The 137,760-nt window shown below is 38.8% G+C and overlaps 4 protein-coding genes and 1 long non-coding RNA gene across 7 annotated transcripts in view; all 5 read right to left on the bottom strand.

The window, feature by feature from the left end:
• Positions 1 to 21,614: 21,614 nt before the first annotated feature.
• LOC121862423 (lysosomal-trafficking regulator-like) lies at positions 21,615 to 101,531 on the bottom strand. Of its 3 annotated transcripts, XM_042360698.1 has the most exons (30): positions 100,820 to 101,531; positions 88,517 to 88,729; positions 88,262 to 88,363; positions 79,694 to 79,903; positions 76,607 to 76,802; positions 75,882 to 76,017; positions 75,150 to 75,313; positions 72,462 to 72,581; positions 70,761 to 70,957; positions 70,409 to 70,549; positions 70,149 to 70,273; positions 69,501 to 69,722; positions 68,607 to 68,719; positions 68,155 to 68,375; positions 65,382 to 65,435; positions 60,008 to 60,169; positions 59,081 to 59,165; positions 58,561 to 58,708; positions 58,216 to 58,282; positions 56,978 to 57,110; positions 47,860 to 48,000; positions 46,922 to 47,003; positions 36,369 to 36,504; positions 35,860 to 36,012; positions 32,040 to 32,232; positions 31,539 to 31,651; positions 31,105 to 31,337; positions 25,834 to 26,088; positions 25,596 to 25,667; positions 21,615 to 24,753 (listed from the first exon to the last, which is right to left on the bottom strand). In XM_042360698.1, exons 1-30 carry the CDS (start codon positions 100,949 to 100,951, stop codon positions 24,630 to 24,632), a joined length of 4,443 nt encoding a protein of 1,480 aa, XP_042216632.1. In that variant the 5' UTR covers positions 100,952 to 101,531; the 3' UTR covers positions 21,615 to 24,629. The 3 variants fall into 3 exon arrangements, with proteins under 3 accessions (XP_042216632.1, XP_042216633.1, XP_042216634.1); XM_042360699.1 differs by lacking the exon at positions 65,382 to 65,435; XM_042360700.1 differs by lacking the exons at positions 21,615 to 24,753; positions 25,596 to 25,667 and having other exon boundaries at positions 25,906 to 26,088; positions 31,251 to 31,337.
• Positions 101,532 to 110,130: 8,599 nt separating this feature from the next.
• Positions 110,131 to 115,339, bottom strand: LOC121862569. Its single transcript, XM_042360875.1, has 5 exons — positions 115,308 to 115,339; positions 114,078 to 114,250; positions 113,114 to 113,268; positions 111,955 to 112,149; positions 110,131 to 110,166 (listed from the first exon to the last, which is right to left on the bottom strand). The coding sequence occupies exons 2-5, from the start codon at positions 114,103 to 114,105 to the stop codon at positions 110,146 to 110,148; spliced, it is 399 nt and encodes a 132-aa protein (XP_042216809.1). The 5' UTR covers positions 114,106 to 114,250; positions 115,308 to 115,339; the 3' UTR covers positions 110,131 to 110,145.
• Positions 115,340 to 115,376: 37 nt separating this feature from the next.
• LOC121862568 lies at positions 115,377 to 116,945 on the bottom strand. The gene is made up of 3 exons (XM_042360874.1): positions 116,565 to 116,945; positions 116,088 to 116,226; positions 115,377 to 115,475 (listed from the first exon to the last, which is right to left on the bottom strand). Exons 1-3 carry the CDS (start codon positions 116,733 to 116,735, stop codon positions 115,468 to 115,470), a joined length of 318 nt encoding a protein of 105 aa, XP_042216808.1. The 5' UTR covers positions 116,736 to 116,945; the 3' UTR covers positions 115,377 to 115,467.
• A 15,347-nt stretch (positions 116,946 to 132,292) lies between these two features.
• LOC121862567 lies at positions 132,293 to 135,836 on the bottom strand. Its single transcript, XR_006088256.1, has 3 exons — positions 135,620 to 135,836; positions 134,468 to 134,581; positions 132,293 to 132,389 (listed from the first exon to the last, which is right to left on the bottom strand). It is a non-coding gene; the product is annotated as an uncharacterized LOC121862567 (long non-coding RNA).
• Positions 135,837 to 135,863: 27 nt separating this feature from the next.
• The window catches only part of LOC121862653, a 64,982-nt gene continuing 63,085 nt past the window's right edge, over positions 135,864 to 137,760 (bottom strand). Inside the window, exons 11-12 of the mRNA XM_042360974.1 lie at positions 136,283 to 136,386; positions 135,864 to 135,920 (exon numbers count right to left, since the gene is read on the bottom strand). Of these exons, the coding sequence (XP_042216908.1) occupies positions 135,864 to 135,920; positions 136,283 to 136,386 (161 nt within the window). The remainder of the gene's footprint in view (positions 135,921 to 136,282; positions 136,387 to 137,760) is intronic.

The raw sequence follows: 137,760 nt of genomic DNA, 5'->3' as shown, positions 1-137,760 counted from the left end.
TCGGTATGCTACGTTCAGTTACGTATTGCTGGCTGAATGTAGAGGCGATGCCCTGGTTCGCCGGGTTGCGCAAAGCTGTGGTGTTGGAGGCAAAAACACAACTTTAATGTTCCAACATCAGATCAACCTAATAGTGGATGACCTGGTGTGTTTAACGATCTCATCAGGAAAGCTTATCGTAAGTGGCACTGCTTATTATAGCGACTAATGCGACCCGGACACACCGTTCTTATGATGCGTGCATCACGAACCTTGTCACCACGCCTTGGTTTGAATGCCGAACCTTGGGAAGTTGTCCTTCACCAACCCCTCAGAACATGGGGTGTTACAGACGCCAGTACTGAGGAGGCTTTAACTTCAGGTCACCCACGGCATTTCCACCAATCAATAAATTGAGGGCGGTCCTTGGCAACTTTGAATCCCGGTACGGTCTTTTTCCTCGCCTTAGATATGTAGGTCATGAGCATTTCTTCCAGAAGAGTCGGTCTAGTCAGTTGAAGACTTGCTTAGGGACTGTACCCTCCTCATAATTATGGTTCATGCGAGAAACAGTGGGAACTTCTCTGTTTGCTTCATGGGTCGGTGCTAGCCCTGATTCTCCTTGTATTTTTTAAATTTAATGGATTGATATATATTTCCTAAATCTATCGACATCCCCAGCTTCAGCACTGAACTCAGGAATACGTTGGTTTATCTTTAGTTATATCTTTCCTATGGCTGCCTCTGTTGAATCATCTTTGTTAGATAAAGGTGTTTTTAAGTAGCTGGGTCACAGTGGTCAATCGCATTGCTCAACATCCGCTCCCTTACTCTGCATCCTCAACATCCTGAGGCCTCATCACAACCCATAGCCGTCCAGTCTGGTGTTGCAGGGCCAGCCATCTCATGATCTTATGGCACTTTTAACTATAGAATGCGTAGGGAGCCATTGTTCATCTGCGCCCAATCACTGTCGTTCCTTCTCCATGTTCATGTCTTTTTTATGATATCAATTTCACGTCCAAAAGCGTAACTGCCCACCGTGATCTCTTAGCAACGTGCTGGGAGCTTTAGTAGTTAGTCGGCAGGCATTGCGGATCACACAAAACTGGCTGCGAGATCACAAAACACGCCAACCAGTGTGAAGTTGAAATGGCGGGGCGTATGGCGGAGAGTGCGTACCGGCGGCTGTCCTCACGCTCACAGTTGAGGCGGCAGCGGTTCAGAATTTTTGCTTTCGTTAAATTTCTTGAATAAACAGAACAACCATTGCGATTAGTGGAAATGGGTAACTGTCATTGATTCTTGTGGATAAACAGAGATTTACAAAATGCGCTGCTGTCACCGATTGAGTAGCGATTATCAGCTATATTCACAATGTAATGTGAATTATTAAGGATGTCACCTTCATTGGTGAGTTTGAGGGTGACTAAAGAGGCCGATGCGGACTTTAGGGGCGTTTCCCCGCAAGAGTTCCACGTAATAGGGGCGCCGTATCCGTCAACCGGGAGGCGGTGGCAGCATCTCCCGGGTTGGCGGCTTGTCTATAATGGACACACAAGAAGCTACTGCACCTATAGAACCCCACTTCAACACTTTCATAGCCAACAGAACCTCAACAAACCAGACTAAATCTTCAGCAACAAAAGGCATTCCACATACATTATATAAAACAAAGACCACTAACAAGTAGTGACCATACTGTACACCAATACAGTTTCCCAGGTGCCAGACAGATTCTGTTCTGAGGCTGTCCTTAAGTCGATAGCCATAAGTCAGAACATACCCTATGTACTCTCTCCATAGCTCAGTCCCTGCTACCACATCTTGAATCATTTAAATTAGGAGAAAGAAAAGAAGAAATTGAATGATAAAATACGGTAAGTAAAATTAAAATTATAACTTTATTTGAAACCTAGGGCTGGCTTGCATGTAGGGCTGGGCATTTAGCAAGGGTGACAGGGGCTTTATTAGCGATGGTTGAACTGAAGATGGTGATGATGATGTAGATGTTAACAGGGCTGGTTCTGTGGAATATACAGTGGTTGATGGGACTGGTTCTGTAGATACTGCAGTGGTTGATGGGACTGGTTCTGTAGATGCTGCAGTGGTTCATGGGACTGGTTCTGTAGATGTACCAGGGGTTGATGGGACTGGTTCTGTAGATGCTGCGGTGGTTCATGGGACTGGTTCTGTAGATGCTGCGAAGGTTGATGGGACTGGCTCTATAGATGCTGCAGTGGTTCATGGGACTGGTTCTGTAGATGCTGCAGAGGTTGATGGGACTAGCTCTGTGGATGCTGCAGTGGTTGATGGGACTGGTTCTGTAGATGCTGCAGTGGTTCATGGGACTGGTTCTGTAGATGCTGCAGTAATGGTTGGTGGGACTGGCTCTGTAGATGCTGGGGTTGATGGAACTCGTTTCTACTAGGTGCTGCAGTGGTTCGCGGGACTGGTTCTGTAGATACCGCAGAGAGTTGATGGGACACAGGCTCTGTAGGTGCTGCAGTGGTTCATGGGACTGGTTCTGTAGATGCTGCAGTGGTTCTCATCAGGACTGGTTCTTGTAGATACTACAGGGGTTGATGGGACTGGCTCTGTAGATGCTGCGATGGTTCATGGGACTGGTTCTATAGATGCTGCAGGGGGTTGATGGGACTGGCTCTGTAGATGCTGCAGAGGTTGATGGGACTGGTTCTGTAGATGCTACTTGAGGGTTGATGGGACTGGCTCTGTAGATGCTGCAGTGGTTGGTGGGACTGGTTCTGTGGATGCTGCAGTGGTTCCTGGGACTGGTTCTGTAAGTGCTGCAGTGGTTGGTGGGACTGGCTCTGTAGATGCTGCGATTGGTGGGACTGGTTCTGTAGATGTGAGGGGTTGATGGCACTTTGGTTTTGGCGCTATCGACTTTTTAAAACCTTTTTCACGGAAGGTTGAACTGAAACTTTCTTTTTTTTCATCATAAATCTCTTGTAGCATCGTGAATCGGTAATACCCTTATGAACGGTGAGGATTTTGCTGTGTGTTAGTTCTTGTTGTTTCAAATTTAAACAATCCTTCATCAATAAGCCTGGAAACCTTCTGCCATTTCTATTGTAATGGATCACTTTGGTTCTGGAGTTCATCTTCCTTTGACAGAATTTGCTTCTCAGTTTAATCAGGTCATCATTGTTTTAATTCTTCAGCATTGAGCTCAAGCAACTTGTGTGACATCATCCTCAGATATAATGTTGAGTTGGTTCTCAAGGTCTACCACTGTCTTGTCACTTCCCTAGCATCATCTGCAAAGCCCTGAAATTGTGTGGACAAACTTGGGCAGGGTTCTTTCCAAACAGCATTCATGTTGGTTTCTTTACCTCAGCCCATGAATCTGTAATGTTTTCCTGCATCAAAATGTTGTAGGATTTCCAGAGTTCTTTGAAGTCTTAATTCTTTTGTTTTGTTGTCCTGATAGCTTGAGCAAATGACCTTCTCAAGTAATATGTTTTAAATAAACATAACTCCCTGGTCCATGGGTTGTAAACAGATTTTGTGTTTGAGTAGATACCAACCATAATGTTTGGATGAACATCATCTGAAAATGCTGGATAGCCAGGTGTTATTGTCAAGAAAAAGAATTGTAAAGGTATTGACAGATTAAAGCAGTACAATGATGAGCCACTTCAGGCACAAAATGATTAAGGTACAAATCTTCAAGATTTAGTATTACTCAGCCTTCTTATTAGCTTTCCAGATAACTGAAGTGCTGCCTTAAAACACCCTTCAAAGCTCTGGGATTTTCTAACTGGTAGACAAAAGGTTTTTTGTTTGTTGTCCTTGGCATTTACTTTAGTATGGTCAGCCTCCTTGGCAGCTATGCCCTGGTGCTGTTTTCATGTTTTGAAGGTATGTGATTTGGGCATCTTTTTCCAAAATAAACCAGTCTCATCAATATTAAAAACTTGCCCAGCACAATAACTCCCTTACAAATTATTTTAGCTAAAACAGCAGGAAATTCCCTGCCATCTCACTAGCTGCTTCACGCACACTTTAATGTTATGTAGTTTGCCCACCTTGAACCAGTTAAACCAGCCCCCACTAGCAACAAATCTTCTCCATCACTTTCACCACACATTTAGCCTTCAAGTCAGCGTGCAAGCTTCTCACTTTTTCCTGAATCAAGGCTAAACTTTGAGGCAAACATCGTTGATTTTATCTTCCACCCATATCACTGACAATCTTTCCATTTCAATTAACACTTCTTTGTTTTTGCTATCACAGTTGACTGCATTGGGGTATAGATCCTAACATGTTCAAGAATTTTCTCCGTCTTTCAAAATTTGTTCCAACTGTTGAGCAACTTGAAGTATGCCTTACTGATCACCGAGTGTTTTGGCCTTTATCAGAACATTTAATTACATCAACTTTCACTTCCATCATAATGATTTTTCCTGTTCTTGGTTGCACTACTATAACTTGCATCAGGTTTGTGTTTGGGAGCCATGGTTAAAGGCCAAAAATAGAGAGTTAATAAGCAAAAACAACATTTGCTCGATCCACTGGGTAAGGCGGTGAGATGGAAGCATACTGATGTTCCTCAAGGTGTGTGGCTGGGTGGTGCATCACCCCATTACGCTGCTCTGCCTCCTCTATGCCATGCAAACTAGTTCTCCGTCGTAACCTGCTAGTACTTATGTCAGATTTTTAAATAATTGACCTTATGGGACCTTTTAGGTATCCGGTGAGGTATTATGTAAGTCGGACGTTAGTAAGTCGGGGACCCCTGTAATCCTAACCATCTCAACAAGCCCATACAGATGCACTCTACTCCAAGACTCTAAGGAAAAAAGGCCAACTGGGAAAGAAACAGGAAAAATCTAAACCTACCCACTGATCTCCAGGAAAAACCTGAGATATCAAAACAGAAACCACTACCATCAAATGAAATCAGGCTGCAGACAACATACTCACCACAGTTTACAAATATTACACAACAAAATGTCACAGGAATTATATGTTCTGCAATACAAACTAAATTAAAGAAGAATGCTTATCAGCATCAGGAAAGCTGGAATGAGCTGATTCAGAACATTGACATTACAGTTCTAGAAATGCAAAGGAGTTCTGGAAAGGTATAAATAAACTCTTAGGCAATAATAAACCAAATCAAAATTACATAAAAGACCAGAATGGAACCAAACGTCACAAGATGAAGATATAGAAATGGGCGTGAAGAATGAATCTCTTTGACAATGAACAGACTCATGAAATGGCAGGGATGTTAGACAGAACAACTCCCTACACAGTGGACAATAACACTCACCACCATTGGACCAATAACTTTGGTGAGTTATTCACTACATCCTCTCACCCAGAAAGACACCCGGTTACCAAAATCACAAAACATGATAGATAAACCTGCAAATAACTCTCTCAAAACCATTATCAGTATTATTCAGGTCAGTGCTAGCAGCAGGATATTTCTTAGATGTACAGGTACTCAAAAATGCTAAAATGACCTTCATTCCAAAACAAGATAAAGACCCCACACAAGGTCATCAACTACTGTATAGACCCACTTCACTCTTAGGGTGCCAGCAAACTCTTCAAGGCTATCAACAATAGTTAAAAACACACAACAGCGAGAAGACAATTAAACCCCATAACATGGCTTCACGGGTGAAGACAGACACTGCACTGACTATTTCTGCTGCTTAGTAGCTCAAAAGAACCAAATAAACATAGTCAAGGAAAGCATTTGACAAAGTCTGGTACACAGGTCTAAAATATAAAATCTACGGCTAAATTTCCCATCCCATTATAAAAAATGAGTGACTTCCTGAATGATTGCACAACACAAATTCAAATAGGAAACTTCAGACAGCCAATAGAATGAGAAAGTGGTGTGCCACAAGGCAGTGTGCTCACCAACCATTAAAAGAAAGGGACAAAATTTGTCCTCAGATGACATTTCCGCCTTGAACCAAAAGTTCAAGCATCAGTCTGGAGACACAGGTGCCTGAGATTTATCAATTGTTGTTTGTGGAATATTATTTCATTCACTCTAGTAATTATACAATATTTCTTATTATGTTATCAAAGGTAAATGTAAGGTTTATAAAATTTATTTGTCACTGTGTCTGTCAACTCAACACCTGCGTCTCTGGGACAAGATGCAGAGACTGAACTCCCGCCACACAGACAGGCTTCCTGACACTATCTACACTACCTCAGAAGCTCCCTGCAAGTTCGTCTCGCCCTCTCGGCATTGAACTTCTCTGCAACTCGGCGACCTGCAGCCACAGCAGACAAAGTATTCCAGAATACACTGCTGTGCACCATGCTGCCGTGAACAACTCAGTGGCCACCATCACCTAGCTCGGTCTCATCAACCAGATCAACACTCCTCAGAAGTAGCATCCCAAACAAACAGGACATGAGGACCTGCTACAATCTCTACCGTAGGATGGACACCCTCGAGCAGCTCTACTCCTCCAAGCCTGCTGCTCTTTCCCCTGCCCCAAGGCACTGTGTTCTCTGACCCCCACATCCCAGTCCCTACTTGAGATGCTGCCGTAATCCCCTGCACAGTGTACCTACCTCTGCTGGTACCATCAACAGTTCAGGTGCTAACACTAGAAGTTATGAGGCTCCCTGCAACACTGCAGAAAGAAGGCATCGATGGGGATTAAGTAGACACCACAACCTCCGTCACTTCAGGCACCTCACTGCTGCATATCAGAGCCGCATCTCTGGCAGGAAATTCCTCGTTGACACAGGGGCATCGGTCAGCATCATGCCTCCCTCACTGCAAGACACATCAAAGCAACCCTCATATGACCTGTTCGCAGCCAACGGTACCCCCATCGCCTACTACGGCGCACACATCCTCGCCTTAGACCTTGGTCTTCCCAAGACTCTGCACTGGGCCTTCGTGGTGGCAGACATCTCTCAACCCATCCTTAGCTTCGACTTCCTCACCTTCCACAAGCTCATCGTCGACCCAAGCAACCTCTGCCTCATCCATGAGCCTACAGCACACACGATCCGGGGTACACGTGCCGCAGTCGCCGACACTATCGACTCCCTCTCGCCGTCCAACGAGTTCTCCTCCCTGCTCAAGGAGTTCAGGAACTTTTCTCACCCCGAGTCTCTCCACCACCACCTACGTCGGGAATCTTCCACCACATCGAGACTACAGGACCTCCAGTCTTCTTACCACCATCGTGATTCTCAGAATGCAGCCAAGTCGGAATTTACAGGCTCCGCAGAAGATGGCATCATTCACTTCCATCACAAATTCCATATAAGCATCTATCTCAAGATCGACTTCTGGAGCGCGGGTTTTCCATCAGATTCCAGTGGCACCTGCAGATATCCAGAAGACTGCCCTCACCACTCCGTTAGGTCTCTTCGAGTATGCCAACATGAGTTTTGGACTACGAAATGCAGCTCAGACCTTCCAAAGGTACATGGACCACATGCTTCACGACCTCGACTTTGTCACTGTCTACATAGACGACATTCTCGTCGCATCTCCAACGCCTGCCGAGCATCATCACCACCTACAGCTCCTTCTCCAACGCCTGCAGAACAACAACATGAAAGTTCACCCTGTCAAGTGCGTCTTCGGAGCCTCCTTCATCAACTTCCTCGGTCACAGAGTCTCATCGAGCGGCATCCAACCCCTACCACAGAAGGTAACTGCTATCAAGGAGTTCCCCAAACCTGAAACAGCAAAGAAGCTCCGAGAATTCCTGGGTTTAGTCAACTACTACCACCGCTTCATTGCCCAGGCTCCACGATCTTCTCAAGGGACTCCCCAAGACATCTCACAAGCCTCTCATATGGACTCAAGAGGCTTTTACAGCATTCACCACTATCAAGCAGCACATCACACACCTTACCCTGCTGGCTAACCCTGCCCCCAACGCCCGGACCACTTTCACAACAGACGCTTCTTCTACTGCCGTGGGCGCCGTCTTACAACAGGAGATCAACGGAACTCTCATGCCCATTGCCTTCTTCTCACAGCGGCTTCAACCACTTCAACTGAAGTACAGCGCCTTTGATAGAGAACTCCTGGTCATATATCTTGCTGTCAAACATTTCCAGCTTTTCCTCGAGGCCCGTCAGTTCACCATCTTCATTGATCACAAGCCCCTCGTCCACGCCTTCGCTCAGCTGTCAGGGCTGTAACTTGTTAAGTGGGAGGTTGTTCACGCCTGCTTGCCTGTTCGTCCCCCACTTGGGAGGGTAGATAGAGGTGAGAAACGGATCATGCCTCGACCCACAGATCAGACACTACCCAGCCAGCACCACAGCCCCGCTGTTCGTTCAAACTCTGGTTGTGGTCTCATCATAGGTCCTGGACTCGTGGGCTGTTTCCCCAGACCTTCACAAATCGACTGTCAATCCCGGACACCTACCCCAGCTACTATCTCGGCTGCCACGTCATCGCCAGTTCCTCCACACCCTCTGTGCACCTGGCCATTTCTCCTATGTAGCAAGACATCGCCCGCCGTCGCTCAAATGAGGAAGCTGACTTGACCTTTCCCTCAGAGCAGATCACTGCTTCAGAACTTTCCCCAGGGCTGCCGCCGAGAAATATCTGTTCATTGCTTGACTCCATTAAATGTTTGACTCCGTAATTGTTTGATACTCTTAATTGTTTGACTTACATTAATTGTTTGACTCCTTTAATTGTTTAATTCCTTAATTGATTGACTCCTTCAATTGTTGACTCGTAATTGTTTGACTCCCCAATTGTTATTTGATGTTTGTGTGAGTGGTGTCAGAGTTTTGTGTTATTTTCATAGTAAAGAGATGTCCATCTCAAACGGTTGTTTGTTATCCTCAGAAAACCATGGTTCTTGACTTTCCTTTTATAAGATCCTGATTAGGCTGGCAAGGGTCATATCCCTAAGTCCCAGGCCTTTACATCAGCCTCCAGACACATATACTTCGTGTTCTTCGCCACTTGGCTTACATCTCGAGTTCACCAACGACATCCAACGCGATCAAGGGCAGCCACAACGATATCGCTGACACCCTGTCTCGCTAAATCCAGAATTCTTCCCTTATCCCCACCCATGGATTACAGACAGCTCACCGTAGCTCAAGAGAATGACGGACCTTGCAGCATACAAGACATTTCCTCACTGCTTCTCTCCAAGAACTCCTGTTCCGCACAAACATGAAGTTGTGGTACAACATGACCTGTGGGTAGCCTAGACCGTCAGGCCTCACATCCACCGCCGCACCATCTTCGATCGCATCCATGGTCTCAGCCACCATGTGTACAGGCTCCCAGCGCCTTCTTACTGAACATGTCGTCTGGCCCGAAATCAAGGCTGATACTATGAAATGGGCTGCTTAGTGCCATCCACCAGTCCTCTAAGATATATTGACTAACACCGGTTCCTTAGAAACCTTCTGTGCCCAAAGGACGCTTCCAGGTAGTGCACCTCGACATTGTGGGACCTCTTCCAGCATCCTGCGCAACACCTACATCTTCGCCTGCATTGACCGCTTTTCACCAGGTGGACAGAAGCCATTCCCATGCCTAATGCCACAGCAGAGTCAGCTGCCTGCGCCTTCCTGTCCTGTTGGGTCTCCCTGCCGCCCCTCCCAAGACTGTCATCACTGACCGAGAGCCCAGTTTGAGTCATACTCTGGCATAGTCTCCTACAGTACCTCGGCACTTCCAGGCACAGCACTATTGCTTACCACCTCATTCTAACGGCATGTTAGGGCGGTTTCATCGGCAGCTGAAGGGCGCCATCCAGGCACACACGACCCCTACAGCTGGACGGATGCTCTACCCTAGTGCTCCTGGCATCCGGCATCACAGTTCTATGTGCCTCCTTTCATCTTCAGGTACCTACTGCTCCTGATGAGGATCATGCACCCAGCCCTGTGGACCCAGACATCCCACCCAGCACCCCTAAACTGTGCACCATATTCCCCAGCAAACCACGTCTGCGCCCTTCACCTGTCTGGTCACCGTGTTGCCCGGCACACCTCTTTTTTCTCCTCAGGTACTTATTACCTCTAATATGATCCTGCATCTGGCCCTATGGAACCAGACACCCCAACCGCCTCCTAGGACTTTGACCTGCAGCAGAGAAGCACCACATTTCACCTGTTCCTCCCGCCTTTTCAATCTTCTTATTTACAACCCTCCTTCTCCTTTGCTTCTCCCACAGATTTTGTGTCACTAGACGGAGTCGTCACCGCATGCCGAGTGGTTCACACCCGCCGTTATGTTCATTATGTGGAATACAACCCCTGCGACAACACGCGGCTGATTGGTCACTTGTCAGTCCGCTACCAGCCAACCAGCGTGAGTTCCACAGAGCCTTGCTTTAGGGATCTGTGCAGGATTGGCCAATTACTGCCTTCACCAGCCAATCAAGCAGCCACTCACTTCACATCTCTCAACCAATCCGGCAGAATAGTATAAATACCCTCAGCCTTGCGGAAGGCATTCTACTCAACACTCTCAAACAGAAAAGACCCCCTTCAACAAGCTCCTCTCAACAGCAACTCCTCAGCACTGCAGTATATGTGTATATATATATATATATATATATATATATATATATATATATATATATATATATATATATATATATATATATATATATACTATACATATATATATATATATATATATATATATATATATATATATATATATATATATATATATATATACTGTATATATATATGTATATATATATATATATATATATATATATATACCGTATATCACGCCTATAAGACGAAATTTGAACATTAAAAAATCTGCCCAAAGTTAGGGTGTCTTAAACCAATTGTTTAAAATTCTTACCTCTTAAATATTGTGGTTTAGTGTGTCAAGAGTGGTGATGAAAACATCGTAAGCCACTCACAAGGTCTTACCACTAATTATTTTATACTGAAACTTACGTTTGGCAAGCTGGATTCAAATTAAGATTACTGTACTGGTATATTAAAATAATAAAAATGTATTATAAAAATGTATTATAAACCTGTCTAACATACCGTAAAAGAGATTTATACCCCTGTAATAAACACAGCTATCATCACACACCCCTCCCCACGCCCCCCCCCATTTGCCAGTGAGGAGACAAGAAAGGAAAAGTGCATTAATTCTTGAAACTATCGACGGTTAATTACAGACGCTCAAGTGACGTCACTAGTGTTTACACTACACCAGCTGGTAATATTTGATGCCATTACTTGAAGTGAATTGGCCTTATTTTAAGTAACTAACTATAAATAAATACAAAAATTAAAAAAAAAGATCAAAACTGAGAAATAATATACTGTATGTATGTTGTGTTGTCAAAGTAAGAGGAACAATTGTGTAAGTACGTAATATTTTTTCACTCAAATCCTAATGAAACACTACTGGAGAACATTCCTTTGTCGCAAAACAGTTTATAAATTAAAGAAAATAATTACTGTGTGTTTAATATATTACAGTATATTATAAATAAATAAATAAAACAAATAATTCGGTAAATCTATTTAAAGTAAATGGAAAATAAGCAAACATGTTATTTACCAAGACCCTTCCGTCTGGCTCAGGGTGAGATGGAGGGGAGATAAAGAAGGCTATTTATAGCCCATCAGAAGTGGCTAGTACCCTAATGCACCATAAATAATTCATTGAACATTCATTTTTTGTACAATATATATATATATATATATATATATATATATATATATATATATATATATATATATATATATATATATATATATATATATATATATATATATATATATATATATATATATATATATATACTGGTAACCTTTTTCACTCAAATCCTAATGAAACACCACAATTATAATACGGTGGTTGCTGTTGAACCACATGTTGTATAAATAGTCACACCACCGAGACGAGGGAACACTCCCACCACGCTTCAGTGACGTCACTAGTGTTTACACTACACCAGCGAGTATAATTTGATGACATTACTTGAAGTGAATTGGCCTTATTTTAAAAAATCAAGGATGGTTGGTAAAGGACTACTGAGTCAGTGGGTAAGTGTCACATTTGGGGTACTGGTCTTATACAGCAAATAGAGCTCAAAAGCTACTTTTTAAATGGAAATTTGGGGGGCCGTCTTATGCACCCCGACGCCTTATAGGCCGCGATATATATATATATATATATATATATATATATATATATATATATATATATATATATATATATATATAAAATTACTTAACGCTCAATAGAACCCAGAGGTCCTGCTATGAAACTGCTATGAACAACAACAACAGAACATATGGGATTAATTCCAACAGAAACCAGCCCACCCCTCAAACTCCACTTTTGAAGACACATAACTATGTTGTAGTAAAATAACATCTTAATTTTATGATGGTACATGCACACAATTAATACTTAAGAGAAATAGAGAAATACAGTCGCCAAGTTAATGTCCATTCAAATAATGGACTCAACTCCTCTTCTCACACTACACTGCTGGCTCTTCCTCTGAGAAATTTTTGGGAAAACCACTAAATTTTAATAAATAATATCAAACTAAAGTTAGGATAATACAATTGACACTGCTGATTCTTTGTAAGACCAGGAATATTTGAATATAAATGTCATATATTTTACAAAGATAAAATATTTACTTAGAGAAACATTTTATCTAAAATTTGTATGTCTAATGCAAAATATATGATGTTTATATTCAAAATGATCACCAAATTATAAAATTCCAGCAATGTAAATTATATTCTGGCCGGTAATTTGTATGAATTTTTATGAGCTAAACAGGCAGTCAGGCAAATCTAAAAATAGCGTCGAAGGGACACTCACCGTAGATATGAAAACCTGTGTTAAGTGAAAGTTCAGCTTACAGGCGATTTATATGAAAAAAGCATATATGAAAAACTTAGGCGGGTAATATATATATATATATATATATATATATATATATATATATATATATATATATATATATATATATATATATATATATATATATATATATATATATATATATATAATATCAGACATCTCGCTTATAAGGACGAATTTGAACATTAAAAATCTGCCCAAAGGTAGGGCCTAAACCACCAAGTATAAAATTCTACCTCTTAAATATTGTGGTTTAGTGTGTCAAGAGTGGTGATAGAAACATCGTGAAGCTACTCACAAGGTCTTACCTAATTAATTATTTTATACTGAAACTTACGTTTTGGCAAGCTGGATTCAAATTAAGATTACCGGATATTAAAATAATAAAAATGTATTATAAACCTGTCTAACATACCGTAAAAGAGAATTATACCTGTAATAAACAGCTATCATCAATTTCTCCCCATCGCTTCATTTGCCAGTGAGGAGACAAGAAAGGGAAAGTGACCGCTTAGATTGGGCTATTTTTAGTCAGGAGTTGGTCAGTAATGCATATCGGTATATTTACTGATAATAATACTTACCTCCTATAAATAATTAATTTAAAATTTATTTTTTTACAAGGAATATTCAGTAAATGACTGCATTAATTCTTGAAACTACTGACAGTTAAATACAGGCGCTTAAGTGGCGTCACTAGTGTTTACACTACACCAGTTGGTAACATTTGATGCCATTACTTGAAGTGAATTGGCCTATTTAGTAACTAACTATAAATAAATACAAAAAGTAAAAAAAAAGATCAAAAGTGAGAAATAATATACTGTATGTATGTTGTGTTGTCAGTTAGAGGAACAATTCAAACTGCAATTATGTGTAAATTAGGCAGAGTCAGGTCAGTTACTGAACCTGACTTGGTCACAATTTTGATGCCATATGGCAGCAGGGTCTACCATTAGACAACACATTATCCTTCCAATATCTTCCCAGGCGTGTAGTATCTACCTGTTTGATAGCCCCTACTACCTACACAATTTTTAGTAATATTACTTTTGATACAAGATAAATTTAGACAATGAAAATAAACATCAAATTTGATTACTAAGACGCTTCCTATTGGCAGCTGTAAGAAGAGGAGATGGGCTATTTATAGCCTGCTCTTTTGTGTCAGCTAACAGTACTACCCAAAATTTATAATAACTAATTTATTTATTTTGTACATATATTTTTTGTATATATATATATATATATATATATATATATATATATATATATATATATATATATATATATATATATATATATATATATATATATATATATATATATATATATATATATATATATATATATATATATATATATATATATGCATGTATGTGTATGTGTAATCCAAAGGGATAATGGATTAGTTGGAAATTAATCCATAAAAGAAAAACAAATATTTACTTTATACGTTACGTAACTAGTTTCCAAATATAATTAGAACTTGGTCGGGGAGGTGACTCCTCACTACACTTGAATGTATTAGTCACTTTTGGTCAAATGGAACATTGCAAATCATACTAGCATAAAACACACTGAGTGAAGCTCTGTATTTATCACTTATTAAGTAACACTAACCACGATTTGAAGCATAACTCACGGGAAAAAATATAGGGGATTGGTGGTCACACTGGGCCGGTGGCGGGTGAGGCGGGTGGGCAAAGCGGTTGAGGCGGAGCCCGGGTGAGGCAGGGCGGGTGAGGCGGAGGCGGGTGAGGCGGGTGGCGTAGTTAAGTGTAGTGGGGAGGAGCCGGCGTGGTTGTCGGGCCAGGCAGGGGCTTTGCAGGGCGGGGCAGGGATGGGAGGAAAGATACGGAGGGTGAGGTGAGGATTAGGACAGGGAGGAGGATGTGGGTTAAAAGACATGTTAGAAAGTTATAACAGTTAGGACAGACACCGCTTTCATCCCTGAAACACAATTTCTCGTTCAACACTGACCAACAATCAAACTGCACTTAGGCTACTGAGAATGTCACAGATCGCTGAGGGACACTGAAAATCACGTTAAGCACTGAACATATTTCTAGAAAAATTCGCTATACCCTGGGACATTTACTTGAGCTGTACTTGAGGAACACTAGGACACTTTTTCACGTACTAGCAGGAACTCCTTATCACGCACTTTAGAACAATACTCAAACAACAGGCCAGGTGTTATGGCTAAATGAGGAGGCATGGGTTTACGTTAATACACTGTTACCAATAACAAGGAGGACGGGGAGGTGAGTTAACGTTATAGTAAACTGCCACCAATATAATGAGGCACTCTGATAAGAAGATTACATATAGGTAGAATATTGATAGTATAAGAGTATAAAGGGAAGATTTTGGTAGCGTGATCATGATAAGTTATTTACTCTCTGGACTTACACTTATCGTATCTTATCGTCAATACACATCTATTATGTCTTAAGGCGAGCTTCTCAAACACAGCTTGGTATGTATGTATATATATATATATATATATATATATATATATATATATATATATATATATATATATATATATATATATATATATATATATATATATATATATATATATATATATATATATATATATATATATATATATATATATATATATATATATATATATATATATATATATATATATATATATATATATATATATATATATATATATATATATCTTATAAAAATCCTGGGAAAATGGAAACAAAGTACCTTAGCTTTGTCTTGATACAAGTTTTTATATTTATCAAATTTATCTTATCCACGTTTTCATTGTGGATTTACATGAAATATATATATATATATATATATATATATATATATATATATATATATATATATATATATATATATTACAATTAACCTCACTACGCGGTCCCATTCGCGTTTCCATTCTGCGATTGCCCTGCGGAACAGGATGCTCACATTCCGCGGTGCGTGTGCCTTCTGGAGCGGCTGGCGAGCAGCGCCATTTTGGATCAAACCTCCGCCATCCGCCATGTTGTATTTGCTGGTAGCAACATGGTCGCCTAAAGGTCGCCCAGTCATCAAAACATTACCAGTTCTTCACCGCCACCCACCACAGCGGCAAGTCAGTGATAGTGATAATTATGGTGAGGATATGGACTTATATGGACTTTGGGGATTTTGACAAAGGGCCCTGCAAGCCTCTGTGGTGGATAGTGATACAATTGATACAAGTGATACAGGTGAGCCAATAATCTGCCCTCTGCCTCCGGAACCAACCCCCATCCCCGTGTGCCCAGCCATCTTTTCTACTAATGTAAGTGTTAAAAACCTAATATTGATATTTCTCTTGGTATTAATTGTGTGTGCATACCATTATAAAGTTAAGATAATTTTTACTACAACATGGTTATTGTGTCATCAAAAGTGGAGTTGGGGGTTGGGCCAGTCTCCATTGGAATTAATCCCATATGTTCTTTTGTTCTCTTAATGCGGTTTTTCACTTTACGGTACCCTGTGGGTTCAATTGACTCATTAGCGGGATACAACTGTATATATATATATATATATATATATATATATATATATATATATATATATATATATATATATATATATATATATATATATATATATATATATATATATATATATATATATATATATATATATATATATATATATATATATATATATATATATATATATATATATATACTGTTTATATATATATATATATATATATATATATATATATATATATATATATTTTTTTTTATATAACGTATATGTATGTGAGCCTAACAAAGAGAAAATAGACAAACACAAAGAGAAATTTGACAACTGGCCATATCCACTATGCTGTAATACTAAAAAAGTTAATATAAATGTAATACTGTATATTGATTAGATCAATATATTTATATTTGTATCGTATTTTACCTTCCTGCAGATACGACAGGGCCCAAATATACGAGGTGGTTAGAAGTGGGCATGTGACGCTGATCGTGTGGGGCTACATATCCCTGCTCAGTATGGGAGATGTTTTCTGAATTGAGGGGAGGTTTACAGCCAATAAATACCTCGATATCCTGCGGAATCAGTTACTCCCTTCAATTAAGGAACGCAATTTACCATACCCTGCAGGGCCAATTACTTTTATTCATGACAGATGCCCCATCCACACGGCCAGAGCAGTGCGTCTGGTGTTTGATGGGCAGCAACACTTCAGGCTCATGGAATTGCCAAGCAAGGGGTGCAACATGAATCCCATTGAAAATATCTGGGCAAGTATCTTCAATTCCTGGGAGCCCGAGTTCCAGAGGTATCTGAACCAGCTGTTCGACCACCTGACAAGAGAGTGGGAGATTTTTAGAAACAAGCCTGAGCTTGATACAAAATGTATCTTCTATGTAGAGGAGGCTAGAAGCTGTAATTGATAAGGAGGGTGGATGAACCCGTTATTAAACCTGTCTATATTTTAATCCTCGAAAGAAAGAAATGTATCATAAACCTCAAATTGCAATGACAACAATTCCAGCTGCAATATAATTCAAAAGGAAAAAAAAGTGAGAAACTAAAAACCCAAATAATGACGGAGAGCTATTCAACCCCTTTCTGAGTTCTTATCATATACTGTACGTATACTCTGTCTTTGTCTGTCTCTCTCTGTCTCACTCCCTCTCCTTTTCTCTCTGTCTCCCTCTCTCCTATCAGTGAGTTATTAATAATAATACCGTCAAATGCAGTGAGTGTCACACCAAAATGACCACTTCAGTGTTTTCCTTCTCCACATATCTGTAAGGCACTGGTGCAGGGATAACACATGCTATTAGTGTGTCAGTTGAGTCTATTACATAGTGTCTGTCCTCTAACTTACGGTAAATTATAATGTATCAAGTAATGCTCACAATGTAAAGATAATTAATTCCTTCATAAAACACTCAAGATTAAATGTGGAACATATATTCTTGAAATTTGATGTGAGAATCTTGTGGCAGCCCTGGTCGTAGTTGCGTTGCCAATTCATTAATAAATTTTTTCATTATTTAACCAAATTACGAAGATTTGGAAACTTGTCATGATCTTAAATAATAATGAATACTGTAATTTATTATGATAAAAATGCTTCCTTAGGTTTGCTTAATAATTATCCTGACAGTGATACAGCCGTAAATAGATCCACCAATCACAATTCTCATTACATACAGCCTTACTTTACCAAGTATTGCCAGGTAAAATTGCAAGTATGAAAGCCAGGGTAGGGTCGATAGATCTTTGGCCGACTGTACATGGATTATATACAAGGGTAAGGTAGTGGAGGCAAGTGTGCCAGTACAGAACCAAAGGAACTTAAGAGCCTTAATTGACAATGCAATGATGCTCAACCCTAGCTACCTCCATGTCATAGGGGACTTCAACTATGGCGATATCGACTGGAGAAATGAAACCACGCCAAATTACCTAAATAACCCCGCTACCCTTTTTGTAGAAACTCTGAGAGACAAGTTTCTGTTCCAACATGTTAAAGATCCATCTCATTACAGAGGGGAGCAAACACTCAAGCCTCTGAACCTCATCATAACTAACGAGGAGGGTATGGTGGCCAAGCTGGAACACCTAGCCCCTGTTGGCACCAGTCACCACGTAACGTTATCATTCAGATTTAACTGTTACTTGGTTCATGACACAACCAGGCCAAGGTTAAAATATTACAAAGGAAATTATGACGGGATGAGGGAGGAGATGAGGAGTATACACTGGCTTGACTTACTAAGGTATAAGAACGCAGACACTACACTTTATATCATAGCCAGTAATGTGAACCATTTGATCGAGAAATATGTACCCAATACCAAACCCAGTGCCTCCAGGAATACGAGGGGATCCCTATACATGAACCATGCGGCGGTGAACAAAGTTAAGAAGAAAACTCAGAAATTCGAGACGTGGGTTAGGACAAATGATGAGCAGGAGAGGAGGATGTATGCCAGATCCAGGAACCAAGCGAAGTCAGAGTGTAGAAGGACTGAAAAAGAGTTCCAGAGGTGGATTGTGAGCGAGGTTAAGTAAAACCCAAAGGTGCTTTACTGCTACACAAAGTCAAAATTCAAAACGTGAGTAGGAGTATCGGACCTGAGGCTTGAAGATGGTAGTTACGCAGATTTTGACCAGGACAAGGCGAAGATGTTGAACAGATTCTTTTCCTCGGTGTTCACGAGAGGATGCGTCAATCTTCTTGCGATTGAGGACAGACAGTTTGACACTGAGCTGACCCGCATTGTGTTCACAGAAGAGGGTATAAGAAATAAATTGTCAAAGCTAAAGGTTCATAAAAGTCCTGGCCCTGGCATGGTGCATCCCAGAGTGCTGAGAGAACTGTGTGCTCGTTACACAGTTCTCTTAGCACTCTGAGCCCCTGAAGATCCTGTTCTGTAAATGCCTGGATGAGCAAAAGGTCCCCAGTGATTGGAAAATGGCTTATGCGAGTCCTATCTTCAAGAAAGGCAACCATCACTCCACAAATAACTATTGACTTGTGAGCTGTACCAGCATAGTGTGCAAAAGTACTTGATAGCATCATAAGAGATGCCATGATGAAACATCTACTATGAAACAACCTTGTGAAGGACTGCCAACATGGTTTTATGCCGGGATGCTCCTGTTTAACACAATTACTCAAGGTACCGGATGTTTGGACCCAAATTCTGGAACAGGGTGGTAATATCGACACTATATACCTAGATTTTGCCAAGGCTTTCAACAGCATACCCCACGAAAGGCTGAAAATTAAACTGGAAGGGTATGGGATTCTGGGAAGTGTCCTAGCATGGATTGGAGACTTTCTCCATGACTGCAAGCAGTGTGTGGTGATTAATGGCACGAAATTGTCAAGTGTACCCGTGATGACAGGGATACCACAGGGCAGTGTATTTGGCTTCTTGTTGTTTGTTTGCTTCATAAATAACATGCCTGAAGCTGTACACTCCTCCATACAAATGTTTGAAGATGATACCAAGTTATTTAGAGAAATTAAGGACCAAGCAAACTGTGAAGAGTTGCAGAAGGATCTCACTGAGCTTCAAGAAGGGTCGAAGAAATGGCTGCTAAGTTTCAAGAGGATGCACCTGGGTCATACCAACGGTAAGGAGGCGCATCATATGTCCTAACTGAATGTGAAAAGGACCTTGGTGTGTATGTTGATAATGAACTGAAGTTCTAGGGCCATTGTGAAAAGAAGGTGAATCAAGCAAATAAACTAGCAGGTCTTATAAGAAGGTTGTTCAGATATCTAGACGGTCCGTCCCTCGTAATGATCTTCAAGAGTGAAGTGCTTCCCCATCTGGAGTACTGTCACCCCGTCTGGTGCCCTTGACATGCTAGGGACTGTCAGTTGATTGAAAATGTCCAAAGAAGGGCCACCACACTGGTGTCCGCACTTCAGCACCTAAGTTATCCAGAGAGATTAGAGCACCTGCAACTGCCTAGCTTATACTACAGACTGGCAAGGGGTGATCTAATTGAGGTGTATAAACATCTCATAGGGCACTACTCAGTTGAGTGTTCTTACTTGGAGCTGGCGGACGCTCGCCCAACGAGTGGTCACAGCTCAAGGTTGAAGAAGCCGCAGGCCCAGAAAACTGTGAGGCAAACTTTTTTGGAGTAGGAATTGTGAACTCCTGGAACAATCTGCCGGAGAGTATTGTGATGGCACTGAGTGTGACCTCTTTCAAGGCCAAACTTGACCAACACTGGAGCAGGTTCAGATACATTCATGAGGCATTGCATGCCCTGTAATTGCCAACAGTGTGTGTAACAGAGACGTGACCGACCGCCCAAGCGGCTAACGAGTCAATCAGTGGTGAATAGGATAAGAGTAAAAAGAACGTGGAAAAAAAATTATGATAAGGTGAAAAACATAAAGGGAATAAACATTTCTTTGTGGGCCAGCGAGTGTAGCATGTTGAGAGGGGGAACTGGAAAGGGAGCAGAGGAAATGTCCCAGCTGAGCTGAATTCCTATGGCAAGCTTTGAGGCCACGTGATTGCATCTTATACAAATGAAGGTTGTATTAATCTATCATTTAGCTTTTCCTTAATGGTTTTAGCTGCATATTTTCATCTAGATAGTATTTTATCAATGTTTTTAATGTGTTAGTATTAAATTACAGTAGTGTAGATGGGTACTATTTTTCATTAGTTCGGGTTTTTTTTCATGAACCGATTTCATGTTTTGGGGTACAATATTTTTATTTTCTTGTCGTTGTGGAACCAAAACCCATTTTTCCCTTTTGTTCTGTTATTCGAGATATGAAAATTCACTAAGTGAATGATTTTCCAGTCAGTCATTAAGCAACGATACCTGTTAACAATCACACTCCGAGGAATACATAAGCCCCCTCTCTTAAGTGTTATTGTGTAATCATACTTGATTGTATTGCTAAGTGACTGATTTACCCATCATCAAGAAATGGCAGTGTATACACAGGCAGGCATACTATCTGTTGGTAAACAAAGAGACTAATTTTGGTGGTTTAGAATCAAACCTTGAAGCTTCATCATGGAGGTTGCAGAACATAAGGCACGATGAGTAACTTTTTTTTTTTTTACTACAAACACACTTACAGAGATACACAGTACACAAGTGTTCTCTTTGAATTTATGATTTTGGTTAATTTGCTGAGACACACTAAAATGACAAGACACAGGTACTAGACCTTGGACCTAAAACGTCCCGCCCTTGTCTTCCCCAAAGATGTAAAACACAATTTTGCACCATTGTATTTTATTGCTTTAAAAAGTATAATATTTCTCCAATTTCCTTTGATTATAACATACAAAAGGAGTAATTTTTTTAAAAGATAAAATTTAAGTAACAACTGGAAGCCAAGAATACAAGGCATACATTTACTGACAGTCTTTGGCAACATTAATCCTATACAATGTATTTCAGGGGCTCAGCATAACTACATTTCTCTGACACAAGCATTCTAGACAATTAGTGGCACATGAACATATAGCATACTTAAAAGTCCGACCATTTATATGTTTTTCATATAACAATCTCTTGGAAAGCACAATGAGCAACACTTTACAATTAACTTTTACATTTCCAAGCTACTGGTCATTCACTAATAATCTTACTTAAATCATTTAGATTTCAACATCAGGTCAAACTTTATGCAGACTACATCACAATGTACATACTTGCCACAGCAGGGCAAAAAATTTGCATTTAAGAAAAGTAAGCCCAACTGATGCTTATTACATGTAGGGAATTTTACAGTTAATAAAGGGAAGCATTTGGTAATTCTGTATTTACTACATGCAGTAAGTCCTTAAAAGATCTCAAACTTTGGTGTTAGTACCTTGGATCTCATAACTTCCATCTTATTATCATAATAAAAAAACCTATGCATTTGGTTAAAAAATCTCCTAATATTATCACAGTAAAATATTATTACCTTAATGTAAGAGAGAGATGATTCAACTACAGATTGTATATCATGAAATTAAAAAAAATTATAAATAACAATGGAAAACTTTCATGTATCTTAGTCTTCTTATCACAAAAAGGAAGCCGAGTAAACTAGTGCATAACCTTGAACATACAGGCACATATGGTAAATACAATTACCTACAACAAGAAATATTAACCAAACTCGATGTCCTTCTATACAACTTTATGTAATCCTTATGATTAAAATAAAAATGAATAATTTGTATCTTCCTTTACATTTTCATTAAATGCGATAAGCTATTCACATTCTTAAAAGTCATAGTGTGTTGCTCTTTATAAGAATATCTTCAAATGTATATAAAAGCAGCAATAATGTCTTAATCATGAAAAACATCATATATAAAAATGAAAAATTTTAGAATGTGAAAACTAAAATCTGCAATTATCAAATACATTTTGTGAATTACACAAAAACCTTGAGGAAAATCTTCCTAAGTTTAATATAGTATCAGATCTTTGAAGTTCACTAATTTGGAGGGAATGTTATATGTAATCAGCTGCATGAAATATATCACAATAAGAGAACACAATACAGTACAGTATCATGAAATAAAGCAAAACCAAGTCAATGAATAGTTTCATGTCTTGAGCTTATTACTGTAAAACAACTATTAAATGATATTCCACCATTTTCAGACCACCACTTTAAAAGAAATTTCTGCAGTACTAAAATGGAAAAATCTTAAAACACTTGTTCTTTGGTGCTGTGATTAAATCATTACTGATACTATGGGAGAATTTGAAAAAGTAACTCAAGTCAACATATCAAACTCTTCCATAATATTTTCTAACTTGAATATCACTGTTTATTTACAATAAATATAATCATCCAAATAACCTGCCCTCCATCCAGAAGGCCTCTTAATGAGAAAAAAATATATTTAATTAAATGTTAGAAAGATATGATTAATGCATTTTTGTGCAATGTTATAAATAATTTTGAAGAATTTCAACAGATAAAATTATAAGAAAGAAGAATTTTCTTACTTGTCTAAGAGCAAACTAAAAGCAAAGTTTATGGTGCCCAAAATTTCAGAAAGTTAGTGTGATGCTCTTGAAGCAGTTTCACCAAGTTAAAGAATAGGATAGCAGGGTTATTCTTACTTGTCCAAGAGTGGAGGATGTGGTGCCATAGGCATCAAGAGGTTACTGTACTTGACAACATTCTACATTACCATATACAGAGATGACTACACTCCAAACAGAGCATAGAAAACAAAATATGGTAGGAATGGAAGGACCTACATGAAACATCACATTACCATACCATCATTACATTTACAACTTGATTTTATACTATTTCTTTACATAAATAGTGAATTATCATTAACCCTCTAATATTCTTTTATGCATAACAGGCATAACTTTATTAGGAGGTAGCTTGAGCTTAATTTGGCATATTTATGTATACGTATATTTATCATTTGATACAGCAGATATACACACACACAAATACATATATACACATACTCAAATAAATAGATACATATACAGTATATAAATACCAGGATGCAAATATACACATGAATACCCCCTAATGCAAACAGGTGTACACACAAACATACACAAGAATGTCAACACAAATACTAACAAAGAAACCCCTGGGGGCCACACCTTGTCTTTCATTACCCTTTTCCTCTCCTTAAGTACAGTACTTGAAGAATATATTTCAAAGCACATTTTTAGACCTAAACTATGCTCATACATGACATGTTCACATGCATGCAACATGGGAATGCACATATACCCCTCCTCACACACGCATGCACGCACAAACACACACACACAAAGGCGTCTACAATTAACCTATCACTGTATTACAGTACTAAATGCATTTCTCAGTCATATGGATAAAATACATATGCAGATAATCATTAATATTTCTGCTGATGCTTATAGGTAAAAATAAGTAAAATATCAGAAGCTATTACATGTTTTAGCTCAGATGCAACTTTGTGACTAGCTATACTAATAGAAATAAAAATATAAAAAGTGTGGGGGTATTACTAATTAAAAGATAACACATTATTGTACTTACAAAAAACAGTCATAAAATTGACAACTGCTAGTTCACAAAGTAAAATATAAAATTTGAGAGATTCTGCAAGAATATTTATAATTAGTGAGATATTTTACTACCTCAGTAACAGTATTCATTGTCATCTAGTGTACTGTACCTTGATATGGAGACAATCTTCACTACAATGATGTGTTCTTGTGCTATTCTTTACAGCTGTCATGCTAATAGCTTGGAGGAACAAGTCTACAGTGAAGGTACCGTAATGAATTTTGGAATTTTGGTCTTGACCAGCGATGACTCCCACACTAGAAGAATACCACTTTCAGTGATGCCGCATAAATGATGGTTGTCATGGGTGTAGTGAAGCCTGTGAAAAATTACACAGTTAAAACATGTGTAATAATATACCTTCCTCTTTACACACACAGTCAAACAAGGTAGAAAGAAAAAAAAAAAAAATACAAACACCCACTACCTCATTCAATGAAATATATCAGTGCATTAAAAAAAATAAATAATGGTATACTTGTAGATTTTTAAAAAGAAAATCACTTACATTTACGGATGGTAAGATGGTTAGCAGAGAATGACGCAATAAAAACCCTTAAACTGCCTGAGAATGTTAAATCTGGGAAAAGTATGATTTAAGAATATATAATGGGACAAGAAGTGCACCTTCCTATGGGTTGCACGTGCCACTGAAATATAGCAAGGGAAAATTATAAGTTACAGAAGGTGCATAAATGAATGAAAGGAGAGTCTGTGTTAATCTTGGTTCAAGTCTCCCTACATCATAGCAAGAAAAGATCGGCAGAAGTGAAAAAAAAAAGATGAAAAACTCCACAAAGTCTATTACAGGAAGTAATATATGAGTCGCAACACACATAAATATCTATCAATTATCATTGTGTGGGGTGGATTAAGGGACACAGAAACCTCAAATATAGGAGGGGGATCTAGTAGGGAGGAGTGGTGAGGTGCAAGACAAGTGTAGAAAATGACAGGACAAACTAAGACATGTTCAAATACTTATCGTACACTTACTCATATCCTTAACTTGCATTTACAATTCACATACAGATTAAATCAATGAAACATATAAGAATACTCGGCCTCAATATTTGTATAATTTGACCACCTAACAATTACCCAAAGTACAGTAATGGAAAAAAAGGAAGAAAATATAAAAAATTTTAAAGAACAACTTACGAAGTTATTGGCTGTCTTGCTCTGTCAGTTCTCAACTCTCTTACTGGTCTCAGATCCCATACACTCCATAACCTGATAAAAGAAAATTATACAACTTAACTGTAATTATTTAGATCCTCTGCTGACTCGCTACTTTGCTAAATTATTTTCCATATCCAAAACTGTTAAGGCTAGCAGTTAGTGGCACAGGGTAAGTGTGACATAAGTAAAAGTTACCGTTACGAGAAAAAGGGTGCACCTGATTAGGCCATCTGCCAAACTTGTGGCAATGACATTGATGGCAGTACCCTCAGGGGCTGAAGAGAAGGTGATGGCTGTAACAGGTGCAGGAGTGACTGCTGAATCAACTAGGGCTCCATTGATGGAGTACAAGCGCAACACTGAAGCAGCAGATCCAAGTGGACTTACAGAAGCCCAATCCCCTAATGTCTCACTCATAGCTAAGAGAGAGACTTCAACACCACTGGACCCAATGCTTCGGATGTAAGACAACCTAAAACAAAAATCACTCGATTGTAACTTTTAATTGGCCAGTGTGCGTGTGCTACATAAATATCTGAAAAACATTGTAAGTCAGCATAGAAGGTGGAAAAATATCAAGAGTGATAATTGGGAGAACATATTATGAACTGTAAAAAGTAGAGTTGCTATAAGCAATGATCACTAAAATATGGGTGAATGGAACAAAGTGCTGTCTTCACAGGAGTTCAAATGGGAATAGTGTTGAAGTTAAAATAAGTTCCAAATTCCCAATGGAAATATAGGTATCCCTCGTTTAATGATGTGGTTGCATTCCCGAAAACCTAACGTTAAACGAAATTAATGCTAAACGAGGGATAAAAGCAAAGCATGGAAGGCAAACAACAGGTTCAAGCAGCAGGGTGGTAATCACAGAGTACAGTACTGTACTGTACTCCCTAATAATAATATTAATAAACAAGTTTGTTATAAACAGTTTCACAGTTTAACGACTGATTTATTAACATCAAACTTCTATATAATTTATGTGGTTCAGAGGTAAACTATTTAGTGAGCACAGGGTGAACCTAATTCAAACAAATTTCATATTACTTATGTCAAAAACGAAAAAAAATTGGCACGATAAACAATAAGATTGAGACAGCATATCATAAAATACAATAGATCCTGCCATACTAGAACCTTCCTCTGGGTGGCAAGACACAGTTCAGTCAGGCAGTCACCAAGTTGACTCAAAGATGTGTGTGTGTGTGTGTGTGTGTGTGTAATAATAATAATAATTAATGGTTTATTGAAAGAGCATGGCAGCTGGAAGGCTGAAAATATACAGTTACATAATTGGGGAATGGGTCTCTTGATTGACAAATAATATACAGGTAACATAAGTGACACAAATATGATATATAAAAACTAGGTGGGGAGAAGGTTGTACTACAGGGCATTTCAACAGAGTGACAGTGCAAAAAGGTAAGATTGACTGGGAGTGAATACACTGGTTGATTACAAGTTATTGATAATTTTTACAATGGTTGGGACTGGTCTGTTCTTATAGCGATCAGTTCGTGCTCGTATGGGCTGGATGCAGTTGTGGTGTTGAACAGCAATTCCCGGACGAGGGATCTCGGGTGGTAGTAGGAGTCGGTGTCGAGGATGGTGCAGAAGCTTCTCACCAAATTTGCAGATGAGGTCGTGGTGCTGGTCAGAGAGAGCCAAGAGGGTCAGTGTGTTGAGAGTTTGCATTTCTTGATATGTGGACTAAGTTGGGGAGAGAATAATCTTGCATGCCCTCCTCTGCACTTTTTCTAGGTGTTTACATTGTGTGGCATTAAGGGAGGAAGATCAGGCACTGTGGAGCTCGGGCGCAGGAACTCCGAAGGACTTGAATCGGTGGAGGAGGTGGAGACGGAAATTGGAGGATTTGACGTGTAGTTTCCAACTTAGTTTGTTATCTATAGTAATGCTGAGGAGCTTAGTGGAGTCCACAACCTGGAGTGTGTTGGGGCCGAAAGTAATGGAGGGAGGTGGGACAAGGTCAGAGGAGAGGTTGATGTGCTTTACCATGGTCTTGGTATGGTTGATGGTGACATGGTTGTTGGTGGCCCAGTTTTGGAGACTGTTCAATAAATCCTGAAGGGTGGTATAGTCGGGAGCCGAGTTGTTGACACTGATCCCAATAGTGGAGTAGACGACATATTTCCAGCGAGTAGAGGTTTCTCTTCGGGCATCATTGATAAGCGTAAGGAAGCAGAGCGGTCCCACCTTGGTGCCTTGGGGGATGCCACAGGTGAGTGACTAAAAAATGGAGACAGCCCCTCCAAGCGTAAGGCTTGGCGTCGGTCACTCAGGAAGTCTGTAAGCCATGGTATAAGAATTCATTAAAACCCAAGGTCGATAGCTTTGTTGATGATTAAATTGTGGTCGACTAGGTCAAATGCTTTGGTGAAGTCAATGAAGGCGACAGCCACAGACGTTTTTCGTTTTTCTAGATGGCGGTATATGTAGTCAAGAAAGCTGACAAAACAGTGAGTGGTGGAGGAAGTTTTCATATTGCCAAATTACTGAGGATCTGTGGCACCTGCAATATCAGCATAAGCCCAGTTAAATACGAAACTTTCACAGATTAAGCTGGGTATTGGGGTGATTGAAATGGATCATAGCTCAAATAAGGATTGTGTTGTGGTTGACTTGGGCACTGGTGACACACATGAGGTCTTCCAGGCAGCTGGGCACCTTGCTTGGCTGAGGGAAGCATTGATGATGGAGCAGAGGGGGGTTTTAGCTAGTTCCGGGGAGAACTCCTTGTATAGTTTCATTGGTAAGTCAATGGGGGTGGTGGAGCGCTTTAACTTCAGTTTGTCCAGACGTTTTGCTACTTCAAATTCTTCTACTAAGTCAGTGGGAAGGGGGGCTGGTAGGTAAGCAGGGAGACTGGTTGTGTCAAGCCGGGGGAGCATCTGGCATATAGTTGCGAAATGGTTGTTTGATTGCTCAGCTGTGTTACCATTAGTGAGATGGCTAAGGAAGGGGAGGGGGTGTTTTATTGTTTAGTCCACAGAGTTCTTTATGCTTACCATACCACTGACTGTTGTTGGTCTGCTTCAGGTGTTGCCACTTGGTTGGGTATTGAGACTTCTTTGCAGTGTGTATTTTGCGGATGACTTGGTTGCGAAGGGACCTGTAACGGTTGTGGTCATTGAGATAAAAGGCTCTGTCTCTTTGTTGCATAAGTCTTTTGATCCGAGGTGTGATCCAGGCGCAAGTCAGTTGGGTGTGATCTGACGGACTTCTCGGGGAAGAAGTGGTGGTGAGCTTCCATGGTGGTGTTGGTATAATTTATCCATTTGGTGTCCACGTCATCCACACTAAGTACTTCAGTCCAGGGAAGGTGAACTATCCAATGCCTGAAGAGATGCACTGCAGAGTCAGTAATTGGCCTGTAGGTCTTGATGTAGGGTCTCTGTACTTGGCTGGTAGTGGCAGCTGGAGACCAAAGCACTGATAGGTGTGTGCTACACCCGATAGGAGGCAATGGTTGAGGAGGATGGTACTGGTCCGCTAAGTCAGTTAAGATAAGGTCAAGGGTATTTTGACCGTGTGTGGGAAAGTTCACAACTTGTGATAGTAGCAGCTGGTCCTGGATATCAGTGGTGTCAATTTCGTTATAATCCGCACATAGTACTAGCTTGGCACATGGAGTACCTAACTCTGAGGTGGTCTGAGGTGGTAATGAGGTGAATGATAAGAGTGTCTCTGGTGGGTGAGCGTGGTGGATGGTATGCCACACAGTATATGAGAGAAGCAGTGTGGTGTGGGTGGGCCCATGGCACTACCTGTACCCATAATGCCTCCACATCAGCTGGGACTTGAACATCCAGGCGTGACGGGCATAGTTCATCTTGACAGAAGAGGGCAACGCCCCCTCCGCATTCATGTGAACGAAGGTGATGAAAGAGTTGATATCCCTCAATATGATGCGTTTCAGGCACAATTTGCCAAGCTTCACATATGGCAACAATGTTGGCAGCTACTGATCGGACTGTGGTTGCCAGTTCGTCAAATTTAGTGGCTGAGAAAGTGACGTTGGGGAGCAGTAAAGACAGAAGACCGTACCATATTCATGGGACTTCAGTGTATTGGTATGGTCTGTCAGGAGTAGTTTTCTCTGGTTTTCTAGTGAAGGTGATGGTCCTAATGGGCTTCTGTTTATGACGTCCTTGTCTACGGCTACGAGAATGGAATATGTTCAGTGATTTAAGTAGGGCGATAACACCTGCCATTAGCATAACCGTTCCCAAGCTTTAGACGGTACAGGGAGCATCTGGAGTAAGTAATTGGTGAACATCTGTTGATATCAATTGTTGTGGACAGACGGAAGTGTTTGTCCGAAGTGGCCATAAACTCACTGGCGGCACTTTGAGAGCCAGACACTGGTAGACATCTGTTAATATTTGTCCAGTCGTAAACACTGCGAGTCCTTGTCTCCGGCACTTAAGGGGTCGCCGACACAGTACCCAAGGTATAAGTAAACACCGAAGAACTCTGGCATTTTGAAGGTGACCGACAAAGTGCCCACTGTCTGGTATTACACTGCTGTGTTTTGGTGCTTTTCCTTGGAATACACTATTATTGTACTGATCACTTGAATGTTTTGCTGATAAATCCCGGTGTAGTGAGGTTGGTAGGGAGTTGGGATATAACAGGGGAGGGCACAAACAGACTTGGCTGACTGATGAGGGAGGGAGGGAGTGTGCGTACGTGCGTGCGTGCGTGCGTGTGCTGTGATGTCACATAGGGGAGAGAGAGCACAACTGGGTGACGAGTCGGTGACACAGTTAAAGCCCACTCCCTCTGCACATACATTCACTTCATATACACCCACAGCCATGCTCTTCCTTTTCCTTATTTTATGTTTTATTATATTTTCTATATTTCCAAGTCACATTATGGTATTGTAATGATTTTTCCACAACTTTTATAGTTTCATTGTATGTAACAAAGGAAGCATGCCATCTCACAGGCCACCTCATCCTCTGTGTTTTTCCTCCTTTCAGTTATTCAACCTATCGCGCTAAACCAAATTTTAACCTAACGTTAAGTGAGAAAAGGTGTCAAAATGATTTTACCATTAAACCAAATTATCATTAAGTGAATAAATGCTAAATGGGGGATACATGTATACAAAATAACAGACAGTAATGATTTAGTGTATGTAGACAGAGAGAATGTAGAGAAACATGAGAGGAGGGAAAAAGGTAAAGTAATATATAAATTTAGTGTAATCAATGAATAACAAAAGAAACAATATTAACAGATGATTTTATCAATTAATTAGGAGAAATTTAAGGTATACTCAGCTGGCTAAGAATGTTTTCAAATTAAATAATTTATAATAGTAAACTAAAAAAAATTACCATGCCAAATTTCAAGTCATTTTGGATGAAAAATTATGATATATTGGAAGTTGATGGACAAAGGACATACAATTAAGCAACTTAGCCAAAGATAAAACTAAAGTTCACGACAGTCAAACCTGTTGGTATCCCAGAGTACACACATCCCATCTTTGGCACCAGAAATACACACACTGAAGGCTTCAGACACATGCATGTGTGTGATTGGAGCAGTGTGTGCCAGTAGGAAGGTTGGTGGAACACAGGCTGTTAATTCATCACTCACATGACTGGGAGTAACTGAGTACACCAAGATCTGACCTGATGCTAACCCAATCCACACTTGGCTACTTCCACAACTGCATAACATTACCTGAAATATAAAAACTTTCAATGTATAACTATTCTAAAACCTATATACTGTACTGCAGTGAGCAATGTACAAAATAATGACTGTAGCCTCTAAATCACTGGGAACACAATCTGTTCTCAGGTTGAATTTTCAAAACTAGGAGGATAAATCCTTGTATTGTATTTGTGTGTGTGTTATTCTTACACAAAACAAAAGTCTTACTTCATCATAATGTGGCACAGAAACCAGGGGGTGAGCCACAGTATCCTTGAGGCGCCGACAACGAATGATGCCATCGTGGTGGTGAGACGACAGTATATAAACACCATTCATACCTTGAAAACCATAAAATTATGAAATTATTATCAACAGCATAATACTGAATAACATGTTCATCAGCAGTCACACATTTTTAGGCTTTACATGAAAAAAAAAATGAAAGTGATAAGAATCCACGACCTTTTATACATCTATTACCATTCTGACAGATTTGGCTTTTCCATAAAGATGTTTTCACTTAGGTAAACAAAAATAATAAGATAAGCTTTACAAAATGGTTACATAACTTGGGTAAACAGTATGGGTGACGATGGCCTAAAGCATTTGACAAAATATTCAAACATTACATAAACTGCATCAGTAGGATGGTAAATGTTTGGTAACTCAAAACTGTCTTCTCTTCATACATAAAATAATATACTGTACTGTAGTTGGAGATCATACCTTTATTTATTCCAGAATTAAGAACGTGCGTGTGGGAGGGCATCAGGAGCAGCTCAGTGGGCGATATACTGGTGACATAAATGGCGGGAGTCTTCAGAGTTTGTACTAGAGCCAAGATGGGACGATCGTCAGCAGGAGAGCCAGCATATGTTCCCCAGCGTAATCCTCGCACTTCATGCAGCACCTCAGGAGCCTGTTAGAAAATAATTAAATAATATATAATAAATAATTAATTAAATAAAAGAGTAAAAAAAAAAAAGAGTACACAATTTTTTTTTTTTAATATCTCAACATATAAAGTGGACCAAACAATACTTTTGGTTTATTACCCTAAAATATTCATTATATATGTGTGTATCCCAACTGTAAGATATCATCGTGCTTTTTATCTTATCATCCATTCAATCTTGTTATCCTCTCAGTCTTATTATCCCTTCCTGTTATCTTCTCAGTGTTGTTATCACTTCTTGTTATCCTCATAGTCATATTATCCCTTCTTGTTATCCTCTGTCTCATTATTCCTTCTTGTTATCCTCTGTCTCATTATTCCTTCTTGTTATCCTCTCAGTCTTATTATCCCTTCTTGTTATCCTCTGTCTCATTATTCCTTCTTGTTATCCTCTCAGTCTTATTATCCCTTCTTGTTATCCTCATAGTCATATTATCCCTTCTTGTTATCCTGTCTCATTATCCCTTCCTGTTATCCTCTCAGGGTTGTTATCCCTTCTTGTTATCCTCTGTCTTATTATCCCTTCTTGTTATCCTCAGTGTTATTATCCCTTCTTGTTATCCTCATAGTCATATTATCCCTTCTTGTTATCCTGTCTCATTATCCCTTCCTGTTATCCTCTCAGGGTTGTTATCCCTTCTTGTTATCCTCTCAGTCTTATTATCCCTTCTTGTTATCCTCAGTGTTATTATCCCTTCTTGTTATCCTCTCAGTCTTATTATCCCTTCTTGTTATCCTCTGTCTCATTATTCCTTCTTGTTATCCTCTGTCTCATTATTCCTTCTTGTTATCCTCTCAGTCTTATTATCCCTTCTTGTTATCCTCATAGTCATATTATCCCTTCTTGTTATCCTCTCAGTCTTATTATCCCTTCTTGTTATCCTCATAGTCATATTATCCCTTCTTGTTATCCTGTCTCATTATCCCTTCTTGTTATCCTCTCAGTCTCATTATCCCTTCCTGTTATCCTCTCAGGGTTGTTATCCCTTCTTGTTATCCTCTCAGTCTCATTATCCTTTCTTGTTATCCTCTCAGTCTCATTATCCCTTCTTGTTATCCTCTCAGTCTTATTATCACATCTTGTTATCCTCTCAGTCTCATTATCCCTTCCTGTTATCCTCTCAGCCTTATTATCCCTTCCTGTTATCCTCTCAGTCTCATTATCCCTTCTTGTTATCCTCTCAGTCTCATTATCCCTTCCTGTTATCCTCTCAGTCTCATTATCCCTTCCTGTTATCCTCTCAGTCTTATTATCCCTTCTTGTTATCCTCTCAGGGTTGTTATCCCTTCTTGTTATCCTCTCAGTCTCATTATCCCTTCCTGTTATCCTCTGTCTTATTATCCCTTCTTGTTATCCTCTCAGGTTGTTATCCCTTTGTTATCCCTTCTTGTTATCCTGTCTCATTATCCTTCCTGTTATCCTCTCAGTCTTATTATCCCTTCCTGTTATCCTCTGTCTCATTATCCCTTCCTGTTATCCTCTCAGTCTCATTATCCCTTCCTGTTATCCTCTCAGTCTCATTATCCCTTCCTGTTATCCTCTCAGGGTTGTTATCCCTTCTTGTTATCCTCTCAGTCTCATTATCCTTCTTGTTATCCTCTGTCTTATTATCCTTCTTGTTATCCTCTCAGTCTTATTATATCACATCTTGTTATCCTCTCAGTCTCATTATCCTTCCGTTATCCTCTGTCTCATTATCCCTTCCTGTTATCCTCTCAGTGTTATTATCCCTTCTTGTTATCCTCTCAGTCTTGTTATCCCTTCTTGTTATCCTCTCAGGGTTGTTATCCCTTCTTGTTATCCTCTGTCTCATTATCCCTTCCTGTTATCCTCTCAGTCTTATTATCCCTTCCTGTTATCCTCTGTCTCATTATCCCTTCCTGTTATCCTCTCAGTCTCATTATCCCTTCCTGTTATCCTCTCAGTCTCATTATCCCTTCCTGTTATCCTCTCAGGGTTGTTATCCCTTCTTGTTATCCTCTCAGTCTCATTATCCCTTCTTGTTATCCTCTGTCTTATTATCCCTTCTTGTTATCCTCTCAGTCTTATTATCACATCTTGTTATCCTCTCAGTCTCATTATCCCTTCCTGTTATCCTCTGTCTCATTATCCCTTCCTGTTATCCTCTCAGTGTTATTATCCCTTCTTGTTATCCTCTCAGTCTTGTTATCCCTTCTTGTTATCCTCTGTCTCATTATCCCTTCTTGTTATCCTCTCAGTCTTATTATCCCTTCTTGTTATCCTCTCAGTCTTATTATCCCATCTTGTTATCCTCTCAGTCTTATTATCCCTTCCTGTTATCCTCTCAGTCTTATTATCCCATCTTGTTATCCTCTCAGTCTTATTATCCTGTCTTGTTATCCTCTCGTCTCATTATCCCTTCTTGTTATCCTCTAAGTCTCGTTATCCCTTCTTGTTATCCTCTAAGTCTCGTTATCCCTTCTTGTTATCCTCTCAGTCTTATTATCCCATCTTGTTATCCTCTCAGTCTTATTATCCCTTCTTGTTATCCTCTCAGTCTTATTATCACATCTTGTTATCCTCTCAGTCTTATTATCCCTTCCTGTTATCCTCTCAGTCTTATTATCCCATCTTGTTATCCTCTCAGTGCTATTATCCCTTCCTGTTATCCTCTCAGTCTTATTATCCTGTCTTGTTATCCTCTCAGTCTCATTATCCCTTCCTGTTATCCTCTCAGTCTTATTATCCCTTCCTGTTATCCTCTCAGTCTTATTATCCCATCTTGTTATCCTCTCAGTGCTATTATCCCTTCCTGTTATCCTCTGTCTTATTATCCTGTCTTGTTATCCTCTCAGTCTCATTATCCCTTCCTGTTATCCTCTCAGTCTTATTATCCCTTCCTGTTATCCTCTCAGTCTTATTATCCTGTCTTGTTATCCTCTCAGTCTCATTATCCCTTCCTGTTATCCTCTCAGTCTTATTATCCCTTCCTGTTATCCTCTGTCTTATTATCCTGTCTTGTTATCCTCTCAGTCTCGTTATCCCTTCTTGTTATCCTCTAAGTCTCGTTATCCCTTCTTGTTATCCTCTCAGTCTTATTATCCCTTCTTGTTATCCTCTCAGTCTTATTATCACATCTTGTTATCCTCTCAGTCTTATTATCCCTTCCTGTTATCCTCTCAGTCTTATTATCCCATCTTGTTATCCTCTCAGTCTTATTATCCCTTCCTGTTATCCTCTCAGTCTTATTATCCCTTCTTGTTATCCTCTCAGTCTTATTATCCCTTCCTGTTATCCTCTCAGTCTTATTATCCTATCTTGTTATCCTCTCAGTCTTATTATCCCTTCCTGTTATCCTCTCAGTCTTATTATCCCTTCCTGTTATCCTCTCAGTCTTATTATCCCTTCCTGTTATCCTCTCAGTCTTATTATCCCTTCCTGTTATCCTCTCAGTCTTATTATCCTATCTTGTTATCCTCTCAGTCTTATTATCCCTTCCTGTTATCCTCTCAGTCTTATTATCCCTTCCTGTTATCCTCTCAGTCTTATTATCCCTGAGTCTTTACCTTTGTTTGGATTACACTATGTTGTTTATGCTCCACAATGTACACCTCCACACCTCCACTCACCTGAGGGTTCTGCGGTGGTCCAGTGTTACTCACACTTGGGTGAGGACTTGCGAAAAGTTGTTGTGGGGTTTGTCCGTATGTTTTGATCATTGCTTTACGAGCCTCACGACTGATCTCGTCGCTGCCACTCTCAACGTCATAGCCAAAGTATGTCTGACGGATGGGGTAGGAAGGTAGTTGAATTCATACTCAGTTCTAGTAATTATGAAACAGATATCCCTTCAACAAAAATGTATCCAATATTTATAATTCTAATTCATGGTCAATATTAACTTTTGATCAGTGAATAAGAAACAGTGGATAGGGCAACCAGATCAAGTAGTAGGAAAACCTTCAAAGTAATAATTAAAGTTGCATTTTAGAAGGAAAGTGCGTCATTATATGTTTAAAAAATATATGAAGAAAAAGTTCCATGTAATAGTAACTGAGTCCTCATTAGTAATACCTGAACATATAGCCACACAAAGAATATGTGAGCCAGTTAAGATACATGAGTCCTGGTCACTTACAGCGGGATGAAAGACATTGATGGCATCTACAGCTGCTCGTCCAGTTTGCTTGTAGCCAAACACGAGATCAATCCAGTGATGCAGATTCTGTGTGACTAGCGGAGATTCTAAAGCTGCACGGTGAATTAAAACAAACCTGTGGGTGGGTACATCTTGTGAGTAAGAATCAAGATACTGTATTTAAATTTCTTCAAATCCAAAATTAATATCAAGGGACATATTAAGAGGAACTAATGAAAAAGATATAATTAACATGATGTACCTTTTCTGATACTGAATTTTAGCTGTAATTAGCATTAGATCTGTATTTTATAAGCAGGCTATACCTCTTTTTCTCTTGTACAAGTGTAAGCCACTGCCACTAACATTTAGTTACTAAGCTTCAAGTATCATCCTATATCATTACATTTTTAACAGTAATCAATAAAACACTGACCATGGAGAACCTTTCCCCAAAAGTGCACATCTCTTGTGCATACATTCATACCTTAACCAAAAATATGTATGTTTCCCCATTGTATTATTTAATTTGATCTATGGTCTCTATTATGAGGTACTAATATACTGAGATAATGATGGGAAATTCCATATAGGTACTGTACTAGAAATGAACACAGTCGTGTCGCATCTTCCACACATTTAACTTATGCGCATTCAACTTTATGCGCCTGGCTTAGGAAAAAAAAAAAAAAAAGAACAATGCAGTGAGTTTGGGAGTGTATGGCTGGGGGAGATACTTCCACCGGCACCTCTCTTGGCCTCAGTTGCCGCATGTACTGAGCAGGGGAGGGGGTTTGGGTTGTGTGCCTCTGCCAACTGACCTTCAGCAACAGTTGCTAAGGGTCGGTCAACAGAGGAAGCACATCCCAGCTCAGCTGCGATGCAGTGTGTGCACCATCTTGTGTAATTTTAGCTTTTTTTATACTCTCATTATTTTTCCTAAATATTCTCTGCTGAAATCAATTTGAAAATCAGTGACAAAGAGGATAAAGTAAACTTACAGCGGAGGTGATTGTGTGGTGCACATTTAAACTGAAATAGGCCTAAGCATCTAGGTTGCCAGATGCACTATTGACAAACTGCCCACTGCTTCCACACTTACAATCACCTACCACACAGAATACACACCCATGTTCTTCATATTTCTTATTTTATAGTTTTATTTTATATTTTCTTTATTCATTAGTAACATTCGAGTACTTAAATGGTTTTTCCACAACTTTCATAGTTTTATTATATGTAACAATGTCAACATGTATTACCATCTCTCGTAGGCCACAGCTGACTGGTATTTCTGACTCCCAGCGCATGTTTCAGAAAAACAGACTTATTTAACAATTAATCTTCTGTACATAAATGATGTGGCTTAGAAGTAAAGAAAATATAATATAAACAATAAAATAAGAAAAATAAAGCTCACATGTGGGAAGTAAATGTGTTATTAGGAGGTGAGTTACTGGACTTTAAATGTGACACACCCACCACAGTGGCCACCACACATCTGTGAGTCACCTGAGCTGGGTGATTGCCTGCACTGTGTTGTGAGCTGGATGCGTGGGAGGTATGCGTATGGAAGAACTTATTCTTTGTACATAAAATAACATACAGTATTACCCCGCTTTACACGGTTTCACTTTCCGCGATTTCTCATTTACGCGGTACCTGGCCAGAACCGGACTTTCACTTTCCGCGGTGCATCTACTCATATACGCGGTGAAGTATAATTTTTTTTTTATTTTTTTTTATTTAGCTCATAAAATTCATACAAATTTCCCGGCCAGAATATAATTTACAATGCTGGAATTCTTACAATATGATGATCATTTTGAATATAAACATCATGGATTTTGCATAAGACATACAAATCTTAGATCTTATGTAATAATTTGGTTTACGCAAAGCAAATATTTTATCCTTTGTGCAGAATAACAAGTTTACATTCAAAATATTCCCTGACCTGCAAGGAATCCAGAAATGTCAATTATATTATCCTAACTTCAGTCTGAGTTATTATTTATTACTAAAAATGTAAATATACTATTTTCTCCAAAAGCTTCTCTGGTAGGGAGGAAAGGTGGGGGGTGGGGTGGGTAGAGAGAGGGAGGGAGGGAGGAGGAGGGAGGGAGAGGGAGGAGGGAGGGAGGGAGGAACCCAGCTAGGCGGAGTATTTTGATTGACAGATAGTGTCCTTGAAGAATATTTCTTTGTTTATTTACTGAAGATATATGTTTTAGCTCATAAAATTCATACAAATTACCCGGCCAGAATATAATTTACATTGCTGGAATTCTTACAATATGATGATCATTTTGAATATAAACATCATGGATTTTGCATTAGACATACAAATTTTAGATCTAATGTAATAATTTGGTTTACACAAAGCAAATATTTTATCTTTTGTGCAAAATATATGAAGTTTACATTCAAAATATTCCCTGACCTGCAAGGAATCCAGAAATGTCAATTATATTATCCTAACTTTAGTCTGAGGTATTATTTATTACTAAAAGTTAAAATCTAGTTTTTTCACCCAACATTTCTCTGGTAGGGAGGGAAGGTGGGGGGTGGGGGGGAGGGTTGGGACCGACGACCCAGCTGGCGTGAGTGTGAGGAGGGGGGGAGGCAAGGTGGGGTACTTTGATTGACAGATAGTGTCGTGAAGAATATTTTTTTTTTTTATTAACTGAAGATATTTGTTTTAGCTCATAAAATTCATACAAATTACTCCGGCCAGAATATAATTTACATTGCTGGAATTCTTACAATATGATGATCATTTTGAATATAAACATCATGGATTTTGCATTAGACATACAAATTTTAGATTTAATGTAATAATTTGGTTTACACAAAGCAAATATTTTATCTTTTGTGCAAAATATATGAAGTTTACATTCAAAATATTCCCTGACCTGCAAGGAATCCAGACATGTCAATTATATTATCCTAACTTTAGTCTGAGGTATTATTTATTACTAAACGTTAAAATGTAGTGTTTTCACCCAATCGTTTCTCAGAGGTAGGAGCTAGTGAGCTGGGAAGAGGGGGGGGGGGGATTTGAGTCCATTATTTGAATGGACATTAACCTGGCGACTGTATTTCTTTTAAATATTAATTGTGTGAGCATACCACCATAAAATTTAGATGTTATTTTTACTACAGGTATTAAATGCAGTACTGTATACTGTGGGTTCAATTGACTGCGTAAATCGGGGTACTACTGTACTGTATACTGTACCAGTAAAAAAATATATATACAGTAGTACCCGATTTACGCTGAACCCACAGGGTACCAAGGAAAGTGAAAACCGAGTAAAGTAAACAACAGAACATATGGGATTAATTCCAATAGAGACTGGCCCGACCCCCAAACTCCACTTTTTGGACACATTACAGGTTGTACCTCTCTAGTCCGGCATTCTGTGGTCCGGAAACTCCAGTGGTCCGGAACGATTTTAGTTTGTCCAATAGGTAGATGGGCAGCTCTTTTTTTTTTTTTTTATCTGAATTATTATTATTATTACAGGAGTATTAAAGTTTTGCCCCTCAGGCCCCAATGTGGGTCAGTGACCTATGCCCGGGTGGGCTAATCACCTTAAAAAAAACAAAAAAACAAAGCCGCGGAAAATTAAGGTTTGTTTACATCCGGCAGTTCGGCTGCTCTCTCTCTCTCTCTCTTTCTGCTTGTCTATAGAGAGTACAACATTTAACCCTTCAATATATATATGAGCAGTAAATAAGTGTTGCTTTCATATTCTTATGTAGAGTAATGACGATATGTTTTCACATGTGCGCACTTACATACGCGCAGTCTCACTTTTTTTTACCATTAATGGTTAGCTACTTATATTGTTTCATTCATTAGCATTAAATAACATTACAGGTACTTCAAACAACCATATTAATTTTTTTACATTAATTTTACTACAGCTAAACTCAGGGTCTTATTTTCTTCAGTTTTATATGTAGAACCAATCAGTCACTGGTTTTGTAAGCTTTAACATAAACAATGCCAGCAGCCGTCTCGTCTCGTCTCGTCTCCTCTAATATTCCACGTATTATTAATAAATTGTATTGTTAATTTTGCACACACAAACATTAATTCAATAAAAGCATATTCAGAAACATTAATTAAAACATAAATGAACAGTAAATAAGTGTTGCTTTCATATTCTTATGTAAAGTAATGACGATATGTTTTCACGTGTGAGCATGCGCACTTACATACGCGATCTCTCTTTTTTCTTTACCATTATCGTTAGCTACTTCTATTGTTCCATTTATTAACATTAAATAACATAACTTAAAACAACCATATTAATTTTACTACAGCTACAACCAAGGTCTTATTTTCGTCAGTTTTATATGTAGAACCAGTCAGTCACTGGTTTTGTAATCAATGAAAACAATGCTGTGTCATTTCCTCGTGTGTTTTAATATTCTACGAATTATTAATGAATTGTATTGCTCATTTTGCACACATAAACATTAATTCAATAAAAAAGACATTCAGTAATAAACAATAATGAATCTTTTGTACATAAGAGAAATGATGCTGTTTACACGATTATGCACATCGTCTGCACGTTGGCGGGCCGTTCAAACAAGTCGAAATTCAAGTTTCCGCCGTCAAAATTTTTATTTATTTATTTTTGTGTGTGTTCCAATAAAATATGTTAAGAATTACAAACTCGCGAAATTTGAGAAGCTACTATACGACATTTAACCCTGCAATATGTCTTCAAAGAGACCATGATGCAGAGTAAGTGTTGCTAGTGCTTCCAAGCATAAGCACAAGTCACTATCTGTCCAAGAAAAGGGTGAATTTCCATGGTCCGGCACCGGTCAGGTCCCGAGGTTGCCAGACTAGATAGGTACAGCCTGTACCTATGTTGTAGAAAAAAAATAAAAAATAAATTTTATGATGGTATGCTCACACAATTAATATTTAAGAGAAATACAGTCGCCAGGTTAATGTCCATTCAAATAATGGACTCAAATCCCCCCCCCCCACCTCTTCCCAGCTCACTAGCTCCTACCTCTCTGAGAAATTTTTGAGTGAAACCACTAGATTTTAACGTTTAGTAATAAATAATACCTCAGACTAAAGTTAGGATAATATAATTGACATTTCTGGATTCCTTGCAGGCCAGGGAATATTTTGAATGTAAACTTCATATATTTTGCACAAACGATAAAATATTTGCTTTGTGTAAACCAAATTATTACATTAGATCTAAAATTTGTATGTCTAAAGCAAAATCCATGATGTTTATATTCAAAATGATCATCATATTGTAAGTATTCCAGCAATGTAAATTATATTCTGGCAGGGTAATTTGTATGAATTTTATGAGCTAAATAAAAAAAAAAAAAAATAAATTATACTTCACCGCGTATATGAGTAGATGCACCACGGAAAGTGAAAGTCCGGTTCTGGCAAGGTACCGCGTAAATGAGAAAAAGCGGAAAGTGAAACCGTGTAAAGCGGGGTAATACTGTATACAGCAGACCATCCATTAACGAGTGGTTCAATTTACGAGGTTTCAGTTAATGAGTACAAATTCTATTAACGACAGCCTTACGAGAAACACATTTTGGTGCAAGCATCAGCTGATCGACTCGTCCGCCAATAATCGGTTCTATGTATACCTTTGTTTCCAGTGGAGTAAACATCGAGAAGTTATGCTCTTGAATATTTTTGCATTTTTATATTAAAATTATTGGTCATTCTGAAATTTAGTTAAGATATTGATAATATACAGTGCAGTGTGTTTTGAAATAAAAAAAATCTAGACCAGGATTTCGGAAGATTCGGACAAAAAATTTGGGGGTTATGGACTAAGAAGCATTCCCAAAACAGGGTGAAGGTAGTTTTAGCAGAATGTAAATTGCATTGCTGGAATCTTTGTAAGACAGTAAATAATTTGAATATAGACGTCATATATTTTGCACAAGAGATAAAAATTTTAGTCCTAAAGTGTAGTATATTTAAGTACATGTTTTTCATCTTGTATTTTTGGGTTGATGTACATAACTTTGTACATACTTTTTAAATAATTTTAAGGGAATTCTGTGAGTTGGAACTAATTACCCAATATCCCATTAAAATACAGTGACGCCTCGTTTAACGAACTGCCTTCCATAAGGATCTTCAATTCGGTTAACGAACAAAAATTCGGTTAACGAATTTCTTACGAACTGACCTCAACATGTTTTCGCTTGCACTGACCGGTCAACCAGCTTTAGTATCAGTCCGCCAATACATTAATCGGTTCTAGGGCTTAAATTCCTTACTATTTTAGTAAATATCAAGTAGTTTATACTATTCAATAATTTTAAAAGTTTAATATTCAATTTTTTAGTCATTTTAACAATTATTGAACATAATTGAAGGTAAAGTGACTAGTTTAATGTGCGGCATCCAGCCTCTTAACACAGCAAACAGGCGTTAGTCTCTCTCTGTCTTCACTGGAGGTAACATCTTGCTTGAGGCTCTCTTCAACTAAACGCTTTTTTTCTGTGTTTCCAAGCAAATTATTGGTCATTTTGAAATATATTTTACATATTGACAATATATAATGCAGTGCAGTGTTGATTTAAAGAAAATAATCTTGAATTACACCAAGAGAGCTAAAATTTTATGGGTGAAATGGCGCCATGGGGTGACTTCTCTTCCACCCCAATGCCTTCTCTTTTTCCTTCTCCTCCACCCCCATTCTAAATCCCATCATCATCATAATCATCCAGGAGCCTTCTACATACACACCTCAAAGTAAGTGAACTTTTCTACCATTTTTGTTGAATTTAGGAAATTTTCGGTGAGCTGGAACCAATTACCCAAAAACCCATTGAAACAATGGTTTTGGTTAACGAACGACCTTCTGGAACGGATTGAGTTCGTTAACCGAGGGGTCACTGTAATAGATTCAGTTTACGAGATTTTCAGTTAACGAGTGACTCTGTGGAACCAATTGTGCTCGTTAATGGAGGAACCACTGGGTATAACAGAAAAAAATACTGCACTGTCATTTAGCAGGAGATGGTGAGAGAGCAGAGCAGTGAGTGAGGAAATGCCAGCTGTAGCTCTCCCTCCCTCCCACCCTCAGTAAATGCTTCTACACACATAATAATTAAGTCCCTTTATGTTTTTGACCTTATGATAATAATTTTTTTTTTTTTGCATAATACAGTGTGTACTGTAGGTAGTAGGTAGTAGGCAGCTATCAAACAGGGAAGTACTACCGCCTGGGAAGATATTGGAAGCATAATGTATTGTCTAATGGTAGACCCTGCTGCCATATATGACCAAGTCCCAGGTTGCTGATCTGACTTTCTGCCTCATTTACACATAATTGCAGGGTCTCAATTGTTCCTCTTACTTTGACAACACAACATACATATACCGGGTATTGTTTCTCACTGTTGATTTTTTTTCTTTATAGTTCTTTTTTATTATTATTATCAGTATTATTTTATTTTAAATTTTGTATTTTTTATTATAAATTTTATTTAATATGAATTATTATTATTATAATTATTATTACATCCCCCCCCCTCCCCAAGGCTCTGATGTGGGTCTGTGACTTGTGCCCAGGTGGGCTAATCCCTGTAAAAAAAACACTGAAATAGGCCTAACAAGCCAAGTCGCCAGATGCGCTATTGACAGGTATATACAGGTTGTACCTCTCTAGTCCGGCAACCTCGGGACCTGACCGGTGCCGGACCATGGAAATTCACCCTTTTCCTAGACAGACAGTGACTTGTGCTTATGTTTGCACCACTTTCACTGCTGCATGGTCTCTTTGAAGACATATTGAAGGGTTAAATGTCGTACAGTAGCTTCTCAAATTTTGTGAGTTTTTAATTCAACGTTTTTTATTTGGACACACAAAAAAAAAACTACATAAATTAAAATTTTGACGGCGGAAACTCGAATTTCGACGGGTTTGAACGGCCCGCCAACGTTCAGACGACGTGCACAATCGTGTAAACAGCGTCATTTATCTATGTACAAAAGATTCATTATTGTTTATTACTAAATGTCTTTTATATTGAATTAATGTTTATGTGTGCAAAATGAGCAATACAATTCATTAATAATAAGTAGAATATTAAAACACACGAGGAAATGACACAGCATTGTTTTCGTTGATTACAAAACCAGTGACTGATTGGTTCTACATATAAAACAAGAAAATAAGACCCTGGTTGTAGCTGTAGTAAAGTTAATGTAAAAATTAATATGGTTGTTTGAAGTAATGTTATTTAATGTTAATAAATGGAACAATATAAGTAGCTAACCATTAATGTTAAAGAAAAAAAGTGAGATCGCATATGTAAGTGCACACAGGTGAAAACATATCGTCATTACTCTACATAAGAATATGAAAGCAACACTTATTTACTGTTCATATATATTGAAGGGTTAAATGTTGTACTCTGTATAGACAAACAGAGAGAGAAAGAGCCGAACTGCTGGATGTAAACAAATCTTAATTTTCCGCGGCTTTGTTGTTGTTTTTTTTTACGGGGATTAGCCCACCTGCGCACAGGTCACTGACCCACATTGGAGCCTGAGGGTCGAAAATGTAATAATCCTGTAATAATAATAATAATAATAATAATAATAATAATAATAATAATAATAATAATAATAATAATAATTAAGATAAGTAAAAAAAAAAAAAGCTGGTTATCTACCTATTTGGCAAATTAAAATCGTTCCGGACCATAGAATGCCGGACTAGAGAGGTACAACCTGTATAACCGTGTACAGTAAAACTTTGATAAATCGGACTTCAATACATCGGAATTCACTTTTTTCGGACTCTGTGAGGTGCTCTGGTCTCCAGAAATCCAAAAATACTAAGAAAAAAAATTGTAAGTCCAGTACAGTACAGTATATAGTTTAAGAAATGGGGAACATTAAATTAAATCGTATAAAAAGAACAACACTTACTAAATACTGTAAGCAAACTGGGGCTGATCAGGTGTTGCCCCATTCACCAGGTTTATTTATTTATTGATTCAGTATTATATTCTCATATGATTGGCCTCTTATGGTTTATGGCTCATCATGATTAACATAACATCTTCGGTAATAAAGAAAAAATACAATACTGTATGTAATTTGTAATATAACTTGAAAATAAAAGGATAAGCCGTATCAGAAAGTTATTTACTCAAGATGTATTCATGAGAGCTTTCAGCAGACCAGCTCACAACAGGGGTCACTATAACACACTGTATAGTATGTGATATGAAGATACCTTCTTAACAACGTTATGTAATACCTTTGAGTGTTATATGATGGCTTAATATGGCTACTTGTACACTTAGACAATTGATTAATGAATAAACCAGGGTATATGCAGATACATAATACTGTACACTGCAATATTACTTATTAAAGTGATGATAAATACACAACTTCACTGTATTAATTTAGTAAGTGTTGAAGACAGACATTGTGGTAAGCCAATCAGCTGTTTGCCCTTTGTAAACAAATAAGAACATAATAACATAAAAATGAAGGAAACTGCAGTGGGCCTATTGGCCTATACTGGGCAGTCCCATTTACACCCAACCCCTATTGCTCATATATCCATCCATCCTATGTTTGAAGCTATCCAGCGTATTTGCCTGAAGGAGTTCAGTCCTGAGGGCTACGTTCTCCCCCATGGCATTCAGTGTGGGATTCTTTTTTCAGGAAAGCTGATTCTTTAAGGAAAATATTTTATCAACCTGGCACCAACTGATCCTAAATTATATGAGAATTGTGGTGGAATTGCATAAAGAAGTGTTGAAGGAATCTTAGGGGAGAGAGGGGGAGGGAGCCACCCACCCATGCTACCACCCCTACCCTCTGCCAGCTGCTCCCAGATAAACATTCGTCTTCCACATACAATATACTCCTACACTTATTTTATCTTTATAGTACTGTACAGTATACAGTTTACTCTTTATTCATAAGACAAATACAGTTCTGTGGTTACTTACATATAACACTTTACAGTAAATAACAATCATCTGATGACAACAGTTGTTGACAACCAGACTTATGTTTGGTTTTCAACCCAGAGAGTTCGGTTTCATTGTTTTATTGTTGATGTAATATTCTTTTAATAACCTTCTTATATACTTAAAGACCTTAGTAGTTGAAGTGCAGTAAATGTAATATCATAACAACAACTGATTTTCTTTAAACAGTTCAGATAAGCAGTGCTTATTGAGGCCAACTAACTACCTCTGGTTGGCAGTACAGTGGTGGTACAGCAGTAATACATGTACCTCTCACTGCTGTGTAATGGGTTCAATCCCCACCCAGGACAGATGTGAGAAGGGTGCTATCCAGTGTGACCTTACCAAATATCACAGGTTTTCTCTAGGAACTCCAGTTTCCTTCTTTACTAATGCAGGACAATGCAGGTCATTAAAAAAAAAAAAAAAAACAGACTACCTACCCAAACAGATAGTAAGGTGATAGGTAGTTAGTTGAGCCACTCATTAAGGTAAGGATTGGGTATATGTTAACAAGAGAGACTTACCTTCGTGGGTCGTCACAGCTCCAAGGAGGCAGCTGGACATGGTGCACTCTTTCACCACTCTGTCGCACACCCATGTTAAAACCTGGAGAACAAGGCTCTGTCACTTGGTAAATTGCTTTGTAAATAATCATTGTGGGTTTCAAACTTAACTCAACAAAAAATTTTAAAAGAAAAATGTCTATACTGTCCTTTATGTTTTTCCCAGTTATTCAGGAGCTGTAAAAGGTAAACAATACTGCCTCACTTTATCCCTGTCAGTGTTCATATAATCCTCCAAACAGGGCTCACCATTTTTCACAAATTCCCAATTTTTGGATTTGCAAATGCTAAGAACATGCCCCCCCCCCCCAAAAGGAATATGACACCAGAAACTTAACCCTTTACTTGTTTAATCTATTACGAGAATAAAAGGTGAGAGAGAGAGAGAGAGCGGTGAACTTGCTGGCTTATTACTAATTTGTTTTGAAACAATGGTGGCCTATCAGTGTTATGTTTGTGGATAAGCCTTGCTGTTTTGACAAAAATGTAAAATCTTATTTTGTTCAAAATTGCATTGCAATTAATCTTAATTAAGGACTTGAGGTCAAAACTTATACGTACTCAGATTAATTGTTATAATGATTTGAAATATTTAAATTTTGGGGACAGCCCTAATTACTGGAACTTGCTATGTGTAATTTTTTGGAAGTGAATTTAGGTGTGTCAGTTATTTTGGATGTACTAAAATATTTAAATAAGTTAACTTCCAATTCCATGATAAGAAGTGTTTCTTCTGCTTTCACCAAGTACTTTACAATATAAGGTCTTTGTACTGTATCTCTAAAATGCTTCAGAAATGTGAAGTATTTCTCTATCCAATGCATTTGATTAGTTGGCTGTCTGCCTTTCAACACCCTCCTTATGTATATAAGTACTGAATTAAGATTGTGTACATTTACCTTCTGAATTTAGAAAAATCTCAGGAAGGAAGAAAAACTCAGGAATGAGCTCTTTGAAATCTGTTGTGGAGTCACAGGAAGCAAGCCGCCATGTGGTTTGTACAGCGTGGAAAGTGCGATCCGGGATGTCAAAGTTACCATCTGCAAATATAGAATTCCTTTTAATGTACAGTATCCTGTATTGGTACACGTTTGAAAAAGAATAACAGAGCAAATGTGAGGTGACAGCTGCAGTTTGTAGACGACACTATTCTGATGAGCGATTTAAAAAAGTTGCTTATGGTAGTGAATGATTTTGGAAGAAAGTGTTGTAGATAGTTAAGAGTGCAGGGGCAGATCCAGGAATACCAAAAAGGGGTGTCCAAGAAATCATGGGTGGGGGAACACGGCGAGGCGAGGTGAGCACAGCGAGCCCACCCAGCTGTGAGCCCCCACCCAGAAAACTTGTGAAATCTAACCAATATATGATGGCCATTTTGAGCCATGTGTACTTGATATTAGAAGATATTCTGAGGTCAATAGTACTGTAATTACTTTTTACTATACAAAAATGCCTGAGTACAATACTGCATCAATGAATAAGTATTGGAATTTTTTGATGAAAAGGGGGAGGGTCTGTACCCCCAGGACCCTCCCTGGATCTGCCCTTGGAGTACTTACCGTATGAAGAAAATTAAAGTGATGAACATAAGTAAAAAGAAAGTCAGATCAGCAACCTGGGACTTGGTCACAATTTTTGTGATGCCATATGGCAGCAGGGTCTACCATTAGACAACACATTATGCTTCCAATATCTTCCCAGGTGGTAGTACCTCCCTGTTTGGTAGCTGCTGACCTATCGGTCAGGTCAGTTCACATTGGTCAGTAGTGGAGTATACCTCTACATGGTCTACTGCACAAGCTTTCTCTACTTGTTTCTCCATCATTACCCAGTGTTTGAGTCATTATATCATAACCCTGGACCAAGCATCTCAAAAAGAGCCTCTAAGAAGAAACCTATCCAGTGAAGGGGCACATACAAGAGCTTAAACATCCAAGATAATATATAAATTTTTATTTGAGCAGATCAAGGAAAAGTACCATTGTTTTTTGTTTAGTTTTTTCCCTTGGGAGGTGTCCCTCATATTTTGTAAAATCTTGTAATTTGTAAGGGCTAGAGACCATTTTATTTCGAATTATGGGTTTTTTACTGTATTGGCTTTAATGGGGATACTGTCTAAACAGATTTGATATAGGCCTGATGAGAGTTTATAGGTACAAGAGATGACACTTCATGTGTAAATGTGCTGGAGGTGGATGGGTGAGAATGGCCATTGCCACATTCTCCAGTTTGTTTTTATTTAATCATTACTATTACAAATAATATAACATTAAATAATAAAAAAAACTATAATACCTGTATATAATTTGTAACTTGACTTCAAAATAAAAGGACAAGCTGTATCAGAAGATAATCTCTTCCCTGACCACTGATCCTCTCCCTCTGTGAAGGCCTGACTATTATTGATTCATTATTACTATGTCTGCGGACCATAAGTCCACGTCGACAATACTTGTGAGTATATAAGGAAAAAAGTTATCATAGTGTTGGATGGATATATTTTCAGCCCGCAAGAATAAAAGCGGCTGAACGTACAGTATTCTCTTTCAGTAGATCATGCTGGGCTTATATTTAGGCCTAAAAGATCCTGATTGGACAGCCATAATTTTGAGAATCAGTTACTGATTAATCTTAAAAGAAAAATTTACAAATAAACAAATGTAATGCTGTGTCTTTTATTTTTATCTTTATCTAACTACAGGTGCTCCCTGACTTACGACCACATGGACTTACATCCATGGGTACTTACGACCTGCTCTGACCTTATGACCGTTGGGACGTACGACTGCGACCGTCGTGACCAAAAATATTTTCAAATGATGCGCGCATTTTCTATACCGAAACGTTTCTGTCCCGGGCGAGAGGGTGGTTTGTCTCGGGTCGCCTCGTGGGTTCACTCACTCAGTGGAGCGCTTAGTTGGTGTTTGGCTATCGTATTTTATACTGATCGCGCTGTGAACTTTCATTATTATCGTATTTAATTGACTTTATAATGACTGGAAAGCGTAAAAGTGAGAGTGCTGGTGGTGCTCCAAGGAAAAGGAGACAGGCAATTACTTTTGAGATGAAAAAGAAGATAATAACTCAGCATGAGAAAGGAAAAACAGTAGCAACGATCTCACGTGACCTAGGTTTCTCACACTCGACCATATCCACTATTCTGAAGGACAAGGAACGTATTCGTGAAGTAGTGAAAGGAACAACACCTATAAAGGGAACTATAATATCAAAGAGAAGACAAGGTCCTATTCACGATATGGAAAAATTATTGGTGATATAAATAGAAGACCAGATACAGAAGCGTGTACCCTTAAGCCTTCTAACCATACAGGTTAAAGCAAGAAGCCTGTTCCAAAGCCTGAAGGAGCAGGCAGGAGATGAATGTGATCAAACCTTTACAGGAAGTCATGGGTGGTTTGATAGATTTAAAAAACGCTACAGTCTACATAATGTTAAGGTGAGTGGAGAGGCAGCTAGTGCCGATGTTGGTGCTGCCGAATCTTTTAAGGAGGAGTTAGATGATGTTATTGTGGAAGGGAATTATTTGCCTGAGCAAATATTCAATGTGGATGAGACTGGATTATTGTGGAAGCGCATGCCTGAGCGGACATACATCCACAAAGAGGCGAAAACAATGCCCGGATTCAAGGCATTCAAGAACAGAATTACACTTCTGTTGGGGGTGAATGTTGCTGGTTTCAAGCTAAAGCCCTTCATGATCTATCATTCAGAGAACCCCAGGGCTTTTAAACATGTCAGCAAGCACACACTGCCAGTGTTTTATCGCAGTAACAAGAAAGCCTGGATGACCCTAGTACTGTTTGAGGATTGGTTCATGACTTGTTTCATTCCACGAGCCAAGGAGTATTGTCTGCAACAAAGGATTCCATTCAAGATTTTACTGATTTTGGATAATGCTCCGGGACACCCACCACACCTGGACGACATGCACCCTGATGTTAAGGTAGTGTACATTCCACCTAACACTACCTCTATCATCCAACCCATGGATCAAGGTGCTATTGCTGCCTTTAAAGCGTATTATTTACGCACGACCTTCGCTCAGGCTGTTGCTGCTACTGAAGGTGAGAAAATGCTCAGAGAGTTTTGGAAGGAGTACAACATTTTGTCATGTATAAAGAACATTAGTGCAGCATGGGATCAGGTTACAAAACATTGCATGAATGGAATATGGAAGAAAATCCTGAAAAGATATGTGAACAGTTTCAAAGGATTTAATGAAAATGAAGTTATTTCGGATATTAGTAACAAGATAGTGGAGTTAGGTAAACAGCTGGAGTTAGAAATTGATAATGAAGATGTTGGACAGTTGGTTGAAAGTGTAGCAGAAGAGCTCAGTAACGAGGATCTTATTGAACTAGATGCACAGAAAATTGCAGAGGAAGAAGAGAGACAAAATGTAGAAGAAGAACCTGCACCCCCCAAAAAGTTTTCAGTGAAACATATGGCAGAGGCATTTGCTACAATTAATAAAGCAATGCAAATGTTTGATGGCATGGATCAAAATTATGAGCGTTATGCCAAAGTTGACAGAACGATCCAAGATGCACTTGCTTGCTACAGAGAAATTTATAATGAAAAGAAAAAGCAAACTGTGCAGTCTAAATTGGACATCTATTTCAAGAAGTCCCCCAGTGCTGTCTCCTCACGCCCCACCAGTGCTGCCTCTTCACTCCCTCAAGATGATCCAATACCTTCAACCAGCAAGTTTCCACAGCACATAAACCTGTCTGAAGAAAGCGACATTGATGACCCACCCAGCCCTGTCTCCTCTTCCGCTTCTTCCAATTAATATACTGTAGTCCCCATGTATCCTGTAAATAGAAAATTATGGGGGCCCTGTGTGCATTCAGCTGACTACATTTAAGGTAAGTGCTCAGTCACACTGTATCCATTCCTCATTATTTATTACTTTTACTGTACTGTATCCATTTCTCATTATTTATTACGTTTAGTGTACTGTATTTCATTGTAGATTTTAATTTTTTTTTTTTTTTAAATATTTCAATTTTTTTTATTCATTTTTTTATCTATGTCGGACTTACGACCTGGATTTGGGTCCCTAACCCCGTCGTAAGTCGGGGAGCAACTGTACTGTTTCATAATTAACTGTGGATTTATTTTAATATTTGAGGCAAATAATAATTTTGTTGTTACTTGTTACTTTCAGTACTTGAGTACTCTATGAATGGGATACTTTTTTCTTCTTTACATTCACATTTGGATACTTTTACATAAGTAACAAAGTCCAGTTCTTTTTACAACTCTGTCTATTGGTTAAGGACAAAAGTGTGATGGGGACTGCCAAGCGTCGGCACACTGGGCCATCTTACTGACCATATTGTAAGAGTCGAAGCTTTTTTTTGGATGGTGGTCTGCTTCAATTAGCCTCAATTAGCCTAGTTTATTGAGGTGCTACTGTATTGTAGAATAAAATTTAGAATAGACATTGAGTTATCAGATCAAAATGGTTTTATAAACTTATAGATGTCTTAAAAAAAACATAAAATAGGCATTAATGAATGAGATATTAGAACTCTAAAAAAAAAACTTTACTGATAACAGGAGGCTGCAGTACAGTACAGCTACTCCTCGACTTATGACCTACTCGACATACGACCACCCGGACATACGACCGCCTCGTTGTACCAAAAATTTTTCAAATGACCTATGTATTTTCCAGTACCGAAACGTTTCCGTCCCATACGAGAGCTTGCCGTGGGCTGAGCCCCCTCGTGGTGTACAGCGTCCACGCCACAGCGCGCTCAGTTGGTGTTTGGCCGTCGTTGTTGTTGGTAGTGATTGTGCTGTGTACTGACAATATTTTCGGTTCTAATTCCCTTTAAAATGACTGGCAAGCATAAAAGTGAGAGTTCTGATGGTGCTCAGAAGAAACAAATGGCAGAGGCATTTGCTACTATTAATAAGGGGATGCAAATGTTTGACAAAATAGATCAAAATGTTGAGCGTTTTGCAAAAAATGACAGAATGATCCAAGATGCACTTGCTTGCTACAGGGAAATTTACAATGAAAAGAAAAGGCAAACTGTGCAGTCTAAATTGAACATATGTTTTAAGAAGTCCCCCACTGCTATCTCCTCACGCCCCACCAGTGCTGCCTCTTCACTCCCTAAAGATGATCCAATACCTTCAACAAGCAAGTATGTTACCCTGTCTGAAGAAATCGACATTGATGACCCACCCAGCCCTGTCTCCTCCTCTGCTTCATCCAATTAATGTAGTCTCCATGTTGAAATTAAAAAATTATTGGGGCTCCTTGTGCATTCAGCTGACTACATTAAAGGTAAGTGCACAGTAACACTTTATTCATTTTTCATTATTGATTACTTTTACTGTACTGTATTTCATTTTAGATTTTCTATGTATTATTTTTTTGCATTTTCAACTTACGACCTGGATTTGGGTCCCTAACCCCGTCTCATTTTACGTGGGTCTCGCCTGTGCAGCAATCGCTTATGCAGTTGGTTGAAATGTGACCATAGTTATAGCTTACGCGGATAGCCATGGGTAGCGTAGGTAGTGGTATTGCATTAATTTTGTAAACTTTTGCTTATTTAGCCCCAAATTTATCAATTTTGGTAATTTTAGTTATTGAACATTATAATGTATCAGTACTGTAATGAATAAATTAAAAAAATGGCAAGGTGAAGAGATCAGTGGTCAGGGTAGAGATTATCTTCTGATTAGCTTGTCCTTTTATTTTTAAGTCAATTACTACAAATTATACATCATATTTTGTTCTATTATTTAATACTGATGTTAGAATATTTATGGTGAAACATACACCATAACAGGCTGATCATACGAGAATAAATAATGAATAAAAGATAAAAAAAAAAGCAAATGCGGCAACGTCCAGTCACGTCCACCATGTTTACGCAGGAAGTGTTATCTATTGTATCTGTTAGCTCTCATTAGGCAATATATCAAATCAGATTAGACCACTGTACATTATTCCCATTAAAGACAATAGATACATTACAGTGAAACCTCGCTTTACGCGGACAATTGAACCCACGGAGGCCCGCGTAAAGCGAGAAACGCGTAAAGTGAACAACATAACATATGGGATTAATTGAAATAGAGACTGGGCCGACCACCAAACTCCGCTTTTTCCCGACACAATACGGACGTTTTACTAAAAATAACATCTTAACTTTATGATGGTATGCACACACACATAATATAGAAGGGAACAATCAATAAGAGAATAATATACTGTAGGTTAGGTTAGAAAAAAACAAGGTTAGGGTTAACACTTACGTTACTAGAAGAGATGGGTCGGTGTATGGGAATGGAGGCTGGTTCCGAGGCAGAGGGCAGGCTACTGGCCCTCAGGTGGGTCATCATCACTGTCATCCACACTTATTAGTGCCTCCCTGACACATCCCTCAAAGTCACCATCACACAGCCTGTCACACTATCACTGGCTTGCAGGGTGGCTGTGGTGGGTTCTTGAGCAAAAGAACTCAGCTTCAATGTAACTGATGGCTGGTGTTGTGATGTTGTCATGATACACCTTGATGTGAGGGCTCCATGCCTGGCCACCCAACAACTGGGTAGTGAATTTCATACCGATTATCGTCAGAATTAAATCGAGGAAAGGAGGAGCTTCAGTTTCTCTACACTCGATGGCACCCCTTACATTACATCACGATAACTAGATTCTTTGCTTGGGATAGCGCACCACCTGCCTCTTCACTGGCGATGTCCATCATCTAACATCTGCGTCGGTAGTCACATCAGGATCATATCACACCTCCATAATGTAAATTAGATTGGTGGTCTCGGGAGAAACCTTTGGCTGTAGCACTCTCGCGCAGCTTCTTTGGCAAGGTCCGCTGCTACTGCAACAGTCTGAACCTCACGATGCAGACTGACTCTGCCTCCTGGAATACCTTTTAACCGTCTCCATCGCGTGCGACGAGCCGTTGCTACAGACAGCTGATCCCTTTCACAAGAAGTCCCAGCTTTCTTGACGTTGAATTTTCTCCAAAAGTGTTTCACAAAGTGCTTGCTCTGCCAACCTGTTTCCATTCTCGTCCTCTCCTCTCGCTCTTGCTATCGGTGTCACCCAGGTTCACATAACACATCCTTGGTGTTGGTATAGTCGTTCAGGGCAAAAGCTTCTTCCACAGAGAATGCAGCTTTCACATTGCAGAATTAATTCTTGGTCCATGGGCTGGATTAATGGCGTAGTGTTTGGGAGAGAAGACCACTTTTGCGTTGGGGTGATGATCCAACGGTAAAGGCCAGTATCCTGAGTCGTTAATCGAAAGCAGCAACAAAATCTTAGATGGAACATTCCTAATGCTCACAAGAATTTCTTCACATAGGGAACGAAACATTCATCAAACCAGGAGAGGACAGAGTAGAGAACATCCACACGCCTTCTGTCGATCAGCCAGTTGGGGCCATTTAAGCAGTCATGTCCATGCTCTTGGCGTCTTGGCTTAAGTGCCTATGTGGATCACGATAACCAGGCTTACAGGTGCGGAGGCATTGGTGAAGTAAACAGGGCGGTGATGCGCTCCATCTGCAACTTCGGCCCGACACTTGCTGGCAGTCTGCGACAGAAGGGTCTTTGGAAGGTAGCTTTTTCCAAAAGACCAGACTAGTCCATGTTGAACACCTGGTCATCGGTGTACTGTCCTTCCTCATAATCTCACATAAAGGAAAATCCTAACCATAACATAGTCCTTCCGTCATCTTATTCCTCTTGACCTCTGCAACCACCCAGAGGGAAGCATTGAGGTTTGGGCTCTGCAATTCCCCATCTTGTGTGAGCTTTCTTTCAGGCGTGTCACGCCATGTTCACGTTAGCCTGGCGGTCAAGTAGCTCACAAGTAATTTCTCGTCTTGAGAAGCACCTTGGTGTGGCAGTATGATCATTGAGCACTTGTAGTCTTTGTGATGTTCATGTGCTCTTTTTATTTTGGCTGCATCCTTCTTGATGCGTCTGGATCGTAGATTCGATTAACACACCATGCTGGTAGCCTTGAGATCAACCTGTCTTGTTCCTTTCTCAACTCTTCGGATGATCTTGTATTTAATTTGGTAACCGCAGACGCGTAAGTAGCATAACTGCTTTTGGCTTAAGGCGGCTGGGTCCAGGTAATGCAAAGGTTTTCCTTGTGGTGGTGGTGGTGGTCGGTGGCAATATCTTATGGAACAATAATACCCGATGCTGGGTGTAGCCGGAGGTGTAACTGATCTTGGGTAGGTCAGCAAGACTAGCGGCTCGGCGGCGGGCATGTCGCCATTACATTAAACCAATCACAGCTAAGCGGGAGGTAAGGATGTGGCTAATCACGATTCGTCGTCATCTGACGTCACGATAACATAACAAAGGCATACTTTCATAACCTACCCGCGCCGCTTACCCAACATGGCGGGATGGCTGGAGAGATGGCGGGAGGTTTGAATCCAAAAATGGCGCGGCGTGAGATGACCGCCAGCCGCTCTCCGCGTAAAAGAGTACACGCACCGCATAAAGTGAGCATTCCGGGTCTGGCAGGGTACCACGTAAAAAAAAAAAAAAACGTGTAAAGCGGGGTAATACTGTATATATTTAATAATAAATAAAGTAATAGATTTTATATAAACAAATTAATGAACTGTATTACAGTATACTGTACTACTGATTTTCATCCTCGGAAACTCGTTTCCATGCACAGAATAGAGAGAGATTTCCCGGAAATTTTCTGGCTATTGGTGGGCCCCGGGGACCAGGGATTCCGGCTACTGTATTTCTGATATCCAAACCTTGAACGAACAAACATTTTTTCTGCAAATTTTTTAAAACTAATGACTATCATCTAATGTAATGTGGAGAAGACCAGAACTATTCAATTGCTTTTCATGATTGTTGCAAGCCTTAATCCAACTTAAAGGAATAAATTGACTAAAATGATAATTAAATGCTGTAGTTAAGTCCCAAGGGTCTGTGAACTAACAACTCCCCAGTGCTCTCACCCTGATATCGAAGGAATAGCTGCGTGAATGGTGGAAGTCGAACCAGGAAGTGGAGGACAATACCAGAATTGCTGTAGTGTGAGCCATAGTGGTAGGGTCCATTCCCTGCATTCTGGCTAATCTGTGTTGTTATCTGTCAATGTGAGATGGTTATTATTATCACTGATGTGCGAGTTGAAAATACACAAGAAAAAGTTTATTATTTTACAAATAAGTAATGCAGCTAAAAATTTCACTTCATATTTCCATGATTCCTGATATTTTCAATGGTAAAGTATGGTGAACACTGTATGGCTAAGATATTTTTTGTTTTATCTTGTTATCTATAACACCAAACTCCCCCAGTGAGCTTCCATCTCATAAGGTGTTCAAGACTACAGAGTCTCTAGGATGCTTTATTACTGTACAGCATTTTTTTTTTGCTTTATAGATAACCTCCACTACTCATACCCACCTGCTACACTGCCTATTTATGCCCTCTTTACCATCCTAACAGCTGGTATTCTTTTCACACGTCCATACCATCTTTGAGGACCTCTCTTCACCCATACCACCACTACATAATTCACACCCTCTACACTCTCAGGCCTTCTAAGCATCCCAAACACTTCACCTTTTTCATACTGTTATACTCAGTTGAGTCACTTCTGTAGACTGAATTTGAGAGAATTCTATTTCATTCGAAGTCAAGGTAGGAATTATATTATCCCTCAGTTCCTCCCTTACCGTCAAGCTTACATTCCTTCCCTTAGTATTACCTCCCATCTCTCTAATCATTCTCCTACCACGACCTGGTCTCTCCATTGTTTTAGTATCCATCATATCATTTTAACACAGTAATAGTATCAATTACAAATATCTTATTTTATTAACTTCCTATAATATTACTCTATTTGTAAAAATAATACATTTTAGTTCTGTTAGATTTTCTGTCTAACTATCTACTAAATCTCTTCCTCTTCTGTATGGGGTGGATCAAGGAGTACAGAAACATCAAACAAAGAGAGGAAAAAGTTGGTGAGATGTTCCAAGACAAGTGTAGAGTGACCAAAGATGGAAAATACATGTACCATAACTCAACATACACTAGTGAGTATTCTTAACTTTCCCACACTAGGTAGAAAGAAAATAATAATTATCTATATATGATCACCTAGAACAAATCCCATAATTCACAGCCAGGACAACCTATTATAAAGTAAAGTCACTACATAGCACAAATTACCCAAGACACTTACCTCATAGTTATTCATGTAGTGCTGCTCTTTATGTGGACGTTGAACAGCTATTGGTTTTCTCAAATTTCTGCAATAAATCATTGTGCACTAAACAAGACATCTATTTACCATGCCATATATTGTAATGCATTCAGACAAAGCCAACTGATTGCATTTTTTTTCCTTGTAAATTTTTTATACATGCACCTCATAAATAATCACTCCTGAACCTCCTTTTTGTTATACTGTAAAGTGTCTGAAACTATCAGGAAACACAGGCTCTCTCTTCTTTTACTGTCACTGATTAATTATATAATACTATATATGCAGATTTATGCAGTGAGTAAGGGTCAAACAAGCTCTTACCTGAAGTTAGTCGGGTCATTCAAATTGAGAATATTTGTTGTATAGTTAGAAAGAATGAACGGGAATACAGGATACTGCATCAAGTCGTTAAATGAACGACCTGCAAGCTTGTTCAGCTGAGTAAGATACTCAAAATTTGTCATGTGCCCTGCAGGAGAAACAGAACATTTTTCTAAGAATATTAAAATATCTAACAGTAAGCAAAAAACTAAATTCAGGTACATGAAAAATAAAAAAATAAAATAAAAAATCTACACAAAGTCTGCCAACACATATTCTTATGCAATTAAATTTTCAATCTTTACCTTTGTCTCCATCTTTCTTTCTTGATGTGACTCTCCATCTATCTGTCCATTTCTATCTTCCTCTATACATGCACACATGGACTGATGAAGGTGTAAAAACGTTCAACTCAAACTTTTTTAATGAGATATGAATTAATGAAATGTGAAAATTAATTTGATATGGCAGCTTCCATTGACAGCAAAGGATTACCACGATGAGGGATTGAACCACCAACCTTCTCGCCACTGTGCCGTTACTTCTGGGAGTGTGGCCTTACTCGACAGATTTGGCATATCCGACATACTCAACATTCCAATCACCTGCAATTTCAGATTTATATTAGGCCACATGAAAACAATACAAGGAAATTGAGGTTATGAAGATGTGGACAGTCTATTGTTGTCTAAATGAAAATCATGATCAAACTTCTTCCACTGCTCAAAGAAATAACAGAAAATTACTCTATATGACCAAGTAACTAATTACCCATGAAGCACCACAAACTCTGAATGGCCTTCATGATTCTAGGCCTTCCAGGGCAATGTCCACAAATACTGTAGCTTATTAACAATGAAATCTTTCATGCAGTAAAGCTACACCAGGAGGCAGAGTCATGCTCAGTTTATAAATCACTAAGAATATACAGTACAGGGTACTTTATATTATCCTAAGTTAATACAAGTACAAAGTTATTTATATCTATTTTATATTTCTTGTACCTGGACCTGAGTTTGATTAAGTTATATATTTAGGGCAACATTATTATAAAACATTTGATTATTTAGGTTTTGACTGAAGTTCTGTTCCAACTGTAAATTATTATTTTTTACACAAATCTGTATATGAAGAAAAACTACAGTTTAAAGAAATAATATGTGGTCTACAAATGTGAACTGAAATGAAATACAAACAATAAAAAAAATAAAAAATAATAATTTCAGGAAAAACAAGCCTTTCTCCTTCTATGAATGACAAAGGTTTCATAACTTTTATACTGTGTACACATACTGTACAGCTAAAAAGTAAATTTGTTTCTAGCGTGTTCACAGTTGTGATATTTCATAACTATTCTACAAAAATTTGTCATAAACAAATCTTACTGAATAATAAGTATTTTTTTATAAATATTTCTGAGTATAAAAACTTACAGACAATGTCTCACCTGATTACGATGCTGTGTGTCAGTAAAGGCTAATAAGACTGAGTGGCCAGTAGTAAGGAACAGCTCTAGGGCACAGTCTTGCAGTTGAAATCTTCGAATATGGATTTCACGAACATTGTCAAGAGGCCAAGTAACTGACACAACCTCACTACTACTGCCACCCTGTAAGTATATCAAGATCTTCATCACTAACATACATATGTATCACTGTTTTGTTGGAAAACCTCCTCAAAGTGAACAATATCTAATATCATAGATAATGCAATGCTTATTAACATACAGGCACAAAGCAATATATATATATATGTATCACCTTGTTGCTTACCTGTTTAAACAGGAAAAATACACAAACATAAATACAGTCAACCCTCGCTTTACGCGGTCCCACTTTACGCGTTTCCACGTTTACGCGGTACCCTGCCGAAACCGGAATGCTCACTTTCCGCGGTATGTGTACCCTTTTACGCGGAGAGCAGCGCGAGCAGGGTGCGCACAAGGTCGCCCAGTCATCAAAACATTACCGAGTTCTTCACCCGCCACCCACCACAGCCGGCCCAAGTCAGTGATAGTGATAATGATAGTGAGGATATGACTTATATGGACTTTGAGGGGTTTGACAAAGAGGCCCTGCAAGCCTCTGTGGCGGATAGTGATACAATTGATACAAGTGATACAGGTGAGGGCCAATAATCTGCCCTCTGCCTCGGAACCAACCCCCCATCCCCGTGTGCCCAGCCATCTTTTCTACTAATGTATGTGTTAAAAAACCTAATATTATTGATATTTCTCTTAATTATTAATTGTGTGTGCATACCATCATAAAATTAAGAAGTAACTTTTACTACAACGTAGGTATTGTGTCTGAAAAAGTGGAGTTTGGGGGTCGGCCCGGTCTCTATTTCAACTAATCCCATATGTTATGTTGTTCACTTTACGCGTTTCTCACTTTATGCGGGCCGCCGTGGGTTCAATTGACCGAGTAAAGTGAGGGTTCACTGTACAAGCAACGGCCGTTGTACACTGGACCAATATGCGTTTGATAACTTTTATGATGTAAAAAAAATTAACACCATTTCCCACTATGTGATGACTAGGCTTAGGATAATTATGCATTTGCATATGTGCATATGCAAATGCATATTTAAGCCATTTTTTAGCTAAAGTGCATATTCATATTTTTTTGTTTTATAAGGCATATATTTCGAAAATTCCAAAATATTATAAAACATTCTTCAACCTCAAGGGTCAAAAAATTCGCGAGCATAACAGCAACGCTGGGGCAGAAATTACTGATATTTAAAATATAATAAATGTCCATTTTGTTGCACTAATACAAAATCGAAAATACGCGATTTTGTTTTAGCGTCATAATATCCAAAAGGAACATACTTAAGTGACGTTTATATAGCTCAACATTAGGCTGTGGTTAGCTAGGCCGTGATGGGCTGCTCAGTGGACATGAACTGTACGTGATGGGTTCGTGTTCAGCCAGGCAGGGTATAGATGCACGGGCTCCTTCGGCTACTGACACTCTTTTGTTTTTCCGTTTTCTTAAAAGGAAAATACTTTTTTCAGTATTGTTTAATAAATTACTTTATGTGAGTATATTGTTGTTTGTATTTAATCCTTCTTTAAAAAATCCTACTTCGGCGACATCCTGTCTGGGAAAGTAAATTTACTGAGAAAATTTACAGAAAAGGAGTCATTAACTTGGTAGTTATTATTTATTAACATATTTGAAAGTGCATATTTAAGTGCATATTTTCTCAGTTTTTACTGCATATTTGCATGCATATTTAACCATATTTAAATGCATAATTATCCTAAGCCTAGTTATTACACACTTCGTAGCGATGCTTGACTGGGTCTTTGGCAAGGAGGAGCTTCAATCTCTCGGCTGCCACGATGATTTCCTTCATATCAGCATGTGTTAGTTTCTGCTCTTGTTCTTCCGCCGTAACACCTGGCTGCTCACTGACGTCATCATCTTCCAACATCTCGTCCGCAGTCACCTCAGGTTGCCTGATTACCTCCAGGATGTCGTCGTTGGTGGTCTCGGAGAAGCCTGCAGCTCTAACACTTTGTGCAGCCTCTCTTGCAATGTCCAATGCCACAGCAACAGACTGAGCCTCACCAGCCACCGCTTGCCTCTGCCTCCCACCTGGGATACCCTTCAACACATGCCGCCACGCGTGACGAATCGTTGCCACAGACAGCTGCCCCCATGCCTCCACCAAGACCAAGAAATCAACAGCCTTCTTCATGTTAAACAGTTTCCAGAACTGTTTGACTCGCACTTCATGGTCTGCCAAATCTTGTTCTAGATCCTAGTCCTCACTCTCGCTATCGGTGCCACTCAGGAGGTTCTGCAATTCATCCTTGGTGTTGGTGAAGTCGTTCAGGAGCCGAAACTTCTTTGCGGAGAAAGCAGCCTTCACGTTGCAAATCAACTCCTGATCCATGGGATGGATTAACAACATAGTGTTAGGGAAAAGGAAGACCACTTTTACGTTGGGGTGACGATCCAGCAATAGGGGCGAGTGTCCTGGTGCGTTGTCAAGGAGCAACAAAATGTTTAATGGAACATTATTTTGCTCGCAGAATTTCTTGACATCAGGAACGAAACAGTTGTCAAACCAGGAGAGGGACAGAGCAGTGAACATCCATGCCTTCCCTGAGGTTAGCCAGTGGACATTTAACTTGCTCATGTCCATATTCTTGTATGCATGCGGCTTGCGGGCTTTATGGATCACCGACAATTTCAGCTTACAAGTGCCAGAGGCATTGGTGGTGAACAGGACGGTGATGCGCTCCTTCTGCAATTTTCGGCCCTGACACTTGCTCACAGACTTGACTACGAAGGTCTTGGATGGTAATTTTTTCCAAAACAACCCAGATTCATCCATATTGAGCACTTGGTCATAAGTGTACTGTCCTTCCTCCACAATTTCTCATAAAAATGGGGGAAAATTCATGGCAGCAGCCCGGTCGGCACTAGCTCCTTCACCGACTATCTCAATGTTCATGATCTTATTATGTCGTTTGAAACCTTGCAGCCACCCAGCGGAAGCAGTGAAGGGTTATGGCTCTGCAACTCCCACTTTTCAAGCCACTGATTGGTAGAGTTCTCTAGCGTAGTCCTGCACTGCCCGAGTGTCGACCGCCATGTTCCTTCTTGACTGACGAATCAAGTAGCTGACCAATAAACCCTCAGTCTTCAGCAGCACCTTATTGTGGCAATATTTCACCATCGAGGCACCTACAGACTTTGTAATGCTCATGTGTTCTTTGATCTTGCTGGCATCCTTCTTGATCGTGTGGATCATCGATTCATTCACTCCATATTGTCGGGCTAGATCCACCTGCCTCGTGCCTTTTTCTAACTCCTGAACAATCTTGTACTTAATCTTATAGCTTAAGGCGCGTCGCACCTTCTTGGGCTTGGGGCGGCTTGGGCCAGGTAGTTCAAGGTTTCTCGGGGGTGGTGGGGGTCCAGCGGAAGCCATTGTTGAACAGGTTAGCGGGCACGAGGGAGCACTGTGTACGCAGAGACGGAAGACAATGGGACTGACGCAGCTAAGGTCAGCGACTTATTCCCTCCGGTGGCAGGGCACGCAAAGTTAAATAGACCAATCACAACTCGCGGCGGAGGGGATGCGTGGGTGGTAAGGATACGTGGCCCAATCACAGTCCGAAACATCATCGGCACGAGTCTGACGTCAGCGGTGACGTCAACGCGACCTAGCGCGCAGCTTGCCCGAGCCGCTTCCTGTGTAAATTCAGGAATGTACCGCGTAATTAATAATTGGCGCGTCTGGACAGGTGCCGCGTAAATGACCAACCGCGTACAAAATATCCGCGTAAACCGAGACTATACTGTATTATCATCATCATTATTATTATTATTATTATTACATTTTTGCCCTCCGGGCCCCGATGTGGGTTAATTAAAAAAAAATTAAATAAAAAAATAAAAAAAGGGAATTACTGTATGGTGAAATTGCATGATGTCGTTATAAAAGGATTGTGGACTGCTGAGCGGGAGGTGGTGAGTTGTCCTCCCTCTTCCGCCACCCCTCACCAGCTACGCACTGAAACACTGTTTTGTATCTTAATATAATTCATAGTTTATTCCTATAATTCATTCATCTTATCTATTTCATAATATATTCCTATAATAATAATTATTGACTTTTCGGAAGCTCACGGTCATTTCAGATTCATTCCGAATTCAAATTGTTTAGATAATTTTAAAGAGAAAAAAAAATCATATGAATTAAGTCAAAATCCAAATTCTAATGATCCAAATAAATGAGGGTACGGTGTACGTGTAACAGAGAAAAAAAAATTGAAGAAAATTATGTATACTGTAAGTACAATATCTACCCAAAAAATAATAACATAGCTCACGGTTGGAGTGAGGTTGACAGACTGACACTGCACCCCTCTCTCGCTCCCCCTCCCATGATTTACATGGGAGCTAAGAAATTTTTATTCCCTTCATTTTTGTTTGGCACTTTCTATAAGGAGCTTCAATTCGGTTAATGAACAAAACTTCAATCATCGAAAAACTTACGACAAACACGTTTTGTTGGAGCATCAGCTGATCAGCTGATGGGCTAGTCTGCCAATTCAGTAATCTGTTCTATGTTTACATTCGTTTCCAGTGGAGTAAATATCAAGAAAGTTGTTCTCTTTAATATTTTTGCATTTTTTAGTCATTTTAAAATTTAGTTAACATATTGATAATATATGCAGTACAGGGAAATAATTTTTTGTGCGCCCATGAGCCACTTGACTCACCCACCAGGCATCTGTTTGGCTTTGTTTACAGTGGAGTAAACATCGATTTTGTTGGTGTCTTGAATATTTTTGCATTTTTATATTAAAATTATTGGTCATTCTGAAATTTAGTTAACATGTTGATAATATATAGCACAGTGCAGTGTTGATTTAAATAAAATAATCTTGAATTACACCTAGTGAACTTAAAATTTTATTGGTGAAATTACTGCATCAAGCATGGGTCCCCTGAAAGGTGATTTCTCCTCCATCCCCACTTCCTTCTCTTCTCCCTTCTCCTCCACCACCACTTCTAATTCCCATCATCATCATCAACCAGGAACCTTCTACATACACACCTCAAAGTAAGTGTACTTTATTGCATTTTTTTTTTACTTTGTATGTACTTTTCTGTGAGCTGGAACCAATTACCCAATATCCCATTGAAACAATGGATTCGGTTAACGAACAACTATGTGGAATGAATTGTGTTCGTTAACTGAGGGACCACTGTATATATATATATATATATATATGTATATATATATACATTCAAAATTGTGAGTTGAAAAATAACTATAACACAGCTTGCCTGGTAGAAGGAGAGGTAAGGCGATGTAGCTACGGTGACATCTAACTTGACCACCTGCCAAGTCCACACACACACACACACACACACGTTCATGTAAGGTAAATTAAATTAGTTTGTAAAAATTTCTTGTTTTTATGTCTATTTATAAATTATTTGAGTTATTTAAACATTATTAAATCATTATAGCAGCAGAATATAAAATTTGTATAGGGGTCTTCAGGGTCTCAGGAATGGAACCTATTTTTCCCTGTCAGTTATGAATATCGATATGCAGGTACAATCCATCACTTTACGATGGCTGTTTGAGGTCCCTAACCCCCATTGTATAACGGTCATTGTCTGTACGAGAAGCTAAATACAGCACGAGAAACTTTCTCTAAAACCTACATTACTGATTTTTTAAGAATACAGTAGAATCCCAGTTTAATGACACCTTCGGGGATTGACAGGTGCCGGATAAACAGTTTTTCTGGTTAGTTGAAAATGCACAAAATGCAGTGCTACAGGTTGACCTTGCAAATTCGTCACAGAAAATCGGACTTCTTTAACGTTGATTGTTGCATGTAATAAAACTATAAAAGTTGTGGAATAATCATTGTGGTACTTTAATGTGGCTTAGAAATGAAGAAAATATAATATAAAATGACAAAAGAAGGAAAATGAAGAGCATGGTTGTGTATTTATAGGAACTGAACGAGTGTGTGCGTGTGTGTGGGCGGTGGGCTATAACTATGTTACCGCCTCTCCACTCTAGCCGCTGTGTATACTGTGATATCTCTGTTAGCTGTAACAATTGGTGCAGAGCACTTCTGGGAATGAGAGATTTCCAGGTAACAAGACGATTCTCTCAAACCTGGAAAAATATCCCTCATCCCCGGAATGTTCCGGGTAATGGAAAAATTTTCTCGGATTTTTCCGGGAAATTGTTCCCAAAGCTGGAAATGATTTACCGAGAAAATTTCAATTCCGGCTATCGGAGAGTTCCGGACTTGAGGGATTCCAGCTAACTGAGATATTACTTGTTACATGTAATGAAATTATAAAAGTTGTTGAAAAATCATTACAATACTGGACTCTAATATGGCTTAGAAATAAAGAAAATATAATGTGAAATAAGAAAAATGAAGACTTTGGGTGTGTATATGTGTGTGTGGAAGCTGTTATTAGCCAAGGCCTTGGCTAATAACTATGTGGCCAACTCGCCAGCCTCATATATTGTTACTACACTGTTCCCATGCTAACCTGGCCCGTAAGCCACGCCCCTCTTCTATAAAAATAGCCGATTGGTTCATAGAAAATGTTCGTGTAGCTGTCCATTTATTCAAACTAAATGTGTTCACATATTCAAGAGCACAACTTTCTTGATATTTACTCCACTGGAAACGAATGTAAACATAGAACCAATTACTGTATTGGCGGACTAGCCGATCAGCTGATGCGCACAGCAAAGCGTCTTTCTCGTAAGGCTTTTGTTAATCAAAGTTTTGTTCGTTAATGGAACTGAAAATCCTTATGGGAGCTAATTCGTTTACCGAAATTTCGTTAATTGAACCGTTCGTTAATCGCGGGACCACTATAGTTTTATCATTTATATAAATTATTTGGGATATATCCAGCTGTACAAACTATAGTTCATTACCTATTGTGCTATAGTTTGAATAAATGGACAGCTACACGAACATTTTCTATGAACCAATCGGCTAGTTTCTATAGAAGAGGGGCGTGGCTTACGGGCCAGTTTAGCATGAAAACAGTATTGTAATCAAACTTTGAAAGTTGTGGAAAAACCATGATAATACTTTAATGTGGCTAAGAAACAAAGAAAATATAACATAAAATGACAAAATAAGGAAAGTGTTGATGTGTGTGGAGGCAGTAGGCTATATAAGTGTGTAGCTGTGCTCCCTCCTGGTGTGACATCATGGCATACACCCAGCGCAGAGCAGCAGCCACATGTCTGTGAGTCAGCTGGTTGACTGCTTGGCTGAAATGGGTCACGTTGCACAGAGGATGGTGGAGTGTGGAAGGAGATATTATTTGTACATAAATTTTGTGCTATTGTATTTTATGTAATGCTATGTACCGATTTTATTGTTTCTCATCGCAATAAATATGGCAGCTCATCCCTGTTGTGCATGGTATTCAAACTTATGATGCTAGCTGATTTTGGAGGAATTTTCATTTTTATTATTAATGCTTCATTTTGGTGCCGGTTAGTTGAATCTGCCCGTTGCCTGGATACAGGATAACTGGGATTCTACTGTATCTTTAAGTCAGAGGCTTACCAGGAATGTTAGAAACACTTACCAAAGATTCCCACACAATGTTAGTTTAGTTTATACACAGTGAGGAAGGCACCTTTATTAAGCCCTTCAGAAAGGAAGTGAAGGAGTAAGGGTGAGAGGAATGTACCACTAGGGGACTGTGGAATTATAACGGCCTTACACCATGTGAGGAAACCTTTGTCTAACTTACTGTGTGAAGTTGTGGTACTGTACTATATTTTACTCTAAATAAATGCTAGTTTCTGATTTTTAAACAATGCTTCTATTATGTTACTGTCATGTATATAATTTTTGGAACCACTTTACTTTTTTTTTTGCTTAAACAAGACCTTTCATTTAAAACCAAGTTTTCTTTTTCACTTTATATCTTTACTATCTATCTTAAAACAATTGTTAATGTTCATGTTTAATTTGTACTCATATACTGTACTCTGTTTCTCCTTAGCAAAATTACTATGAGGAGGAAAATTAACCCAAGGAAGGTATACCTGGTTCATGTCAATGGTGACTTGTTCTCCCACAAAATACATGGCAGTTCGGCTGATGAGAATTTCCCCGCTCTGTTCCATACCGGGGGACACAACTGATGCCTTGGTCATGTGGACGATGCGTTCACTCACATTGAGTCTCTCTATCATCACAGCCATTGCAGACTCTGTCTCAGAACCTTTCAGTACGGACTCAAGGGGAGATGGCTGGTTCTCTATATCTGGATAAAGAAAAACAAAAAACCAAATAATTCAGTTGAACAGAAGGTTGATAATACCCATTTTACAAGATACTATATATTTCTATAATCTTTTTTCCTTCAGCTACATTCTTTGGCAAGGGCAAAAAACTATATTCAGACTAACAATATATATGCTCCTACAGTATATTGTATACACAATATGAGAGAGAGAGCGAAAGAGATTTTTACATCACCAGAGTAACAGCTTACCTATTTTCTGACTGTACTCAGGCATTAGGTACCGAGGTTTTATGTGAAGACGTCCCCGAGTGAGCCTCTTGCGTACTCTCATTGGTCCTTCCGTCTGGTCTAGCTGCCATGACCTTAACATACAACAAAAAAGAAATAGTATACATTTTTTTGCTAACATTGCACTGTTTACAATTGGTAGAGAAGTTTTACAAAAATACAAGATAAAAGCGTAATATGACTGCACTTCTTATATTGATGAACTGAAGCACACTGAGACATTAATCAACACCATAATTCTCATCACTTCCAACTACTAGTGTCATAATTTTACAACCAGTGTCAGGAGTGTGTGAGAGGCACATCATAATCAAATGCACACTAGTGACTAATGTTAGAACAAATTTCTTAGCAAAATAGAGTTGATATCCTGCATGCACAGTAATTAGTACACAAGGTCTCCAAATTTCCCTGAAGGTTATAGTAAAGCAGAAATGTACAACTTTATTGTTAATAGTTATTACTGAATATTTCCTACACTGTGGTAAAGAGACTGAATACTTAAATGATTAATTTAATACAGAGGTGACACGAAACCTCCTGTATAAGGTTAATGGAGATGTTCTCTTGTACAGTAGTCACTTATTTACGAATACTGTACACTGTATATCTAATCATATCTGTAGTATATTACTGCACTCACTTCCTGCTGTCATTCTGAACAGTTGTATAGTTAAATTGCCTTCAATCACCTTTAAGAAATAATTATTCATATACCTAACTATTGTCTCTAATTTACTTTTTGTATGGGATGGATCACAGGAAATTAATTCTGCAGCAAATGGGAAAAATGGAAGGGGAAGATGATAAAGGGAACATGTATATAAAAACAAACATTGAAAGTTATTTACCCACCTTGGATAAGCATGTGATAAGTGCCATGTAGCCCTCTCATGAGTCAGAATTTCAACAAGTCCTCTCCATCGGTGTGTAAGGTGAACGTGCCGACACTGTGAGTGTTTAATGCCTCCCAAGACAATCTTACGTTCAACATTCTGACGATCAACTACCGTTCGTGAAAGGCGGCTACATTCTCGTGCAACAGCCTCATAAATGTGGGTATTCTTGGTTAAAAGTCTGAAAAATAAAAGAGGACTATATGGGGTGTGTGTTCCCTAGCTCCCAGTTTGGGTTATAAATCTAATTCATCATTTAAAAAAAAATAAAAAACGATAAACTCCATAGCATTACTGAGTTTTCTTCACAGTATTATAAACTCTATAGAATAAAATGTATCCACTTGTTATCTTGGAAATTAACCTGCCAAATTGAGCCTCTCATCAATGTTGTTGAATATACAATCGAGGTAGGATGTGCTCATGTGAATCATCCCAGTATTAACAGACTTTATGGACAATTTCTGGTCATAGTTGTTAGTCTGTCATCTTTATCACTGATATATCACAGTGAGAGAGGATGATGCGTCAAAGATGAAATGTGACTTTTATTGTTGACAAGAATGTGTGTGTGAGGGGGAGGGGTAAAAGCTAGACAGTTACAAACCTTTTATCCTGCTTATTGCATCGATCTACAACAAGAATTGCTATCTTTGAGGACTCTTCTTGCCACTGCCTCTTTTCCTCACTGACAACACTCCACTCCCTCATGGCTCCATGGGGCGGGTATAACTGGAAGTATCATAAATATTTGCTTCTTGAAAATTCCTTTGACTATCCTTATAACTCAATTTCCTACACAAATATTGAAAAAAAAAAAATTATGTAACATTATAGCAAACAGAAAAAACCGTGGGAACTATTTACCTCAGGAGGCGGTAATACCTGAACCGAACACTCTTCTAGTATCTGCAAGACACCCTCACAACTCTTGATGGCCGATTCATCAAGCTTGTTCTCATTTTGGTAGCGGAGTTCATGCATGAAGATCCCTACTTTGTATAACAACTGTAAAGAAAAAGTGTCTCCCAGTTTAGATGGCAGTTGCTGACATAATGGATACTGTAAACATGTTAAAATATTTTCTACTATAAAAGGTTAATTGATTAAAATGTTTGTTTATGGATATTTCTCTCCCATAAATGAGCAATACATGCTAAATATAAACTTACTTTCACTTTCCAAAAGGTACAAAATATTTCTCTACTAATTTATTCACCTGAGGGTTTGCTTTTGAAGTATAAGATATGATAGCATGAACTTTGGGGTGAGACGCTAAGGCTTGGGCAGCACGTATACGTGTGTGAATGTGAGTTCTTGGAGATGTGACCAACGCCAACAGATGGTTGAGATGCATTCGGAGGATGTCTTGACAACCCCATACCATACGCTCCCAGCCACATCGTTCACTGTTACCTAAGGGATAGTGCAAGTCAATGAAGTTTGCATATTTGAAATAACATACAAGTATAATCACATGACAATGAGAAGATGACCCTAACACAAAACAGGAGATACCAAATTTAACTTATTAAGGTAATGAGGTACAGGGGGTCCTTGTTATCCACGGTTAATTGGGACGGAAAAACGCCTCTGAAAATGAATTCACTTAAAGCGGGAAATTAATCCCATAAGAAATAATGGTAAAATTGGGACCATGACATTGTACATGACACTCCAAAAAATGACATATCTTTTAACAATTATTTACCTGAGAAACATTTGTTAAACATTTGATAACACATTATTTTAAGAAATTATTTAACTTTACAAATTATCCTTAAAGCTCATTGGGGTCGGTGTGTTGAAGCAATGTAAGTTGTGTTAGTGACCTGGTGGTCCGCAGCGACCGTTGCTGGTGTACACTCACTCCAGTGGTTCATTGAGACAAAAAACTTACTATAATGTTTGAAAAATAAATAAAATATTTTTATTAACTTAGCTTCAAAGGTAGAGATGTTTGGCTTGATTGGATTGATGGAGGTGGTTGTTGGGGGATGGAGGATTAATTGGAGGATGAAAAAGAAACAGGACTTGGTGGATTGTCCACTCTCACTCTTCTTTTGCCTAATTACTTCTAATTTTACATCTATACTACAGCTAGTGTGCTTCCTTTTGAGTGCTGCACCACCCTGTTTGGGTTGGGATCTCATGGCTACAAAAATTATAAAATAATTCACCACAACATGGATGAAAAGACACAGGAAAGGCAGGAGTAAACACAACACAGCACTGGTCTGGACGAAACAAAGCTGGAGACTGGTGCGGGGACACGTGTGTGCATGCATGACACCAGGAAGAGGATAAAATTTCAAACGCTTCAGCTAAAATTCTGTAGCGGTTTTGGGGAGTTTTAAATCCGTAGGTTTTATCCAGAGTTTCACAGACTTTGAGAGATTTTTTAATGGAATCCACTTAAATGGGAGAGCTTTTTATGTGGATGGTCACAAAAAGTTGACCACTTAACTACAAAACTGTGGATAGTGAATACTCTTATAACGAGAACCTCCTGTATTAGAAAATTACTCACCTTATGTGTAGATTTATTGGGTGTTCTATGACTGGAATATGTAAGATTATAATATAAAAGTACTGTAACTTTATTTAAAATACAAATACTTTATTAGATCAAGACTGATCCATACTTAAGGTGTGCCAATTGAGCCTCCCTATAGGGTGGCTACACTGAACAAACTCATACTGAACAGAAATATTATGAATGCTTTAAAATAAGAACATTAAGAGTATTCCAAGACTGTAAACTTGATGAAGAATAACCACATTTAGCACTTTAAGAGATCTGTCCATTTATCTACCAACAACAAGTATGATTTAAAATAATAATCAGAAATATTTCCCTTTTTGTCAATTTGTGCTAAACAAGAACAATTTGGGGCACATAATGTGAAGCACCACCAACCTTTACGTTGTATGATGGTGGCAGCTGCACACAAGAGAAGCTCTAACAGAAATAAGCTAAAAGTCTCAGGAGCGCTGGCAGAGGGCAAGGCACTCGCCACTGCCTCAACAGATGACCACGCTGGAAGGGAAACATAATGCTAATTCACTCAACTGTTTTATTATATCACTAATTACATTAATTAATCAATACAGAGGGTAAAACAAGACAGTTATTGTGAGATAAATCATTCTCTCTAAATATGCTTTTAAAACCACCAGTTACTTAATATACCATAACTACCCTCTTGTTTAAGTCTTCCTCTGTACATTATCTCGACTTTCTTTCACTCTTTTAGATTGCTCTTTCCTGCTTCTGTAAAGGATGACTATAATCAACAACAACACAGCCTCTCCCTCTCTTACTATCTTTCATTCAGAGAAGTTACCTTAACATATTTGTTGAGCTAAGGTGTTCCTCTTCCAAAACTTGGCCCTAACACTTTCAACCGATCACCCCAATACATTACATAACTTAAGTTGAACAAAAAGTACTATGACTGCTTTGTGACATTGTTTGTAACATTAAATTGGCATACATCGAATAAAAGTTACAACCTGATATATACGAGTACAGGAATACCCAGGTTATTGCAAGGGATGCGTTCCTAAAAGTAATTGCGTATATTGGGGCAATTTTCCCCCATTAGATTTAATGTAAATAGGGGAATATGCATTCCCAGCCAGTAACTTTGGTCACATATTTTTTTTTCTCAATGTATACGACTCATACTCCAAGGCTATTAGGGACAAGGTCGCATATATACTCTAGTACCAAAAAAATGACTTGAAAGCAGAGGATATTAGTCACTAACGATCCATTGTCTTCCTAATAGAAGACGAGCTGTGGTCGCCATGCTGACCAGACCGTATAAAAAATTGTTCCAAACATAATATCTGAGAGACATAAACAAAATAAAAGTCACTCGATTTCCTCACAGTGCTAAGATGTATAAATACCCTACATAAAATCCTCGTGGCACTTAGTATTTCAGCTATTACAATACATATTAGTGGAGCCTTCATTGTGAGTATTTACAGCTGATCCGCCAGGCAAGAAGATGAGGGTAACAATGCGTGTGACAGAGGGTGCGGGAAGGGGTTTTGAGAATTGCAATTAAATACCAGGTAGCGACGTGTCCTCCTAATATTATGTATTAAGTAATTATTAGATGTTTTAATTGCCTGTATGTTGGCCTGGCGAGTTATTGCTAGGCATTAACATACCTAGGTATAAGCTAGACGTCACATTCTGGATTGAACAAAAATAATAATAACCAGGGACAAATCCAGGAACAGCAAAGGGGGGGGGTATTGCTCACCGAAGTTATGGGTGGTGGACCATGGCAAGCACAGCCAGCCAACCCAGCTGGGGGTGTGAAACTTGGCCAATATCATGGGCATTTTGAGGCCATTTTGAAGCCATGTGTACTTGTTATTAGGAGATATTCTGAGGTCAATAATAATTACTTTTTACTTTAAAAAAATGCTTGAGTACAATACTTCATTAAAAGAAATAGTATTGAAATTTTCTGATAAAAAGGTGGATCCGTACCCCCCATAACACAGCTATGCCTGGTAGGAAGAAAGGTAAGGCAATATAGCTAAGGTGACATCTAACTTGGCATCCTGTCAAGTCAACACACACACACACACCCCCATGCTCTTCATATTTCTTATTTTATAGCAACATATTTTTTTATTTCACTACAGATATACTACATATAATGCAATAAAATAACTACAATAGCATAAAACAAAACAAAAGAACACTATATATGAGTGTGTGTGTGTGTGTATTTGTGTGTGCACGTGTCTGTGTATGACATTTAAACTAACATTTACCATTGCCATATAAAGAATTCTAGAACACTTGGTGTATTTTTTCACATCGTGGTTTGGAAGTACAGGTACAGGCATGGGGCGAGTGTCTCCTGCGCGCATTCTCCGTCCCACTGAACTTCATTAATTTCTAAAATGCGTAGGTCTGTGTGTCTGTGTGGAAAAAATGCTCGCGTGTGAAGTGGGCCTTTTGTTGGAATATGAAAGCTGCAGCTAGCCGCCTGATTTGAAATATTACTGTAGCAGTGTAGGGTATCGTAATTTTTCATTTGCAAATATCGAATACGGGTGTTAAACTACACAATTGCATATAAGAGGGGTTGCGAACATCAAGGTATCCCTGTATGTCCCATCTAAATATTCACCAGCGTACAGGTTGGGATTTCTGTCTCGTTAATTAAGAATATTTAGATTAGAAAATATAAAGATTGGAAAAGGATTGTGTGTTGATATGTAAAATTCAGTAGTTAATTTAGAAGCAAATATACCTGTATATGTATAGAAGTACTCAATAAAACACTACCTTCAATAAATTTAATTTAATGAGAATACAAAAGCGATTCAGAACTAAATATATTTCTATTAGATATGAATAAATATATCTGTTGGCCTGCTGATAAGCTTCACCAAAATTTATACAAAAAATATAATCAACCCATAACCATATATGACTATACTGTACAGCAAAACAAATCTTAACCAGGGGACAAACACAAACACTGATCCAGGCAAGTAAGCACACCCACATATACTGTACACACACAACCAAAAGGTCATATCACAACAACACCTGTAATATATAGCTCACCTGACATAAATAAAAAATCTGTTGCCTTTTGTATGAGAACTTTGAATCTGTCCACTAACTCAGAGTGAGACAACACCTTTTCTTCCTTTTTGGAGTTTTCAGCAGCCAAAGCAGGGGAGCTCTGACTCTGGCTGACAAACAGCTGCTCCGATATGTTGTGAAGGCTGAAATGACAATTAAGACGTGATATGATGAACAGAATTCAATCCTCTCAAGCTCAAGATCTGGGATTTTAAAAGAAATCAGTACCCAGTGTTATTAATTTTTTTTTGTCAATGAAATGCTGAAATGGGTCAACCTTTAATAATGCTTGAGAAATATCTCCTCACTTAAAAACCCTGAATATGCATCAAATGTATAAATAATAACTAATATGCATCAAATGTATAAATAATAACTAACAAGAACAATATGATTTTACTGTCTCATTATAAATTATACTTCTCATAATCTTTATCTATTCTATTATAATTTTCTTTTGGAATTAAACCAGCAGTTCTCACATTCTTAATAAAGAGATGTAATTAACTATTTTGTTGTGCCATTGCAAATACTTCTGAGTACTCTATAAGATTAGCCTGCTGGTGACATAAGAAGTAAATTCTTTTGTAAACATTTGCCCTACCTACTGGTAAGTGATGACCTCTGAGTGGAAGAACAGATGAACAGACACATGGATGGATGGGCAAAAGAACAAACAAAGTCCCCAGCAGCTCTATTAAAGACTCTTACCTTTTTGTGAATGGAATGGTTGTGTAATTGGCTAAAACAGAGCCCACTCCCGAATCACTGTCCTCACGCGGCGCACCTGACGAGAACAGCTTCAAGTTGTGTAGGCTGGTGGATCCTGATACACTTGTTTTTTCCACTGTCAGATTAAATTAACGATTAATTAATACCAGTCAAACACTTGAAATAAATCATAATTATCAATTTTTCTCAAGTTTTCCCATAACTAATTAGTACACTAAATTACCTTCAAAAACTTTACAATTTTGTTATGTATATAATTAATTTTTGCGATAATGCAGGGAGGCCAGACAGGTGCTAATAACCTGAGTATTCAGCAGCTACTGAGTTAATCAACCATCTTGGAAGGATGTTAGTCCACAGATGGAGTGTTCCAACATTGACATGCATATTGAATGCACATGAAATAATGTAAAAGACCGAATCCTTCACTAAATTTAATGAGGAATCAATCCTGTGACCAATTACCAGAGGGTGAATTTTAATATAAACTAGTTTTTCACTGTAAAACTGGAATGACACAAGAACATGAACAAAACAAAATGAAGCTTATGAAAGCCATTTACCAGTACAGTACATCATTTCTTTAATTTTCTTTTGCATCATATATTGTACTGTAATGCAAAATAAATTTCACTTGTGCTAATAATACGAACTAAAAAGAAAAAAATATTACAAGTACAGTACAGGTAGTTACAGAAACTTACTTTTAAGGCTATCATTAATATCTCGAGGTAGTGTGTGCTGGTGTGTGGAAGCTGTGGCCTGAATGCGTGAGAGAGCCACCTGTAGAAGAGCTGCCTCAGTGCCCTGCAGGTGACCCACACAGCTTGCCTGACCTCCACATACAGCAGACTCCCCACGACACAACAAGTTCAAGTGATGCAGGACCTCTAAGCTCAACTGTAAATATAAGTGACAAAATGTGAAAGTGGTTTCCACAGCAAATGGCCTGTTAGATGCAGTATAAATACTAGATATAACACACTGTATACTAAGTCTGCTTTTGGTAGTCAAGGATGCAGTGTTGCTGGCACTGTACATAACCACCTTCCCTTTCCACAGCTATAAAGTTAGGTACTAAGCTGAGTGAAGTGACCCTAAGGCCAGGGTTCAAACACTGTATCCACTTGTGTAATAAAAGCCATTCCTTTTCTGTCTGTACTAATTCATACTTCATTTATCATCGATCAATTCTACAATACATAAACTTCTTTAATACTTGTCAATTATTGTACTTGCCACATGACAGCCAGCACTTCATACTCTACATATTCATGTTTCATTATCATTATATGATATGGATGTTTCATATTACAGTATATGTATCCTCAATAATAACGGGACCCGATAATCGCTGATCTGGCTTACCACTAGAGCCCAGATGTTCAGGGAAAATGCCATATATGCCTATATTGGTCTTTTTTTGTCATGTGAATGAAATACAGTATTGCCTATTTCGTTGAATTATGCCTATACTGTAATGCCTTATATTAGTGTTTTCTCTGTTATTTGTAAAAAAAAGGTGAAGAAATTATTTCCCTGCGATTAGTACGATTGTATGGGAGAAAGACTTTTTTTTACACTATATGTCCATTCCTGGCTCACTACGCCTGTTGTGTTAGTGGGAAATACCTCTTGTCATGCTCAGTGAAGCGTCACTAATCCAAGGGTTGTCAGATGTCATAATCGCAGGGTGCCGCTGACACGAGTGAAGTGATCAGTTCTCTTTCAAAGACAGAAGTTGATACACCCGCATAAACAAAGGATTCCCTAAAACAAAAACTTTGCAGTTTAGTTAAAGAATTTGGTGACATTTTGTCAACGGATGGGGAAGTGCTCTTTTGCAAAGTCTATCAAAAGTCGATAAACTATGAGAAGAAATACTTTGTTTCTCAGCATTTAGAGACATCTAAGCATAAAACAAATGCTTCTCTAAAAGACGGTGAAAAGAAGACATGCCTTCTCTCAACATACACAGCAGCTACCAATTGACAATCTTAGTTTTCAATGGACTTGTGCAAGGCGTTCATGGATGCTGGTATTCCTTTGTGGAAGGTGGAAAATAAATCTCTGAAGGGATTTCTAGAGAAATACACCAAGGGAAGTGTACCAAGTAAGGCTACATTAAGAATGAATTATGTAAACCCTACCTTTGATAGTATCATGCAGAAAATACATGATGAAGTGAGTGACAAAAGAATTTGGATCTCCATTGATGAGATGAATGATGCTGTTGGAAGGTATGTTGCCAATGTGATTATTGGAACCATGGAGCCTGGTTGGCGCCTTTTTTTTATTTTATGCTGCCTATATTTGAATAGTTTAGTGCCTATTTGCCTGCATTTTTTCAAGGATTTTAATTGCCATAACATATGGGCTCTACTTATCACGTTATCTGGGTTATTGCAAAATTATCGTGGGATAGCTGTGGGTCTGCGAGAGCCAGCGGTAGCAGCGACTGCCAAGAGATGGCAGCACGGCTCGTGGCACCAGAATCCAGTGATAGCATTTGTTTTCCTGCGCTATTTTGATTGGTATTTGAAGAGTTTTCTAGTCTGTGCTTGTCTTGGGTGCAATTTTTTACTTACCCTCCACCATGGCACCTGTGAACAATAAGAGTATTAAGGTTCCTGATCTAGCCAAGCGATGAAGACGTGTGTATTCTCTGGTTGACTGTTCCGATGTTCCCGACAAGGATAAGTATACGCATCGTTATACACCCATTGTGTGTTACCACTTCCTTCCACTCCACTCTCTAATCATCCCCACCTTTCTGCTTTCTCACTCCACAATTTAAAATTTATGTATCGCAATGTAGAAGGAATATGACGTTGTTCATTTATACTTACAGTGCACTCAATTTTGTGGGTAGACATCAGCTGCTCAGTTGTGGCTGCAGCCAGTGTCACCAACAAACTGATTGATGCATCATCTTGTCACCACTTACCACATTCTCCCCCTCCATCACCAGCTCCATGATCACCACCACTACCTCTATTATCACCACCTAAATCATAATTTCAGTGATGGCTTTGCCTTAGCCAGACCAGATTAGAACAATATCCACTGCCTCCCACCCACTTCCCATCTCCCTCCCACCCACTGCATCTCACCGACACTGCCTCTCACTCATTCTTCTATGACTGTCATTCATGATAAAATTTTGTACAGTACTCTACATTGTTTACTTGTTATTCATTAATTAATAAAGATATGTTACTAGTATTATATCTTTTAGTGTGCCTACACATATTTGTGGTATATATGGGTCAGTTCAGGGATGCATCTATGGGGTCGTGGGAAGAAACTAAATTTTCCCATATGTTTTGTGTTTCAATATGTACGGTTTTGCTTATCACGGTAGTTTCTGGAACCTAAACCTTGCGATTACTAAGGCTACATGTATATATTATATGGAGTTTTAATATCTCCTCTAGCAGTGATGACCTATAGAGAATCTTCACACAACTTCATTTACTAGTGTCAATACCACAGTAAATTACTTCAAAATAAAACAACAATAATTCTGTTCAACATACATTTTTACATTTGTTTAATCTTGTTCATCCCTATTACAACAATAATACTAAATATCTGTTTTCATTGCTGATCTCCCCCTTCAGTGGTCATGAATCACACATAACAGCTGAAGGTAAGATGATCACAGTCCAATTATAAGTAATTTTGCATATTGGTTGAACTCCCACTATTATGAATCCCTATAGTACTATGATCAATTAGTCACAACTAGGAAATATGCTGCTTTATACACTTATCCAATTGGTACTTACCATAAAGTTTTTGTGTTGGGGAGACGCTACAAGGCAGTTGATTATCCAGGAGAGGATCTCGGTAATGTCCGACACAACCACCTCACACTCGCTCTCACCGGTCACGTCACTCACGCCTACACCTTCAGTGTGCAGAGATTTCTTGAGTGTGCACAAGAGGGAATCCACAAAATGTGCTTTGTGGATAAGTGGAATGATGAGTTCCATGTTCTAAAACAAGAAAAAGAAAAAAGTAAAATACCAAATACCAAGAGACAACCATGACACATATTTCTTTTGCCCTCCCTTGCTGTAATGCTTCACCTCCCTTCTGTGGTGTAGGCTGTGTCCCACTACCTACACATCTGCTATAGTTATCTCCATATGTCCTATTTGCTATCCTAATTCCTGGTACCTTTCTCACATGTTTATACCACCTCAGAGTACCTCACTTCACTTTCTAACCTGCAGCGCTGTTCACATTCTCAGCCTTCTTACTTACCTCACTACTAACTTATATACACTTAAAAGAATAATTTCCTGAGATGTAAAAGTATACCCAAAAAATATGCCGACTTTTTTTTCACCCCCACAAATTTTTTGTTATGCAGAGTGACGAGAACTAAGCATAATATATTTTCTCCTGATAGATAATAGAATAAATGCAAAAAAATAATTTAATCAAAACAGTCACCCCATGGTTATAGCGCACTTGGTTATCACGATTTTCGTTATCTGCACACCTGCTGTTATAGCGCATTTTTCAAGCTGAGAATTTCGTTATCACGCAGTTGCCTCCAGGTGTTTTTACCCATTTGCTTCACCTCCATCTGTTGAGGATAAAATCTTTCACCTACAAACTGACAATAACACATTTGCTGTAATCAGATATATCTAAGTTGCCTCAACAACTGCAACCCCAGTTACAATTTAAAATTCTGTGTCATTACTAAGGAATAACGAAGCCTCAGGTGCACTCTAAGATTGCGAGAAAACGGATGACTCAGGCGTCCTGAAGCGATGAGAAAACGGACTCCTCAGACGGGGGACTCAAATAAAGAATGCATAGCTACATGTTTTGTGGACTACAGTATTGAGCGTACCCTTTTCATCACTTTGTAATAAACCTAGCCATGCCTATGTGTGTTTTTGATACTTACCATAACATTATCTATATCTTTAGTGGGTCTAAATGGTTATAAAATGGGAATATTAGGGTTGGGTCTTGGGTGCCTGGAACCAATTAGAATAAATCCCATAGGTTCTGCACTTTCGTTATCGCGTTTTTCGTTATCACGCACTCGGCGCGGTCCCAATTAGAAGTGATAACCAAGGGATAACTGTATACTTATACAGTATTTTCTTGATTTAACGAACTAATTCGAGCCGCCCCTTTCCGCTAAATCAAAACTTCCGCTAAATCGAATTTCCGATATTTTTGCTCGATTTAGTGAAAAAGTTTAACTAAATTGAGCACGATTCCATTAAATTCCACACCAAATGCACCGCTTGGCACGTGAGGTTTTCGTTTAGTCTGTGTCCTTTCGCCACTGCGTGTGTTGTTCACTGCTACCTCTTGGTCAAGTAACTACTGTGCCTAGACATCATGCCAAAAATTTCTCAGAAGTCTCAGAAAGGAAGTGGTGTGGGGGAGAAAGTCAAAAGAGTGCAGCTATCAATTTGAAAAAAGTTTGAAAATAATAGAAAAAATTTAAGACAAATACTGAACCTGCTAGTTTAAGGTAAACCATGAATAATGGATCTAATGGTTCTATGTACATATCATGTGTCTGAGGCGTGAGCATATTAACGGAATTATTCTCGATAGTTCACTAAATCAAGCAAAAAATAAAGGAAAAAATTCCTTCTGCTAAATTGAGTTCGTTATATCAGATTCCGTTAAATCAAGAGTACTGTAACCTGCATACTGTAGTAATCTCAAGATGAGCCGGAATCCAATAGACGGAATGGAAATTGGGCTAGAAAAATTCCGGGAAAACTTTCTCCATTCCGGGTCTATGAATGCATTTACGAGGATGAAAATCAGGCACATTTTCTGAAAAAAATTCTGAGGAAATTTTTCCAAGCCTCTCCGTTCTGGGTCTGGGAAAAATTTTTCCGGGAGTTCCAAAAGATTAATTAAGGCCCTGATTAACATATCTGGCTAAGCGCCACAACAAGAAAAACAAGAAAAACGCAGTCAAAGTTATGCAACTTTCAAAACGCCATATCTCGATAAACCAAAAATGCTTTAAATTTTTTTTAATAGCTTAAATTAAGTACTTTCATGTTAGCATAGTTAAATAATGAAAGAGAAAACGATGACTGCATTTTTCCCCGATTGCAATTGCACATTCAATGACATCACACCCAACTCAATGATTAATAACTCCAAAACTATTAAAGGCATCGCTATCACTTTCATGTATGTTTAAGTTAAAGACAGTAAGATGGTAAGAAAAGGAAAAGATTAATGCTTACATATAGGAGATAGTCATTTGTCGTGTTTCTGAATAAAGGTATTCTGTAACACCAAGTCACCAAGCTCCCAAAAGTCCTTGTGGATGGCTTCTCGAATTGGAGCACTAATTTTATCATAACAGCCATCAGAACAAGGAGGCCCCATAACTCTTGCAGGAACACGTTTACCTGTAGCCCTACTAGTGTAGGCCTGCCCTTGGTTCCGCTGTTTTTTTTTGCTACGTTCTGTGCCTGTGTCTCGAGATGGCATCCCTTCTTTCTGCCTGTGGAGGTGCAAGGAACATCACTCTCACTGCCCGTGTCAGACATGTTCACCAAAGTTACGCAAACACAGAAAAAAAGGCACAGCGGGATAGCTGAGTAATCCAAGCAACACAGTATAAACAGAGCGACTGACCATGTGCTCAAGGGGGAATTGTACACGCGCTGTAATTGGCTGTAAGCAGCCTTCGCGGTATGTGACACGACACGTCATTGGCTCCCACCAATCACGCAGCATGCGGCTCAGCTGAGTAGCGCGTAGCCAGGTTTGTTACCAAGCTTAAAACTCCTGGCTGTGGCTGGGCGATGCGGCTCGGTATACATGTTAGGACAATGGGGAATTTTCAACCCTAAGAATGTTTGCATACTCAGTCAGGTATTATTCCCCAAGAAAATAGAGGGTTGGAGGGATACAGTGGTATACAGTCTCTCCTCGACTTACGACAACCCGGACATTCGACGGCCATGGCCGTATAAAATACTTTTCAAATTAAATATTTTCGAGTCCTGACATTTGGTCTTAATGTGAAGCCGTATGATAGCTTGGGCAGGGCCGCCTCGTGGTGTACAGCATCCATGTCGTAGCCCGCACAGTTCAGTGATCGAGCTGTGTACTGACAAAATTTTTGTTTGTAATTCCCTTTAAAGTGGCTGGCAAGCGTAAAAGTGAGAGTTCTCATGGTGCTGAGAAGAAAAAGAGACAGTCAATTACTTTTGAGATGAAAATGAAAATAACAATGCAATATGAAAATGGAAAAACGGTATCAACCATTTCATGTGACCTTGGCTTCTCTCACTTGACGATATAAAAATTTTTGAAGGACAAGGAACGAATTCGTGAGGTAGTGAAAGGATCAGCACCTATAAAAGGAACAATAATAACAAATAAAAGGCAAGGTCCTATTCATGAGATGGAGAAATTACTTGTGACATGGATGGAAGATCAGCTGCAAAAGCATGTACCCTTAACCCTACTAACCATACAGGGTAAGGCAAAAAGCGTTTTTGAAAGCCTGAAAGAGCAGGCAGGAGATGAGTGCGACCAAAACTTCACAGCAAGTCATGGGTGGTTCTAAAGGTTTAAGAAACGTTACAATTTGCACAGTGTAAAGGTGGGTGGAGAGGCAGCATGTGCCGATGTGGGTGCTGCTGAAGCTTTTAAGGAGGAGCTAGATTGTGTCATCGTGGAGGGAAATTATTTGCCTGAGCAAATATTTAATGTGGATGAAACTGCCTTAATCTGGAAGCGCATGTCAGAATGGATATACATCCACAAAGAGGCGAAAACCATGCCGGGATTCAAGGCATTCAAGGAACGAATCACACTTCTGTTGGGGGGGAATGTAGCTGGTTTCAAGGTAAAACCCTTCATGATATACCATTCAGAGAACCCAAGGGCTTTTAAAAATGTCAGCAAGCACACACTGTCAGTGTTTTATCGCAGTAATAAGAAAGCATGGATGACCCTAGCACTGTTTGAGGATTGGTTCCCGAGTTGTTTCATTCCACGAGCCAAGGAGTATTGTCTGCAACAAGGGGTTGCCTTCAAGATTTTATTAATTTTAGATAATGCTCCGGGACACCTACCACACCTGGACGACCTGCACCCTGATGTTAAGGTAGTCTACCTTCCACCTAATACTACCTCTATCATCCAACCCATGGATCAAGGTGCTATTGCTACTTTTAAAGCGTATTATTTATGTACGACCTTTGCTCAGGCAATTGCTGCTACTGAGGGTGAGAAAATGCTCAGAGAGTTTTGGAAGGACTACAACATTTTGCAATGTACAAAGAACATAGCTGCAGCATGGGATGAGGTTACAGGTCAGTGCATGAATGGAATATGGAAGAAGGTCCTGAAAAGATATGTGAACAGTTTCAAAGGATTTAATGAAGATGAAGCAATTTCTGAGATTAGTAACAAGATAATGCAGATGGGTAAACATCTGGAGTTAGAAATTGATAATGAAGATGTTGAGCAGTTGGTGGAAGGTGTAACAGAAGAGCTAAGTAACGAGGATCTTATTGAGCTGGAGGCACAGAAATTTGCAGAGGAAGAAGAGAGACAAAATGTAAAAGAAGAACCTGCACCTCCCAAAAAGTTTTCAGTGAAACAAATGACAGAGGCATTTGCTTCTATTAATAAGGGGATGCAAATGTTTGAAGAAATGGATCAAAATGTTGAGCATTTTGCAAAAGTTGACAGACTGATCCAAGATGCACTTGCTTGCTACAGGGAGATTTACAATGAAAAGAAAAGGCAAACTGTGCAGTCTAAATTGGACATATTTTTTAAGAAGTCCCCCACTGCTATCTCCTCACGCCCCACCAGTGCTGCCTCTTCACTCCCTCAAGATGATCCAATACCTTCAACCAGCAAGTTTCCACAGCACATAAATCTGTCTGAAGAAAGTGACATTGATGACCCACCCAGCCCTGTCTCCTCCTCTGCTTCATCCAATTAATATAGTCTCCATGTTTAATTATAAAATTATTGGGGCTCCTTGTGCATTCAGCTGACTACATTAAAGGTAAGTGCACAGTAACACTTTATTTATTTTTTCATTATTGATTACTTTTTCTGTACTGTATTTCATTTTAGAACTTCTATGTATTATTTTCGCCTTTTCGACTTACGACCTGGTCGTCGGGACGGAACCATGTCGTAAGTCGAGGAGAGACTGTACTTAACTCGATTTTGGCCGAGGTGGCACTTAGCCAGATATGTTAATAAGGGCCTCAATTCATGCTCCAACGCATCCTAACGAGCTAGACACTTGGGTGGCTCAGCTGCTTGGATCGCTTAGTTCATATTCTGGTGCCAATGTAGAAGGTTGTTCCCTCGCTAGCTGCTGTTATTGTGTACAATTTGTGTTGAGCAATATTTTACATGACTGTACCAAGACCAAATAAGCCAAGAATACAGTGTTAAGACGTAAAATGTTACTACAATTATTATACAGTACTGTACAATTAATAGGAGTGAAAGTACCATATGTACAGGAAAAGGCCATCACTGGAACACCTTAACTTTTGTCTTTATTCAAGACATCATTCTTCAGGTCATGAGATCCACTGATCCATCACCCCAACAATGTGTGGCCTGACATTGCATCAGAAGATCAGTAATATGAGACCACTAATCCCTCACCCCACCTCCACCGCAAGTGTTAAGACAAGACTTGATTACAGCTACATATACTGTACTGTACATTCAGCAGAGTGGACAGTGTATGCCTACTGTAAACTCAAGATGACAGCATCTGTTGGTAATAAAGTACATACAGTGCAGTAACAGTATACATTACAGTAAATTGTTTATTACAATACAGTATTACCCCGCTTAACGCGGTTTCGCTTAGCGCGTTTTACCGTATACGCGGTGCCTCGCCAGAGCCGAACTTTCACTTAACGCGGGTTTTTTCCACGTATACGCAATGAGTGTCCGGCTCGAGAGCTATTTTTAGATTCGCCCCACCCCCCACCCGCCACCCTGCCTGACTGCCTGTTTTAGCTCATAAAATTCATACAAATTACCCAGCCAGAATATAATTTACATTGCTGGAATTCTTACAATATGATGATCATTTTGAATATAAACATCATAAATTTTGCATTAGACATACAAATTTTATATATAATGTTTACTCTGAGTAAATATGTTATTTTTTGTGCAAAATATATGACATTTGTATTCAAAATATTCCTGGGCTTACAAGGAATCCAGCAATGTCAATTATATTATCCTAACTTTAGTTTGAGGTATTATTTATTACTAAAAAGGTAAATATTCTGGTTTTCCCACACATCTGGTGGGATTGGTGGGGGGTGGGGGGGGGAGGGAGGGACCGACCGACCATCTGTTACCGTGTGAAGAATATTTTTTTTTTTTATTAACTGAAGATATTTGTTTTAGCTCATAAAATTCATACAAATTACCCGGTCAGAATATAATTTACATTGCTGGAATTCTTATAATTTGATGATCATTTTGAATATAAACATCATAGATTTTGCATTAGACATACAAATTTTAGATGTAATGTTTACTCTGAGTAAATATGTTATCTTTTGTGCAAAATATATGACATTTATATTCAAAATATTCCTGGTCTTACAAGGAATCCAGCAATGTCAATTATATTATCCTAACTTTAATCTGAGGTATTATTTAATACTAAATGTTAAAATTTAGTTTTTTCACCCAACATCTCTTGAAGGGAGGATTGGTGGGGGGTGGGGGGGAGGGTTGGGACTGGACCATTGACAGGTGTCGTGAAGAATATATTTTTTTTTATTAACTGAAGATATTTGTTTTAGCTCATAAAATTCATACAAATTACCCGGCCAGAATATAATTTACATTGCTGGAATTCTTACAATTTGGTGATCATTTTGAATATAAACATCATAGATTTTGCATTAGACATACAAATTTTAGATATAATGTTTACTCTGAGTAAATATGTTATCTTTTGTGCAAAATATATGACATTTATATTCAAAATATTCCTGGTCTTACAAGGAATCCAGCAATGTCAATTGTATTATCCTAACTTTAGTTTGAGGTATTATTTATTAAAATTTAGTGGTTTTCCCCCAAAAATTTCTCAGAGAGGGAAGAGCCAGCAGTGTAGTGTGAGAAGAGGGGGAGGGAGTTGAGTCCATTATTTGAATGGACATTAACTTGGCGACTGTATTTCTCTATTTCTCTTAAGTATTAATTGTGTGCATGTACCATCATAAAATTAAGATGTTATTTTTACTAGAACATAGGTATTGTGTCGGAAAAAGTGGAGTTTGGGGATGGGCCAGTTTCTATTGGAATTAATCCCATATGTTCTGTTGTTCACTTAGCGCGGTTTTCACTTAACACGGTACCCTGTGGGTTTTATTGACCGCGTTAAGCGGGGTACTACTGTACACTATATCAAACATGTACAGTGGTATTTGCATAAATAAATACACCTCTATTTCTGTCCATGCGAGATGAGTAATTTAAACTCGGGGAAAACTTTCCCAGTAGAATGGAAAATTCCAGTGTTGGCCGTGACACACAGGTTCAGTCATGCTTCACACACCCTTATCATATAGATTTTTTTTTGTTTTTGAAGAATATTTAATGAAACAAACTTTTAGACAAGCTATTTAGATTTCTTTTAGAAAAATGGTGGTTTTAAATTATTTACAACTGATTTTATAGACTTCAGTATAAATATTTCTTAAAGTTTCCATAAAATAATTGAGTCCCCATTATTATAGTGACAAAATATTTTGTTTAAAGATCTTTTATTGAAAGAGTCTTATAGAGAATTAATTTGGGATCATTATGGTACCAAATTCATCTCTCTAATACAATTAGAACAGAAGCTGTGAATAAAAGTTTATGCACTTTTTCACTAGCCATAAATATTATCTCTTGTGCCTACAGTTTAAATGTAATGGGAGAATGTTTGTCTGTGCGTGATGACATGTATAGTTCAGACTCTCTTAGATCCTGGAAAACTTTCCCCAACACCCATTAACACTCCAGGGATGTGTGATAGTGCCTGTCCGTGTGAAATGCGTACACGTACTTGGAAAATTCCACGGATGTGGGAGATTTCCAGATTTTAGAGTCATCTCATTATCCAGAAAAGTGCTGAACCAATTATTCCTCTTGAATTTGGCATCTAATAATAATAATAATAATAATAATAATAATAATAATAATAATAATAATAATAATAATAATAATAATAATAATAACAACAAAAATATCTGTAATAGTAGTAGTAGTAATAATAATAATAATAATAAAGGTCAATTATGTCTTCAATAAAAGCAAACAGGTTTGGTAACCACCTTGTGCAATAAGTCGAGCATCACCATCAAAGAATTGTGGCAGAGTGCAATGTCTTGTGCTGAATGGGGAAGCAATGCCATCAATGGGATGAACAACACAACCTGAAATTAATAAAATTGTCCCATCAAAAAACTGTGAAATTTTAGTACCATAATTGTTCATGTAGACACAACAAATGCCATATACTGGTTTAAAAGATAAAAAATTATTTATCTCAAGGTTAAAAACAGATATAGTTTGGTGGTAACATTCACCTGTTGTGGGAGAGCAAGGCTGGGATCACAGTCAACGGCATAATCTTCAAATGTGAATGAACGTCCCAGGGCGAGGGAAAATGCTGCCAACACTAAATGGGTGGAAATTGTTGCATGTTTATGGAGCTGCTGAGCCATTATTAGGGGAATGTTCTGGCGGAGATGCAGAAGACTGTCCTCAGGTGAACATCTATCCAGCATTGTTGTGAACAGCTGATAAGGGACAAGAGAACATATGTCATTATTGAAAGTCATCAAACAACTACAATGACAAGTATGTAAGTATGATGTACAGTTGGCCCCAGAAATAAGTACAGGTACACCACAGATTTTCCGGGAACTGATGGTCCGGCACCTCCTTTAGTCCGGACAAAATTATGAGAGGGCGCTTAACTTCCCTCCCTCCCAGCCAGGGTGAAGGTAGTTTTAGGCTTAAAATTTTTATCTTATAAAATGTAGCTGACTAGACTTAGCAGAATATAACTTACATTGCTGGAATCCTTGTAAGATAGTGATTACTTTGAGTATTTTGTTTTTTTTTACGGGAATTAGCCCACCCGGGCACAGGTCAAACGACCCACAACGGAGCCTGGGGGGCGAAAAAAAAAAAGAACGGAAAGAAATTGTAAATATAGAAAAAAAAGGTTATACTGTATTAATCTACACCACGAAGATGCCGGAAAACCAGCTTTTTAAAGTGAGACAGATTGTAAGAGCATGGAAACACAGAAGAAGGCAGAGCATTCCACAGATTGGCTGTGTGAGGAAAGAAGGATGTACTGTACTATAACGGGTTATTCTCGTGTGACCGACATCCACAGAGAAACGGTGGGCACCGCGGGCAAGACGTGTGTTACGAACCCACGGCCTTGCTGGCGGTACACAGGATGCTAAATCCACAGAACATTGCCCGTTAAAGTACCTGTAAGAGAGAGAGAGTGAAGCAACATTGTGGCGAAGAGAAAGGGGAGAGAAATTGTCGACTAAAGGAGGAGAGTTAATAAGACAAAATGCCTTTGATTCCACCCTATCTAATAGTTGGACAGAAGAAGAGCCACCCCAGCTATGAGAGCAGTACTCCAAGTTAGGACGAATGATTTCCTTATATACTTGGAGCAACTGCTCAGGAGTGAAGTAGCTGCGGCATCTGTACAGCATTCCCAACTTTCGGGAGGCAGCTTTAGTTATACTAAGGATGTATGATGTCATGTCGCTGTTGTAGTAATTCTATTATTTTAGTATTTTAGGCCATTTCAGTTCATTTCTTTAACAGAGTTGTATTTTAAAGTTGTTTTATATATGGGTTCTCAGGAATAACAACTAATTGAGCAGTCACATTGAAGTTTTTGAGTACATAGAAAATAATGTCTCGCTGCTATGCACCAGAAATTTTTAAGGTTCATGATCTAGATCTGCTGTATAAGGTGACCCCATGATTTGGGGGAATTTGGGGGAATTTGGGGGAATTTGGGGGGGGCTTACAACCTCGGCTTATACGCCGAGAAATACGGTATGTAAACCCTACCTTTAATAGTATCATGCAGAAAATATGTGATGAAGTGAGTGACAAAAGAATTTGGATCTCCATTGATGAGATGAATGATGCTGTTGGAAGGTATGTTGCCAATGTGACTATTGGAACCATGGAGCCTGGACAGCCTTCAAAAAGCTACCTATGTACTGACATCTGAGGCACTTGCTAAAACCAACCATCGTCCAACTGTTATACGAATGCCCTGTCCCTACTGTGGCCAGATGAATTCAAGCACGGAAGAGTGCTCCTGTTCCTCACAGATGCTGTTCCTTATAGGAAAAAAGCAGCAAAAGCTCTGAAAGTTCTTTTCCCTGAAATGCTTCATGTGACATGCTTAGCACATGCACTCCACAGAATTGCAGATGAAGAATGCATTTTGTGCCATGATGTTGAACTGTTGGTGTCAAATGGAAAGAAGGTACAGTCGGCCCTTAACATACGCGGGTTTAGCATACACGGATTTGCAAATACGAGGATTGCCCCGCCGGAGGAATATTCTGTACATTCAAATCGCGCGCCATTCAACTCGCGCGCGGCACCGAACACGGGACACCGCCCGCTCCCGCAACCTCACACACACACACACACACACACACGCATAGCTCTCCCTCACTCAGTCAGTCTCGCTGTAACCACGCTTGTGTTGACATCAGCATTGTAGTTGCAAAAATATTACATTTACGTGAATGTATTATATCAAGCACAGCATGAATAGAATATCACTAATATAAGAGTATTTTAACCGAAAACTATTAAAAAAACGAGTAACATCTCTTGAACATTGGAAGGTTAGGTAAAGTCTTTTGTTTTCGTCATGTATTTTATCCTATTTTACATTGAAATACATCACGTTTCAGCAAAACTACTATTTATTTCTGAGAATATATTCATTCAGGCACAGTTTAGGTAAAATGTACATGTGCTGTAACATTTTTTTAATTGAAAACGATTCGAAAAAGACGTACCGTCTAGCCCTGTTCAAGGAGAAGACTGGGAGGAGCTGTTTGGTGCTTAAGACGATGACAAGGAAAATGATTTTGATGGATTTTAATGAAAATATTCAGAAAGACCCTGGCACTGTCAAGGAAAGTGGCTGATGAAGGCTTTCAGGACATGGCAGAGGACGAGATTAGGGAGCTAATTGAAGAGCACGACACTGAGCTGACCGAGGAGGATCTACAGGAGTTAGTAGACTCAGGCAAGGAAGAGGAAGAGGAAGCGAAAGAGGAAGAGGAAGAGCACCAAAAAATAACGTTGGAGAAGTTGGGGGAGATGACCAGGAATATTGAGGCACTGAAAAACCTGGCCTATAGTATGGACCCCTCCATGGTGCATGCCCTGAAATTCATGCGAGGGATGGATGACGTTTTTGCTCCATACAAAAACATCATGGAAGAAATGAAAACAAAGAGACGACAACTCCCCGTCACCATGTTCTTTGATCACCGAAGGAGAGATTTAACACCATCAATCACTGGCGGCAGTGAGGAAGCAGCTGAAACCACCGTCGCCCCCACTTCACCACCCGTTATGGAATTGAGTGACGATGAGCCCGATGACCCCCGTCCTGTCGCCGAGGATAGGTACTGTACAGTTGTACCCCACTTAACGCGGTCAATAGAACCCAGAGGGTCCCGTGTTAAGTGAAATCCGCGTTAAGTGAACAACAGAACATATGGGATTAATTCCAATAGAAACCAGCCCGACCCCCAAACTCCACTTTTTGAAGACGCATAACTATGTTGTAGTAAAAATAACATCTTAATCTTATGATGGTACATGCACACAATTAATACTTAAGAGAAATAGAGAAATACAGTAGCCAAGTTAATGTCCATTCAAATAATGGACTCGACTCCCTCCCCCTCTCACACTACACTCACTGGCTCTTCCCTCTGAGAAGTTTTGGGGGGAAAACCAGGTATAGTAATAAATAATTCCTCAAACTAAAGTTAGGATAATATAATTGACATTGCTGGATTCCTTGTAAGACCAGGAATATTTTGAATACAAATGTCATATATTTTTCACAAAAGATAACATATTTACTCAGAATAAACTTTACATCTAAAATTTGTATGTCTAATGCAAAATCTATGATGTTTATATTCAAAATGATCACCAAATTGTAAGAATTCCAGCAATGTAAATTATATTCTGGCCGGATAATTTGTATGAATTTTATGAGCTAAAACAAATATCTTCAGTTAATAAAAAAAAAAAATATTCTTCAGCGTCAGTCCCAACCCTCCCCCCCACCCCCCACCAATCCTCCCTTCAAGAGTTTTTAACATTTAGTATTAAATAATACCTCAGATTAAAGTTAGGATAATATAATTGACATTGCTGGATTCCTTGTAAGACCAGGAATATTTTGAATATAAATGTCATATATTTTTCACAAAAGATAACATATTTACTCAGAATAAACTTTACATCTAAAATTTGTATGTCTAATGCAAAATCTATGATGTTTATATTCAAAATGATCACCAAATTATAAGAATTCCAGCAATGTAAATTATATTCTGACCGGGTAATTTGTATGAATTTTATGAGCTAAAACAAATATCTTCAGTTAATAAAAAAAAAAAATATTCTTCACTGTAACAGATGGTCGGTCGGTCCCTCCCTCCCCCCACCCCCCCACCAACCGTCTCACCAGATGTGTGGGAAAACCAGAATATTTACCTTTTAGTAATAAATAATACCTCAAACTAAAGTTAGGATAATATAATTGACATTGCTGGATTCCTTGTAAGACCAGGAATATTTTGAATATAAATGTCATATATTTTTCACAAAAGATAACATATTTACTCAGAATAAACTTTACATCTAAAATTTGTATGTCTAATGCAAAATCTATGATGTTTATATTCAAAATGATCACCAAATTATAAGAATTCCAGCAATGTAAATTATATTCTGGCTGGGTAATTTGTATGAATTTTATGAGCTAAAACAGGCAGTCAGGCAGGGTGGCGGGTGGGGCGAATCTAAAAATAGCTCTCGAGCCGGACACTCACCGCTTATATGTGGAAAAAACCCGCGTTAAGTGAAAGTTCAGCTCTGGCGAGGCACCGCGTATATGGTAAAACGCGCTAAGTGAAACCGCGTTAGGCGGGGTAATACTGTACAGTAAAGTGAAATTTTTATCTTTTTTTTTTTAATAGCTTTTCTTGCCATGTTTATTGTTTGTAAAATTGCACAGCACAGTACAGTTCAGTACTGTACATAGGAAGTGGAGGTGCAGTTATTCACAAAACATTTGTGTTTGTTGTCGGCAGTAGTGACGGTGAGGAGGTGGAGGAGGCGGAGGAGGGAGCGGGGGGGGGAGCGAGTTGGGAGGAATGGTGACCTTGGACGCGGGAGGGGTGGAGATGCCAGCCAGTACATTACGGGTGTATTAATTGTTTTTATAGCTATTTGTGCATTTTAATATTAAATACTGTACTGTACATTACGTTTCAACGAAACTACCATTTATTTCTGAGAACATGGAAATGTAATATTTTTGCTGAAATGATGTATGTATTACAGTGGAAAGTGGGATAAAATTGTGACGAAAGCAATGACTTTCTCTTTCTTTCGTTCAAAAGATGTTACCGTAATCGCTTTTCGAATGGTTTTCAGTTGTGGGATTATAAGGCTAATGATAGGATAGAATATTATTGTAATACAGTACAAGTACAACAGTTTTTTAACTGAAAACCATTCGAAAAGCGATTACGGTAAAATCTTTTGAATAACGAAAGAAAGCGAAAGTCATTGTTTTCGTCATGATTTTATCCCACTTTCCACTGTAATATGTACGTCATTCCAGCAAAAATATTATATATCCATATTTATTTCTGAGAATACGTATATTCATTCAGTCACAGTTAAGGTAAAATATACTAGTGATGAAATATTTTAATGAAAATACGGTATCGTAGTTTTCTTTTGTTTCAATTTTAATTAATAAAGATTGATGTTTCAAATGTAATGAACAAAAATTTATGTCCAGTATCTATAAATAAACTTTAATAAATGAATACTTTATATTTTACACCGTCCTGTGCTACCATACCATGGATTTGGCTACTTTGGGCTTGCTATGATGACGCAAGAGATCTGCCCTGGCAACTGTACCGACACTCACAGCTGGTGGTGCGTTGGTGCGTCGTTTCCATTGTTTACTGGTAATTACTGGTAAATATTTTTCAACCTAACGAAACTATTACCCGTTTAGAGGTCGACCCCCAATTTTTTGCCAAATAATTTGGTCTTAAAAACTTGAACTACACACAGCTATATACGGTAAATAAGGATATGGGGGGCCAGGGTTTTTTTGGGGGGCAGCAAAATATCGCTGGTTTTAACATCCACGGGTATATCTGTTACGTAACCCCCGCGCATGTTAAAGGCGGACTGTATTTCTCAAGGTTCCATCTCGAATTCAGGTGTTCAAGGAAATTGCACTCGATCTTTCACCACCACCTCAGCCTGTTCTGACAAGGTGGGGAGCATGGCTGATGACTGCACTCTATTATGCAGCAAATTTTGACAAATCCAAAGAAATTATGAATAGTTTGATGGAGATGATGCTTCTTCAATTCGAGTTGAAAAGAATATCCTACAGAAGAAGACAATCCACAATGACCTGACATTCATTGCTGCTCACTTTTATGAAGAGAAAATTATGATGTGTGAGGTGAAAATACAGTACAGTCAACCCTCACTTTACGCGGTTAATGTAGCCCACAGGGTACCGCGGAAAGTGAGAAACGTGTAAAGTGAATAACATAACATATGGGATTAAATGAAATAGAGACCAGCTGACCCCCAAACTCCACTTTTTTCAACACAATACCTATGTTCTAGTAAAAATAACATCTTAATTTTATGATGGTACATGCACACAATTAATACTTAAGAGAAATAGAGAAATACAGTCGCCAAGTTAATGTCCATTCAAATAATGGACTCAACTCCCTCCCCCTCTTCTCACACTACACTGGCTGGCTCTTCCCTCTCAGAAATATTTGGGGGAAAACCAGGTACTGTATAGTAATAAATAATACCTCAAACTAAAGTTAGGATAATATAATTGACATTGCTGAATTCCTTGTAAGACCAGGAATATTTTGAATATAAATGTCATATATTTTTACAAAAGATAACATATTTACTCAGAGTAAACATTAGATCTAAAATTTGTATGTCTAATGCAAAATCTATGATGTTTATATTCAAAATGATCATCAAATTGTAAGAATTCAAGCAATGTAAATTATATTCTGGCGGAATAATTTGTATGAATTTTATGGGCTAAATAAAAAAATTATACTCTTCACCCAGCGTAAAGGTACACCACATGAGATATGAGCATCCTGGGTTCTAGAGGCACCATATGGCGTGGAAGCAGCGGGCGTGGGACAGCGTAAAGTGAGGTTGACTGTATTACCCGCTGCAGCGGTTTCATAACGCAATTTCTCATATCGCGTTGCCTGCAGAACCGAACTTTCTCTTAGCAGGGTTCATCTACTCATATACGTGGTGAAGTATAATATTTTTTTTTTCGCCAAATTCGCTATACGACAGAATTAATTTACATTGCTGAATTCTTATTTTATTATTTGTAGTAATATCAGTATAATATCACTAGTTGAGTATTAATCTAGTAGTTTTACCCAAATTTCTCAGAGAGGAAGAGCCAGCAGTGTAGTGTGAGAGGGGAGAGATGAGTCAGTGTTGAATGAACATGCTAGGTTTGAAGTCCTTAGCAGTACCCTGTGGGTTCAATTGACCACGTAAAGCGGGGTACAACTGTACTTATTTTTCTAGGGTATACAAACTAGGTTTTATTACTTTTGAAGAATAATGGAAAAATTGACAGTGCACAATATAGAAAAAATGAAGAATTCGTTGTTCTCACTTTTAGTTTGTGAGAATTGTAGTACTGTTAAAGCTACCATACATGATATGTTTTTAGTTACCCCCAAAAAAAGACAAATATTTAGATAATGTATATTGTGTAACCATACTACAAAGTCTCGCCCAAAAGTTGGTTAACTCCCACAGCCAGCTATTGCTACACCTGCTTCAGATGTTTGAAACTGTCTCAGCACCAACAGAACATGAAACCGATAAAATGAATCTAAAGGTTCTAAGTAACAGACTCGAGTTCATACATCTAAAGCAAGCAGTGCAGCAATAGCTGGCTGAGGTAACCAACTGGCGAACTGTACTATTATATGTTTACAACAGGTATTTCTGTGAAAGGACATGATGTGTAGTGATAACCTACAGTTTACCGCCTACTTGCTGTTTCATACTTAACGTTTCGCATCATGATGCCTTGCCAAAGCTGAACTTTTCACTTAAGAGGATTTTTTTTCCATATCTGCGGTGAGTGTCCGGTAGATGCCCCACCCACACCCTGCCTGACTGCCTGTTTTAGCTCATAAAATTCATACAAATTACCAGGCCAGAATATAATTTACATTGCTGGAATTCTTATAATTTGGTGATCATTTTGAATATAAACATCATATATTTTGCTTTAAACTTACAATTTTTAGATAAAAATTTTTCTCTAGGTAACTATGGTATCTTTTGTCCAAATTATATGACATTTATATTCAAAATATTCCTGGTCTTACAAGGAATCCAGCAATGTCAATTATATTATCTAACTTTAGTTTGAGGTATATTTATTAAAATTTAGTGGTTATCCCACACATCTCCTTGGGACGGTGGTGGGGGGTGGGGGGAGGAGGGACCGACCGACCATCTGTTACCCTGTGAAAATTATTTTTTTTTATTAACTGAAGATATTTGTTTTGCTCATAAAATTCATACAAATTACCGGTCAGAATATAATTTACATTGCTGATTCTTATAATTTGGTGATCATTTTGAATATAAACATCATATATTTTGCTTTAAACTTACAATTTTTGAATAAAAATTTTTCTCTAGGTAACTATGGTATCTTTTGTCCAAATTATATGACATTTATATTCAAAATATTCCTGATCTTACAAGGAATCCAGCAATGTCAATTACATTTTCCTAACTAGTTTGAGTTATCCCACATCTCCTTGGGGCCGGTTGGTGGGGGGTGGGGGAGGAGGGACCGACCGACCATCTGTTGAACTGGCTGTGTAGTGTGAGAGGGGGAGGAGTTGAGTCCATTATTTGAATGGACATTAACTTGGCGACTGTATTCTCTATTTCTCTTAAGTATTAATTGTGCATGTACCATCATAAAATTAAGATGTTATTTTACTACATAGGTATGTGCCTTCAAAAGTGGGTTGGGGGTGGGGCGGTTTCTATTGGAATTAATCATATGTTCTGTTGTTCATACTTGGTTCACTTAGCAGGACCCTCTGGGTTCAATTGACCGCGTTAAGTGGGACAACTGTATTTACTTTTTTCTATCACATTCTCAGTAATGTACAATTGTTTCTTTTTCAGCTCAGAAGAATAATGACAAAATTAGAAAGGCACAAAGCACAAAATATAAGGTGTCCACTCCTTTGTTAATCAAAAGGTTTAGACATGTATTCAATTTTGCATTTTATAAATGAAAGATTTTTATATTTAATTTTTTTATTTTATGCTGCCTACATTTGAAAAGTTTAGTTCCTATTTGTCTGTCTTTTTCAGAATTTTAATTGCCATAACATCCTGGCTCTAATTATTATAATTATTGTTTCTTATTATAGTAGTACCCCGATTTACGGTCAATTGAACCCATAGGGTACGCGGAAAGTGAAAGCTAGCGTAAAGTGAACAACAGAACATATGGGATTAATTCTAGAGACTGGCCCGACCCGAAACTCCACTTTTTCAGACAATTACTCGTTAGTAAAAATAACATCTTAATTTTATGATAACACACAATTAATAATTAAGAAGAAATATCATTAGGTTTTAACACTTACATTAGGAGAAAAAGATGGCTGGGCACATGGGTATGGGGGTTGGTTCTGAGGCAGAGGGCAGATTATTGGCCCTCACCTGTATCCTTGTATCAATTGTATCACTATCCAACATAGGCTTGCAGGGCCTCTTTGTCAAACCCTCAAGTCCATATCCTCACTATCATTATCACTATCACTGACTTGGGCGGCTGTGGGTGGGTGGCGGGTGAAAGAACTTCGGTAATGTTTTTTGATGACTGGGCAATGGCGCATCCTGCCGCGCCGTTTCCCAGCGTATATGAGTAGATGCACGCGTAAAGTGAAAGTCGGTTCTGGCGGAGGTACAGCGTAAATCTAAATCATGGAAAGTGAAACAGCGTTAAGCGAGGAATTACTGTATATTATTATATATTTTTATTCAATGTTTTATTAAAAACAATTTTATTAATTATTATTTATTATTAGTATTATATTTTCGTCCCGGGCCCCGATGTGGGCTGACCTGTGCCCTGGTGGGCTAATCCTGTAAAAAAAAAAAAAAAAACTCACAGATTGGTCTGGAGTGATAGTGGTGGAGGCGCTATGGGAGATGTGGCTATAGTGACGAATCTTGTGTTACTCAGGCTGGACCTCGCTAATCCTGGAAGCTTGGGATCGAGCCAGTTCGATTAGCGAAAATTCTGAATAAAATGTCACTGGCTCGACTTAGCAGAATATAACTTACATTGCTGTAATTCTTGTAAGATAGTGATCTATTTTAGTATAAACATACTATAGTTTGCACTAGACATATATTTTATTAAATTAATTTAGTAGAGTAAGTCCTGCGCTTAGTTCCCTCTTAACGTTGTTTCAGTACTACGTCGCTGAACTTAAGAGACCAAAAATTCGATTAACGTCCGGGATCCGATACTATGTCGTTTTTGTGTTGTCACCGACTACTTTCTCTGACATCACCGCTCTTGTCTGGGAGCTACGCTCTCTCCGCTCGGAGCGCTGCCCTCACTAAGCTTAACATCATAAGCGTCCCCAAGTGATGCCAAGCCAATCTCTGTTAGGACATCACATCATTTGTGTGAGCTTAAGTGCTTTTGCTCTAAAACTGTACTATAACCATTCAAAATGTCTTTCAAGCACCCATCAGGTGCCACTGATGCTAGTGTAGTGAAGAGGCAATGTAAGACCATTACCTGGCTACAAATGTATGTAATATTAACTTGAAAGGAGCGTGCTGTGGACATAGCCATTGTTGGTCTAACCCCCTGGCGGTGCGTATTATCGACAGCGCTGACAAGATTAAGGTTAGTGCTGGAAGTGGTTCTTCTCCTAGTGCTACTGTGATAAAGAAGGTGGAAAGGATGCTGGCAATGTGGATGGAGGACCAGAATCAGCATAATGCCTGTGAGCCTTGATTTATCCAGCATAAGGCCAGATCCTTGTTTGATGACATGAGGAAAACAGAGGGTGAAGGATCGAAGGAAAGACCTTTACAGCCAGCCAAGGCTGGTTTCAACAATTTAAGCGTTGGTATGACTTCACAACATAAAGATGACTGGTGAAGCTGCCAGTTCAGATACAGTTCCTGCGAGACATTCCGCCAACAGCGGAGGAGGAGCAGCGGCGGAGAACTAGTCAGAACAGGAGGAGGAAGAGGCAGCTGCAGAGTCTCAGTGACTCGCCACCCTCCTCCTCTCCACCCCTCACCTCCGCTCCCACCATCCTCCTGCTTTGCTCCACTACCCACCACCTCACTCTACCACCTTAGCCTATCGGTGAGTACCAATACAAACTTAGTACAATACTGTAGTTCTATATACTATTTTCTATAGAAATGGCAATGATTTTCAGTGTATGTAACTTTTTCCATGGGGCAAGGGGCTGAGGCATTAACTCCTGTTTATCTATTTCTTATGGGGAAAATTGATCGCTTAGCACTGCATGCATAGCGTCGCATTTTCAGGGCGTAACCCAGGCGTTAGCGAGGATGCCTGTACAATTGAGTGCAGGTTTGCCCTTAGGACAATTATTTCTTTTACTTTTATCTGTGACAATATGGTATGCGTGTAGTGAGTAAAAATAAATGAAGAAAGTCATGTATACCTGAAAATAGGAGTTGAAAAACAACCATAACACCACACAGCTTGGCCCAGTAGTCTGGTGGTTACAATGATAGGTTTAACCTGGCTACAATGCCATGATTAATCACTATTAAATCCGTAAACACTAATAATAATAGACCCAACCAGAATATGGCAGGGAGCAAAGAGGAGTTTCAAGAGCAGGCGCTTGCTCCCGTAGCCAGGTGTATGATCGAAATACAATTCGTATTAGAAATACATATCGTGTAGTCTAATATGAAAATGGTGATGGGCCCAGTGATAAACAAATTATATAAACCTTACATTTACCTATGATAACATAATAAAAACACCATCATTACTGGGTGAATGAAAGATTATTCCCACAAACAACAATTGACAACTCTGGCGACTCCTTAGCAGTGCCTCTCCGCTCCCTTTTCCGCTCACGGTTTTGGTCTGTTAACTTGCAATAAATGTTTATTCTCAAAAACTTCCACTTCTGTCTCTTCCCTCACCTCTTTCCCAGCCCTTCTTTCACTATTCTGCCCTCCCTTCTCTCTTCCAGGGAATGTGCGAGAAATAGATGGAGGAAGGAATGTGGGAGGAAAAGAAATGGGAGCCAAGTTTCAATGTGCATCTGGATGCAAAATTCAATGTCACCAGACCATTTACACCTATGTGTATACTTATTCCTTATGCTGACTGTACATAAACAAAATTCAAATGTATTAGGGAAACAAAAGGAATATTCACAAACTATAATCAATATTACCTTGATAACAGCAGTCATTATGACAGGCTGTGGATGATTTGCCATCACTATTGCCTGGTCCATATACAGGGCCTCTGTTAATAAGGTTCTGGTAGTGGTGTCAGAAGAATATTTCAGCACTGTTTCCAGCATCTCTAAGACCCCACCACCACCTGTGTGAGGCAGGAAAGATTAACACGACTGGCGCTCTCATCTTCCTCGACTGTTTCATCTTCTTCAGTCTCACGATTTCTTCTGTCCATTTTGTTGACTTTCTAACAGGTTGTTCTTCTGTTTCTGTTCTTTCACTGTCTGTAGAGATTCCACCTCAATCTCTTGACTCACTCGATGTGATACTTTTGTTTCTTTTACACACTTCTCCTGATCTTCTGGTGTGAGTACATCAACTTTACTTGAGAATCCTCTCACATATATCTTCTAGACCCTTATTTCGAGTGAACATCAGCAGGTGTTACTATTGTTGAAATGATTGACTCTCTGTGGTGCACAAACTGGCCGACTACTTGGTCCTCATTACAGATAAAGAACTCTCATTGGTATTACTGGTGGCGTTCTTACTCTCATCCCATCGGTGTTATCTTCTTCCTCCGAGCTCGTACACGTTCTTCACTATGGAACCTTCCTTCTCAACTTCCTTATTATTTCTTCTTTTTGTTCTTGTCTCATCTGTTGCAGTTGAAGGAAGGGGGTTGCTATTGTCAATCACTTGCCAGTGCAGTCTAGGAGGAAGGTTTTAGGTCTGATTTAGTATGGTGACAAAGGGCAGGATTCTTTGATAATGGATAAAAGATAAGAAAATAGAAAAAGTAAAAGGTACAAAACATTTAATCAAGCCTACACTACTTAATACACAATGGAAAGACCAATCTAAGATGAAAATAAAAAGCAACCAAGTAGTGTACAGTATTACAATGGACTCTAAAAATAACAAGATTTCCTCCGATTGCTTTTAAAGAAGGTGACTATTAGAAATATAATAAACTTAAGCTAAAACAACAACAGCTGAGCTAAGCAATAATGAGGATAGCAGACCATACAATATACTGTAATGTGGACAAAGTTGAATATATTCTTTTAAAAGATTATGATATAGGATTAGTGTTCAGCATTCACAACTCATAGGGAATCATATGGTATACTACAGCCATGGACGAAATACAATTAGGTGTTACAGTAATCTACAGTGTTTATTGAGGTTATTCCATGACTGACTCATGATAAAAGTAACATCAACTAAACAAGACTTTAATCAACTAGTGATTATCGTTATTCTCAAGACTGATATCAAAACAACCCTTGTAAAATAGAAGAAAAAATATATAATACAAAAAACACAAGTACTTACCTCAAACTGTGCTAGAGATGAGGTTTTTCCAGGGCAATCCATCAATTCTGCAGCTAAGTCCACCCCAACTGCAATGTATGATCCTGAAAACATCGCACTCATTAATTAGGTGTCCAAAGACATACAGACAGATCAATAGATAGACAGACTATTACATATATTGTACAGGTATGGTACTGTATACCTGGCATCGGTAGAGCATCTGGAATGCTCCAAGCTAGCTATGTTCTGGAACTAATTACTGTACTCACTTTGTATTCAAATGTACTAAGTTAATTAAAAAAAAATTAAATGTCCATTGCAAATTATGGGATGTTTATACTCAAATTTATTTCTATCTTGCAAGAATTTCAATAATGCAAGTTATATTCTGCTAAGTCAAGTCAGTAACATTTTACAAGTGAAAAACTATCCATCTATTTTTTAGATTTTTTTAGGGTGCCCCGAGAATAGTTTATTGGGCACCTTACCTCCTGTGCAAGGTGAATCCAGAGCGTTTACAGCACTCCATCAGGAAGCATGCAGAGTTCATGCTTGCCTTTATGACTCATTAGGGAGTAAAGCCTGAAGGGTCATGGGTTTGTCAGCAAGTTACATAAAGTGACAGGATGATGAGTGTATGGGGGAAAAAAATTCGGTACAATTTATCTGCTTATGGCAAAGTGTGGCAGGTCCCTAATAATGTCAAGTGCCAGGCCTGTCACTAGGAGGAAGGATATCTGGTCAGGAAAGGAAGAAGTTGGTACAATGTGGCTGGGGACCTGTAGGAGGAGGAGGTCATAGGGCAAGTGAGGATGTAGTGGTCAACAGGACTCTCACACCCTCTCGACCAAAAGTTTACAAACAAGATGCGGCCAGGCTCAGGGTTGCCAATGTACTAGGTGGCAGTACAATGGGGTAGAGGTGATATGGTGTGGTGGGACAGGTTGCAGTAGGGTGGAGGGAGGCACATAGGCATTGACAATATTGAGGACATACTTTTAGTGTGATTGTGATGGGCGTGTGCGTTGACATGCCGGATTGAATTAGGGTAGGGGTGGTGTCCTCAGGTCCAATAGGTAGCCCTGGTGGAGCAGCACAGACACAGGAGCAGGTCAGGCTGCGAAGGGTGGAGGAAAGGTTGAGGCACACGTGGCCGGTGAAGATGAGGCAGGACTTGCTCGGGGCAGCAGAACACACCAGGGCAGGCCGGTGGGCGCCAGTAGTGAAGGCGCCAGCGGTGGAGTAGGCCGTGAGCAAGGGACTCACGGGGGACTACCAGCTTATGTCAAACCAGAAGGAGAGGAGTGACTGGGTGGCAACAGAGGGCAAGAGAGTATGGGAGATGGTGGTACAGAGTGTGGAAGAGTTTTTCAATACAGGTTGGTAAATTCTTGGAAGAGGGATATGATCTGTGTCACGTCACTGGAGGGGTTGTGAGGGCACCGGTGGGAGCAAAAGGCCTGACAGCGTGAGGCTGGAGACGAGGGAGAGACCAGTAGTGAGTTGAGTTAGAGATGGCGGGACTGCTGTGTTGCAGCCAGGTGAGCAGGAGCAGGTGTTGTTGAAAGAAGGCGTTGCTGGAGACAGGGCGCAGAGGAGGAGGCGGTGGTAGCCGGACGGGGGGATTATAGTGGCTTGACCTTGGGAGGCTTTTCCCCTGGAACAGGCGGCGGTGGGGCATTGCCGTGAGTCAGCATTGTGCCGGCACGCACAGTTACAACACCTGGGATCAACTACAGGTACTCCTCGACTTCGACCATCCAGACATACCAAAATTTTGTCAAATTCGTATTTTCGAGTCTCGGCGTTAGTGAGTGTGCTATGTACTGACAAAATTTTCATTTGTAATTCCCTTTAAAATGGCTGCAGAAAGCAAAGTAAAGAGTTTGTGGTGCTGAGAAAAATGAACTCATTTTAGATTTCTATGTATTATTTAAGCATTTTCGACTTCTGACCTGAATTTGGGTCCCTACCCGTCATAAGTCGGGGACTGCCTGTACATAGCCCACCACCCCTATTAAGGTGGTCTTTGATTTTCTGGGCACAGGCGGCGGAGTTATGGTTTCGTGAAAAAAGCGACATCTGGGACGATCACGTCGGCAGCAGGCAGTAAAGGTGTGACCCCAATGAGAACAGAAAACACAAATGCAGGTCAGGATGATAGGGTTCTGCATAAAGTGGAGGGAGGATTGGGTTGGCCTCCACAGTGGTTGGGCATTCCTTCCTTCACTTGATAATGACAACAGCTTGTGTAGTCTTCCCCGTAATGTCGACATATATTGATTATACAGTCGGCCCTTGACATATGCGGGTTTAGCATACTGCGGATTGCCCGCGGAATATTCTGTACATTGAAATGGTTAAGTACATTCAAATGAGTGACACGAACACTGCACCGCCCGTTACACACATAATCCGCCACCCGCGCTCCCTCACTCAGTCAGTCTGCGCTGTAACACGCTTGTGTTGACATCAGCATTGTAGTTGCAAAAATATTTACATTTCTGTGAATGCATTATATCAAGCACAGTATGAATAGAATATCACTAATATAACAGTATTTTAACAGCTATTAAAACAAGAGTAACATATCTTCAACATCGGAAGGTTAGGAAAAGTCTTTTGTTTTCATGTAGTTTATCCTAATTTACATTTGAAATACATTACGTTTCAGCAAAACTACAATTTATTTATGAGAATATGGAAAAGTAATATTTTTGCTGAAATGACATTCGTATTACAGTGGAAAGTGGTGAAAAGCAATGACTTTCACTTTCTTTCATTCAAAAGATGTACATGTCGCTTTTGAATGGTTTCAGTTAAAAACTGTTGTACTACAAAAATATTCTATCCTAATTCACGATGCAACAGTTTTTAACTGAAAACCATTGAGCGATTCACGGTAAAATCTTTTGAGCAATGAATCATTGTTTCGTCAGATTTTATCCACTTTCCTATATCGTCGTCATTTCAGCAAAAATATTACATTTCCGTGAATGTAGTATAATCAAGCACAGTATGAATAGAATATCATTGTAATATTAGAGTATTTTAACGAAAACTATTAAAAAAGCAGTAACATCTCTTGAACATCGGAAGGTTGAAGTCTTTTGTTTTAAGCCATGTATTTATCCTATTTTACATTGAAATACATCACGTTTCAGCAAAACTAATATTTATTTCTGAATATATTTATTCAGGTGCAGTTTAGGTAAAATATACATGTGATGTAACAGTTTTTTAACTGAAAGCGATTGAAAAACACATACCCTCTACCCTGTTCAAGGAAGACTGGGAGGAGCTGTTTGGTGCTGAAAGCGATGACAAGGAAAATGATTTTGATGGATTTTTGAAAATATTCAGAAATATGGTATGTGTTATTTATTCAAGTGAATTAGGATAGAATATTACTGTAATACAACAGTAGTGACGATGTGGAGGAGGCGGAGGGATAGGCGGGGAGAGTGGTGGCGCTGGAGGCGGAGCATGGGCGAGTGGAGATGCCAGCCAGTACAGGTGTACAGTATTAATTGTTTTATAGCTCTTTTTGCATTTTAATATTAAATACTGTACATTACGTTTCAACAAATCTACTACAGTGAACCCTCACTTTACGGTCAATTGAACCCACGAGGCCAGCGTAAATAAAATGAACAACATAACATATGGGATTAAATGAAATAGAGACCGGCTGACCCCCAAACTCCACTTTTTCGACACAATACCTATGTTCTAGTAAAAATAACATCTTAATTTTATGATGGTACATGCACACAATTAATACTTAAGAGAAATAGAAATACAATCGCCAAGTTAATGTCCATTCAAATAATGGACTCAAGTCTCCCCTCTTCTCACACTACACTCGCTGGCTCTTCCTCTCTAAAAATTTTTTGGGGAAAACCACTAGATTTTAAGGTATAATAAATAATACCTCAAACTAAAGTTAGGATAATATAATTATTGCTGGATTCCTTGTAAGACCAGGAATATTTTGAATATAATTGTCATATATTTTTGCACAAAAGATAACATATTTACTCAGAGTAAACAAAATACTTACATTAGATCTAAAATTTGTATGTCTAATGCAAAATCTATGATGTTTATATTCAAAATGATCAACAAATTGCAAGAATTCCAGCAATGTAAATTATATTCTGGCAGGAAGTAATTTGTATGAATTTTTGAGCTAAAACAAATATCTTCAGTTAATAAAAAAAATAATAATCTTCACAACACTATCTGTCAATCAAGTACCCCACCTTGCCTCCCCTCTTCCATGGCAAGATGGTCGGTCGGTCCCTCCCTCCCCCAGCCCCACCAACCCTCCTACCAGATAAATGTTTGGGAGAAAGAATATTTACCTTTTAGTAATAAATAATACCTCAGAGTAAAGTTAGGATAATATAATTGACATTGCTGGATTCCTTGCAAGACCAGGAATATTTTGAATATACACTTCATATATTTTGCAAAAAGATAACATATTGCTCTGAGTAAACAAAATACTTGCATTAGATCTAAAATTTGTATGTCTAATGCAAAATCTAAATACTTATTATTCAAAATGATCTTCAAATTGTAAGAATTCCAGCAATGTAAATTATATTCTGGCCAGATAATTTGTATGAATTTTTATGAGGCTAAATAAAAAATTATACTTCACCCGCGTAAAGGGTGCTGCGATGGAATGTGAGCATCGGGTTCGGCAGGAGTACCGTAGCGATGAAGCGGGGAATGTGGGACCGTAAAGTGAGGTTGACTGTATTTATTTCTGAGAATGTGGAAATGTAATATTTTTGCTGAAATTACGTATGTTTTACAGTGGAAAGTTTGATAAAATTGTGACAAAAGCAATGACTTTCGCTTTCTTTACGTTCAAAGATGTTACCTGTCGCTTTTGAATGGTTTTCGTTGTGGGATTATAAGGCTAATGATAGGATAGAATATTATTGTAATACAGTACACAGTTTTTTAACTGAAAACCATACGAAAAGCTATTTGCGTAAAATCTTTGAACCTCGGCAGTCATGTTTTCGTCATGATTTTATCCCTTTCTGAGAATATATTCATTCAGTCACAGTTAAGGTAAAATATACTTGTGATGTAATATTTTAATAATATGGTATCGTGGTTTTCTTTTGTTCCATTAATTAACAAAGATTGATGTTTCAATGTAATGAACAAAAATTATATTAGTATCCATAAATAAACTATAAAAAATGAATACTTTATGTTTTACATAGTCTGTGCTACCATACCATGCATTTGGCTACTTTGGGCTTGCTATGATGGCCTTAAGAGATCTGCCCTGGCAACTGTACCGACACTCACAGCTGGTGGTGCGTTGTTTCCATATTTACTGGTAGTTACTGTATGGTAAATATTTTCCCTTCTTGAAACTATTACCCGTTTAGAGTTAGGCCCAATTTTTTGCCAAATAATTTGGTCTTAAAACTTGAACTACACAGGTATATCAGTAAATAAGGATATGGGGGGCCAGGGTTTTTAGGGGAGAGGTGGGGGCAGCAAAATACGGTTTTTAACATTCAGAGGTATCTCTGTTACCTAACAGCGTATGTTAGGGCCGACTGTACTAAATTAAAGTCACTGCACCTTTAATGTCAGCATATGGAAACGTTTCAATAGGATGTGGTAACATTCATCAGAGTCTATGGGGGCCACCAGGACAACCCCGTCAAAACAATAGTACTAAGTGATTCATAAACCTCAGGAGTCTGAAACTTGATAAAGTTCCGGTTCTTACAGCAGGAATTGAATGTTGAGAAAGTGCTGTCAGCAGTACTTCATCATCAATTAAGCATTCCTCTACATTTTAGTGAGTCCTTAGGGAAATGTAGATTTAGTTTACTTGGCTGGGTGAGAGGGCAGGAGTGATAGGGTCCGTGGCATTGGTGTTTCCACTCGGCTAGTGTTTCCCATAGAAACATTACCGTCACTGTCATAATCACTGGGGTCTGACTCTTGAAGGGTGTTGGATTCAGTATGAACAGGCGAGTTGGCGATGGCATCCGTATCAGAGATGTCTCGTCCATAGAGGCCTCTTCTGGGATGTTTATGTCGGCCCCCATGCTGGCAAATCTTGCCCGCTGAGGAACCTTTGTGGGGCGATCGGAAGTCATGAGCACCATGGGCATATCTGTCCCCTATGTGGTCACGCCACACTCTGGTTTCCCTTCAAAGCGCATAAATCTTTCGCCATTTTACTCCCTCGATTGTATAATTTATTCCGAGTCCTGACCCATCTCCCTCCACTGACAACTACAGGTAATCTCCCCTCCTGGCTGTTAACACCTTGCCTTCCCTCCCTCCTCCCTCCCCCCCAGCCAGCAGGTGATAACGATTTTATAGGATGAGGGTTGTGTTAGGCTTAAAAATGTCAATGTCAGACTAAACTTAGCAGAATATAACTTGCATTGATGGGATCCTTGCAAGATGGTGATTAATTTGAGTATAAACATCTGATAGTTTGCACAAGATATAAAAAATTTAGTCCTTTAGCTTAGTACATTTAAGTACAATGAGTACAGTATATTCAATGGAATTTTTATAAATATATATATTATTAATATCATAATCATGTCTGTGTTGGTCAGACACTACATATGTTGTGGGGTTAGGTCCACAGCACATTCACCTTTAACAAACAGTTTAAACATCCATTTCATAGCACTGCTCATGGTTTTGTATTTCTTCTTCTCAACACTATTATCACTACCTTGATGGGCACGGAAGCCATATCAATGAGTTACTGACCAGCTCACACACTGTGGAAGTTTTAACCCTTAGCCCGGGTTAGGGTGCTGCTGGCAATCCCTTGTGAGGTTCCTTCGAGAAAAAAATCCCCAAAAAGGCGGGAGAAAATTGACAGACGTTCTGGAAAGTCACCGGGGCCTAAGGGTTAGGAAGACGAGAAGATGCTAGGGGATGCCAAGATGCTCCATGAGAGGCGTAGTGCTGCAAGAAATGAGGACATATTCTGTGCCATACAAAGCAGTCATGCTAGGTGACATAACGAAGTCGGGTAGATCATAAAACAACGTTATAAAAATCATGGGTAACTAAAAAGTAACAGCGTTATAACAAAACAACGTTGCCTGGGACAACACTAAGTGAGCACTTGCTGTGCAGTATATGTTATGTCAGGTTAGTTTTTAATTTGTAATTTTGGTCAGGTACTGTATATGGAATTTTCTTCCATTTTGTTTTACTCAGTTACCTACACAAACAATGTAACATAGAACAAGTGAAAAAAAAAGGAATACCTGGTAATTACAATACAACAAAGTATTTTCAACTCAAAATTTCAGGTAGATTTATGTAATTTTCTTAATTTTTTTACTAAAGTTGCATACACACACAACCTTACATACAGAAAGTTAAAAAAAATTAAATAAATAATTACCATAAGGTTTAAAGTTTTTTATCTGTGTGGTTTCCACCATGAAGCTGTGTGGTGAGTGTGGACGAGGTTGGAGCTCCATGGGAGAGCACCATTAGTCTGGAAGCTGCTGGTTGTTAAGATGAGCACCAGGGGTGACTGTGATGCAGTTTATACACTAACTTGTAAGGCTTTTGTTATTACTGTTTATATTCCAACAATTTTAAGTTTTAACATTACAATGTACAGTTGAAGCTACTTTTAGGGGTGAGTCTAGTGATCTGAAAAGTCCTCAGAGCCAGTTACAGAGGATTTACTGCACTTCAGTTTAGACCTGGTGCTCCAAAATCTGAAACAATCAACACCCAAATCCCAAGTATGCCGGATAAATGGTCCCATACTTGTACATAGACAGGTGAACCTGTTTTATTCAGAGGGCTTATTAGATATACACTTACCTGGTTTATTACTGGTAGATGTAGGGATGTGAAGGTAATAGGCTGTGTTTGTTCAGTTGCAGCATAGGTGAGATTGGCTGGATGTGCCAGTAGCAGAAAACCGTACACAGCATGCGTCATTACGCACAACTGGAGGCTATCCCAAAAGATGTAATACCTGTTGGGAAAGAAACAAAACAATTACTCTGTGTTTTGTATGACCTGTGGACTCAAATTGCTTCAAGAATCAGAAGCAAAGTTTCTGTTATCTAAGTAGCAATTAATGATCAATGATGTTCTTATACAGTGGTTTATTAACGACGGTTCGATTAACGAAATATCGGTTAACGAATTACCTCCCATAAGGATCTTCAATTCGGTCAATGAACAAAACTTTGATTAACGAAATCCTACGAACAACACGTTTGTGGGCATCAGCTGATCAGCTGATGGGCTAGTCTGCCAATTCAGTAATCTGTTTATGTTTACATTCGTTTCCAGTGGAGTAAATATCAAGAAAATTGTTCTCTTTAATATTTTTTATTTCTTATACAGGAAATTATTAGTCATTATAAAATTTAGTTAACATATTGATAATAGATGCAGTACAATGAACTAGTTTTTGTCGCCCATCAGCTGCTTGACTCAGCCACCAGGCGTCAGTGCGGCCTCAGTTGACAGTGGAGTGAACATCTGTTTTGTTGGTGTCTTGAATATTTATGCATTTTTACATTGAAATTATTGGTCATTCTGAAATTTAGTCAACATATTGGTAATATATAGATCAGTGTAGTGTTGATTTAAATAAAATATATTGAATTACACCTATTGAACTTAAAATTTTATTGGTGAAATGGCGGCATCAAGCATGGGTCCCCTGAAAGGTGATTTCTCCTCCATCCCCACTTCCTTCTCTTCTCCTTCTCCTCCACCCCCCCTTCTAATTCATCATCATCATCATCAACCAGGAACCTTCTACATACACACCTCAAAGTAAGTGTACTTTACTGCATTTTTTTACTTTGTATGTACTTTTCTGTGAGCTGGAACCAATTCAATATCCCATTGAAACAATGGATTAGGTTAACAAAATTTCAGTTAACCTAACGACTCTGTGAAACGACTTGTGTTCGTTAACCGAGGGACCACTGTTTATCCAAACCAGAGAACCAGATAATAAATAGTCATAGATGTGTCTTAGATGTTGTGAGAAACTTGTGTAAATTTAAATATGAAAATAGGAATACAATTTGGTCAATGTGTAGAGTATATGTTTTGGTCTATGATGCTCGCCCAGGATTACTATGTTATTATTCTTTTTTCTTATTAGTTCTGATTAAGAGAGTGATTTACTGTTTAGGTTCAAAATTTGGATAACAGTATAGAAGACATAGTTTACTCTGCTAAGATGTGGTGCAGCTATGGGTGTGGTAATACTGCCTAAGGGTGTGGTTATACTGCCTAAGGGTGTGGTTATACTGCCTAAGGGTGTGGTTATGCTGCTTAAGGGTGTGGTTATACTGCCTAAGGGTGGTTATCCTGCTTAAGGGTGTGGTTACACTGCCTAAGGGTGTTGTTATACTGCTTAAGGGTGTGGTTATACTGCCTAAGGTGTTGTTATACTGCTTAAGGGTGTGGTTATACTGCCTAAGGTGTGGTTATCCTGCCTAAGGTGCTGTTATACTGCTTAAAGGTGTGGTTATACTGCCTAAGGTGTGGTTATCCTGCCTAAGGGTGTGGTTATACTGCCTAAGGGTGTGGTTAAACTCCATTTAACAACTCTAGCTGGATTTTTGTTAAATACTAACTTTAATTCTAGAAATCAGACTTGTCTTTAGAATCATCAACACAATCTACTGTACAGTCTTCTATAATACACATCACACAATATTACATGACAGGACAGAGAGCAGACAATGATGTTCATACTTAAGTCTCTGTGGTGACCCTAGCAACTGTCACTCACCAGTAGAGTGGTTGTCATGCCAATTGCTGAAGGTACAGAACAGAATCCAGATGAATAGGATTCCTGGGCAGACAACCCCAAGCCAACGTTCCTCCAAGAGATTGGTCCTGGTCCACCTACAAGTCCAGTTACCACACTCACCACAAGGTCTGCTGAGCAAATACAGTCAAGGGACCCCGCTGTTAATTCCAGTTCCTGAAAAATAATCCACAAATACATTCTGTTTCATAATACAAATACAGTGAAAAATATTTCATATACAGTAAGATCTACGTTAGCTAGAATCCTCAAACACAGAACTCTCCGATAGCGGAATTGAAGTTTTTTGGGATCGTTTCCCAAAGCTGGAATTTTCCAGAAAATTCCGGCTTTGGGAACGATTTTCCGAGGGCATATCTTCTGAAAATTCCAAGAACATTTTCCCAGTATGTACCTGGAAACCGGGATGGGGGAATTTTTTCGGGTTTGAGAGAAGAAAATCAGATGCATTTTCCGTAAATTCCTAGAAAAATTTTCCGGTACCCCAAAAATTCCGGGATGTGGGAATTTTTTCCAGGTTTGAGAGATGAAATAATGCATCATTCGGAACTTCAGAACATTTTCCGTTACAGAAAATTCCGGAAAATTCGGGATGGGTGATTTTCCGGCTTTGAGAGAGTCGTCGTTACCAAATCTCTCATTCCCGGAAGAGCTCTGCACCAATTGTTCCGGCTAACAGAGATATCACTATCTGTACTTCCGATCTCAGTGCTTTATCCAACAACACTTATATTTGAAGACTCATTACAAATAGATAGCGGAGTTTTACAAATATCCAAACTGATTTTGCCTGGTCTGATAAAAGAGCAATGGATTGTGTTGCCTCTCAACAATTAATAAGTCCAGAATATACCCCATTGTACAACTGCGATAAAACTACAAAAACATAAGTTAGACTATTTTACTTAATTGTAAATCAATGTCGAAGCCAAAGGATCCACCACATGCTGTATACTTCAAATCTGAATCTGCATAACCAAGTTGAAGATATGAGCAAATATGAGGATGCGTGTACCTATTGTAACTCTCCAGTCATTTTATACACTTGACTCACCCTACACAAAGTGGAACAGGAATACATATAAGACTGATGATATTTACATAGAGTAATAATGCTTACCTTGCACATAAAGAGGATTTTGTCAAGAGCATCAATGTCTCTCAGCTGTGATAAGTTGAAGTCTCTGTATGGCTGATTTTCTGCTAACAAAACCTTCAGGACAGATAACATTATACCAAGTACAGTAATTCGTTCACCATTCGTTAACACAGTATCTGAAACAATAATTTTGAGTCAGGATGATTCAAACTTTTCCAAACTTGATGATGGTGGTGATGATAGTAATAATGATGATGATGATGATGATGATGATGATAATGATGGTGATGATAGTGGTGATGATAGTGATGATGCAGGGAGGCCAGTATTTTGAATATACACATACTCCATTTGTTGTCATTCATCCTCTAAATACGATCACTACTATATTCTGTCGTGGTGTTCCCCTGCTACAACAACTACCTCCCCAAGATATCCACTTCATTTCTTCCTGGTCTATTCATGCACACTGCTGCTTCCTATATGCTCATCACCCTCATATCTAGTGCCATTCTCATTCCACCCTCTCATCTGCAACTCTTATTCCAAATGAGTAACTAGAAACAATCACCACCTTCCACTTGCATTCATCTTCCTTTATCAACCAATCTTAAGATCTTCTCCATCATTTTTGTTGCCTCATTTCAACACACCACAAATTATTTGATTCTGACAAACTGTGTGCCTGTGTTGTCGTACACGTAATTCTAGCTTTGTACACATATTTACAATTAATCAATCTTTAAATATCTGATAAACACAACAATCTTTTCTTTTTTTTTCATTCTTACAAACTATTTTCTTCTCTGTAAAACTTCAATCTAATATGTTAATATGTGCTACATTCCAATGTTTACCTATTATTCCAATTACTGAAATCTTGATGGTTCTCTTAAACATATATATATGAAGTAGACATAAACACCCTGCTTGCTTTAATGCTGGAGAAAGTAAGAAACTAAAACAATGAGAGAGAAGTATTTACTTGGTAGTCTGATGCCTTGAGAAATCATCAAGGAAAGTCCTCCAGTTACATATGAGAGAATTCATGAGGTCTCGATCCACTAATATAGCTGGTACATGTGGGGCGATGGTGTAAACATCCCTACAAGCCAGGTACTGAACAACACTGGGATACGTACACCCATCCAAGAGAGCCTGGAAACAAGACCATTTATGAGGTATGTCACTGTTAATCTTGGTACAGTAATTGTTGCCTATAACTCTCAAAGATGAAGTTATAATAATTTACCTAAATTACCAGGAACATACCTATAACAGTGTGAACAATGGAGCCATCAGACCTGAGATTTGGGTTTGAAAAAAATAGAAAAAAGATTCTGATGTGCACGATAATGAGGTCTATGTAAAAAGAATAAAGAGGTAAATGAAGACTACAGATGAAATACTTATACAATGATAAAAGAATGAACTGAGGCCCAACAAACTGTACAAAAGCCAGTATTTATGACGGCGATAAAGAGCAAAGTACCAACAAACAGCATCTCTGGAAACTGGAGTTAATTCTGAAGACTGTGAATACCTTTATAAGATACTACACTACATAACTGACCAGAGAATATTATTATCAAAGGAGGATTTAAACAGAATCTCCTTATTTCTAATACTGTATAGTAAAGGATTCATTGAGTGACCAAGGCTGACTAAAATAATCAATATCCACAGAATAACATGATGAAGAAATGTTAATAAATTGCTTCAGTAGAGCATTAGGGAATCTTGCATAGAATATTTACCCCAAATAATGAAAAAGAAACTTATGATAATTTGCATTACATACAGTATAAGGAAATAAGGTGTGTTAAGTGAATTAATATTAAAGCCAATGTATTATCTCTTTAGTCTATCAAATCCCAAACAAATACATATGACAAACATTAATGGAGTAAAAAAAAATAATAATAACAACATTTACCCTAATAAACTCTGATGTGTTTTTAAATACGATATACTGTATTACAGAGCATTAATTACTCCTAACCAATATCTTGTATGGTGTGGGTCAAGGATGCAGGAACCTCAATAGGGAAGGGTAGAGGAGAGGTACAGTGCAAGTAAAAGTAGCTGAAATAACAAGTAGGACAGAATATTCTCAACATACAGTACTTCCTCATATCCTCAACTCATATAGTATTAACAGTAGAATCTCAAACAACACCATGATTTACAACCTTCATCATAATACTCCACCTACCTTTATAACCTGGACACCTGGACATGATGACAGACATGAGAATGCGAATATGGAGGAGCTGCCACGATTCTCATACTGGGCAGCCAACTGGGGTGACGTGGTGGACACAGTGCACAAGAAGCCCAGAGCCACCGCCTGTTCGGCCTCCTCACATTTCAGTTCAACTAGCTGTCAGTGCAAATGTAATACAGGTATACATCACTATTTTTATCTTCTAAATACCCATAAAAATTTTCAAAATAATGAGTCAAAGCCACTAATTAATGTTCTTGAGGAATATTTGGTAGCTCATCCTTCTCACATGTTAAAATGGAAAAACCTACATTAATTCCTCAAACTATAATTCTCTTGCCTTAGGAAGTCCAACTCTTTACATACTGTACATCTTTAAGTCTTTTAAACTCCTCCTACTACTGTAATATCCACATACAACTGCATCCCCAACTTCCAATCCTCTCTATCCTATTCCAAGTTCCTAACAGTAAGACCTCCCTCACCATCCCATATAATGACACATCTTTATTATTATATTCTAACTTCAATTCAAACCATCAAAAGTTCTTAGTTACTTCTTCCACCTGGCTCAACTCAGCCTAAACCATTTGTTATTATCAAAACCTCTCTATCACTACACTTCAATATGTACTGTATATCGCCACTTCCTTCACCATTAAAATGTTTTGCTGCTTGGGTCACTCTATATGTTATCAACACTCACTACATCTTCAAGTATTGATTCCTTTACAGTTAATGTATCTATAAGTTTTAATTATTACTCACCCTTAGCAAAGAGGTAGACAATATGGGCTATGCCTCCCATCTGCAGGAGAGCTACATCAGAACCCTGGCTCTTCAAAGGAGTCAGTGCACCAAACAATACTGAAGTCTGTGTTGTAAGATGGATAACAATTTCCAGTGTCTGTAAGAAAACGACAGGTATAATTTTATCTTGTATCTTGAGCTTTTCTTGTCATATGTACAGTAGCTAAACAATTATCTGTGCAGGTGGGGGTCGATATGCTCGAAATTTATGTGTGACTAGTGACAGCCCTCATATACCAAAATTTATTGTCCATGGTCTCATATTGTTTCCTCACAAAGTATGCACAGATAGTTGTTTTAGATGCTGTACCTTCAATTTAATTTACTATAAACACTAATTCTTTTAACCACACACTATTAAATTACTGTGATGTATATATTTCTTCAGTCAACTGTAAACATTTTAAGATACAAAGTATATCTTATGATACAGACCTTGGAGTGTTGGCATGTGTGGTTATAACAGAGGAACTCCGATGGTCGCTGAGCTGTGTGGAGAAGCAGGAGAGTTTCTTGTGCTGGTCTTATGGCTGACTTCATATGACCATATAAAACAGAGAGATCCATCCCTGCTGTTAAAAGCTTTGGTGTAATGAATGGAGTCATCAAACCTTCTCATCCTTGTCTGTCAGGGGTAAGAGACTAGTACAATCTTTACCAAGAGCAATCATGTAAAGGCACAGTTCTCGCCCAGGATGGGTTCGAAGAGGAAGGTGTTACCCATCAAGAGCTTATGAATGGCTGTAACAAAGACTACCTCTTCGGTCCTGTGAAGGTTGAATGGATCTAAATCATCCACTGAGTGACATGGCTGAGGTTCCTGTAATATTCAAACAATATCATATTTAAATGCCAGTACATAATAATCTTGTTAACATTCACGCTTTTGCATAAGTTTGGAAAAGCTATAGTTTGATTGCATTGAAACCAACACAATAATATATAAATTCGTATCTGACATTATTTTTTTGTTTTATGTCTGTTGACGATCAATAAGTAAAATTACCAGAAAGACCCATATTTTCAGTATAAAAATAAAAATAATGACTGTAGTTGTTTTAAGTCACAATAACACTTTAAATTACTCCGCTGGAGAAATAATCAGTGTGACCAAGAAGAAGGTAAGATGGAGAACTTTCTGATGGAGCCCACAGCTGGCACCGAACATTGACCGAGTGACAGGTCAGAGTCTACAAAATTGTTACCTGAAAATAAAAATTTCATTATTTTTTACCTATGTAAACCTTTCACATTCAATACTAACAATAAATATTTCATAGTACTGTGTTGCCCATTACACCAAAAACCTCAGTGCCACTAAGCAAAGTCTATTCATATAAGCCGGGTTTAACCACTGACAAAATTATCATGCCTGCTGCTGACCCCCAGTGGATATGTTTTCTGTTTATTACGGACACATTTTTTAAACAAATTTGACATTTTCATATTTGTTTGAAAAGAAAATCACTGAAGTCTTTAGACAAATGATGAGCTATAAATGAAGTACTGAGGCACCACAAAGCAACTAAATGTATAAATCTTTGTGTGTGAACATTACTGCAGCACACCCAGCCAACAACTGGCCTCCCTGAAATATGATAGATGGAGCTTAACATTTAAATGACAGCCATCAGCAGTGGGAGTTAGCTGTAGGATGACAGCCAATCAGTGGACATTTCATACCTACAGTTTTGCAACATACTGTATAGGGGTGAGGGGAATCCTCAGCTGCCAGTTAGGGGTTAAGTACCCTGGCTTCTTGTGAGGCCTATACTTAACAATCTTCTTTAGAAACAATAACAGTACAATTAACATAAGTTAGAAGAACCACAGGTAAGTCACTGTCCATAAGCAGTGAAATGTTTAATACATCATCACAAAGATCAAGGCACCAACATGTACGGTATACAATATAAGCCACAACTCTACAGTCCCTGGCGTTTCTTCCTTATTTACAACTATCTTGGTTGTCTACAAAAAAGGGCTAAATGATAACAATATATTTTATTTTTTTTTGTATTCTGGGTTTTTGTTTGAGATGGATCAGGAGGCAATGCCCCACCACCACCACAAAAAGGAGGACATATAGATTGGGAGAAAGATGTATAACAAGTGAAGACAGCGATGGGGAAATTGATGCAGAATGATTCTGGGTTTGAGATATTTCCAGGTACAATATTGAAACAAATTTTCTTATCCCTGGAAGAAATTGCACATCACCGGGATTTTTCCGGGCACTGGTGAATGTTTCCATGTCTAAATTCACGCATCTCACGGAGCACTACTGCAATGGAGGCTTAATTGCAGTCAGACAGACACAGAGCTGTATTTATTATGCAAACACAATACAGAGGGCCCAAATTCACGGGGATTAGGTTCTCAAGATGGCCGCGATTGGGGAGTTTACATTTTTACTTGTGTATAATGAAATGTATATTCCCTTTATGTGTTTGCCCTAGAACAATTATTTCTTTTACCTGTATTGTATATATAGAGTGTGTGTAGACACACACACACCAAACACATTACAAATAAATAATAATGGGAAAATACTCTCACAAATAATCAGAAACAAATTTATTAAAATGTAACAATCTAACCTCAAGTCTGTGCTTTTATTAATTATGAATAAAGCACGGACTTTGGTAGACCCTTGCCACAAAATTGTGACCAAGTCCCAGGTTGTTGATCTGACTTTCGTTCATTTACACACTAATTGAAGGTCTCAATTGTTACTCTTACTATTGACAACACAACATAACCTGTACATATATTGTTTCTCACTATTGATCTTTTTTTCATTTTTGTATTTCTTTATGGTTCTTTATTATTAATATTATTATTCAATTTCAATTTCAATTTCAATTGTTTATTCCTTGATAGAGGAAGCGATCTTAGTGCCACTAGTACCCCTGTACAATAACACCAGAATCATCTGGCAAGTGTAGTGTATATACAGTATAAATATTATAAAGGGGCTTACTAAAGCCTAAGGAAGGAAGGATGTCTTTAACACATAATTAATATTATTTACAAAATATCTGGCCAGTATTGGGAGGATCATCGTGGTTCCGTCAGGGGTCGGGAGTGGTGGTCCAGCAGGCGCCACGGAAGCGCGTTGGTGTGGGGACATCTTAGGAGGTAGTGGATAAGGGTGCGGCTGTCGGGTCTTCTGCATACGCACAAGAGCGTTGCTCAGGGATGGGATACCAATCTCCCAAGCAAAGTCATACCCGATGATGATACGGGCAGCAATCACGTCCCCTTCCGCCGACCTTTCCTTAGGCGTCGAGAAGTCAGGAAGTTTACGGAGGACATCGCACTACGTGGGCGGGAGTCAGGGGATGGCTGCTTCCGAGCTTCTTCTGTTTGCGGCGGATTTGGGTCCTAATCTGTAAGAGTGTTAGAACAACGTAGTCAGGTGTGGCCTTGTTGCAGCCAGTCTTGGCAAGGTCATCTGCTGCCTCATTCCCCAAGATACCGACATGACTAGGTATCCATAGGAATGTCACAGGACGGCCTTCATCCTGAAGTGTGGATGTTAACCCTCGTATTGGAGGATGAGGTCCTTATTTTTCCCCAGATCCAAATGCGATCCGTCGAGAGGCAGCCTGGAATCGCAGACAAGCAAGGGCAGAAACCATCTGCTTCTTCCTCAGCGGAGAAGGGCAGCAAGGAGGGCTATTAGTTCAGCCTGAGTGGAGGATGCCCGTCCAGAAACTCTGAGAGACAGTTTGATAGGCTCAGCATGAGAGGCGCGGGAGATGTAGACACCAGCCCGGCCCTACCTGTAGCGGGTCAACAGAACCATCAGTGTAGAGGACGACCCTACCTGGGGACCAGTGGCGATCCTGGAGAGGTGGTATTTGCAGAGAATAACAGGGTTCACCTGGGATTTCGAGCGGGTCCACCGAGGGCAATCACTTCAGGTTGAAAATCCAGCCAGGGAGAAGGAGACGAACCAACAGCAGGGGTGACAACAATATCAGGCAGGAGGTCGTGGTCCTGAAGGGCTCGGATGAGTGACCTCGCCACTGTCTTCTAGATGGAGGTCGGTCTCGGACAGCAGTAGTCAAGTTGGTTTGGACATGGAGGCCCTAGGATCCGTGAGAATGGAAGCGCAGTTTTAGGTAAAACCCTGGACACGATCCTGTAAGGGGAAAGACCAAGTTCGGTATATAGAAGTAGAGCGTCCACTGAGGAGCCCCAAGGATGATCTGAGCAGCTTTCCTCTGGATAACTTGAGACGGTTGACAGCAGTCCGACTAATGTTGGCGAGAGGGGGCGTGCGAGTCGGCACAGGTGCGGACAAAAGACTTGTACATGGTGAGAAGTACAGGATGCTGGCACCAAGGGAACCCTGCACATGGTAGAGGGGAGCAGACGCCGAAAACATATGTCTCGAAGATAACGGACTTCAGATCTGACAACGTGTGCGAAGTTACACACACCCAGGTATTTTGTCTCATTGACCAGTCCAAGGGCTTCCTTGATAAGAAAAGGGTGGGCTAATCCGTAAAAAAAATGTATACAGTGGTCCCTCGTTAACGAACACAATTGTTCCACAGAGTCGTTTCGTTAACCAATCCATTATTTCAATGGGATGTTGGGTAATTGGTTCCAGCTCACAGAAAAATACATACATACAAAGTAAAGCCAAAAATACATAAAGTCAGAAACACCTAAAATTCCCTAAATTGCCCTTAATCACTACATATACACCTTACTCCTAAATCACTACTGTAATGTGATACAGGTGATTAATTTTTATCTCTTGCAAAATATATGGCGTTTATATTCAAATTATTCACTGTCTTGCAAGGATTCCAGCAATGCAAATTATATTCTCCTAACTTTAGTCTGTGATATTATATAAAATAAAAACTTAAAAGCCTACTGAAAACACCAAACCTTTGTTGGGGGGTGGGGGGGTAGGGAGGGAGGGTGACAGTGACATGTTTGACAGTTGGCGCCTGTGGTGTGAAGTATTTGCAGTGGTCCTCGGTTAACGAGCACAATCCGTTCCAGCAGGTTGCTCAACCTAAAAACCTCATAACTAAAAAACCATTGTTTCAATGGGTTTTTGGGTAGTGGTTCCAGCTCAACGAAAATTGCCTAAATTCAACAAAAAAGGTAAAAAGTACACTTACTTTGAGGTGTGTATGTAGAAGGCTCCTGGATGATGATGATGATGGGAATTAAAATGGGGTGGAGGAGAAGAAGAAGAAGGCATTGGGGTGGAGAAGTCACCCCATGGCGCCATTCACCATAAAATTTTAGCTCTCTTGGTGTAATTCAAGATTATTTTCTTTAAATCAACACTGCACTGCATTATATATTGTCAATATGTAAAATATATTTCAAAATGACCAATAATTTGGCGGAAACACAGAAAAAAAAGCATTTAGTTGAAGAGGAGTCTCAGCAAGATGTTATATCTCCTGAAAACAGAGACTAATGCCTGTCTGGTGTGTTAACAGGTTGGATGCACGCCAGAAACTAGTTTCTTTTACCTTCAATTATGTTCAATAATTGTTAAAATGACTAAAAAGTTAATATTAAACTTTTAAAATTATTGAATACAGTCAACCCTAAGCTTCAGCGGTCCCATTCCTTTTTCACGTTTCGTGGTACCCTGCCGAGCGGAATGCTCACATTGTCAGATGCGTGCCCTTTCTGGCAGGCCGAGCAAGTGCGCACAAATTAAGCCAGTCATCAAAACATTACGAGTTCTTCACCCACCACAGCGGCCCAAGTCAGTGATAATTATAGTGAGGATATGGACTTATATGGACTTTGAGGGTTTGACAAAGAGGCCCGCAAGCCTCTGTGGTGGATAGTGATACAATTGATACAAGTGATACAGGTGAGGGCCAATAATCTGCCCTCTGCCTCCGAACCAACCCGCATCCCGTGTGCCCAGCCATCTTTTCTACTAATGTAAGTGTTAAAAACCTAATATTATTGATATTTCTCTTAATTATTAATTGTGTGCATACCATCATAAATTTAAGAAGTTATTTTTACTACAACATAGGTATTGTGTCTGAAAAAGTGGAGTTTGGGGGTCGTGGTCTCTATTTCAATTAATCCCATATGCTATGTTGTTCACTTTACCTCTCACTACTTGTAGACGTTGGTTGAATTAACACGTAAAGTGAGGGTTCTGTAGTATAAACTTCTTGATATTTACTAAAATAGTAAGGAATTTAAGCCCTAAAACCGATTACTGTATTGGCGGGACTAATACTACAGCTGGTGGACGCCAAATGCAAACGAAAACACATTGTTGAAGTTAAGCACTGAAAAACTTCGTAAATCGAGATTGCTCGTTAACGAAGTTAAGAATCTTATGGAAGGTAAATCGTTAACGAAATCTTGTTAACCGGTAGTTCGTTAACGAGGACCACTGTAATTGTTTATTTATGTCCTTAAGATTGAGTTTTTTATTTTTTGCTTATAAAATTTCATAGAAGTGACCTGGGAGAATAAAATTTACATTGCTGGAATTCTTATAAGCTAGTGATTAATTTGAATGTAAACATGCAAAGTTTGCACTAGAATAAAATTTTAGTAGTATTCATTTTGTACATTATTTTGATTACATGTACAGTACAGCTTTGCCCTTAGGACAGTGTGCACATGTAAATGAGTTTCAATAAATGAATAAAGTTACATATATCGAGCCAAAATAATAGTTGAAAAACTTTATGTAGACAGAGCTTGGATGGCTAAATTTTAGAATGACCAATAATTTAATAAAAAATGCACAAACATTAAAGAGCACAATTTTCTTGATATTTACTCCATTGGAAACGAATGTAAACATAGAACAGATTACTGAATTACTGAATTGGCAGATTAGCTCATCAGCTGATGCTCACAACAAAAGCGTGATGTTCATTATGGATTTAATTGTTCAATTTTTTTCATTAACCGAATTGAAGATTCTTATGGAAGGTAATTCGTTAACGAAATTTCATTAACGAGGATCACTGTACAATACAGGTAAGGAAATTACTGTCTCTAGAACGAATGGCTCCTGTCCCGGCATGAAAATGCCAGCAACTTTAAAACTACCAGCAGACATTCTTGGGTGCATTCAGGGTGTCATCGAATAATAGAGGACGAAATAAAATCTGCGAACTTAGGGGTGCCTGTATAATATAAATAAACAAAATATACTACTCTGCATACACTATACACTCACTAGCAGATGCTGTCATCTTGAGCTTGTGATGCAGGCAGACAAATGGTGATATGATGATACATGATGGCCTGCCTTTGTCCTGTACCATCTACTGTGGCAGCTAGTGCATGTCACTCTCCTCTCCATGAAGGAGGGATTGTACACACATTGTATATTGTACATAAACCCTCTACACACTAGCATACAGTAGACATACACTGTCCGCTCTGCTGAATGTACACAGTACAGCACTTTCACACTTATTAAATGTGAGTACAATATATACATAACTGTAATCACTTTTACCTCTTAACATTACTTAGACAGTATTCTTGGCTGATTGTATCTGGGTACAGTACTGCATAACACAGTTCATATGTGAAACAGATACGGAGTGAGCAAACAAGCTTTTACAATGGCAGCAGACTAAGAGTGTCATGGTGCAAGAAACTTGAAGAGATAGATTACGAGATACATCAGCCAATCATAGGCATCACATACAGTCACATGACAGTATAGTAGCCAATCATAGCTCATGAGCACTCAGACTTATCCACCCACAGCACGTGTCGATGCACAATACAATCTCTAAAATTTGTCCAGATGCCAAGAAATGGATATATTTTTCTCGAATTTCTCAGAATACTAAAAAATATTGCTCAGGTTATTGGAAAGTTCAGGGATAAAGATTCTGACTAACAGGAGATTACTATATACTAAAAATTATTCATGGTTACAACTGTCACTTTAATTCTCTTTCCTCTGTTCTAAGTCCTGGGTGAAAACTCAACAAAGGCTATAAAAATTACTAGATTGGATACAGGACTCATGCAAATAATCTAAATACAGTATTAAATTGTTTAAAATTTCACAAGTGATGCAACATAATCATGTTTTGGAAAAATAATAAATAACATTGACAATTACAAATCAAAAGCATTGTTATTTTATTCGTAAAACCATGCCATTTAAGGATTCCAATGAAAACTAAAGTATAATGGTTTTCTTGGGCTATCATTAGTTGAATTAGCTTACTGTTTACCATTGTTTGCATACCTGCAGAGTCCAGGTACATGCAGAACTAAAGTGAACTTGCATAATAATTTTACTTAATAAACACTTGTAAACAGTAAGACACTTTGTTTGATTTGCTTTACACTTGAGACTTCCTCCTCCTGACATTGATGGTGGGCACACAGAAGGCCAGGTGATGCCAGTCTCCATCACTTAGTCCTGCTCTCACCACCACCCCTTGACTCAGAGGGGTACTCTCCCTGTCAACCTCCGTGATACACAAACTTGCAGACAATCTTAAAAAGACACATCAGGGAAAAATTAATAAGAATTCACCTATATAAATCAAAACCACTTATCCATTTTAGAATATTTTTGTCTTTGCATGTGAGTTTGACTTATAATTTATTATTTATATTACTGTGGATGCCTCTACATTTGCCAGCTAGTTTCTAAAATTCTTAATACCACTGATTAAGACAAATGGAGATGATAGTTAGAAGTGCAGCTCAACAAGAAACAAATATAAAATAGTGACAAGATAAAACTTACTGCAAGATAAGATACAACTACTATCTTTACTCCTCTCCTCCTTTTATATGGGGTGGATATAGGATGCTGAAACCTCCAGAAAGGGAGAAATGGTGTAGGGCAGTACAGGCGTGCCAGGGAGGGGCTGAAACACAACTACAAAAATGCTGCACACACACACTTCCTTGACAGTATCCCTATTTGAATACTGTGAATTACTGTATACTGTACTGTACAAATATTTCCTTGAGAAAAGGACCTCACAGAGAGAGGAGACAAGTAATCAACTTAAATTTCTGTAAACAGTATAAATTATGATTCAAAACTGTGATGAAGGACTTCCATAAACAAAGGTGTTATCATCTACAAGTAGTGCATTACCACAGCTCTATGCGAATGTTGCATTTACTGGAGTGTGCAGGTGACAAAAATACATTTATCATTAATAAACAATGGACTCTATATTTTTACTCTAATATTTTAGGGTCATACAGTAAGTCCAAATCCGGATGCCAGAAATCCGGACCACCCAGAATCGGACTTTTGAAAACTCAATTTTTTTTAAATTTAGCTGGCTTTTGTGTGTATATGTCGTGGGGCGCCACAGCTGCCTGGCGACAACAAGCTGGCGATCGCCACTTTGCAGGCAATCACTGTGACAGCGTATGTAATTTTGAGTCCTACTGTTTCTATTACAGAGTACTGTACAAGCCCATAATAATGTCAAAGTAGATAAACTTTGTTGTGTGAAGAGAAGAACACGTTGAAATTGGTGACAAACTTGAAATAATTAAGAAACCAGAATGTGGTGTGAGCAATACTGTTCTAATAAAACATCGACATTGGAAAGTCTACAATTTATATAAAAAACAAAGAATAAAATGCTAGAATTCACAGCTTTTTCTTTAAAACTGCTCGTTTTTAAATATGAAGCATGCTGTATTTGCTAATGAATAAACTATCAAAATGTACCTGTTCATCTTTTCTTTATTCCTCCTTAAATTTGAATTTTAAAAGTACTGCCTGAGAGTCGGAAATCCGAAAATCCGGACCGACCCAATCAAGCAGTCCGGATTTTGGACTTCTACTTCATAAACTTTTTCTTTACTGAACTATAACACATTACTAAATCAATATTTACAAGTGTTTATTTCAGTTACCAACATAATACAGTAAAATATATACTGTATATTTTTTTTTAACAAACTTCAATGACTCACCTTTGTTGGGTCAACCAAAGAGAAAACATTAGATGTTGTGTCCCAACAGATAACACGTGGAGCTTGTTTAGGCTAAGTTCACTACTCACTGATGCATTTGATGTGGCACCACCTGGGGACAAGGTTTTCACTCACTATCTCTATGACATCATAACTTCAAACAATTATCTTTAAAATCAAGGAAGATAAGACTTTAAAACATTATATTAATCTAATACTTTTCCTGGCTCCCAAATACAGGAAGTGAATCAAATAAAGAGAAACCTAAAAAAAGGAAGGAAGAAAAATGGTACTGTAGAGGAGAGTGATGCAAGACAAGTACAGAAAACCGCCTTACAAGCACACAATGCCGCCGCATACGCGCACACCTTGCCTTTTACACACACACACGCTCTTTCAATAAACGTTAATTATTATTATTATTATTACTACGCACACACACACACACACACATACACACACACACACACTAAGCTCTCGGCGTCACCATAGACAACAAACTAAATTGGAAACCACACATCAGTGAAGTTGTCAAGTCCTCAGTTTCGTCTCCACCTCCTCCGCCGACTCAAGTCCCTCGGGTTCCTGCACTCGAGCTCCTCAGTGTTTACTCGACATTCATACTTCCCAAACTCACCTATGCCTCCCCACCTGGTCTTCCTCCCTAAATGCCACACAACGTAAACACCTGAAAAAAGTGCAAAGGAGGGCATGCAAGATTATTCTCTCCTTCCTACTCCACATATCAAGCGCTCAACACACTGACCCTTTTCGACTCTCACTGACCATCACCACGACCTCATCTGCAAATTTGGTAAGAAGCTTCTGCACAGCTCCTACTACCACCTGAGATCCCTAGCCGAGAATTGCTGTTCGATACCACAACTGCATCCAGCCCCATACTTGCATGAACTAGTCGCTATAAGAACAGCCCAGTCCCAACCATTGTAAAATTATCAATAACTTGTAACAAACCAGTGTATTCACTCCCAGTAAATACTACTTCTTGCACTTTCACTATGTTCAAATGCCCTGTAGTTTGAGCTTTTCCCCATCTAGTTATTATATATCTTATTTGTATCACTTATGTTACTTGTATATTATTTGTAAATTGAAACCCATTCCCCAAATATGTAACTGTATATTTTCAGCCTTCTGGCTGCAATGCTCTTTCCATAACCGTTAATTGTTATCTCTCCCACACGCCGCATACTTGCATTTTAGAATTTATTGAACAGTCTCCAAAACTGGGCCACCAACAACCATGTCACCATCAACCATACCAAGACCATGGTTATGCACATCAACCTCTCCTCCGACATTGTCCCACCTCTCCGATTACTTTAGGTCTGAACACACTCCAGGTTGTAGATTCCACGAAGCTCCTCGGCGTCACCATAGACAACAAAATAAATTGGAAACCACGTCAGTGAAGTTGTCAAATCCTCCAGTTTCCTCTCCACCTCCTCCGCCGACTCAAGTCCTCGGAGTTCCTGCACCGAGGCTCCTCAGTGTTTACACAACATTCATACTTCCCAAGCTCACCTATGCCTCCCTACCTGGTCTTCCTCCTAAATGCCACAATGTAAGCACCTAGAAAAAGTGCAAAGGGCATGCAAGATTATTCTCTCCCTTCCTACTCCACATATCAAGAAGCGCTCAACACAGCCCTTGACTCTCACTGACCATCACCACGACCTCATCTGCAAAATTGGTGAGCTTTTACCATCCTCGACACGTCTCCTACTACCACCTGAGATCCCTAGCCGAGAATTGCTGTTCGACACTAACCGCATCCAGCCCATCTCGTGCACTGCAAGACAGCCCAGTCCCAACCATTGTAAAATTATCAATAACTTGTAATAAACAGTGTATTCCTCCCAGTAAATACTACTTCTTGCACTGTCACTATGTTCAAATGCACTGTAGTTTGAGCTTTTCCCCATCTAGTTATTATATATCTTATTTGTATCACTTATATTTACTTGTATATTATTTTGTAATTTGAACCATTCCCAAATATGTAACTGTATATTTTCAACCTTCTGGCTGCAAGCTCTTTCAATAAACCGTTATTATTATTATTATTACTATTATTATTACACACACACCAACAACCGCCTGTACAAAAGTCTACATAACCAGGTCATCAGGGAAATCAAGTCTGCCAAGACTTATTATCCCAGGAAAGGTGCAACCTCAAGGAAGTCGGCCTCTGTCAGTGGTACTCCAAGGTAAAAGATCTCTGTGGTCTCAATCGTCAGTCTCCACTTCCTTTCATCTCACATTTACCTAGTGAGGAGGCAGCTGAGATAATTAATAACCATTTTGCTACCATATGTCATACCTACCCAGTCTTGACCTCCTCTCCTCGGCTTACCTTCCCCTCCCTCCCAGTGTTCAACCATGTAAATGCCAACAAACTCCTGAAATTTAAATCCAAACCTCCACGACCCCAATTGACCTCCCAATCAAAATACAAGAGGTTTGCAGTCGGACGCACCCCTCTCTGTTCTATTATTAATGCATCCCTCAGACAAAGCAAATGCCCTAATGAATGGAAACCGCATTGTCACCCCCATCCCAAGGTCACCACCCACAGTCCTAACGACCTCAGGCCAGTTGCCATTACCCCATACCCAGTCTACTATGAGGACTTTGTTTTTGAGTGGGCATTTGCCAGTATCTATCAGTTAATTGATTCACAGCAATTTGGCAATATGAGGACCTCCTCTACATCACACTGCTTGGTGAGCTTTCTGGATTTTCTGCAAAAAAGCTCAGAAACGAAAGACATCACTGGCCGTTGCCCTTGTGGACTTCAGGAAGGCCTTTGACCTTGTTGATCACTGCACTGTTATCAACAAGGCTGTCCAATAGGGCTGCCCACCAACCTGGTCTCATGGCTCACTGATTTCTTGAGTGGCGTCGCCAAGCAGTGAGGTATCAGGGCTTGGTCTCTCAACACCTCCTGAGACCAAGATGGGACCACTGTGCTTCCTCATCCTGGTCAGCACGCTCTGTCGGACACTCCTCACAGGTGGAAATACGTGGATGACTGCACTGTGGGGGTTTCAGTGGACAACAGACTACTCAGGCCAAGGCACCTGGACAGGCTACAAAGGTCACCATCAACATCACAAAACCATAGTCATGCACATCATCACATCACCACCACTCCAGTGCAAGCCCCAGCAGTCACAGTGGTGCCCATCCTCTCCAGCTGGTGCAGTCTGCCAAACTCCTGGGTGTAACTATAGACAACAAACTTGACTGAAAGGCCCATGGGGTCAACACAGTCAAGGAGCCCCGCACTCATCTCTACATGCTACGAAGACTTAGGTCACTTTGGGGACACCCCACAGAGCTGAGGACCATCTACAACGCCTTTATTCTCCCCAACTAACGCGCGGCCACCAGCCTGGTCGCTTCTCTCAACTCCCACCCAACAACGCCAGCGAGAAGGTACAGAAAAGGCCTGCAGAATCATGCTCAGCGCAGAATACTCTGGCTACACCAACGCCTCTCCACCCTGGAAATGCCACCCTCAGTGACCTCCACCACCAAGAACTGGAAAGGTCTTGGCTGTGGACTGCACCACCCCTCGCCATCGCCACCCCTGCAGCCCCCCTACCCAACCTCACAGTCCGCCACTACAATAAAATTCAGCCCATAAGAGCTCGCACCGATAGATAGCAAGAACAGCACCATCCCATTCTATTGTTAAATAATAAACAACTCCTGATCTATGTACCGTACAGCCCTGTAAAATGTATTGAACACATATCATTATGTCTAAATCACATGTAAGTCTGCATATTTTAGCCACCAGCGCAACTTAAACAAACCGCTATTACAATCACACACAGAGACAGACAGGCAGGCAGGCAGGCGGCGGCGGCGGCGGCGGCGGGCAGGCGGCGGCGGGAGGAGGAGGAGAGAGGAGGAGGAAAGAAAGGAGAAAGAGCAAGAGAGAAAGAAGAAGAGAAAGAAAGAACAGAAGAAAGGAAGAGAGAGAGAGAGAGAGAGGAGAGAGAGAGAGAGAGAGAGAGAGAGAGAGAGAGAGAGAAGAGGAGAGAGAGAGAGAGAGAGAGAGAGAGAGAGAGAGAGAGGAGAGAGAGAGAGAGAGAGAGAGAGAGAGAGAGAGAGAGAGAGAGAGAGAGAGAGAGAGAGAGAGAGAGAGAGAGAGAGAGAGAGAGAGAGAGAGAGAGAGAGAGAGAGAGAGAGAGAGAGAGAGAGAGAGAGAGAGAGAGAGAGAGAGAGAGAGAGAGAGAGAGAGAGAGAGAGAGAGAGAGAGAGAGAGAGAGAGAGAGAGAGAGAGAGAGAGAGAGAGAGAGAGAGAGAGAGAGAGAGAGAGAGAGAGAGAGAGAGAGAGAGAGAGAGAGAGAGAGAGAGAGAGAGAGAGAGAGAGAGAGAGAGAGAGAGAGAGAGAGAGAGAGAGAGAGAGAGAGAGAGAGAGAGAGAGAGAGAGAAAAAAAGAGAGAAGAGAGAGAGAGAAGAGAGAGAGAGAAGAAAAAAAAGTCCTAATGACATAAAATCATATAAACAACACAGACAGTCCAAGGTTACTAACACCAGCATACTGTAATGGGATTAAATACTAAATTTACAACATTTTATTTACCTGAGGACATATTTTTTTACTTTCATTTGCTGTATTTTTTTGTCATTCTCTTTCTTCGCTTGTCTTAAATTATGATTTTAGATTTACAGTAATACCTGACTACGAGGTTTGCTTTACTCGATTCTACATTTACGCCGTACCTCGCCAGAACCGAATTTCATTTTACGCGTATCTACTATACGCGGGTGAAGTATAATTTTTATTTAGCTCATAAAAATTCATACAAATTATCCGCCAGAATATAATTAACATTGCTGAATTTTACAATATGATGACAATTTGAATACAATCATCATGGATTTTCCATTAGACATACAAATTTTAGATCTAATGTAATAATTTGGTTTACAAAGCAAATATTTTATCTTTTGTGCAAAATATTTGAAGTTTACATTCAAAATATTCCCTGACCTGCAAGGAATCCAGAAATGTCAATTATATTATCCTAACTTTAGTCTGAGGTATTATTTATTACTATACCTTAAAATCTAGTTTTTCACCCAAACATTTCCAGAGAGGAGGAGCCAGCGAGCCGCGGGAAAGATGGGGGAGTTGAGTCCATTATTTGAATGGACATTAACCTGGCGACTATATTTCTTAAATATTAATGTGAGCATCCCATCATAAATCATGATGTTATTTTTTACTAACATAGGTATTGTGTCGAAAAAGTAGAGTTTGGGGGTCGGGCCAGTCTCTATTGGAATTAATCCCATATGTTCTGTTATTCCATTACGTTTTCACGAGGTACCCCTGTTCAATTGACCGCAGAATCGGGGTATCACTGTATATAAGGCTTTTGCCTGTACAATAATTGAACTGTACTTTTGCAATTTTACCATTATGAATATATCTTACACAAGCAGTATAAATGTGGCTACCTTTTACCATTTACGCCAACTTGTACCTTTCTTGGTCAGCCCTGAGGCAAGAGATAAAAAATAAGACAGACAAATTAGATCACTTACAACTACCTGTACTGTATTTAAGGTTTTCCGTTACAATAAACACAGATTAAATACAAACATCTCCACAATAATGCTCTTTTGTAAATTAATGTTTTAATATTGAAAATACTGTAATGTGCTTTCACCCCTATCTTGACTGGGCAACTGAAAGACATCATCTTGGTTCAGGCCTAAGTAGAAAAATGCAAAAGAAACTCCAGGTGAGCCAATTTAACTCTCACTATTTGTATATTTACAGAAGCATCTAGCTAATTGCCTGATTGACCACCTTGGAGGAGAAACAGAAAATATTATTGTTTTTTAACCAGGCCAAAGGTAAACTTTCTGGTCTGCCACTGTACAATACAGAGGATCCAAACTAATACATAATACCTGTACTGTAAATGTCATTTGCATTTGTCCTGTTGGTTTTTTCACTATATTTATTACCCTAAACAGATTCTTGTTCACTGTAAAACTTCATAACTTTTCCATGCAGCATTTTCACTTAGTATTCACCATCTCTTTAGTTCAGTTTCCTTCAAACCTTTGTAATTACTGCACTGCTCACTAACTTGTTCATAACCTCATTTATATCGAGTATTAAAAAATACTTCAAGTAAATATAACTTACGGATAAGTTACACGGGCTCCAGGCCAAAATATCCTTCTGATCTACAGCTCATCAGTAAGCTTGACTGTGATGAGAACCGCTGCTTGTTTTCCAACCCTGACCTGTGAGATAAACAAGCGTCATTATACACAGGTCCCTTATGCTATACTGTACTGTACTCATTTATTAAATTTTTCCTTATAATCCATAATATTTGGAGAATATGATTAGGAATTCTGGTAAGGAATGTTCACCTTTAAGAAAAATAAAAGATGAAGTTAATTTGCCTCATTTTATTAATACAGCTTGCCCTTAAAATTCATGGGTTTGGGTCACGGAATGGCCGTGAATTACTAAAACTGTGAATAACATTTGCTAAACAGGGGAGGGGTTACATTTTTTTACTCGTGGCAAAGAAATGTACATCCCTTTGTGTTTGCTCTAGGTCAATTATTTCTTTAACCCATAATGTATATACAAGACGCACGATACAAAAATAATACTGTAATGGGTAAATCCTCTCACATTTAATCAGAAAGACAAAAATAATGTGAGTCTACCCTCAAGTCAACTCCATGCTTTGTTATTAAAATCGAGTTGGTTGGGTTGCTAAACGCCAATTTTTTTCCTCATAAAATTACTGTCTCTAGAACTAATGGCATCTGAGCGCCAGCTGGGTTGATACACAGATCAAACTTACAAAATTTCTTTTGTAGCCATCTAGCCAACCCAACATGAAGGATGTTGATAATTGTGGTGTAATACTGTAATTTTTTCACTATGTATGTAGGATGGTGTGTGCATGTAACTGAGTAAAAACAATGAAGAAACGAAAGAAAAAACCATAACACCACAGCTTGGCCCAGTAGCCTGGTGGTTACAGTAATGAGCTAAGCTAGATGCAATGTTATGATTAGGCACAAGGAGCACAGTTGTTAAGAGAGCACAGTAGTACACACAGGTGAAACAGACAAGTGTTTAACCCAGACTGTCACTGAGGCAGAGTGAGTGGCCCAGCCACCTGGTACAAGAGACACCTTGCAGGACGTGAAAACTTACGGGCTCCTCGTCCCGGCCGTGAAAATGCTGCCACTTTAAAACTACCTGCAGACATTCTGGGTACATCCAGGGTGTTACACGTGAATAATCAAAGGCCACGTAATAAAAAATCCAGAAATTGTAAGGGCATGCTGTACTTTACAATAATGTACCTTTATGGTTAGCAAAGTTTAATTACATACAGTGGTCCTCGATTAACCTAACACAATTGGTTCCACAGAGTCGTCCATAACCGAAACTTAACTGAATCTATTATTTTAATGATATTGGGTAATTGGTTCCAACTCACAGAAAAGTATATACAAAGTACAGTACTGTATACCAGTAATAGAATTAACAAAACATTAAATATAAACTAATACAGTACTGTACTGTAATGTACAGTATACTGTACAATAATAAATAAAAACAATAGAATACGACTGTATTTTAACTTACTTTGAGGTGTGTATGTCGTATTCCCGGCAGCTTTGTTTACATATCAAACAGCTGATTGTAGAGGCAGTCGATGATGACATGCCATATTCTTTAACAGAGTGCATTTGTTCTAATGCCTTCTTCATGTTTCATAATAATTTCTGCACTGTATATTATCAATATGTTAACTAAATTTCAGAATGACCAATAATTTTAATAAAAATGCAAAATATTCAAGAGACCAACAAACTCAATGTTCACTCCACTGTAAACAAAGTTAAACTGAGAAGCGTTGTTGGGTGATTCAATCAGCTGATGGGCACACAAAACTGTTCCCTGTACTGTCTATATTATCAATATGTTAACTAAATTTCAGAATGACCAATAATTTTAATAAAAAATGCAGAAATATTCAAGAGACCAACTTTCTTGATATTTACTCCACTGGAAAACGAATGTAAACATAGAACCAATTACTGTATTGGCAGACTAGCCGATCAGCTAATCAGCTGATGCGCACAACAAAAGCGTGTTTCTAAGGCTTTCGTTAATCGAACTGAAAATCCTTATGGGAGATAATTGTTAACCAAAATTTCCGTTAATTGGACCGTTCGTTAATCTAGGGACCACTGTACCAGTAAGTACTCATAGATACCTGCACTATGATGTTCTTACTTTTCCTTTATCTTTACTCTAAAGCAAAACAATTTAATGAGACTTCTACCTGTCTCGTACACATATCCACGATGTACAAGCCAGCCCAGAGTTGTAGGGTGACCAGTCAAGAGTGCGGGTACTGGGCACACAACACAAGATATTGCCACACAAGAGATGATTCCTGGTCAGGATATAAACACACTATGTATTCAGTATTCAAAGGCAATTTATCATGAGGAAAGTATAGTGTGAAATAGATCTTCCATAACAATAACTGTCATGCAGGAAGGTGATGAGAGGTGGGTAACTTCTGGGTATTGTAGACTTGATAAATATCCCAGCATTAGATAAAAGTATTCCTGCAAACATTTATTGTCTTAGGTTAGAAAAGGTGTGTGAAATGCAAAATATATTAATAAATAAAAAGCAATTGAATATAGTGCATATATTAACACAAGGCAAGATGGATTTGCAAACACATGTAGTTGAATAAGTACATGAGTGATAAATTATTGGCAAAGAATACAAGAACCAAGTCAAGTGTGTGAAAGGTGATACAGTAACTGTAGTTATACACAAAGTAGTAAACCTTTTAGAATGATAAAAGGCATAAGGCATGACAAGATGTTTGACAGTACATGAATGAACTAAAGGCAAAGCAGATCTTTTATGAATAACCCATGCAGTATCACCTACTGCACTGTACTGTACTGTAGATGTAAATAAAGTCAGTACAAAGAGCAAAAATAGGTCAAGTAGACCTAAGAGTGTACGAAGTGTTAAATAAGAATTGATATTTGGTTTAGGAAAACGTAAATGGTGAAATTATCCATGTACAGTACAGTACAGTACTGTTTCTCACTGGGCAAGAGTGGTACCAATACTTCCTCACTCAGCCAATTGTCCAAAAGGATATAATGTGCCTTGAGGCAAGTGTAACTGATAAGTTTAGGATAAGAAGAAAGAAGTGGGTTGAGGGCATGAAGACTAAACACTATTTCCAAAACTAGTAATAAACAGTTGGACACATGCACATCTTAAAGTAATGATGACAGAACCTACCAATTTCAAACCATCCATCCATCCAAAACTGACTAAGTTTTTGGTTAGCACACAGACACAAACCCACCCAACATGAAACATGGCATGGGTGATAACAATATTCATATGCCCAAGAATGAAGGATAAAAAACGTCTGTATTAAGTAAACTCAACTCACCATGTCTACAATGGTTTTCATGAAGCCTCGTTATTGCTTCAACAACAGGAGACGGGAACACGTATGTTGACGAAGGATGCTAGACTTTCTGTCAGCGAACTGTGAGAAGCATAGGGTGGGGAGATGGAAGCAGAGGAGGTTCCATGGCACGGGTAAGGTAAGGCACTCTGTGGCTCACGTCCACTGCCCTCCAGCACTCTAGACAGGGCATGGAGTAAAGTTTTAGTAGGAGAATAATATTATATCAGAATAAAGAAGACTGCACATCAAGCATGTACAGTACTGTAATATTTACAAGCATCTGTCAAGGGAAAATGAAAAAATTTGAAATAAAAATAAAATATTGTACAGTGCAGTACCATACTACTGTATTATTATTTAGTATGCACAGTATTAAGTCACTGAAAGCATTTGAGAAACAAGCCTTCTTAGTTAAAACCAAAGATTATTACCCTTTACCAACTAATTATATTTGGACAAAGCAAACAAGAAAAAGAGGCAGGTTGATAAAAACAGCAAGGGAAAGTGAATAAGAGAAGTAGAAACAGCAGACACCGTGACACACGAAAGATAGAGGAGGCGAGAAACTAAGAGAACAGAGAGGGGGGCAAGTAAAGATGAATGACAGAGAAGGTAGAAGAGAGTGTAAGGATCCATACTCACCAGCGGGGTGTTTGAGCCTTGAAGAGTGCAAGAAACTGGGAGAGGTGTGGGTGTGAGGCACCAGCCCACCTCAGCCCACACTGCCACCACCGTCCCCACTACATCTGTTAATTACGAGGGTCTCATCTTAGTATTACACATCATGACAGACATAGACACAATACAGTATATTGTTCACACTGAGTATGACTACCTGGACTGATTGAATGGACTTGTTAAAAACAGAGGTTTCTATTTATTTGAGATTTGTTGAAAACTTTTTTTTCTGTTCAGCTTGATTAGGATTGACCTAATTAGTGTAATTAAGATAAATGGATTCAAACCAGCCAAAGTGAGGCTGAATGATTGGTTTCTAGTTGAATTTAGTGGTTTCCAATTTTAAAACTGATTTCTTCTCAGCTTAACTTAGAGAATACTATTTTCAAATCATCTTGTTGAAACAGCACAATACTGTACTCAGTATGCCGGAATCATGGTTTCTACACTGAAAACTGAGATTTTTACTCAGTCAAATATATCTGTCCCCCAACAGTGACAGAAAACTAGGCAGAGAGTGTTCCAGGATTAGCCAGTGTATCGGGCACTGGAAGTGGCAAAATGTCTGGACGGACGGACAGACGGACGGATGCATACACACACACACAGAGACCTACCAAAAAAAAGGAGTAGACTTGCAGAGGATCGGGTGGGGGGAATTGTTACTTTATAGAGTACAGTCAGCCGTTAACGTCCGACCAACAACGTCCGATCGCATATACGTCCGTGCCCCCCAAAAAAATCCGTGACGCCTGCTGGACCATCACTCCACAATCCCTGACGGAGACACGATGATCCTCCCCATACTGGTCAGATATTATGTGTTAAAGGAATATCCAGGTAGTAGGTATTAGGCAGCTACCAAACAGGAGGTACTACCGCCTGTGAAGATATTGGAAGCATAATGTGTTGTCTAATGGTAGACCCTGCTGCCATGTGGCATCACGAAAATTATGACCAAGTCCCAGGTTGCTGATCTGACTTTCTGCCTCATTTACACACAATTGCAGGGTCTCAATTGTTTCTCTTACTATTGACAACACAACATACATAATGTATATTGTTTCTCACGAAATTTTTTTTCAATTTGTATTTCTTTATGGTTCTTTTTTTATTTTATTATTATTATTATTATTATTATTATTATTATTATTATTATTATTATTATTATTATTATTATTATTATTATTACTAAATTTTCGCCCCCAGGCCCTGATGTGGGTCAGTGACCTGTGCCTGGGTAGGCTAATCCTGCAAAAACAAAAACAAAAAACATGCTTCCTTCCTAGGCTCTTTTGAAGCATTTGCCTCCAGGTGTATGTTAACCTACATCTATTGAGGATAAAATCTTTCACCTACAAATTGACAATAACACATTTGCTGTAATCAGACATATCTAGTTGATTCCGAACAATTGCAACCTCAGTTGCAATTTGGGTTGC

The sequence above is a fragment of the Homarus americanus genome, unplaced genomic scaffold, assembly GCF_018991925.1.
Source record: "Homarus americanus isolate GMGI-L3 unplaced genomic scaffold, GMGI_Hamer_2.0 scaffold31037, whole genome shotgun sequence".
Taxonomy (NCBI): Eukaryota; Metazoa; Arthropoda; class Malacostraca; order Decapoda; family Nephropidae; genus Homarus; species Homarus americanus.
Note: the sequence above shows the minus strand (reverse complement) of the source record. Positions and strands in the feature narration are given on the sequence as shown.

Bases quoted from the DNA above. Each gene is read 5' to 3' on its own strand.
- LOC121862568 (XM_042360874.1), bottom strand. From the start codon at position 116,735: ATGACTCCATTCATTACACCAAAGCTTTTAACAGCAGGGATGGATCTC. The intron at 116,227-116,564 runs GTCTGTATCATA...GTTTTCTTACAG, and splicing joins ACACATGCCAACACTCCAAG to ACACTGGAAATTGTTATCCA.
- LOC121862423 (XM_042360698.1), bottom strand. From the start codon at position 100,951: ATGCTGGAAACAGTGCTGAAATATTCTTCTGACACCACTACCAGAACC. The intron at 48,001-56,977 runs GTGAGAGCACTG...CTATATTTGCAG, and splicing joins GCTATTCCTTCGATATCAGG to ATGGTAACTTTGACATCCCG. The intron at 36,505-46,921 runs GTAAGTCTCTCT...ACCCACCCACAG, and splicing joins AGCTGTGACGACCCACGAAG to GTTTGTTTTAATTCACCGTG.
- LOC121862569 (XM_042360875.1), bottom strand. From the start codon at position 114,105: ATGATTTCTCAAGGCATCAGACTACCAA. The intron at 113,269-114,077 runs GTAAATACTTCT...TTATTGTTTCAG, and splicing joins TCAAGGCATCAGACTACCAA to ATACTGTGTTAACGAATGGT. The intron at 110,167-111,954 runs GTGAGTGACAGT...CTTTCCCAACAG, and splicing joins GCATGACAACCACTCTACTG to GTATTACATCTTTTGGGATA.